Raw genomic sequence first — 144,179 nt, forward strand, 5'->3', positions numbered from 1 at the left:
AATATTCAATATCGTCTGTCATTTTATTAAGATTAATTTGTGCGATCTAGCAGTTTAAAATTAGTTAGCTAATTTTGTGGCCTATTTTTTCATTGTTCGACTTATTCTTAACCTTATATATGAAATAAGGAACAGAACATTGCACTTCCTGAATACACATGAAATCATAAAGAAGACTAGAAATTTGAAAACTCGAAGCTTAGCACTTTATTGTACTTCGAACCTTAATTTAAAAATTACTAAGAGCTTTAAATCAAAACTTGAAAATGTAGTTTTCAATGCGGACAGTTGCAAATTCAGTTTGCGGTGGTCTTGAATTGATGCGTCAAATGGCGCTTTCGGAGTTACGATAATAAACATCACGTTATGATGATCACCGAACGATGCTTCGTTCCATTTGTCCCGTGAACAAATGATAAGTAGCTCCCGAAGTGAGGCATTGTGCAGTTCAGGTGGTCTAATTCCGAGCAGGATGCAATGTTAATGCACTTTTTGTTGATTAAAATAATATTGTATACTATAATTTTTTGTGTAGAGCTTAAAATAAAAAAATAACTTTTCTGAAATTTAAATTTTTGTCAAACTCTTAAAAATTTTTGTGAAAGCCATAAAACTGTATTTTTGTGGAATCCTTAATATTGTAATTTTTGAGGAATACCTAAAACTATAATTCTCCCCACTAACCATTTGGTTGAAGGCAAATTTTCATCTTTTATTAATACAAGAGTTCCCAACTGAACGTCATCCTTTAAAAATTTCCACTTGTGACGTTCTTGTAAATTATTAAGATAATCACGTTTCCATAATTTCCAAATTTTTTGTGTATACTTAGTGATTCTTTGCCATTTAGAAAGTGTGGTCTCATTTATGTTGGATAAATCTGGCTCAGCTAGAGTTGTGATAGGTCTACCAACCAAAAAGTGACCTGGGGTCAAAGTTTCAAAATTATTGTAATCAGCTGAAATTGGAATCGGTGGCGATTTTCAGCGGGAGCTTGAATGTAGTGTGCGGTTCAGCCTCCTTCCAAAAGCGTAGCGGCAATGCCGGATGACGCAACAGCTAACGCAATTTTTCCGGTAGATCTCACTTTTTTTAGAAATGTTTTTCCTGTACCTCCTGGGGCATCAAGGAAAAACAATTTCCCTTCATTGTTATCAATTGTTGATAGTAATGCTAATGAAAATACTTTTTTCTGATCGATGTTTAATCGTGGCTCATCTTGAGCTATATTTTGTAAAAGTCTCGTTTGATCGTATGATGTTTCTCTTGTGTATTCGGCACTGTTAGTTAAATCTGAGTTAATAGTATTAGCTGGCATCGGCAGCCCAAAATCCACCCTAAAACTATAATTTTTGTGAAAGCTCTAAACTATACTGTTGTGAAAACCTTAAAACTAAATTTTTTTTAAAAAAACGTAAAATTATAATAGTTGACGAATTTATAAAACTATGACTTGGGTGGTAAAAACCTAAAATCTATTCGTATGGAAAACCTCAAGCTATACTTTTGAAACCTATAAATTAGTAATTTTTTTGGAATCACTAAAACTAATATTTTTGTGAAACCCCTAAAACTATACATTTTGTGGCCCCTGAAAAACTGCAATTTTGGAGAAATATAATTCGTGGAAATATAAAATTTTACAGAATCACAAAATCTTTTTTTCTTTTTCTGCAATATCTATTATCCTCAGAAAAATAAATATTAAAGAAATATCCATGTTAAGAAATGCTTATTTGAAAAACGAAAAACTAAATTATGACTCCATAATATATTATCCATATAAAGAAATTTACTTCACACTATGCTAGGTCATAGTAAAAAAAAGGAAAATAGCACTTAGAAGGTTACATTCTTCTAAATTTAAGTTCAGAATTGCGGAACCTAGAGAAACTGCATGGAAACCCGGGATTCTGCAAGCCATTGGTTGCAACTGCATTAATTAAGACGTATATATATCGCATTTAAATTACTCATTTCGTTTAATACCAGAAGAAAAGTAAAAATAAATAGATAAAAGAATTTACCTCACTCAAATTGGCAACACGATTTGGACCTCGAATTTCTGAATTATCTATTATTAAATAATGAAGAATGTGCACTTAAGGTCTCTATGTTTTTCCTCACAATGTAAAAAGATGGCGACGGCTAGAGCGATAAAATTTGCACACTCGTATTCCTTCCTCTACGCGAGCGCCACTAGTGCTGAGAAGTAAAGTTTACTGAATACTGGTAGTTCGACTCCGGCTCGAATATAGCGAAAGTGTGGTTTTCTATATTTGTAATGTGTTCCTGCATAATTCATCCCTTCTCTTAGATTCTCTCGTTATTTGATTATGGCGCAGCACTCGAGGGCATCGCCATCAAATAACGTAACCTCCATCCAAACATGTGCTCCTCGAATATTGATTTCTGAATTTTTTATTTTATGTATTTTATGTTTTGTGCAAGTTTAATAAAATTTTGATATAACAAAATCGTAGATTTAATAGCGATGTGTTGCCACTCGGCAGAACGGAATATGTTTAGGTTCCAAACTTAATCAGAAAACTCAACAGCTATTTAAAAGCAATGTGCTTCTACCGCTCGAAATAAAATATTTTTACCTCCTACGCTCCAGTGTGTTCCCGTTCGGCAAAATGTAAGCTACTTAATTTTACTTTTAAATTTATTCTGTTAGTAATTAACAAACTAAACGATTTAAAAGATCTCCATAGCTATTATTAATCACTAGCTGGACCTGTGAAATTATACTCTGTTATTTAAAATAGACACTTCAGGGTCGATTCTCATCGACTGGCTTGTGTCGTAACTATGGGAATGGCAGCGGGCAGATGGTTTGAGTCACCTTATTGTGTTTTCTCTCCATTCTTTTTCCATTTAGTGTATCTTCCTGCAGTTAACAAAAAGTTGTCAACACGATTATGTGCTTATACTTCAAGATTCCCAAATTGATTCTATTTGTAATCAACATCAAAAACAAAAAAATTAATTCTATTTGCAGAAGGATTAAGTATCTAAGGATTTTGCTAAGGATTAAGTGTGAAATATGGGTTGTCTCATTCCCCAGTCAGCTTTCAACTGCACACAAAAAAGATGTGCAAACTGAATTTTATTACTTGATTCTGTACACACTGTAAAAGATTCTGCGGGCAGAATCTTTCGAAACTGTGCAAAATTTTATTGCATCACTGCGCAAATCACTGTGGAATATATATATACATACATTTCAATAGAATATCTATACATAACTGTATGCAAGATTACCCCCTAGCTTTTTTAGCAGCAGATTATGAAAATTTTTTAAATATTGGCGTAATATTTCCTTCCTCAGTGCCTTCAGGGAACGAACTTCTTTGAATTTTGAAATGAGTCCGTTCATGTGGTGATTGTGTTCGTCTTAATAATAGATGAAAACCCTCACATACCACCCGCGAAGGTCATCTTCAACCTCTTTTCACGACTGAATTACGAACACGAACCGACATTTAGTCTCCATTTTGTTCAGCTGAACATTCGCCTTCTCTAATTATTTATGGACAATTAGTGGCATAAGGAGGAGCAGAGACAATAGAGAGAGAATGGGGGACGTGGACACTATCCATTTACCAAACAGTTAATCACGTCCACCACTATCTCTAACACCCCTTCAATGTTTATGGCAGCAGGAGAATTACGTTCTCTGACATAAGTCCATGCCCAGCGCAGACAGTTTGTCCATTAAATTGACAACCTCTGTAATCAGATATCTCTGCTTTATGATATATTTGCAGAAAGCCTGCCTGTTGGTACTTGGCAGCCGAATATGAAGATCAGTTGTCAATGGACAAGTGGTGTCTCTGGGGATACTGGGCCCCCAGGAGAGACAATAGAGACAACATTAAGAACGGGCGAAATTCCAATCACACAGAAGTAGCAACGAAGATATCTTATTAGATATTGTAATGTTAATATTACTATGCATTTTTATTGGAAGATAAGACATAATATTGTGATAATTACCTGTAATTTATCCATGACTACTTTTCATTTGCTATGCTCCGACTGTAACCACGTCCTTCGAAAACGAAATATTCGCATCATTTTCCCTTTCACTTTTCGGATGCTAAAACTAGAAAATAAAGGAGAGGAGTACGCCAGGAAATACGGTATACATATGTATCAAGAGTTCTCAACGAGGGGGAAATTTAATAGTTTCATGGGAGATTACGGTCCTTTTATTTACATAATTAGTTTTGGTTTATGAATATCAAAATTATTATTATTATTGCCGTATTTCTATTCAAATTTGGGTATTTATAAACATAATTTTTTTTCTGAATTATTTATAAAATATGTTCAAATAATCATCTAAATAAATATTTATATGTATTATTCTAGTTTTGGAAAGGATGAAAGGGAATGATCTTACAATAAAGGGGTGCATAAGGGAAACATGTTTGCGAATCCCTGATATATATTACATATAATTGTATTACAGGATTTTACTTGAGTTCAGACTAAAGCAAAGCATAATAACATTATCTGTCTAAGGGGAGGGATGCCTTTGCGAGGGACTTTCTGAGAAAAGTTTTCCTTTATTCACGTTATACAGAGAAAAACAGCGAAAACAGCCGTGCAGGTAGCCCGTTTGCCTGGATTTGAATTCGAATCTAATTACCAGTGTTCAGCGGTGTCATTCGCTCAGCCGTTAGTAGGTCTATTTGATTTGGGATTCTGATGATTTTTTTACAGAAATGCAGTTAGAAAATTTGCAATCTATATATTAGGTTTTCCTTTTCTTTGTTTATAATGGAAGTAACAACCGGTGGTGTTTTTCATCTTTATTTGCAAAGGGAATTTATATCTGTAATTAAAAATAATAATACACCTTCAAGGGCCAGATGGGAAAAAAAGGAAGATTTTTTAGATGATGCTTCATATTTTTTTTTCTGATTTATTATTGACGTCTGAACTGATGCTAATCAAAACCTGATGCTAGAATTTTTTACTTCTATATTATTATTGCCGTATGAGTTTATCTTTTATTAAAATTTGATCTCAAATAATTTTTAATTCAAGATTACCCCCTAGCATTTTTAGCAGCAGGTTATGAAATCTTTTTAATATTGGTAGTAATTGATTTAATATTGATGTGTGAATCGATGTTCCGTTTAATTTTGATAGCAGATTTTAAGTTTTTAATTTGTTATTTATGTGCGAACTGATGTTTGATTGAAATCTTATTTTGTTATTATTGGTTTTTTAAGTAAAGTTTCATTTCGTTTGTGTTTAACTAATTAATTTTTAACATTTGATTAAAACATTACTTTAAATTATTTTTCCTATTTATTATTCACCTACGAACTGATGTATCATTAATATACTATTGCTGGATTGATTCTCAAATTAATGTTTAATTTTTGGTCAAGTAATGTTTGATTTAATATTGTTCTAAGTCATTAATTTTTAATTAATGTTTGAATGAAGTTTTATATTATATTACTTATCCTAATTTATTATTGACGTGTAAACTGATGTTTGATTAAAATTTGATGTTGTATTATATTTTCTAATTTGTTAATGACATATGAACTGATTACTGGTGTTTGGATTGATGCTAGATTATTTTTCCTAATTAATTATTGACACGGGAAATAGCATTTCATTAAAACCTGACATTGAACTAGTTTTCCTCTTTTATTATTGATGTGTGGTTTTAATTAAGACCCGGTATCAGATTATCCTTCTTACTTCATTATTGACTTGTGAGTTGATATCGGAACAAAACCTGATGTCAGAATGATTTATTTTTTCTAATTTATCATTGACGTGTGAGCTGATTTTGGTTAAATTCTGCTGTTAGATTATTTTTCTTAATTTATTTTTGACGTTTGAACTAATGTTTGATTCGAAGCTGCTGTTATATTATACTTTCTAATTTATTATTTATATGTGAACTGATGTTCGATTAAAACCTGATGTGACATTATTTTCCTTAATTCATTATTGACGTGTGAACCATGGTTGATTAAAATCTGATGCCAGATTATTTTTTAAATCAGTATTAATGTAACTGATATTTGATTAAAACCTGAAGTCAGATTATGTTTCTTATTTCATTATTGGTCTGTGAGCTTATGTCATACTATTTTTCCTCTTTTATTACTGATGTGTGAACAACCTACAATTAAAACCTGATATTAGGTTATTTTTCCTAATTCTTTATTCACATGCGAACTGAGGTTTCATTGAAACCAAGATTATATTTCCTAACTTATCATTAATGCATTAACTGATGTTTAATTAAAACCTGATGTTGCACTTTTTTCCTTAATTTATTATTACTGCCTGAACTTATATTTGATTAAAATCTCGTGTTTGATTATTTTTCCTAATTCATTATTGTTGTGTGAAATGCTTAATTAAAATCTAATGCCACATAATGTTTCCTAATTTATTTTTGACATGTGAACTGATGTTTGATAGCAACCTAATGTTATTTTCACATCAAATTATTTGTGAAGTCCAGAATAAAATATTTATAATAAATATTGTTACCTTTCGTTAATTTATATAAACATATGCAAGATCACAAATGTAAGGTGGTAAAGTTCTCGAAACCTTTTTTCTTGCTTATATGTAGAAATAATGCATATACTATTATTAACTAATCGTTAGGTAGTTTATAAAGCAATTTAAGTAGTAATTAGTAATTATTAGCAATTAGGTACAATTAACAATTAGTTCAGCAGTGAGAAATATTAAGGAAGAAGGTTTTCATGCTGCGTGGGAGTTTAAAAAGTTTTTCACATGAAAGAAATTGAGGGGAGGACACTTTATATATGTAAAATGTTTCTCCTATCTGTAATTTTTTTAACTTAGGATGGAAGAAATACATAAAATTTGACATATTTTCATCTTTTCAGACTCAATTACACTTTATCAATCAAATTATTCAATTTAAAAGGGGTTTTTCGTCAGTGAAAAAGCTTTTAGTTTTCTTTTTATTTCTAACAATTCAGTTACATGACGTGATCGTAAGAAATGGAGCTGTTTTTGAAAGTTTGCAAAAATCAGAAACTATGTTGGATAATTCATATGCAAATTTTTCTCCAATCGTTTACAAACAGCTAAGTTTTAAGATTTTACATGTATTCCTGCGAAGGAAAATATGTGCGAAAAAGCGTTTAAACATTAAGTCTTTTAAAAAAAAGTCTAAATCGAATTTTGAAAAACAAATCGATTTCCTATAATGTGTTTTCATTTACAGTGAGTATGTGTGCCAAATTTGAGCTCGATAGCTCATCAGGAAGTGGTTTAGGAGTCGGTGACAAAATTTGACCATAGTGACAAACGCCATAACTGAACTAGAGAGAAACTTATAATAATCTCACATTTCTTTGCGGATTCCCCTTCTCTAACATTTTAGCAACAGATTATGAAAACTTTAGAAATACTCGTGTTATTTTCTTCTTCATCAGTGAGTTCAGAGAAATTTTGAAATAGATTCGTCCACACAGTGATAGTTTACGTCTTACTAACAAAGACAAACCCGCGCAAAATACCTGCAAAGGTCATTCCGAATCTTTCTCTTTCAAATGCGTTTCTATGTCAGCTTATTACGAGAACCGACCCATCAGGGGTAAGAAAACACCAGACGACAATCGATCTACTATTTCGCCGATTCATTTACCTTTTCTCCCTATTTATGGAAGATTGAGGCCCAGGGAGTAGCAGAAACAATAATAAAAATGGGCGAGATTCGAGTGACAGAGAAATAGAAATGGAAATATCTTATTAGATATTATAATGTTAACTTTGCTATGAATTCTTCTCGGAATGTAGGTTTGTTTTGGAGAAATAATATTGTAATGCTCCTTGCCTATAGTTTATTGAGGACTGCTTTTCATTTGTTATGTTCTTAATGTAACCTCATCCTTCGAAAATTAAATCACTCGAATGATTTCCACCTCTCGGTTTTCTGCATGATAAAATTAGTAAACAAGGGAAAATGAACCCGAGAAAACACGGTAGTATCTGCCGTTGCCAACTCATAAAATGAATTTTGAATAAAATGAACTCGAAAAGAATTTCAACTTAATAAACCTAAAGCAGAAACAGACAAGAAAATTGCCAAAGCTAGTTAGAGTAACACAACGTTGGAAGACATCCGATAAGAAAATGCCTTAGTCGTTTCCTATATAATGAAATTTAATAAAAATCTTTATTTATCAAATGTGTATCTTCCTGTGTGCGGTTTTCCTTGATCGGGTAAAAGTTAATTGTTCCAAAACCCCTAACAGACATGAAGCGAATAATCACTATGTCTGAAAATAACTAATCTCAAGGAAAGAGTCAGGGAAAATAAACTTTTTTATTTAAACAAACCTTAGGGCACAGAAGCACGTTCTTTTTCTAACAAATTCAACCACAGCTGTTGGTGATGTAACTAAACTGAAAATCAAATTCAAGTTAAAACGTAAAATAGTAGTGAAAAACTACACGGTTAAATTTTAATATCAGCTGAGTAATTCGATCCAACCGTAAAAATTTACATGTCGGCAGCGTTATAATTCAAAGCCGAATAATTACAACTATCAAAAATGGCATCGTAACGTGCACGCGCAGCCAGAAACAGACTGTTTTAAAATGTCGGTCAGCGATAACGCACAGCCGAATAATTACAACTTATCAAAGCTTATAGGGGCTAAACGTGGCGTGCCCGAGCAGGCCATAAACACGTTCTGTCTACAATTCTGGGTCATCGCTTGTGTAAGTGGTGTACGACCTAATAGTCTTTACAACTCTATTTCTGTCCTAAAAAGGGAAAACTTAAGTAATGAATAAAAAACTGGCATAAAAACCAATGCAGAATAGCGTCCATTCTTGGCCTGGACGGGGAGCCGGGCTAAGCTAGGCCGAATTCATGAAGACAAGACCTGTAAGACTTCACTTTACCCGCTCGGCTAAGGATCGTCGCTTAAGATAAGCAATTTTGGCGTCTTGAGCAAAATTCAGCATAAGTTCCACAGTTCTGAAGGCGATAAGAAGTTTATCTGTAGTATTGTTGGCAATTTTAATCTGATGAGCTGAAATGGAGATACTTGTATTATTAATTAGCTTGAAAACTTGAGGATCTTGAAAGATTTGCATGACTTGTGCGATTTCTGGAACCTGTTCTCCTTTGGATTTATTTACCTTTAGTGCTTCACTGTAAGAGATTTTTAAGCTTGTAAAATTTTCTGAAGGATCTGAAGTAGTAAAATTAGGAAAGTCTTCTTTTTTAGGTGGAGATGATTTTTCCTCTTATCTCTGCTGATAAACTTTACAGCCACGGTTCTGTCTGTTTATAAACCTCAACTCAAATACTAGCTAACCTCATTTATATTAAAGTGAGGAAATGGCAAGGAGAAGTTATAGTAAATATTGAAATTATAAATAAATGGTTAGTTTCAAATAATAGACATTAGTCAAGTAAAAAAATGAATAAATGCAAAGCAAAGTCAGTTCGAAATCTAATCCAATTGTGCTCTAATTGCAGCAAGAAGGGGTGGTAATAATGTAAAATAAATTAAAATAATACATTTAAAATCAATCCCACATTCAATTAGGAACAAACTGTATGAAAAAAAAAAAAAAAAAAACAGAGCTACACTGGCAAACGGGCAACAAAAGAAGTCAGTACATCAGCAATGGACAACAAATGTAGTAGAAACCAACGAAGTAAAAAATTAAAGTTTAGTATTTAAAATAATGTCAGAAAATTAATTAAAGCTATTTGCGTCTTCATCAGTCCACCCTCTACAGCTGGTAAAAAGTAGTGCAAAAAATTGCAAAATTATAGCATGAAAACCGTAAAGAAGTTTAAAAAAAAGCTTTATTTTTTTTAAATTCCTATTATTCTCCTATTCTCCCTGTACTTTGTTCAAATTTTCAATTATTGAAAAATACTTTTTATTCATCCACTCAAGTTCAAATATTTTTTTTTTAATTTGTAGTGGATGACAGTTGATGTTAATACAGTTTTTTCAGTTAATTTTTCCTTATTTATTCCTGTTTAAATATCTTGTAAGACTTACAAATAATGACCGTTTATTAGAAATTCTCACGTGCTGTAAAAATTAATTTTACAACAACTTATAAATAATAGTACATGACTGTGATAAATGAGATTGCAATATTTAATAAATGTAAGTGGCAACAGTAAGACAGAGTTCTAAAAAATTTTTAAAGTGTATGGAATTAAAGAATTGTTGTTTCATAGAGTTGGATGAAGCGGATGTCATATCCCATTAATGTAGCGAAAATTCTCTCTATATTTCTATGTTAACTAGATAATAATATATGGATTCGGCAATAATGGTGTTCACAGAATCGAGCCAATATCAGTGCAATTCAACGCCAAACACAGCTTCGGTACTGTTGAACAAAGCATGCTACCATTCATACTATCATGGGCAAGAACAGTACATAAGATGCAAGGTAGCAGTGTAGATTATGCAGTAATATGTATAGGACGAAAAGCTCTTCGCAGCAAGTCAAGCATATGTCGCCTCGAGTCCTGTGAAATCATTAGATGGGATATTAGTTGAAGAACTGGACTGCTCGAAACTCACTGGAAAGGTTCCTTGCAATAATGGAGCATTACAAGAGATAGATAGAATGAGAAATTGTAGACCACCATCAGCTTCAAAAATTAGAAACGAAAAAATTTTAATAATGTTAATAAAAAGGAACTGAAATAAAATTTTCCTTTGTTGACCTAAGTAGGAATTGACATTAATTTTTTTTTTACATTACTTGTTTTAAATTTATTTTGAGCACACCTAGTCCAAAAAAAGAAAACATGTAAATGCAAGCAATCCAACACATGAAAGACCAATAATATGTGAAAATTAGAAACCATGCAGGCCGAAGTAAAAATTGCAAAATTACAGCTTCAGAATCATAAAAACTTGATAAAAATTATTTTTTTATTTAAGCGAATCGAATCATAAAACAAAACATGCAAACAGAAACAATCCAACATATGAAAGAATAATAACAAATAAAAATTTGACAAAACATAAAATTGAATGAAAAGAAGAGTTAGCTCTTAAAGTCTGTAACATTAAAGCAGTGGTTCATGGAACTCTTAGAAATACAAGGTTCTTTCTGGGAACCTCATCCTACTCTTAGAAAAATATATCGTTAACTCTTTGCGGCTCAGTGTGTCCGCTCTGGACACACCTAAAAATTTCCTTCTGTACGCACAAAAAAATTGAAAGAAAAAGGATTCATATGTGACAATAGGTTACTCTGAACCTTCTTTATTTATAGTAGATGCCAGCTCAACAAAAACCAGTCCATATATTTTAGCCATGTTTAGTTTTTTTAAGACCTTCATTTTTCAACGAAAACTTCCAGATTTTTTTAGGGTATAAAAGGAATTGTTTGAAAAGAAATTTCTATGTTATTTTTTTGGCTGTATGCTAATCTCCTTATTCTATATTAGTTTAAAATTTTTATCTTGAAATCTTGCTTAAAATCAAACGACGATCCTTTGTGCCCAAACCATCTAATGTTCACTGATAATCTAGGACAACTGAGAGTCTGTATTCTTTGTTTCTTCGCATCTCATCGGTCAGTTCATTGACACCAATGCTCGTTTTAGCACTCCTTTCGAAGCTCTGTTCAATATCTGTGCCACTTTTGGCACACCCACTGAATTAAAAAGATAAGTGCTATCTTCACAAAATTTTACTTGTGTTTGGTATAAAATGCGATGAGTTACGCGAGATAATGGCGCTGGTTCCAAAATAAAACTAAGTTAGGCCACACAAATATTTAATTATTTGCATAATGTACAAAGTTATAAGTTAAGTGTTCCATTAGCTCAGACAAAGTGGAACAAGCGAACACACCATAGGTCCGCTGCGTACATTCATCAATAACCAACTCAACTAAATTTGGCTCCTCTCACAAGAGGGCGCTGATCCTAGAGGGCGCTATATTAAATCGAACATTCCGGCCCCCATTGAAACAAGTTTCAATAATGCCATAAAAGTTTTACAATCAAATTCAAATTTAGACATACATATGAAATACACAATGAAATGCAATTTAACACAAATTATTTTAATTACAATTAAATTCAGTATCATATAATAAGAAATAAAAATGTCACACTTAAAAATATTACACTTGCACTAAATGAATAATGTAATAATGTCCATTCATAATATGGAAATTTTATATCTGATAGTTGTCTGGTATGGGCAAAATACTTAATTTTATGACAGGCCTTTTAAAGAGACCCTTTGCCGTGCGTACACTAACTACTCTAACTCTTTTATCCAATCCGGGTATAACTTCTTCAATTCGACCTAAAACCCAATGACAAATAGGCAAATTGTCTTCCTTCACGAGCACCATAGTTCCTGATTTAACGTTATCTTTTTTAAATTGTCATTTCGTTCGCTCATGAAGTTGCGATAAATAATCCTGTTGCCACCTTTTCCAAATATTTTGAGTCATTTTGGTGACTCTTTCCCATCTAGACAATCTGTTGTCAGACTTATTTATAATTTCTGGTTCTACAGGGACTATTATAGAACGGCCAATTAAAAAATGTCCAAGCGTTAACGCATTAAAATCCATTGCATCTGAAGAGAGAGGAGAAATTGGTCTGGAGTTTAATATTCTCTCTATTTAGTGTTACTAAATTTAAAAATTCTTCCATAGTTAATTTTGAATCCCCAACCGTTTTTTTAAAATGCGTTTTGAACGATTTAACGCCCGCCTCCCAAAGCCCACCAAAATGCGGTGCTATAGGAGGTATAAATTTCCACTCAATCTCCTCTGACAACAAATAGTCGGATAATCTTTTTTCTGGTACTGTGGCTAATTTAAACAGCTTGCTTAATTCATTTCGAGCTCCACGAAAATTTGTAGCTACATTCGCTAAATATGGTTGAACTTTTCCCTCTCCTAGCGAAAAATCTCTTTAGGGTAGTCATTAATGCTTCCGAAGATAAGTCTGAGACAATTTCTAAGTGAATTGCTTTTGTAGCAAGGCACACAAATACTGCAACATACATTTTTTGAAAAACTCCCTTTCTTTGATTTTTTGCCTTTATAAGAAACGGACCACAAAAATCGAGTCCACATTTGTTAAAGATTGATTCAACCGACACTCGTTCAGCAGGCAGATCACCCATTATCTGATTTACTGGTACAGGTCTGTGTTTGAAACACTGTACGCATTCATGTACTATTTTTCTAGCAAGATTCCTGCCGCTGATGGGCCAAAACTTTTGTCTAACAGTACTCAATAGAGCTTCTGGTCCAAGATGCAAATATTTCAGATGATAATAGCACATGATCAAATACGTTAACCTATGTCTAGCTGGCAAAATGATTGGATATTCACAATCATAACTTACCTGAGATTGCGCAAGTCTGCTACCGACGCGTAAGATTCCATCATTATCGATGAATGGATTTAACGATAAGCTTGCTCCTACGAGGTACCTGGCTATCCCTCTTAAGTGACACAATATCAGAATAAAACTCACCTTCCTGCACTTCCTGAATCAATGTTAACTCGGCCCCTTTCCGTTCCTCTAAGGATATAGGCCCTGAAACCCTTTCTTATTCTTAATGATTCTGAAGAACCTAAAAATAAAACTACAAATTTTGATTAATTCCATATAATTATTTGTTCGATTTAAGAGAGAGGTTAAACTAGAATTATTTTCTAATATTGCAAAATTAGAGTCTGATAAATATTTTAATTCCTTGACATAGTCATTATCAGTGGTATGCTCAAGAGGTTGTTCTGGAAAATGCATGTCCTCGCGGAGAAGGTCTGGTCCATTCCACCAGATATCACACGTAAGAATGTCGTTCGCAATCAGTCCATGCAATTTGACATCAGCTGTGTTACACTCAGGTGGCACATATTTCCATTGGTATGACCCCGTAAGCTCTTGTATTAAAGCGACTCTGTTAGTCACGAAAATTTTTAGTAAGTGTGGTGATTTTCTAATCCAAGCAAGAGAAATCGTAGAATCAGACCAAAGAATTACTTTTTCTACTTTAACATTCAATGAAGATATCACTTTATCCATCAATCTGGATAATAGAAGGCAACATGACAGTTCCAATCTAGGAATTGATAAGGTTTTTATAGGTGCAACTCGTGACTTGCTACACAAAAGTCGAGTGGTTGGTAATCCTGAAACTGGTAAAGCTTGAACATAGATTGCAGCTCCGTATGCCGAAGATGACACATCTGCAAATCCATGGAGCACTACGTGATCTTCCTGGAATACAAATCTAGGAATCTTAAGATTACTTAGTTCAGAGAGCGTGGATACGAAATTAATCCACTCCTTGGCCATAGAATCTGGCAATGTATCATTCCAATCGCGTTTATCAAGCCAGAGCTTTTGCATGAATATTTTGGCCTTTGTCACCACTGGCCCAATTAAATCAAGTGGATAGAATATTTTCGAACTTAGTGACAGAACATCTGGTTTACTATAACTGTTAGAGTGAGGAATGGCCATTGTAAACAAAAAACAGTCAATCTGGGGATTCCGGATTCCATCGGACACCAAGTGTCTTTACGAACGAAGATTCTTGTTGCTCTTCAAAAGTGTATTCTGAATGAGCGGTAACCTTATTTTCAGACACAAGCAGATCTGGATGATTTGCACGTTATTTATGCAATTCCATTTTTCCTACTTTTAACAAATCTATTAATTGGGATTGTAGAATTCTAGCCTTTTCGAGTGATGATTCTCCGGAAAGTATGTCGTCGACGTAGAAGTCGGTAAGAGCGACGGACGATGCTAGAGGTAAGTTTTGGCTTTCATCTATAGCTAACTGTTTAAGAGCTCGAGTTGCTAGATAAAAAGCGTTTGACGTCCCATACGTTACTGTGTTGAGCTTGTAAGTTTGCACTGGTTGCACACTGTCTTTCCATAGAATTCTGAGCAAGTCTCTTTGCGCAGGATGAACTAGAATCTGTCCATACATTTTTTGTACATCTGCTGTGAAGACTTAGAGGTGTTTTCTAAATCTAACCATTATAGAAAATAATTCCTGCTGTGGAATTCTTTCCTTCAACAAAATATCGTTTAATGACTATCCCGATGTCGTGGCAGTGGAGGCATTAAAAGCCACTCTTAAACGTGTACTACTTTTGTCTGGTCTGTAAACCCCATGGTGAGGCAGGTAGTACGAATCAGTTATGGATTCAAAACCCTCAGCTAGTTCCATATGTTTTAAATCCTTGGATTCTTGCGTGAATTCTGAGTACAATCGTTGTAAATTCGAGTCCCGACCCAATCGCTGCCAAACCTGATTAAGTCTTTTCTCTGCTAAATATCTAGACTCGCTCAACAATTTAGAGTCCTTCATGGGCATGCATACGACGTACTGACTTTCCGAGGTTTGATAATGAGTTTCATTAAAATGTTTTTCGCAATATTTCTCTTCAGGACTAAGTGCTGAATACGAAAAATTAATATTTTCTATCTCCCAGAAATTTTGCAATGTTTCTTCAATTTTTTTCATTTTGCGTAAGTAGACGACAGTATTGTGATTCAAGTGGTGAATTATGCACAATACCACTAACTACGAATCCAGAAACTGTTTCCTGGAACAATAAGTCTTTTGCAGTGCTGCGAACTTGACCCGATTTTAATAAGTCAAAGAAACATTCTGCACCCAATTATAAATTAATTTCCTCAGGTGTGTTAAATCTGTAATCAGCTAAGGAAATATCCCTGGGGATGTCAATATTTACAATAGGTATGGGGGTAAGGGGAGTCATTTCTGTAATTTTGGGAACAATAAAAAAAAAATCAAGTTCTCTAGAGAATGTTTTTTCCTATTGGCAATTGAAGTCCTTAATTTATAATTTAAAGCAATATCAGTTCCATTTAATCCTGAAATCGGAGCGAAAACCTTTGTTTTTTTAATCCCCTTTGTTTTGCAAAATTTAATCCCCTTTGTTTTTTTTAATCCACTTTGTTTTTTTAACAACCTTTGTTTTGCAAAATGAGAAGACACGCAGTTAATCTGTGAGCAGCTGTCAAGAAGAGCCTTTCCTTTGATGAATGTCCCTTTCGAAGATTTCATCATAACAATCGCAGATGGCAAGATAACACATTTATTGGTAGCTAATAAACAATTACAAAAACAACTCGTCGCCTTCATATTAGGCGCCGGAGGAATATCCTTCCCACCAGCTGTCTTCTGCTCTATCGTCTGCGGATGTTTATTTGAAACAGAATCCGAATTCGATGACTCATCCTTATGAAGCAATGTATGATGTTTTGAATGGAAAATAATACAAAAATGATTCTATCGGCATTGCGACGCAATGTGCTTTTTCCCCAAACAGTTCAGACATAAGTTATTTCGTTTTACTAGCGTAAATCTTTCACCAAAATTCATATCAAGGAATTTACTACATTTAAAAAGAAAATGTGGTGAATTACATATAACGCAGTTTCTTTCCAAATTATTTGAAAAACAAGAAGGTTTTTTGGTTTTATTTCATTCGTTTGTTTTGATTTTATTGTGTTTTTTGTGATATTTTCCAAAGTTTGATTTCTTTTTTCTAAGAACGTCATCAAGTAATCGAAATTAGGAACATCTGAAGCATTTACAGATAATTCGAATTGCTTTCGAGTTTCCTTGTCTATTTTGCCTAAAATGACAGTAATAATTAAAATATCAGAGAATTTGTTTCGTTCGAAACCCAAATTATTTAAAGCTCTAATGTTTTTATTCACAGCATCTACTAGACGCCTTAATTCTTTCGATGATTCATGAATAATTTTTTCGAATTCTAAAACAGCTTTAATGTGAATATTAACAAGAATTCTCTTGTTTTCGAAGCGATTTTCTAAAGCCCTAAATAATGATTCAAAAGTATCTTCCTGAGTTTGCAACAATTTTGCTTCTCCCTTAAGAGCGGCATGCAGATAATGTAGCTTTTGTGCATCTGTTAATTGAGTATTCGAGGTAACAATATTATTAAATTCAATTTTAAACATGCTCCAATCTTCATACTTTCCGCTAAATTGCGGAAGTGGAATTTCAGGTAACTTTATTTTACACTATTCTTTGCGATATCAACTTTATTAATACTAGCAACATTATCAATTAATATTTGATTGAAACTTACCTCTAGATCGTCGATTCTTGCTTCTAGATCTAATAATTCCTCTTCTAATTCAGAAGTATCATCCTTTTCAGGCACAGCAATATAATATTCCGATCGAAGTGTATCCAATGCAACAGACATCTTTCCCAAGGCCTTGAGCTTGGCATCTATTTTGATTTTAGTCCATGTGCTGGAACTATCCGCTATGACAGTCTCTATTCTGGTTAACTGGGCTTTTAGTGAGCCCTTCTTTCGATTTAAAGCAACTATCGTGGCCGTTTTATACTGATACAAACTTAGTTAACAATACCTAAACAAACTCCTCGAGCGGACCATAAATTTTGCTTGGTATAAAATGCGATGAGTTACGAGAGATAATGGCGCTGGTTCCAAAATAAAACTAAGTAAGTTAGGCCACACAAATATTTAATTATTTACATAATGTACAAAGTTACAAGTTAAGTGCTCCATTAGCACAGACAAAGTGGAACGAGCGAACGCACCATAGGTCCGCTGCGTACATTCTTCAACAACCAACTCAACTAAATTTGGCCCCTCTCACAAGAGGGCGCTGGTGCTAGAGGGCGCTATATTAAACCGAACAACTTGTGTACTCCTCTAGGCCTAATTAGACTGCCTACCTTTTTTTTTTTATCAAAACTCCGACTTTAAAATGTAGCGTGCTGGAAAGGGTTAAATAATATTTAAATCAGATCAACATGTTATAAGTCCTTTAATGTAAAGATAAAAAATGTATTGTATTTTTTATTAAAAATCTTTAACATAAAATGAATGGTTTGGTTTAATTGATTATGGCAAAAGCCCACCCACTAGAGCTATCTACCTAGCGGGAGGAATGTCTTCCTTAAGGACGTTCTAAGGGAAACTGTATACATGTTACACACGTGGAAAAACCACGAAAACACCCACGAAGCCAGCCTGTTTGCCGGGCTGGCTTCGTGGGATTCGAACCCCAGCCCGAATTACTAATGTCCAGTGACTTAACCGCTCGGCTACTGGAGGTCTTAAATCACGGTATGAATCAGTGATATATCATGAGGAAGTACATACACATAGAGTACATAGAAGTGAACTAAAGTCAGCGGACGAGTAATGTGTTCCATTCATTGTCATTCACTCCCTCCATGCATACCTTAGTACACCTATGTGTGTGTTATACTTTTGAAAAGTACATACATACACCTAAATATAAGGCAAAAAAGACCTTACCTATATATGGTTGGTGGGAATTAAGAGGTAAAGATGTTTTCACTGTGGCGGACTTACAGCTATCGATGCTCGGGGTAGTAATCTCTCCAGGGCCCTTTTGTTTGAACGATTACTATAGGAAACATCAGTACAATATATAATAAACATATATATAATTAAACTTAAATAGTTAAAATGATTTGGAAAAACAAAAGAAATTTTTAAAAACCTAATTTTCGAAAAATTTTTATTTTATCACAAAACTTTTTCTCAAAACATCTTCGAGAACATTTTCGAGAAATTTCCATTCTTGAAAATTCTCGGAAATGCAAGAACACTCTAGAATGCGACGTGATATTTAAATCACTGTATTTAAGTGGACTGCATTTTTCAAGACTAATTCTACAACTTTCAATTACGTTCTGTTGTGTTCTATGAGATTCGATGACATGACATTTTGGAGTATTGAAGGAGTAACTTGATTATTTTACGTCCGAAAGCAGTGGTATCCAACCGGTGGCTCTCGGGCACCTGGTGGCCTGCAATCCTATCTATAGGCGCCCGCCAGGCGCAGTGACAATATCACCATAAGACAGAAATATTACCCTAATCCCAATGTAGTGTAAAAAGAAACCACAAAAAGGGTACAAATACATGTCATGTATATGGGTGTTGCATTTGGGTTCACCTACTCGCGCGTTTTGTAGATATAAAGTTCACTCAATGAAATTATCTCTACAAACAGCAAAGCAGTCTTTTTACCCTAAAAATGAAACAGAAGTATTACACAGAATACTTTATAATTTCAAATAAAAAACCATTTTCAAAGCGGCCATTGTGAAGGAAGCTATGGATGCAAAGTCTTTATTTCATGAATTTAAAAACAAAAATGAAATAATTTCAGCTATAAATGATGCTATCTACATACCAATGAGATTTGGTTTGGAAAAATACGCGTATTTTCACCTACAGTTTGATAAATCGATTGATGTTACTGACTCACCGCAACTTCTGTTGTTGACGAGAATGGCCGTTTCCTAACTTTTCCAAGAAAGAAGCATTGTAGAAAATGCTGACTTCGGCAAAACATATATGAAGGCAAGACATACACGATGCAGTTAAAAATTACATTACTGAAGAGAATGTATCAATAAAATAGATTGTCGCAATCACAGCCTACAATGCGCTGGCTATAATTGGAAACTCGTAACTTTTACATGTTTACTGAGCTCTGTAAGCAGGATGACATGTTTTCCAGATTTAATTCATACTATTATGTTATTCACCAAGAAAATTCGGCCGTTAAAAATTTCAGTCAACTTCAATCACGTTATAGCTATTATTGTAAATTTTATCAGAGGATGGCCTTTGAATCATCGATTGTTTTAAGCTTTGCTTGATGGGCTAAATAGCGAGCATGGTGATATAATTTACCAAGCAGAAGTAAGGTGCCTGAGCCGAGAAAAAGTCTTAACAAGATTTCTTGTAATGCTGTCAGAGATTAAAACTGTTCTCATATCCCAAGACAATTATGACCAAAATTTTGATGACATGGAATAACTGGCTGACTTGGCATTTTTTACCGATATCACAGTAAAACTCAAAGACCTAAATACCACGTTAGAAGGAAAAGAAAAACATGTATCGGAAATTATGAGTTCAATTTCTGCTTTTCTGGTTAAAATCGATTTGTGAAAGAACAACTTCTTGGAGAAAGACGGTCAAAATTTTCTGTTATTTATCATTTACCTTCAATCTAGACCCGGAATTTACTCTACAGTATGATCCATATAAGGATGCTACAAACCTTCTGTTTCTTTGCTTAGAATTTAAAAAAAGCTTCTACCATATGCAGCCCATTTTATTGTTCATAACAAATCTTTTTTGAGAATTAGACATAACAGAAGTGACTTTATCAAAGGAAAATTTTTATTTTATTAACAAATCTGAGGCTAAATTACAGATTATTTTTCCTCACATTGATGTAACACTCAAAAGCACAAAAAAAAAAAATGAAACTTTTAAACTTAACGGATCTTAATAAATACAAAAACATACTTAGGTGTGACCAAGAGTGAAAGCATTTTTTGGGTCAACATACCCCCCCCTGCTTGGGCAGGCTTCTTCACAACCTAATAATAATAAAAAGCAAGTACAGAAATGTATTAACTCCACAGACGAGAAAAACAACATGGTTGCTGGCAGGTTGTGTATCAGAATATCCCAATGAGTTATCAGAGAATATTGATAATTAAATATCTCATTAATAGCAAGTTAATTCAAATGTTATTATTTGAAGTTAGCCAGTTATTTAGGATTTCGGCCTTAACTGTAACTTTTCTGTTTTCACAACAGAATGCAAATTAGTTAGATAGTATAAAGCTGAGGTTATTGGATTGTAAAACAAAGTGTGTTTATGCCTTTCGCGAGCACGTTACGAAATGAATAACTATGTATCTCATCGGTTTGGTTCGGTTTATTTAGTTATGGCAAAGTACTCGAGGGCTATCTGCTTAAGGGAAGAGATGTCTTCGTGGAGGACTTTCTAAGGGAACTGTCTCGGGAAAAAAACCACGAAAACGCTCATGCAGGCAGCCCGTTCGCCGGGATTCGATTCCCGGACCGAACTACCAGAATTCAGCTACTTTACCGCTCGGCCGATGGAGGGCCCCTTATGTGTATATATGAAACAGCCGACGAACGGAACACACTGAAAACTTGCCAGGCTTTTTTTTTTTTTTTTTGTCTTTATATCAAAACATATGTAAACTGTAAGAAAAATAACAGAAAGTAAAAATTGAAATTTATATTTATGTTCTACTTGGGATATAAAGTTTAATATAAAGACAGTTTTGTTGGTTAATCTTTGTGATTGAAGCATATTGACAGCTAAACATTAAATGTTTCGACTGGAATTTCTTTCAAATAGTTTTAATATGTTTAATTAATCATGAAATAACTACTTTAAATTAAACTGAAAATAAGCAAATTATGAAAACTTTTTAAGTGGTATGAAATTTAAGAGTGAATCGTGACAATTTAGTCTTATTAAATTTGATTTTGTTTCAGTGCGAACTGTTTTCACGAAAGGATACTTTTAAACTTGCAAAGAAAATGCCCGCAGATGGACTCCCGAGCGCTTTTTCGCCAATGCTTTCAACCCCTCTTCCGTGGCGTAAAGGTCAGTCTCTGAACGTTGTTGGCAAAACAGTGCTTAAGCCCTTAATGAGCGACAGTTTCTTTTCTCAAATATAGAAACTTCAGGTTCTAACGTTCGTCTCGGTATCAATGACCTGTTCTAGATGCGGCCGAAATGTTTGAGATCGCAAATACTATTTTCTCTGCTCGAACGTTCTTCAAGAGAGAAAGGAAGAAAAGTTAAAAAAGTAAATTAAAATAAAGTTAACAACTTGAAAATCAATATGCTATCAAATATTTTTAATATAAACATTTTTGTTCCTAAAATTAATTATATAAAAAATTTCGTTAATAGAATCAAAGCACTGAAGAATAAAATTTTAAACTGAAGTAAAATTACCAAATAGAAGATAAATTCGCCAATTAAACTCCAAATTAAATTGCCAGGTGACAAAGATATGTTTCGCCTCCAAACAGCTTGGTTTCGATCTCAATCAACCATTTGAAAAATGGTAAAAAAGAGAGGGAAAAAATATTAGTTTAAAATAGATTTTGAATAAATCTGTCGATGTTTAAGGAATCCGATACAGGCACCTCTTTCTCAAATGCAAAAAAATGTCTACAGTTTTTTTTTTTTTTAATTCTTACTATTAGCTCACACTCCCCCTATATCTTGTTCAAATTTTCAATTGTTAATAAAATACTTTTTATTCACCCACTCAAGTTCAAATACATTTTTTTCACTTTAATTTTTTTCACATTTCACGGTTTGTTTCACTTTAATTCCTTGAGTCGGATATGTCGCCTTGAGTCGTATGAAATCATTAGATGGAATATTAATCGAAGAACTGCACTGCTCGAAACTCACTGGAAGTTTCCTTTCAATAACGAAGCATTACAAGAGATGGATAGAATGAGAAGTTATAGACCACCATCAGCTTCATAAATTAGAAACAAAAAATATTAATAATGTTAATAAAAAGTAATTAAAATTAAATTTTTCTTTGTTGACCTAGGAATTGACTTTAATATTTTTTATATATTACTTGTTACACATGGAGAACCATCCTTGAAAAACGCTACGCCCAACTAAGCTTGCTCTTTTTTTTTAGGGGGGTCTTAATTTTAAATTTCTCATCGGCATGTTCTCATTTCATGCAAGACACCCTCCGATTATTGGGATTAAGGGTACAGCATCGATCCAATAATTTCCTGACACGTTATGAGCCATTCACAACTGAATTTTTGCATTGAAGACATTATAAACAGTCCACAAACTTCCTTTTGCATTTTCCAAATTAAAATGCTCTGTGTTTTTGATTAGATTTTATTGTAACGAGAGTTTTCCGCCAAAAACTTTCTTAATAAAGTTAGAAAAAGCCATGAAGTCAGTAATTTTAGTGCTGGTAGCAAATACCACCAAATCTACGATTTTCTGCCTACGTTTTGGAAGTTTTTCAAAGATCTCGGCACAGAAACTTGGCGGTTGCGAGTCGAAAAACAGATTAACCTCATTTCGGACGTCCTGTGCAGAATGGAAGCTAGCGTCAGCAACATGTGGCTTCAAGTGTGAAAAAAAAGGTAGAAATCCGATGAAGCGATGTCCGAGGCTATATGGTGGGTGTGGCAGAAGATCCCATTCGAGTCCGCACAGAGCCCAACCAGTGAATGCAGACGTGTGAAGAATAAAGATAGCAAACTTTGTTTACCTTTTATTCATGTGTCCAGCAGTGCTGGTTTAATCTCCGAAACAAAACTTGTTATGAAGGATATATCCATTAATAATAGGATGCGTATTTAAACACAAATCACATTTATTCAGCTGTAAGTAAAATAATATAAAGCGACAGATACATTAATGTTGCATACAAGCACACATGAAAGCTTAATAAACATAAAAAAATGGATCATGGGTTATAATTATTCGGCTTGATTGGCGAGCACGCTCCTTGACATGTCTAGGGTTACCAGAAGGGAGTTTGAAAAAACACTTTTTTCCCCTTCTCAAATACCTGATTAATAGACCACAATGTGGTCTTGCATTATCTTGATGGAACATTAGCTTTTTGCACTGGAACTCAATTCAACGCTTTTCCTTCATAGCAGCAACAACACGCACTAGCATCTCGCTATACATCTTAATGTCGATGGTTTTTATCTTTTTCTAGATACTCTTTATGGATAATACCACGACAATCCCACCAAATACTAAGCATTATCTTTCTCTTAGTCAAATTGTACTTTGTGATGCTTCCGACGGGCTCACTTGGCGCAGATCAATCCCTCTTTCAGCCTGTGTTTTTAAAGTAAATGCACTTTTTATCGCATGCAAACGATCCGGTCCAGAATTTTGTCCATTCCAGCAGACTAGTGCAGGCCCGAACACGTCTGTCCTTCTCTGCTTGAGTCAGCTCACGCGGCACCCAGCGACTGAACTTGTACATGAAGTTTATGCGATGCATAGCGCAGCTAATGGACATGACACTAACTTCTAACTCTTTAGCAAGCTCTCGAGTGGTTGCATACTGATCTCCTTCCACCAGTTCTCGGAGGCGGGCCTCATCAACATCAGTAGGCTGGCCAGAGTGTTCTGCTTCTTCAATGTCATAGTCCTTGTTTTTGAACTCTCGGTATCAAACCTTCACAGTGTCATATGATGCAGCATTAGTAACTGACATTCTGTAGATGACTTTTTGCAACAGAACTGTAAGTAAATGGTGGTTCGAATCTGGTAGCACCATAGTTCCATTTCAGACGCCTTGTACTGAAGGATAACGATATTTTTCACAAATTTCACAACACAGTGTTCTAAAGCAAGTGTCTTTCTTTCAAATGCCAAATATTGTTTGACAAGATATTATTAAACACGACAACGCAAACTGTTTGCTTAGATACTTGCGGTGGTGGGAAACATTAATTGAAACCCGATATTTATAGTAAATTTGTTAAATTCCGTTTGCTATGTGAAAGCTATTTTTTCTCCTCATTCGATGTTATCATTCGGTTAATATATCGAAATAACCGTTGGCAAACGTAATCCCATTCAACACCGCTTAATGTTCAATATAGGTGTTTAAATCATTTTAACAAGTGTAGTTATTAGTATATATAAACTGTTAATGTAATAATAACTTAAGATTAAATAACTTAAGAATTTAACTAACACTAAAGTATTTAATCAATATTATAAATGTTGAACTTATTATTATTATTAGTGTAGTTATTTCCAGTGTATAAACTATTAATATAATGTATAATTAACTAATATGAATACGATGTATGATTAGTTTGTTTACCTAACTTTCAACAATATTAAAATTTAGGTACATTCTTCCTTCGAACGCATCTTCTGGTGTATAAACTATTAATATACATTATACGTCTACTACATACCTTTTAATAATATTAAAGTAATTAATGGATAAATAATATAAGAGTTTAACTATCACACATGATATAAGTATTTAACTAATATTATAAAAGTTTAAAAATTATTATCATTATTAGTGTAGTTATTTCCAGTGTGTAAACTATTAATATAATGCGTAATTAAGTAGTATGAATACAATTTATGATTAGTTAGTTTACCTTGTAGAGACATTAGGTTAGTTCGAAGCAGGAGATGTGAAAAATGATTAGGGACCTCGCCTGGACTCGAACCACGGACCTCTCAAATACGCAGCGAGCGTGCTGACAACAACACCACGAAGGCATGCTAAGAAGGCGGGGAAAAAACCTTATATACTTCCCCTTTTAAAGGGCAACTGGATATTAGGGGACCCAATCGCCAAATCCTGGTGGTGGAGAATCATCATCCACCATCCTTTTTAGTTCGGGAGCCAATGTAGAGACATTAGGTTATTTCGAAGTAGGAGATGAGAAAAATGAGCAGTGCTCTCGCCGGGACTCGAACCACGGACCTCTCGAATACGCGCCGAGCGTGCTGACCACAACACCACGAAGGCATGCTAAGAAGGCGGGAGAAATACCTTATAACCTAACTTTTAATAATATTAAAATTTAGGTACATTGTTCCTTCGAACTCATCTTCTGGGTGTATAAACTATAAATATGGATTATACGACTACTCCATATTCATCTTTTAATAATTTAAAGTAACTATTACTGACAGTCATAATTTACAATCATTACTAGCTAAATTAATAATTTAGAATAAAATTTAATCTGCAATCTATTATTATAAGTACCGTTCGTTATTACTGATGATAATTATTATACTATTGTTATTATTGATTATATTAATTATCATTACTATGTCGATATATTTCAAAAGTACCGTACAGTAAAACACATCTGACATCCTTTTAAAATTAACTGCAAATTATTAAGAAGTTTAAAAAAAAAAAGTCATGTTCTTCTAAAATGTTCATGAACTAATTTTTTTCACCTTGATCTTAATCCTGCCGAGACGCGATTGATTCAATGAGTTTTTGACCCCCTGCTGGCAACACGGTGTTGATTTTAGCAGCAAAGAGGTTAGATATCCAAGTACAGGGACTGAAAATCCGCGTTGGTTGGCAGCACTTACTTCACTCATTGATTGTTATTCCGTTGCTATTGAATTTAATAATACTTTCTTAAAGATGGTTTCTTAAAATGTAGGTTAAATTTATTTTCTTTAATACAGACGAAAAGAAAGGATCGTCTTATTTAATATGATCAAAGTATTATCAAATAATTTTTTAACTGAAGTAAAGTCACCAAACAAGCGACAATGTCGCCAAGTAGCGTGTTTTAGATTTGAGTAACCGTTTAAAATTCGCCAAAAAAAAAGTGTAAAAAAGTGTAATCTAAATTAAAGCAACTTTAATTTAGATTACACTTTGACCTCTATCATATTTGAAGCTGATGAGCAAGAGTCTCTGTTCTACAGGAGCAAAACAATTTCAGTTGAATTCCCCTCCCCACCTAATTCTTAAAAATGAAATTAAAAAAAAAAAAAATCTGAAAAACAAAATCTGAAATGTTTTAAATTTTAAATTACGTCCAAAGGGGCGTTTTTTAACATTTTATGTGTTACCTTTCTTTATTAAATATCATGTTCCTCGCACTTAAACCATAAGATCCAGTGCAACAGCAATATCGCAAAATAGTTTTAAAACGAGCATATCTTTAGAATTTCCGATACAGAGACTCACGCGCTGGAGATAAAAATGTTTTTTCTGCACAACGTTGCCATTGCTCGCTTTGAAATCCTTGAGTTTGTTAATCAAAAATTCGTCAAAGTTTTAAAAAATAGTAAATCGATCATGAAACAAATTTCAAACTTCAAATTTGGTCTTCCACATGCTCATATTCGTTGGAGGATTACGTTATTCAAAATTCGATGACTCTATGTACCGTTGTTTTATCACAATACGAGAAATATACATACATTTATGCAGATTTTTCATTATTTAATTTCTTCAAATATAATGCAGGACTCTAACATTTTGTGGCAACAGTTTGAAAAGTGAACCGACATTTATGAGTCCGACGCAAAATGCCAAAACGAAACTAATAGTCCTTCGGGATTCAAATCCCTTTGGACTAAAAAACTTCAGATTTTACATTACGCCCAATGGGACTTTTTTTAACCTTTTGCATGTTATTTTTATTCATTAAATGTTCTTTGAACTTAAACCATAAAATTAAATTCAACAGCAATATCGCAAAAAAAATTTTTAAATGAGCATATCTTTAGAATTTCTCATTTTCATTGCTCGCTTTGAAATTGTTGAGTTTCTTAATCAAAAATTCGTTGAAATGTTACAAAATATGAAATCGATAATAAAACAAATTCCAAATTAGGGCTTCCAGATGCCCATTTTTGGTGGAAGATTACGTTATTCAAAATTTGATGGCTGTAGGTACCGTTGTTATCACAATGCGAGAAACATACATCCATTTATGTAGATTCTTCATTATTTAATTTCTTTAAATATAACACAGGGCGATAATGTTTGGTGGCAACAATTTGAAAAGTGAACCGACATTTAAAGTTTTCAGCGCAAAATGCCGAAACGAAATGAATAATCCTTCTGGGCTAACAATAAAAATTCCTTTGAAAATACCTACGCCAAATTTAGATTACCTTTCCCCCTGTTGTTAACTTTTGCATTTGCTTTCTCTCTTCTAGTGAATGAGAGTATGAAGATTAGGGATCTAATAATTACCAGAAATGTTACGAAGCGTTTATAAATGAACTTTTGCGTTAAAATTATTATGAACACTCCATAAACAAACTTTTGCATTTTCCTAATAAAAATATCTGTGAAACTGCCTAGTTATATGTTTCTTGATGAATGTATACTACATTAGTCACATTCTTCATGAATGTGTATTACATTAGTTTTTTTCTCATTTTTTATATAAGCAAAAAAATTAAATCAGGACGCCAGATGATACGCCTCAACCTCTTGTCAACGACAGGCGCAATCTTGCACTCCTTGGCACGACGAATTTCGTTCTGATGTTACCGTTAGACAAGTGATATAAATCCCAACAACAACACATAAGATAATTTGCGATATATAAGTACTCATATGAATTCACATATTTACATATAAGCAAGTATTTATATGATTATATTATAATATGAGTACTATTTTAAGAACCCTCATGCTATGAAATAACAATAGTTGCAAAGTATTGTTGAGTCCAAATCAAATGACTGCGCAATAAAGACTACCCAAACACAATGACTGTTCAAATCAAATGGCAGGGCAAATAAAATAACCGCGCGTAAATAAATAAATTTTTAACTGATTCGTTTTATCACGCTAATACGCAGTGAACTGTTATAGGAGGCAAGTTAGGGAGATCGTCGACGGGTGCAAGAACTAGTTAATAAAGAACAAGATTTTATCTCTCATTAAAAACAACATATCTGGCAGTAGTAAGAGAATTTAAAGATTTAATTCCTGTGCAACTAAATGTTAGGATGAATTTATCATCATTAATCATGCCAAAATAAGATTTATTTTAATGAATGCGTTATTTTTTTTATTAAATCTCCCCTACTTTTCTGCTTTCCGTTATCTCTATCAGATGTGCAAACTGAATGATTTTAACGATTTAACTTTAGAGGAAGAGTGCTTAGCTTTAAAATTGTTCGGGCCACAATAATGTGTTATCGTTCACAATAATATCGTTCTTGAATTTTCTGCTATTATACAAAAAACATTAGTATGTAAGTAGTAGGATTCGTAGTCTCTAGTCAGGTGCTTCTTTTGTAAATAATTGTTGCATCATAATAGTCTGGAATAACCCGTTGCATCATAATAGTCTGGAAAAGGCGGGTAATAGTAAACATATTTCGTTAAGATTGAAAATATCGCGGGCGAAAAATAAAACAAAACGCAAGAGGAAAACATCGTCGTGGAGGGAAAAGCAAGGCCCATCAGCGGCCAAGCGGTAAAGACCCTGAACACTGGTAGTTCTGTCAGATGTTCGAATTCCGCGAATAGGCTGGCTACATGGACGTTTTTGTGGTTTTTCCCCATATCTAACGTGTTAATGTGTTAATTCGAGTCAGTTTTCTTAGGAAGTCATCCACGAAGGCATCCCTCCCTTCCGTGTAGTGCCTTAGGGCAAAGCACGTAAATAATAACAATAATAAGCTATTATGAAGTTAAATTCGTTAATTTAGAGAGAAAGAAAATACTAGGAAACAGCAAAGAGAAATCAAAGAATGTTGTAGTTTCGAATCATCGTGGTATAAAACAGAGATAACCAAATTCATATGAGTAAGAGCCGCGTGCTGGAATTCAGGAAAGTTCGACAGCCGCAATAACATTTTCTAAAAGCCAAAAGTTCATATTTACACCATTTTAAAAGTAGTGAAACAAGTTCCAAATGAAAAAAGAATTCCTAAATAATCATTCAATGACAGTTTGCCTTCAGCGTGCAATGATGCGTCGAAGACGAAGCGAAGTTTGTGGTACCTTTGTTTTCTCTAATTACAGCTTGATGCGATAAAAAGGATTCTTTTTCAATTTTTAAATACTCCAATAATTCATCTGCGATCCCTACGATAATGCTCACTTTTTTTAATAATGTAATACTCATTCATAATCATTTTTTTCACACGTCTTGGACAAAATATGCGTAATTGTCGCAAATAATTTCATTGTAACGCCTGATATAGCAAATAAAACAAGAGTTTTGCTGAAAACGTTAATTGCCTTTTCCTGCCCCTCAAAGAGTTAAATTGTTGCCCCAAATATTATGACCAAAAAAATTTAATAATGAAAAATCTGCATTAATGTATGTATGTTTCTAGCATTATGGACAAACGACGGTATCTAGAGCCATCAAATCTAAAATAATGTAATCACTTACCCTAGTATGGGCACCTGGAAGCCTTAATTTTGAATTTCGAATTTGTTTTATTATCTATTTCATATGTAAGGATTATGTTAATTTTATTAACAGTTAAATTTTTTGTTAAACTCCTTTCCTGTCAAATTCTTAATTCAACTTACTACTTCCGGCCAGAACGCAGTTTTAGAATTACTTCTGAATACATAACGAGGAAGAGCGGTATTTAACCGCGAAGTTCTACTTGCTGAGTTGGAGAGAATTCTGATTTGCGCACGTCCGCCCCCTTTTTGGCTACTCTCTCGCAAAGTTGTTATTACGCTCGGCTGTACTCAGGCCCTTGATAGCTTCGCAGTCAATTAGCGTTAAGGGGCCAACTCAGTTAGAATCTCGATAGCTTCCCCTATATCTCTTTAGTTTATATTAGTTTTAGTTTATTTCTTAGCCTCTTAAGTTCAAGCCCAAGTGTCGGCTTTTATTGTACACTCCAAGACGGAGTTCTCTTAAATCTTATTTGAATAATAAAGGGTTATTTACCCTTCCAGCTTGTTGTTTCTTGTCACACGAACTTAAGCGATCATTCGCTTAGCAATTCTTAAGATTCTTCACGTTCAACTGTAAATTAGCATTTACAAAGTAATGAACTCTACACATATTTTGCAAAACTTTAACGAATTTTTAATTAAAAAACTCCACGTTTGCAAAGCGAGCAGTGGCAACACTCTATGGAAAAAAAACATTTTTATCTACAGCAAGCGAGACTGTCTACACAAAATTCTAAAGATTACTGTTTTTAAATGGTTTGTGATATTCCTGTTGAACTTAATTTTATGTAATTAGTGCGAAGAACATGATTTTTAATAAATGAAGGTAACATAAATGTTAAAAAACATAACATAAACATTAAAAAAGGGCCCTTTTGGTTAAACAAAGGTAACATAAACGTTAAAAAACACATAGCATGAACGTAAAAAACACATAACGTAAACGTAAAACACATAACAAATAACATAAACGTGTTAAATACGCACACACATAACATAAACGTAAACATAAACATAATATAAACATACACACAAACATAACGTAAAACACATAACATGAACGTTAAAAAACACATAACATAAACGTAAAAGGTAACATAAACGTTAAAAAAAGGCCCTTCTGGGAATAATATAAAAACTAAAAGCTTTCAGATTTTTTTGTGTGTGGGAGGGGAGTAATATAACATCAAAATCTAAAGAAGCGAAGCTTTGCCGGAAAAGAAAGAATAGAGAGGTAAGTCTACTTAGGATAAAGTAAATGGCTATCTCGCTAAATTGGCGACATAGTCATTTACTCTGGATTCGATGTCAAATACTTGTCGCCAATTTTGATAGAAACGGCCAAAAATCAGCCAACTTGGCGACCATTCGGCTACATTTTGGTCCGGTTTTTGTATAACAGTAACGGGTATTGTAACTGAATGATTTTAATTGATCCTGTACGTAAATCTAACCGTATCTGGCCCTCATAAGCCTTCCGTTCATTTCGAGAAATGGAAGGTTTTGAGAAGATTTCTACGCGACTAGGAGAAAACTATATAAGATCGGGAGAGTATCAATTTCTTAGTAGTAGTACTTTTAATTCAGAGAAGAATTCGGAATATTAAGATTTCCGTGAGATCTTCGCCTTTTAGATGTGCTTTTCATTGCGCTGTGTTTAGCGTTCTTAGTAATTCGAAGTAGTAACTACTGATTGCGCTCTATGATATTGAGAAGAGCTGTGCAAGTATTTTTGCAAAACGTTTCAGAACTGTAAAGTGTTTCTCCGTAAAATATTGATAGCCCTCGAGGCTTTGCCATAAACACACACACACACACGCATTCTCCGTAAAATAAATTTTATCAAGCTGTCATCTATTCCGTGTATACTTAGTTTATTATGATCCCCTACGGATGCAACAATTTTTATGTAAGAAGTCAGACTAACTGCTGGTGACAAGAGCGATAGTTCAGCAGCCAAGACAGCTGATGATTGCATTTGATGCCTTCGAAAAAAAGATAGAAGAGGCATTCAGCTTCGTTAAAGCAGCGATGAAAGCGAACCAGGAAAAGACTGAAGAAAGTCAAGAGGAAAAGAAACAATTTATTTCTGCCATAATTGAAAACAAATTTCAGGCTTTTGAAGGTAGAACAGATACGGTTGAAGACAGAGCTGGAGAAATTCAAGAAAATGCTACGGCTGTCGAATAACAAATCGAAAAAAGAGTTTCTGCTCTCCAACAGCAAATTTGATGCCAGAGTTTCTTCTGCTGTCGTCAAGGAAGGTGATAGTTTAAAGGAATCCATAACGACAGCTGATCACAATTCTAACGTCTTTAAATTCGAACATATGTCGTCTCAATCCTCTCTAACGCTGTCCACATACGATGAAAAGACATTTTGGGCAGTGTGCAAGACGCAGTTCTTTATAGTGCCAAGCACAAACGTATGGGATTCCGAAGCTAAAACCTGTCCTATCACTGCTTCTCTGAGAGCAGATGAAATTATAAGGTATTCCTCCCACTTTCCTAGCGTGCCTTCGTGGTGTAGTGGTCAGCACACTGAGCCGGTATTTCAGAGGTCCGTGGTTCCCGGCGAAGGCAATTGCTCATTTTTCATCTCTCCAGCTTTTCCAATTAACCTAATGTCTCCACAGTGGCGCCCGAACTAAAAGGGTGTTGGATGAGGTTTCTCCACACCCAGGATTTGGCGATCGAATCCCCTGAAAACCCCGGTCGCCCTTTAAAAAGGGGAGTATATAAGGTATTTCTCTCACTTTCCTAGCATGCCTTCGTGGTGCAGTGGTTCTGCACACTGGCCCGCTATTCCACAGGTCCGTGGTTGAATTCCCGGCGAAGGCGGTTACTAATTTACTAATTTTTTCTCCGACTTCCAAAAAATCCTAATGTCTCTACAAAGTGGATATCCTTCAAGCTGTTCAAGCCAGAGGTTAGATTTCAAAGCTCTACCCTAAGCGTTGGAGCTGCGCTTTGGGGAGAAATGTTTAAAAGATTGTAGCAGGCTTCAGTTAAAATCTCGCCAACAGAAGCCCACGGAAACAATCACGAGCTCGGCGCGGATGTTCAAAGTCTATCTCATCTCGCTTTTTCGGACTGCGGACTGCCAGCAGAAACAAGCGGAATTCTTTCTCTGCAGTGCTTCACCAATGACATCCGAGATTCTGAGATACAGAAAGGCCTGTGAATGACGGTTGCCAATGATATTGAGATTGATCGTCATGAAATTTGAGGCAACTCAGCAGGTAACTCGTAGAGATCGCCATCCAATCAGAGCTGCTCATGTCCATCAGCCAGTGGATCAACCGGCTCTAGACGATTTAACTAAGCATGTTAATTCCTTGACCCGGAACAGGAGTGGCAACAAACTGACTCAAAATTGCTGGATTTGTGGCGGTGAAGGTTTGAACGAAAGAACTGCAGAAAACCCAAGGCACGCAAAATAAGACCGCTCTCCAATATGGACGCAGGAAATAAATTAGTTGCTATCTCGCGGAATGAAAGTTCCCAGACACTGAAAAACCCATTCTAAAGCACTTCATATTTCTGCTATGAGTGATGGCAGAGTGAACTTTTCATCATGCGACATATCAATGGAGTTCTCTGCCATTCGACTATCGATACCGTAGCCAATCTTACCCTAATCCGAAAATATTTGCCTCAACAACTGGTTCACACGGTTTACGTAGCAGATATTACCGACCTTTGCGTACTGAGACCTTCTAAAGGAAATTCAATTTTTTCTTAGGCATTAAAAGCAACGAACCGCATTCTGCCTCTGAGGATATAATCCTGTTCGGAATTAAAAATGAAGGATTTATATCCCTCCACCAAATAACAGCTCAAGACGATATCACAGTACCAGAAATAACAAAATTTTTACTACCTGGACCCATAACTGAAAACAGAAATTTCCTGTACGGCATAATAAATATCCTAAGAAATGTAACGCCCTGCGAAGAGTACTAGTAGCGTCGGCACTTCGGATTATCGAAGAAGTCATCTCAGTGAAAGTCGCCAAAGAAAGTGATAAGGGTTAGGAAAGGTGAAGTGGTTGCAACGGGTACTCTCGTTATGTGTATTAAATGACCCAATAGTCCGTCAAACTCTGTGTATTCGGATACTCAGACATCGGAGTTACTGCAGAATGCACAGCTAAAGGATGAAGAAAGGAGTGCTGCCGAACAAGTCATTTAAGAATTTCAAGATGTTTTCTCCCGCACATCTTCTGATATCGGTCAAATTAATTTGGCTCCCATAGAACTGATGCGGAAGATCACACACCAACCAAGCAACATCCAAAACATCTACCAATTGCTAAACAAGACGAGGTAAGAAAACTTCCAAAGGACATGCAGGAAAGCGATGTCAGTGAGCCTTCAGTAAGTCCTTGGGTCTTCTCCCAACGTTCTGGTCAGAAAGAAGAGTGGTTGAACTAAATTCTGCTTCGACAGCCGCCGTTTGAACGACATCCCGAAGAAAGACAGCTACTCACTTTCTATAAGTGACGACATTCTCGACACACTTTCTGGAAGCAAGTGGTTTTCGAAGCTTGATTTGAAGAATGGATGCTAGCAAGTAGAGATACACAATAATGACCGAGAAAAGACCGCATTTACTATCGGTCAAGACCTTTAGTAGTTCAACGTGATGCAGTTTGAATTGTGTAATGCACCGTCAATATTTGAACGCCCCATGGAGATCGTGTTGAGAGGTCTTTCCTACGAAACCTGTCTGATATACCTGGATGATATCATCATCGGTGAGAAAACATTTGAAGAACATTTGGAAAACATTAGGAAAGTGCTTTAGAAATTGAAGGAAGCCAATATTAACGTTTAGTTCTGCCAAATGTAAATTGCTAAGAGAGAAAGTGACTTACCTCGGACTTGTCATTTCGACAGAAGGTGTATGTATGTATCCCGAAAATGTGTTGGTAGTTAAAGACTGGAGATGCCCTGAAAATATTCATCAACTGAGAAGTTTCTTGAGGCTTTGAACTTACTATAAGAGATTTTTGAAGAACTTTTCTTTCGTCACACGTCCCCTTCACAAGCTTACAGAGAGCAAGAAACAATTCTTAAGGATAAAAGACTGTGAAGATGCATTTAATAAACTGAAGGTAGATTTAACATCTGCTAGAATTGGGACTTATTAATTTGTTAAGCATTTGTTAGCTCCAAACAAGTTAATCTTGACACAGATGCGAGCAATGACAGTGTCGGTGCTATTTTGTCCCAAGAAATAAACGACCAAGAATGTACCGTGACATCCTGCAGCAAGGATCTATAAACGGAGAGCAATTACTTTTTCACCAGCAAAGACTTGCTCGCCTTAGTCAAAGCCGTAGAACATTTCCATTATAATCTCTACGGCAGAAAGTTCCTACTCCGTATACGTCATGTATCGTTGACCTGGCTGGGCGAAGTAGCCAGATGGATACAGAAATTCTAGGAATATGATATCACTATCCGTCGTCTGAATTGACTATCACTTGGAAATGCAGTTACCCTATCTAAGTAACTCTGTCCAAAAAGCTACCGATATTGTTCCAGGCTCGAAGCGAAATATGAGCTGCTTAATCTGGTCGCACGTCAAATTCTGTAACACTGTTCAGCATCAACTTCTTCAACATCGTCCCACTCAGACCCATGTAGCGAAAAAGCCAGGAACGACCGGTTGGAAGACGAATAACTCACCATAATTCACCTAATGGTGTCTTCATATAGGAAAACTACGTCGCAGGAAATTTGGATGTATAGACTTAAGGCAAAACAATATTGGGCTCTCTGGAACTCACTCCATATTCGGTACGGCATCTTATACCAGTATTTCGAATCGGATGACAGGAAGGTATTCCGATAGCAGCTGATACTTCCAAGTTCCGAGACCCCGAACGTGCTTAGTGAACTACACAGCAGTCCAAGAAGTGACCACTTCGGAATAATAAAAACTTTCCAAAGAGTTCGAGAACGCTTTTACTATAGTAATGCAAGGGCTTGCCGAAGGAAGTTGCAACGTTACAATGTAGGAGAACCTTTTGAACATATCACCTTTGACGTCTTGGAAGCTCTGCCATCAACTGCTGATGAAAACAAATACATCGTTGTTGTCATTGATTACTTCGCCAAGTAGCCTCAAGAGTATCCTATTCCTGATCAAGTGGCTGCCACAGTAGAAGAGGTAATGATGCAGGCACTGAATTTACAGGTTCGGAATGCCTGTTCAGTTACATTCTGATCAAAGAAGAAATTTTGCATCAGCTATGATTAAAGAACTTTGCAAGCTACTCGGCATTGGCAAAACCCAAACAACACCTTTGCATCCCCAGTCAGACGGAATGATAGAGAGGTTTAATCGAACCTTCCTTTATAACCTCTCGCTGGTGATTTCCAGAAACCAACAGGACTGGGACAAAAAGTTAAATCTGTTTTACTGCCTTATCGTAATGCTGTCCGCGAGACTACTGGCTATCCCCGTCCAAGATACTCTTCGGTCGTGACCTTCATCTTCCATCAGATCTCTTGTTTAGTCGCCCTCCGGATGCGCCCGAGGAGTACACTTAAGATCTCCGGGTACGGTTTGAAGTGATGCATAGTTTTACACGAGAGCGAGTCAGCTAGACGACGGAAAAGATGAAGACCCGATGCGACTCAGAGCTACAGGATATCGATTCAACGAAGGTGACAAGGTGTAGTTGCAGAAACTGATTCGACGGAAATGACTTTCTCCTGAATTTCAGTGACTTTGGGACGGTCCTTACACAGCCCTGAACAGGTTGAACGACGTCGTAGTTCGGATCCGTAAGTCACCAAATTCTAACTCTAAATTCATTCATTATGATAGACTAGCCATAGTAGGTAGTTCTCATAGTGTATATAATATAAATAGGATACTTAGACCATGATACTATTTGTATTCAAATTTGAAAATTTATGCACTTTTTTATCGATTTATTATTTGATTTGTTTACGTTATTTATCGGAATTATTGTTTTAGTACTGCACTGGTTTTTCTTAGTTGTAAGTATAGCTTCCTATCCGAGAACTGTACTGGCCTGGACATGCAATCCTTGAGAAGGGGGCAATAATACGAATTTTGTGCATATTTAAATAATTTTCGTGAAATTATATATGAAATTGTAGGTTCTTTTTTTTGGGGGGGAGGAGGTATAATGTAGTATGAAAATATAAAGAAGCGAAGTCTTATTGAAAAGGAACTTAGGGGTAAGTCTATTTAACATTGAGTGAAAGATTATCTCGCTAAATTGGTGAGATATCGCTAAGGTGGCAATGGTTGTGACGACTAGTTTTTGACACCAAATTTTACGATAAATCTTCAGAAGTGACCAAACTACGCGATCATTTGGCGGCACTTTTATCCGGTCCTTCTAGAACTGTAATAAGTATTGTAATTGTAGAACAGTATTTGATGCTATATGTATCTGTAATGGTATCCGTCGCTCATATGCTTTCGAGTAACTTCGAGAATTGGAAGATTCTAGAGATTTCTCGGCGGCCGAGGGGAAAACTATATAAGATAGGGAAAAGTGCCAGTTTCGCAGATGTTTTGTTCAGCTTGACTTCGGAGTACTGAAATGTTTCCGTGTTAGCTTCGTTCTTTAGATGTACTTTGGATTACGTTGTGCTTAACTTTCTTAGTAATTTGATGTGTAACTAACTACTTATTGTACTCTATGATACTATTTAAGAGCTGTACGAGTACTTTCGTTGAAAGTCCTACAACTGTGAAGTTTTGCTTTTGGTAAAATGATCTTTATAAGCTATCACTAGTTCACTAGTTCTGTGTGCATTGAATCTATTACGAACCCGTGAGCATACAACAATACCCCTTTGTGTGAAATTGGATTGTTTTTAATCAGTTTTATAATTCAAACAAACAATATGTGTAAAAAGTCTTGATAATTACCAAAATCTGAGTAAAACTAATTTTTACGTAAGTAATTATTTTTATTATGTGTAATAAAAAATATAGCATATAAGCGAAAAATTTCGGGTATCATATTTTTGTGCGTGACGTCTGTACGTACAGAATTAAGGATTCTTTATATCAAAATGAATTTTAAAATGCATTCAGAACGGATTTTTTATGATATCTGTACGCATCTCGCATACTCAAAAATGATTAGTCTCATATAGTATCACATAGGATTACTTAAAGCACAAAAACACAATTGGAGTACATGAAGTCACATGAAGGATGGAGCACAAAATTAGTGTTGGGCAGTTCTGCAGTATATAAGTACTGCTACACCTTGAAGATGAGTGCAGTTAAATTGCGTAAGGCGTTGATTATTGTAGCGTCAGACACTGATATAACCCTTACTAAACACACTAATTAACATAGCACGAGGATGCTGTAGCACTAATTATTGGGCCCCAGTGCCCCAGCAATTAGTGCATCGTGAGGCAGTACACTGCACCGTAAAGCACACAAACCTTAACTAACACTACACTAAAAGATACCTGTTGACATGCTGTTGAAGGGATTACACACAAATCATTAAGAAAGCGTTACACATCTCATTAAGGAGATGTTATGCACTTGCTAATTATTGGTATTGCACACTTTAAATTGGTGGATATGGAAGCTTAAACACACAGAATTGATGTGATGAGCAGATATTGTAAAATCTATTGGACTAGTGGTAGAACTTATCATCAGTGCACCAGAGCGTTGAGGCCGAAGTCTGCTGACCGCGTCATTTTAGCACGGTTTGCGAAGGTCTGTGCCCAATGCCGCAATGGTATTAATGATGCTGGAGATTTAATTAAGCGCTCCTTGATGCGTTATAAGAAACTTGTGATAGGCGTCCATATTATTTGTAGGTAGCGGGAGATGGTGTGCAGCAGTCAAAGGACATTCAAGCACGTAATGATCTGGTGACCCATCGTGTATATATATATATATATATATATATGTATGTATATATATCTTTATACTTTTGAAAAAAAACATAGGGGAAAGAAAATATGAATTAATATTAAGTAAAAAAAAACTCTAATAATGATAATTAGCGCAAAGAGACTGTATCCCAGAAGGTCTATTAGTTTCGAAACGGCATTTTGCGTTATTTCACTATAAATGTCCATTTCACCTTTAAATTTTTGCCACCAAATATTATCACCTTTTATTATATTTAAACAAATTTAATAATGCAAAATCTGCATGAATGTATGTATATTTCTATTATTATGAACAAACGACGGTATCTAGAGCCATAAAATTTGGAAAAACGTAATCGTTCACCCGAACATAGGTACCTGGACGTCCAAATTTTGAATTGCGAGTTTGTTTTATTATCTGTTTCATATTTTGTAACCCTTTAACGAAATTTTGATGATTAACAAACTCAACGATTTTATAGCAAGCGATGACAACATTTCACGGAAAAAAACAGTTTTATCTTCAGCCAGCGAGAGTGTGTTTATGAAATTCTAAAGATATGCTGTTTTTAAATATTATGCGATATTGCTGTTGAATTGAATTTTATGTGATTTAAGTGCGAAGAACATGATAGTTAATAAATAAAGGTAGTACACAAAACGTTAGAAAAACGCCTCTTCGGGTGTAATATAAAATCTGAAAGCTTTCAGATTTTATTTATTTTTTATATATATAATTTTTTTCAGTAGCATATTGCTCAGAAATAATATTGGGATAATTTTGTTTTAAGAAAATTCTTGTGATACTGTGTATGTATTTACGTGTGTACGTGTATATATATAAATATAATTGTTGTATGATCTTAAATTCACTTGGTGCGAAATCGAGTTATTCTGTTTTTAGATAATTCTACTGAAATTAATCTTAGAAGATAATATAATCAATATTTCTTTAGTAATTAAAATATATATATGTATATATCGTATGTATACACAAACACAATATCACAAAAATTTATATCTTTATATGCTTCTCATAATTTTGGATAAATAACAAAATCTATTTTTCAAATCGGTCTTCCGATTCCTGTACTCATACTTGGGAAAGATTCATGCTTGTTACAAAAATTGAAAGTGAAACTTAATTTCAAATTTGCCATTTTTGATGTCATTTTCAACTTGTCTTGAGAGATCGGTTGATTATGTTGGAATAATTCAAGGAAATAAATTTAAATGAAGTGCAGGAAAAAGTATGTGCAATCTAATAAGCCTTACAATTAATTTATGTGGTGTCCACGTCTGATTTAACATATGCGTTCGTTAAAATTTAGATTATTTTTAATGTGTTTTATAAATTAAACAACAAAGTGATATAGAAAGTGTTGATAAATACCAAAACTTGAGTAATGTTTTTATATATATTCATACAGGAAAACTAAATACCTAACAGGTAAATAAAATGCTGGCCACTTCCTCTTCCTGAAAATATAAAATTACCTCCAGAGGATGAGTTTCCCTGTAGGGGAACGTAACGGACTAGACGTAATTAGAATGCAACCTTACACTTTTAGAGTTAAAAATCCTTGAAAACATTTAACTTTACATCCAAAACTCAATTATTGTCTGTTGGCATCTCTAATGCATTTTCCAATTACAAATCTCGACCTCAGCTTAACTGCAACTGCGTTTGGAGCCCACAAATGCTTGAACTCATCTAAAAAAACATCCCGTTTCGCTTCACTGAGCAATGCAGAGAAAGATGCTGAAAATAATGTGATGTTTGCGGCAACCCCGTGAGATTTTTACCATTTTTTAATCCCCAACACTTCATCAAAACGGCTCAAAGTGTATTTATAGAACGGAGGCGGGACTATTGTTATTATTATTGTTGTTTTTTCACATAGTATAGCTCGAAATGCAGATGCAAATCTATTCATTCCATCGATTCTTGAAGCTGGTATGGAACAGGCAGGTGAGTTTTCTCAATGCTTGTGTTATCTATCGTTGTTATTGTTTTCAATTTATCGTAGATCGTAGATTATTAATCGTTTAGTACCAATCCTTCATACAAGTCTTTCGTTTATCTTCACCATTATCTGATGGTAGATAATTATTGTTATATTTTAAGTAAGGTATAGTTATAATATATTATTATGTATAATTAAGTAAGGTCTTTCCAAGGCGACACATTGTTGGGGTGCTATGTTTCCTATATTTAAGTGAGGTATAGTTATAATTTAAGTAAGGTATAATTATTACGTGCAATTAAGTAAGGTCTGCACCCAGGCGACACATTGTTGGGGTGCTATTTTTCATATATTTAAGTAAAATATAGTTATAATTTAAGTAAGTTATAGTTATAATTTAAGTAAGATATAGTTATTATGTGTAACTAAGTTAGCTGTATCCCAGGCGACAGATTTTTGGGGTGCTAATCTTCATAAGAAATATTATTTTGTAAGGGTCAGTCATGTGGATTATCCAAGCAGATAGCGAGATTCTCAATTGCCATACAAAATTAAACTCGCTGTACATTATTTAAAGCAGTGGTCTCGAGCTGGTGACCCCCGAAGCAATTTTATGCGACCCGCGAACACATTTCAGTTGTGTATTTTTTGCAAATACGGTGTTACAAAGATTTTAATTATTTGAAATTCGAGTTTACATTATTTTCCTTTCCGTTAAAAAGGAACGTGAATAATGCACAACAAAATCTATAAATGGAGCTCATTGATTTAGAGCAAGGGTTCCCAACTTTTTTGTCCTTAAGAGTACAGTTTAGAATATCTGTTGGACGGCGTGCACCATTTACTTTTTCAAGATGAATTTATAGTTACGTAATTAGTTAAGTTAGAGTTAATAATACAGGCGCATGAAAAAAAAAAAAAAAAGATCGGTCTCGTTTTGCTTTGTGCTGGTATCTGTGTTGGACACAATTTCTATTTCATTAGAAATTGAAACTTTCACACAGAATTTTATTGAAAACTAAAACATTCTTATTGTGATCGCTCCCTTGATCTAGAGCGTGATATATAAATCTTTCTCAAAGATTTAAAGGACAGGTTTGATTAAATTTTACTCGCCCTTCTCTCAAATAATAAATATACTCGGTTGCGAATTCTTATAATAATCGCTTTGTTTGGGTGTACATTTATATGTGAACCGCTTCTTTTCAAGGTTGAAAATTAATAAGAACAAAACCCGGATTAGTGAGTATCCATTATCCGGTATGAAGATAATTTCTAACGATTTCTCTCCAATGCTACAAACTTTATTGGTGTGGAAACGCCGTCGACTGTCAAGCTGTCTTAATAAAGAAGTTTATACTTATTTACATACAAGCATATTTTTTTATTTAAGCTTTGAAGGAAAATTTTGATAAACAAAAGAAAGAGACTAGCTTCTTAGCCCAAAGGGACAATTTGCACAGAAGGGTTATTAATTTCGTTTTGGCACTTTGCGTTGTCCACTATAAAACGGAATTTCACTTTTTAAGTTTTTGCCACCAAATATTAAAGTCCTGGATTATATTTAAAAAAATTAATAATGAAAAATCTGCATGAGTGTACGTATGTTTCTCGCATTGTGAAAAAACAACGGTACCTAGAGACACCAAATTTTCAATAACGTAGACCTGCAGTCCAATATGGGCATTTGGAAGGCCAAATTCTAAAGAGATACTGTTTTTAAATGTTTTGTGATAATGCTGTTTAATTGAATTTTACGGTTTAAGTGCGGAGAACATGATATTTAATAAATAAAGGTAATACACAAATCGTTAAAAAAACGCCCCTTTGGTAGTAATGTAAAATCTGAAAGCTTTCAGATTTTTTTGTCATTTTTCTTTTTTATTATTTATTTTCAAGTTTTGCTCCGTTTGAAAAATTTTCTCCGAAATTTTAGAAATATTTCGTAATTTGTTCATTTTTAGTTATTTAATGATTCATTCATTATACATGCTACAATTATTCAAAAAAATGTTTTTGGATTACAAAATGTTTACCAATAAAAATGTCGTGCAGCTTTAGGTTCAGCTTAGGTTAGGCTTTAGGTTTCAGATTAAAAAAAAAAAAAAAAAAAGCATAAATTGTTTTTCTTTTTCTTTGTATTATTATTATTGTTTATCTATGTTTTGATTCATATTTTCTCAGTAAAATTCATAATTTATTGACTTTTTTTTACTTATAAAATATTTACTTTACAAAAGATTTCATTTTGGAAAAAAAAAAAATCGGTTTATCTCATCCCGGAAATTTGTCTCTATACGCAACATAAAAATAAAACAAATAATTCCACATAAATAACTTAGAGATAACAATTAGACGAAGAACAGGAACAAAAATTATGAAAAAGAATGGTGTATTACATTATTTGTTGTATTATCATTGTTTGTAATTTTACAAATCTAAACATGTTTTCAGAAACAAAATCCCAGATAATTAAGACACAATAACACGCCGAACAAATACTAAGTCAAACAATAAAAATCAGCCTTATATTTTCAAATTTTCATTGGACTAGTTTCGATGGTTTTACCGAACCACCATCCTCATCTGCAAAAAGCGCAAATGAACGAGATAAGATATTATGATCAGATAAGATAAGAAAGCCTGGACAGAAAATAAGAGGACAGATGGCGCAACTAGCTTATTTTCTGTCCAAACTTTCTTATCTTATCTGATCATTATACTCTATCTCGTTCATTTGCGCTTTTTGCAGCTGAGGATAGTGATTCGGTAAAACCATCGAAATTAGTCCTGTGAAAATTTGAAAATATAACGCTGATTTCTTTGTTTGACTTCTGAATTAAAATCCCAGATTTCAATTGCACGAAAGTCCGATTTTAATAAGTAACATGATACCTGCTCTCAACGTATTAATGCAATTTCATTTTTAATATTTGACATAAAATTCCTGAAGTTATTTCTTAAATCACCTCGTTCAACAATACTCAGCCGTTTCTTGTTTTCCGTTGTGAATTACTGACCCGAGTAAAGTCTGCTTGAACCAGCTATATGAAGAAGTAAAAGTCAGCAATGTTGTTCCGTAACAACTTTTATTTTGCTATATTTTTATGGATGAGTTTCAAATTCCAAAACATAGCTTACACATGTGTTTTAAAAACACATCTGCTCGAACATCCTTTTTCAATGCAATTAACTCTTCTTGCACGATACAAAGGTCAAATACTTACGCTCTGAGTATTTTAAATTCCTTTTACGAAGTAAAGGAAGTATTGTAATCGCGAAAAATTTTGTTTATGAGATTTCAGTGGATATGTCTATTTGAAACGTTTTCAAAATTATTTTGACCATTTTTTTTGCCTGACTTCTGTACATATGGAGAGAATAAAGGAGTCTTTATTCCAAAAAGAATTGTAAAATGGATTCAAACTGGACTTTTTCGTGATGTCTGTACGTGCGTAAGTATGCATCTGGCATATCTAAAAAAAATTAGCTTTAAAACATCGAAATTTTCTATTTGGGACTACTACATCATGTAGCTTTGCACCTCCCATTTTTATTGCAGTTTGCAAGACCAAAAGAATATATATATAACAAACTTTTCCGCCAAAAAACGTTCTCAATAAAGTTAGAAAAAACATGGAAGCAGTACCTTATGATTTTTCTGCCAATATTTTGGTAGTTTCTTAAAGCCTTCGAAACAGAAACTTGTTATCCGCGAATCCAAAATCAATCAACCTCATTTCGGACGTCCTGTGCAGAATGGAAGTTAGCACCAGCAAGATGTAGTTGCAGGCGTGAAAAACCCTTAATCGTTGGGGTTGTATGGTGGGTGTCGCAAGGATCTCATTCGCGTCTGTACAGAGCCAAGTGTTGAACGCAGACACATATGGTCTTGCATTATCTTGATGGAACATTACCTTTTTGCTTAGGATCTCAGTTCGACGCTTTTCCTTGATAGCAGAATCAACACGGTTTGGCATTTTATTTAGAATATCTGTTCCTAAATTACGTATTTATTACTTGACTGAGCTTCGCCATGGATGGAGGGGAGATTTATCGCCTTATTCTATTAGTAACCAACGCCTAAGGGCACGTTATTCATTTCACACAGTTAAAGCAGCTTCCTGCTAAATGCTGTGAACGTCAAGAAACGATCTGATCTATCATGTGCAGAGAAAAAGCTTGACGTGGTAGAAGAAAACTAATTACAATTCTGAAATCAGCATGCCTATTTCACAATAAAACAGCTCAAAAGTCGAACTCAACAGATATTCTGTTACAAATTGTTTCCCAGTGTAATACACATAATTTAATTAATGTGAAACATTTCATAAGTAAAGTGGGTAAATGTCAATTTATAGTCTTTTGTTCCGGTGTTATTTGTAATACTTTAGTTAGTGCTATATGTAATAATAAAATCTGTATTATGAATGCAGAATAGAAATAATTCTATACTTTTGTTAGTGCTACATGTAAGTAAGTAGACAAAAACTTATATAGTTCCATTAATGTTTCACGTATAATAATAAAAAATGAATAAATGACAGTTTACGTACTTTTTGGGATGTTACATGTAATAAATAATAAGGAGTGGGTAAATGACAGTTCATGTATCTTTATTTACGTGTTATAAATAATAAAATGTAAGCGAGTGGCAATTTATATACTTTTTGTGTGTTGCGTGTAATAATAAGGTTATGTTACATCTAACAAAGAGTGGGTAAGTGACAATTGCCTACTATTGTTTGGGTGTTACGTGTAATAAATAAGAAATGGGTAAAGGACAATTGACATGTAAGTGTTAAATATAGTAAAACGTAGATAAGTGACAATTTGCATACGTTTGCAGGTGTCAAATGCAATAATAAAAAACGATTAAATGGCAATTACATACTTTTGTTTGTGTGTTACGTGTAATAATAAGGAGTGTTACATATAGTAAATAGTGGGTAAATGACATTTTATATAATTTTGCTAGTCTCACATATAATTATAAAGATTGGGCTAAATGACAGTCCTTATATTTTTGTTTCGGTAAGTGACAACTTACAATGTTGTCAGAGTGTAACAACAGAACTACCCTTAAAATAAATAATAATTTGTATAATTTTATTAGCGGGTTGCATATAATAATAAAAAGTTGGTAATTGGAAATATACATATTTTTGTTATATCCGGTAGGGAAAACAAAAAGTGTTAAATGAATAATTTATGTACTTTTCTCAGGTATATTATTCTATTCACATATATATATATTTTTTTTCTTTTGGCAGAGACGTTATAGATAACGATGCTGTCTTTGATTTTCATAAGAAGTCTTCTTATTCTCACATGTAAGTAACAACATTTTAAGGAGATACTTGCTTTATAAGCAATTTATTTATTTCGCTCATGTACTAGTTTCACCATGGGTTGAATTTGGTCATTAATTTTTAGCCTATTTCCTGATAAGCTATCGAGTTCAAATTTTGTACACACACACTGTTGGTCCATGACAGTGCAATATGGTGAAGAGATTTTTTTCAAAGTTCGATTTAGATTTTTTAATTTAATATTTAATCTATTTTTCGCTTTAGATTTTTTAATTTAATATTTAATCTATTTTTTTAATTTAATATTTAATCTACTCATATCTTCGATGACAAAAAATAAACTAAGCATAACAGAATTTTACTGTTTGCACTGTCTAATAGAACAAAGAAAAAAAATCTTTCAATGAAACTTGTACAAAAATTACAAGTTCATGTCTGATGTTTTTTAAATAGCTCGGTTTTTTAGATTATTTGACGTTTACAATTTTAGGATTTTTAACGTCTAAAAACGTATCGGATATAAAATTATATAATTTTTACAGATTTTACCGTCTTTTTAAACAAGAATGATAAAAATCTATAGACCGAATGATTTTCTACATTAAAAAAAAAAAGAGTACACTGGTGTGCAAAACTTAAGCAACAGGTGTTCTTTTTGACATAAATCCTCGAGATATCATCTGAGAGACATGAAATTCAGAAATAAGAGACAGCATTTTGTATTTAAACGATGACGAAAGCATAATTGCGCAAAAATGAATACAATGCGTGTGGAATTAAACAAAAACAGGCTATATTGAACTCATAGTATCGTTACACATAATTGTCTGTATATGAGGAAGAACAACAAGCAGATGTTCCTTAGTATGGGATATGCCCTCCCCTTACTGCAATGGTTGCTTCTCACCGTCTCCCCATACTCAGCACCAGATTGTCCAACAGATCTTGAGGTGAGAGTGTCCATTCCTCAATCAGCTTCTGTTTCAGTTGTTGGGTGTTCGCCGGAGGATGTAATCGTGCCTTAAGGCGTCTCCCCAAAGCATCTATGGGATTTAAATCAGGGGAGTACGCTGGCCAATCCATTCGAGTGATATCTTGACTTTTCAGTAGCTTCTGAACAGCAGGAGTCCAGAGTGGCCGTGCATTGTCATTTTGGCACCTCGGAACAGATGCACATGGAGGAAGGATCACCTCCTGAGAATAGTGATCTCCGGTTACAGAACTTCTGTCAAAAACGTGGAGCTGTGTCCGCCTGTTCAGCATAATGCCTCTCCAGACGAGATCTCCAGGACACCGTAATGGTCTCTTTCCGTGATGTTACTGAGATTAAACCGTGTCCTTACCTCTCTCCAAATAAGTTGGCGTTGAGAATCGCTTGGGGCATTAAAACGACTCTCATCCGTAAGAAGGAGACGACTCCATTGATGAGATGCCTAGTTTTTGCGCTCCTTTCACCACTCTAAACGGTGGCGCCGATCGCCAACTTTCAAAGGGATGCATCGTTCAGGACGGCGAGCGAATAGGCCATCTTTGTGAAGGTGTCTGGACACAGTAAACCACGAACAATTGTCTCTGGTTGCTGTACACACTTGCTGAGTTGTGGAGCTTACTGACTGGTTTGGGGCTCTTTTCGCCTGTAGGACGATATATCGGTTATCTGCTGCAATTGTTGTTCTGGAGCGGCCACCACCAACCTTTCTAATAGCTGTACTTATGGTTTGGAAGATTTTTCAAGCCCGCGAAACGACACTTTTGTTGACTTCAAAATCTTCACCCATTTTGGTCACACTACGCCCTTCTTCCAGCTTTCCGATCATTCTTCCGCTCGTGAAGTCATCCAAATGATTTCTTCTAGCCATATTTCACAAAAGATTTCACTTGTACTTACAGCGAATGTATTTAATTGCGTCTCCGTCCTTCCTTTTATGGTAGTCTCGAGTGGAGCGCATGCGTTTTGCGTAGGATCACGTAGCCTGTGACGTTTTTTTCCTGACATTTGCATATGCATGACCTTTCTACTGAATTGCATGTTCATTGTACTGATAGCAAGAACGCCTTTTCTGCAACTGCATGGTTATCTGATTAAAATTTGCATTGTTGCTTAAGTTTTGCACACCAGTGTATTTTGTACTCTGAAGCAAATGGGGGGGGGGAGTTTCTCGCAAAAAAAATGCTTTCAAGTCTGTGATCTTGGCGCACTTGGCGGCAAACTTGTGTTATTCATTTTCTCATTTCATTTTCAAGTAATAATACTCGTTAAGTAACATTATTATTAACCGAATTTTCTAAATTGAATATTCAAAGCATTTTCTGAATGACGTTCAGCTATTTTTAGTTAGTTCATAATTTTCTTATCATTTATTGTTTGCGTTTTAATAATGGCTAAAAGTTTCATTATTGATAATGTGTAATTGATACTAAAAACAAAAAATAATATACCATTAAAAAAAGAGATTTTTTATAAAGTAAGCTTTCTTTAAAATAATTAATGCACGAAAAGGACAGCAATAATTTATCATATAGTTTAATGGCTTGGTATGTTAATATAATGTATCGGCTGCTGGTTAGCCCGCGCGCTCGTTGGGATACGAGCCTTACTCGAATTACCAATGTTCAGCGACTTTACAGCTCAGCCGCTGGTGAGCATCTAGTTCGATGGGAATAATAGATTAAATAATTCTATTTACAGAATTCATCTGCATTTTTATATCATGAGTACTAACTAGGTCGTGGCAGATCTGAGTAACGAAATCTGTTAATTTCATTGCATTGTCAAATGTATAAACCATTATCTTTTGAAATTTGTCAAATTTATAAGCCGTTATGTTTTTGAATTCATCACGGGCACCCCGCGCTTTCACTGTTCGCGATATAAAATTGTATATTAATTATGTAAATACAATTATTTAATCTATTATTTCCATTAAACATTGTGATAAATTGTTATTCACCTTTTCATGTTTGCATTAAACAGTTTCCCCCCCCCTTACATTGTATTTAATTTAATGTAACTCTTCTGTTTTAAACTTTAAAACAGATTTAAAAAGGAAAAGAACAACTAATTGAAAGGGTAAGCTCAGAAAATAGAACATGCCATTTAATTTATTTAAATTTCTCTACAATACTTATGACTTCAGAATCCATTGTTATTAGCAGCCAGTCGGACCTATTTTGGAAAAATAGCCTGATTTTACGTAAAGATTCATGCTCTATTATTTTTAAATTCAAAAAAATTAATTCTGTATAAAATACAAAATTTGACTTCATTCATATTTAGAAAAATTTTGAACTATTAAAAAAAAAAAGCACAAAATGTCCTGACTCCCGTGCAGAAATTTGACCGACATAATTAATTTAAAATTTTCTGATTTTTAATGTCATTTTTCAGTTTGGATCAAAGTTGGATAAACTGTGATAATAACTGATACTAAAAAAAAAAAAATAATAATTGAGGTTGACTTTTCCCATTTAAATGCCATTCGATGGTAGTCCTTTGTAATTTGCTAGTGACTTTATTTATAATTTTGATACATTTGGTGTGGAGAAAGAATTTTCACACCAGCAATATGTAAGTTTTCAGAATTTAAAAATACAATATAAATAATCTCATGAAGTTTCTGTGAAAAAAAAAAATTATATTGATCAACATTTTATTGGTAAAAAATTATATTGATCAATTTTGTGCAAAATTCTTGGAAAAAAAACTATATTGATCAATTTTTTTCAATAATTTTGCACAGAAATGTTCTCACGTAATCTCTTTAAAGTGATACAAAACTTACGCACATGGCAGTTTTGCACAAGTGGCATTTGTGCACATCATTCCTGCCAACATGAAATTTTCTCACAGGTGTAACCAGTTATGGACAACAAGTGACACTTACGCATAGCCTTATTGATAAAGTTTATTTTTACCAAAAGAAACACTTCACAGTTCTAGAACTTTCCACAAATATACTGGTAGAGTTCTTTTCAGTATCACAGAACACAAACAGTAATTACGGTTCAAACTACTAAGAACGTTAAACGCAATGCAGTACAAAGTTCATCTAAAGAATGATGCTCAGACGAAGATAATCTCAACACTCCGAAGTCGGTCTGAACTAAAAACTGTGAAACTGATGCTCTTTCTGGTCTTGTGTAGTTTTCCAACATCCGCAGAAAAATCTCTAGTACCGTCCACTTTTAGAAATTACTGGAAGGCATGAGGGCCGGATACGGTCGCAGTTACATATAGGGATTAATTACATTTATTCAGTCACAGTACCAATTACAGTTATAGATGGACAGACGACCAAAATGTCGATTTTGTGATTTTTCTCCAAGTTGGTGAGAAAAATTAGTTGCCAAAAGCGTCGCCATCTTGACGTTATGTTGTCAGTTTAGCGAGATAGCCATTTACTAAATTTTAAATAGCCTTGCCCCTGTAATTTATTTTTTCCGGCCATCATCTTTTTCAGACATCTAGTGTTACATTATACAAAAAAATGCTGTCATTTTCAGTAAAATTCCACTAAAACTATTTACATATATACAGGAACTATCAACACTATTATTTTAATGCAGTTATTTTAATTGCATATTATTTTGAAAAAACAAATCAGCTAAAAATATTGATTTATTTACATAACGCTGCGCGCAGTGCATGTTACAGTATTACGTGTATGATAAAAAAAAGATGTTTTATTTTAAAATATCTTAGAATTTGAAATATAAAATAAAAGTAACTCCATCATTAAGAATATCGAAATAGGTATACATAATTTCACTCTCATAAACCGTTATAGATATTGAGCTTCAAAATGCGCTGTATTTGGGGGACATTTTAAAGATAACTTTTTATTTAAAGTATTTATCATTTTTTTTTCACATTAACACTTTAACAGCAGTCCGGTAACTTAAAATTTTGCAAAGCAAATTAGTAATCCAAGTTGCTGTTCCAAGTTATCAAAAGATAATCAAGATGTGGTCTCGTGCGGAATTGCCGCTAAACTAAGCAAACTACTATTCCATGGTTGCATCATTTAGAACATTTTTGCAACTGGAAGTATTTGTGTGTGACCAACGATAGCGAAAATAAAGGCTGGAAAATGACTTTTGAGGACGCGATATAATATAAGGGGTGGTTATTATTAAAATTCCCCTTTGAAATGGTCATAAAAGGAAAACTGCTGGACTAAATGTTATCAAGCTTGGTAATCGTGTTGAGGAGGTCATGGGAATTTATTTCCCGCAAAACAAAAGTTCAAAAGTTCACCACCGGGGGGTAAATGGCACTGTATGCAATATTGTTAAACGAAATAAGGGTTGGAATCTAGCTTAACTATCCGTTACAAGGGTTTAACATGTTCTACACCATTAAGAAACATTAAACAAAATTATCATTTAAAGGCGATAAAAGTCGAGTGCGCCATCTGCGAAACGGAGAAATCCGTCTGTGAAAACTTCAAATTAGCGATTTGAGACACCCAGAACTGCAGAATTTAGGCCAAACAAATCCCTCATGTTAACTACCCAGTTCCATTGCAATCTCCTAAAGTCACCGTTTGGTGTAGTATGATAACTAGTATATTTTTATACTAGTTATCATACCTAAATGAAAATTGCCAATCGTACGTTTCAGATGGTACTTCACCGATTTTATACCAGCTTCCCAAAGTCCTCCGAAGTGAGGCGATTTGGGTGGAATAAAATTCCAATCTATATTTTCTTGCGAAAAATGATTAGCTAATTCTTTGTCTGGGAAATTAATGAGCTTATAAATTTTTTTCAATTTTGAATTCGCTCCAACAAAGTTAGTAGCATTGTCGGTATAAATTTTGAAACATTTGCCACGTCTGCTTGTAAAACGTTTAAGTGTTGCAATTAAAGCATCGGAAGTCAAATCTGTTAATGTCTCAAGATCGGAAGTCAAATCTGTTAATGTCTCAAGATCGGAAGTCAAATCTGTTAATGTCTCAAGATGGATGGCTTTTGTTGCGAAACATATAAAAATACAAATATACAATTTATTCAGAATACCTTTACGTTGATTTTTAAATTTCACTAAATAAGGGCCACATAAATCAATACCTGTAATAGAAAATGGAGCTGAAACATTAACTCTTTCACTAGGCAAATTACCCATAATTTGTGAAGAAAGAGTGGGCTTACATTTAAAGCACGTTACACATTGATGTACTGTTTTGCGTGCGAGACTACGGCCACCTAAAGGCCAAAATTTCAAGCGCACTGCATTTAGCAGACCTTGTGGTCCAACATGAAATAATTTCCTGTGTAAACTTTCAAAATAAATTTTACTTAATCTTGAACCCTTAGGTAAAATAGGAGGATGTCTTTGAGAATATGGCACTGAAGCATTCTTCAGCCTTCCTCCTACACGTACTATTTATTCCTTTGTCATCAAAAAACGGAAATAAATTCGAAATATTACTTGGCAGTTTCTTTCCTTCAAGGAGAACTCGTTGTTCATGCTTAATCAACACTTCTTCGGCTTCTCTTATCTCCTCCACTGACAGTGGTCCTGTGTTTTTTACCTTATTCCTGCAATTGAAAATAAACCTGAAAATATAAGACAAAACATGGTTAATTTTATAATAATTGTTTTAAAGTTCTAAGAGGTCGTCCGCAATAAAATGTTGAGAGCTGTCATTTAGCAGGGCTGTCTCTTTACAAGTCTCCTTCAAAAGGAATTTTCCCTTCTCGCCGCAAAGTTTCTTTTTCGACTTGTTCGATGGTTTCAATCTCAGGAATAAATGGTTGCAAGTTCTTGAAACTGTCAGGCTGCATCAAGAATTCTGTACCTGTCCACCATCTAGAATATGTCACCAAGGAATCAGCATTCATTCCACGTGAGAGAAGATCGGCAGGATTTTCTTTACCTGCACAGTGATGCCAAGAGTTGGGATCTGTCAAGCTGGTGATTTCGTTCACTCGGTTTGCCACAAATTGCTTCCATCGGGTTTTTGCACTCTTTATCCAAAAAAGTGCAATCTTGGAATCTGTCCAATGGTATTCAACAGAAGATCTTTGCAGATTCACGATTCTCTTTACCTTAGAACTAAGACGAGCTGCAACTAGAACACCCAATAGTTCTAATCTTGGTAAGGTTACACCGTAAAATGGAGCCACACGACTTTTTGAAGTTAGGAGTTTCACCGATATTCCACTGAGTGTCTTCACCTTCAAATATATGGCAGCGCCATATGCCTTTTTACTTGCGTCGCAAAAACTGTGTATTTCAACAGTATCTTCCTTTGATGCAGAATCATTAACCAACCTAGGTATTTTCAAATTTTCTAAGTGATGAAGTTCAGCACACCACTTCTTCCATTCCTTTTCAATTTCCTTTGGTAAAGGTTCATCCCACTGAATTTTTTCATTCCAGAGATCTTGGATGAGGCATTTAACTCGAATGGTGAAAGGCGAAATTAATCCTAAAGGATCAAATATCTTCCCTATTGCTTGAAGTAAGAAGCGTTTCGTATTTTGGTATGATAACTAGATATGATTAAGGTATGATAACTAGACTATTTTTCTTCGAAGAGGCAGGTGACAGCTGGACCACTGTGACTGCAGCTCGTTTAAGGCCAATGTTAAGACGTTTCATGATACCGGAACTGCGGCAACTTGGCATTTTAGACTCCACACTTCTATACAAGACGGGGTCCACCGCGCACTGTTACAGGTGTCACACAATTATTTAGGCAATACTTCAAAAATGAACGGATTATAGGCCGACACTTTTCCACTTCTTGGCCACCCCAGTCACCACACCTCAACCCCTGTGACTTTTGGCTACGGAGTTATCTCAAAAGCACTGTTTATGGTAAAATAATCTGAACAATTTGGCGGAACTGAAAGATGTGATACACCAACATGCCCATAACATTACTGAGAGCTGCTGTTGAGAATGCAGTAGTACGATTTAACTTGCTTTCAAAACATGTGGACGTCACATTGAATATGCTTTGTAACACGTTTAAGAAACGATGAAACACATTTTAAACTGATGTCTCCATGTCCTATTATGTTCAACATTACTGCATACAGCGCCATTTCTCCCCTGGTGGTGAGTTTTAGAACTTTCTTTTTCTTTCGCGAAAAATAAATTTCCATGACCTCCCTTACATGATTGCGAAGTTTGATAGCATTTGGTCTAGTAGTTTTCCTTTTATGATCATTTCAAAGTGGAAATTTAATTATAACCACCCTGTATTTGCATAAACTTGCATCTACTAGCATTTTATGAGTGCCACCCAGCCGGTATAGTGGTTAGTGACCCTAACTGCTGTGGTGATGGGCCCGTGTTCGAATCCCGGAGGCATATAAGCATTCTGTACCGCGCCACGCACATAGGGGACAATTCCTCCTCGTGATTGGCCCACCAGCGGCAGAGCGATAACGTCGCTGAACACTAGTAGTTCGGTCCGATGTTCGAATTCCGTGAACGGGCTGGCTGCATGGGTGTTTTCGTGGTTTTCCCCTTGTGTAACGTGTATACGAGCCAGTTTCCCTTAAAAAGTCCTCCACGAAAGCATCCCTCCCTTAAGGCAGATAGCCCTCGAGTGCTTTCCCGTAATCTAATAAACCTCCTCGTGATTGAATATGGCTTCTGAATAAACTTATTTTTCTTAAAGGTTATTTTTTATCGACGGACCAGCTTCACTGCTTCGTTTTTTATTCTTTTATTTAGAAAAACATCATATACAAATATTTACAGTGAAGCAAAATACAATTTGATTGTGAGCTTCGGTTACAAGTAATTGCTCACGTCAGACCGGTTAGATTTCTTCTTCAAGTCTGTTGCCTCAATCGTAGGAGGCGATAATTTGGCGAGATTCGTTGGCGTAAAATGCGCCAACATCCCGCCCGGCCTTGCTATGTTCACATGCAAGAACTTAACATAAATTTAATTATGAAATACCAGTATTAAAGTTTCAGTTATTCATGTAAACAATAAAATATGTATAGAAAAATATAAAATAAGTAAACAAAACATGAATACAAAATTATTGAGAAAAATAATTTTCAATATAATTACTAACAACTGAGTAACATAATTCACAACTTGCTAAACTTCAATAGGCAATACAGCTATTTTATTAATTGTCCTTTTAAAGTCCCCTGTTTTGGTACGAACTTTTACAACACGGACTTTTCCATCAGAACCGTGGTACAATGATGTTATTCACCCTAAAAGCCAATTGTTAATTGGCAGAAAATCTTCTTTAATCAAAACCATTTGGCCGATCATCAGATCATTTTTTTCAACCATCCATTTTGATCTAGATTGTAAGGTATTCAAGTAATCAGACTTCCATCTTTTCCAAATAAGTTGTATAGTTTTTGTAGTTTTTTGCCAATGACTTAAGCGGTTTTCCTTTAAATCCGTTAAAAACGGCTCAGAAATTGCTGTTATAGGTCGCCCTATCAAGAAATGACCTTGGCGTCAGAACTTCGAAACTTTCTGAATCACTAGAAAGAGGAGTAAGCGGTCGCGAATTTAATATTCCTTCTATCTGAATGACAATCGTTTCGAATTCTTCGTAAGTGAAATGAAAATTGCCAATCGTACGTTTCAGATGGTACTTCACCGATTTTATACCAGCTTCCCAAAGTCCTCCGAAGTGAGGCGATTTGGGTGGAATAAAATTCCAATCTATATTTTCTTGCGAAAAATGATTAGCTAATTCTTTGTCTGGGAAATTAGTGAGCTTATAAAATTTTTTCAATTTTGAATTCGCTCCAACAAAGTTAGTAGCATTGTCGGTATAAATTTTGAAACATTTGCCACGTCTACTTGTAAAACGTTTAAGTGTTGCAATTAAAGCATCGGAAGTCAAATCTGTTAATGTCTCAAGATCGGAAGTCAAATCTGTTAATGTCTCAAGATGGATGGCTTTTGTTGCGAAACATATAAAAATACAAATATACAATTTATTCAGAATACCTTTACGTTGATTTTTAAATTTCACTAAATAAGGGCCACATAAATCAATACCTGTAATAGAAAATGGAGCTGAAACATTAACTCTTTCACTAGGCAAATTACCCATAATTTGTGAAGAAAGAGTGGGCTTACATTTAAAGCACGTTACACATTGATGTACTGTTTTGCGTGCGAGACTACGGCCACCTAAAGGCCAAAATTTCAAGCGCACTGCATTTAGCAGACCTTGTGGTCCAACATGAAATAATTTCCTGTGTAAACTTTCAAAATAAATTTTACTTAATCTTGAACCCTTAGGTAAAATAGGAGGATGTCTTTGAGAATATGGCACTGAAGCATTCTTCAGCCTTCCTCCTACACGTACTATTTATTCCTTTGTCATCAAAAAACGGAAATAAATTCGAAATATTACTTGGCAGTTTCTTTCCTTCAAGGAGAACTCGTTGTTCATGCTTAATCAACACTTCTTCGGCTTCTCTTATCTCCTCCACTGACAGTGGTCCTGTGTTTTTTACCTTATTCCTGCAATTGAAAATAAACCTGAAAATATAAGACAAAACATGGTTAATTTTATAATAATTGTTTTAAAGTTCTAAGAGGTCGTCCGCAATAAAATGTTGAGAGCTGTCATTTAGCAGGGCTGTCTCTTTACAAGTCTCCTTCAAAAGGAATTTTCCCTTCTCGCCGCAAAGTTTCTTTTTCGACTTGTTCGATGGTTTCAATCTCAGGAATAAATGGTTGCAAGTTCTTGAAACTGTCAGGCTGCATCAAGAATTCTGTACCTGTCCACCATCTAGAATATGTCACCAAGGAATCAGCATTCATTCCACGTGAGAGAAGATCGGCAGGATTTTCTTTACCTGCACAGTGATGCCAAGAGTTGGGATCTGTCAAGCTGGTGATTTCGTTCACTCGGTTTGCCACAAATTGCTTCCATCGGGTTTTTGCACTCTTTATCCAAAAAAGTGCAATCTTGGAATCTGTCCAATGGTATTCAACAGAAGATCTTTGCAGATTCACGATTCTCTTTACCTTAGAACTAAGACGAGCTGCAACTAGAACACCCAATAGTTCTAATCTTGGTAAGGTTACACCGTTAAATGGAGCCACACGACTTTTTGAAGTTAGGAGTTTCACCGATATTCCACTGAGTGTCTTCACCTTCAAATATATGGCAGCGCCATATGCCTTTTTACTTGCGTCGCAAAAACTGTGTATTTCAACAGTATCTTCCTTTGATGCAGAATCATTAACCAACCTAGGTATTTTCAAATTTTCTAAGTGATGAAGTTCAGCACACCACTTCTTCCATTCCTTTTCAATTTCCTTTGGTAAAGGTTCATCCCACTGAATTTTTTCATTCCAGAGATCTTGGATGAGGCATTTAACTCGAATGGTGAAAGGCGAAATTAATCCTAAAGGATCAAATATCTTCCCTATTGCTTGAAGTAAGAAGCGTTTCGTATTTTTGTCCATAGAAAGAAATTCCAAAAGATTTTTAGTATCCATAGTTAAATAATCTTCGTGCGTCTTCCAAGAAAGTCCCAAGATTTTAGTTTGGTGTGCGCCCAAGCTGAGAGTAGCGTCTGCAGGATAGGTATCGAATTCTTCATTCTTCCATTGCTCCATTAATTCAGCATTATTGCTAATCCACTTCCTGAGGACCATTCCAGCCTCTTCCATAATTTTCTTGGCATTTTTAGATACTTCAAGTGCTTCTTCAAAATCCTCACTTCCAGAAATGAGATCATCTACATAAAAACACTGGTCTAAAATTTCAACTGTTTCGGGAAAATCTTCCTTGTATTTTTTAATATGATGTCTAATAGTAGCTGCTAACAGGAATGGGCTCGAACTGACCCCGAAATTTACTCGATTGAAACGGTAAATCTGTAAATTGGGCCTTTTATCAACACTTGGATCATCACTACTCCAAAGAAAACGAACTGCATCCTTATGTTCATCAGAGAGGCATATCTGCAGAAAAGCTTGTTTAACATCTGAACAAAATGTAATTTTGTTCAATCTGAAATTAATTAGTAAATCCAAAAGATTTGGATTTAAGTTAACCCCTGGCCACAAGCAGTCATTTAAAGAAAGTTCATTATTTTGATGACTACCCGCATCAAAGACGATCCTAGTTTTCGACGTTAAACTACTTTCTTTCCGCACAGCCTGATGAGGCAAATAATATATAGGCTTGTTTAAAGCATTTTCTTTTGTATCAGGATTTAGGATGCTGATTATGCCTTCTTTTAAATAATCACAAATAATTTCACGGTATTGTTGATGTAACTCAGGATCATGACTAAATCTTCTCCACAAATTCTGAAAACGCTGCCGCGCCAAGGAATAATTATCAGATAATTCTTCATAATGTTTCCTAAAAGGTAGTTGTACTACATAACGTCCATTTTTAAATTCAACAGTGTCATTAAAAATTTCCATTGCCTGATCCTTTTCATGCAAAACTGGATCATTACGAATACCAAGTCCCTCTAAATCAAAGAAAAGTTTTAAAGTATTATGAAGAGAGTCATTTTGCACAAGAAAACAATGTCCCTGATAAGAAGGTTGTATTTCGTTAAGCTTCCCGCATGCGATCCATTCGAATTCAGACTCTTTAAACAATAAATCATCATTTATTTTATACGTATTATTTTTCAAAACCTTAAAAAATAAATCAGCACTTATAAGGGCATGTACCTCTGAAGCTTCATAAAATGATTTGTCAGCTAAATTTAAAAATTGTGGAATTTCTACTTTCGAAATATCTAACGTAGTACACGGAATTAGTCCTGTTATCTTATTTACAATCAAGAATTCAACTGGTTCATTAAAGGTACATTCTTCATTTGAAATAAATGTATTCACTTTCCATTTAATATTTTGAATTGATCCATTAAGACCTGTAACAGGCATTTTAATTTTCTGCCTTTTTATTCCTAAGCATTCACTTATTTCTGTCTAAAATCGCACGGATTTTTATTCTTCGATTATTGGCGTCACGGACATAAATCTCTGCAGTAGAAAAAAGTACACTTTTTCTTTTTTGTTTATTCTTGTTACTTAAAATACTCAACGCTTTCAATTCTGAGTCACTTTTTCCAGCGGCGGCATCGAGCTCACTTTTGTTTTGTCTAAGTGGCGTCACCGAGCGACAAGGAGTCTTCGAATGACCCTCATTATCCATGCATATTAATTTATTGTGTTTTTCCCCGCAAGCGCATTTAAATTTCGAGAGACACTGACTTTTCTTATGATTTTGCTTTAGACATAATTCGCAGAGTTTATGTGAACGAATTAATTTTAATCTTTCATGAACACTTAACTTTAAGAATGTATCGCAAAGGAAAATAGGATGAAAGCTCCTACACACAACACAGTTTTTATTTTTATTTTCATTTGTCAAAAGAACCTTCGATTTATGGGAAGGAGTGGAATTCTTGTTTATATTAACCTTACTTCCGGGTGTAATATTTCCATTTATAGATAACAAAACTGATTCACGCTGTTCCAAAAATCTAATAAACTCGTCAAATGTTGGAACTACTTTCGATTTGTGAGATAATTCAAAATTTTTTCTAGGTTCTTTATCTAGTTTTTGAAGAAGAATATTTATTAGAAAAATATCACATAACTTGTTCTGTTCATATTTTAATACTTTCAAAGCGCGTAAATTCTTTTGTATACAATCAATCATACTTCTGATATCTTTCGCATTTTCGGATTGAATCTTTTCAAAATTTAAAATATTCTACACATGAATGTCAACAATCAGACGTTCATTATCATAGCGAGATTCTAAAGCACTGTACAAAGATTCAAAATTATCAAAGTTACTACTTAAATGCTTAGCATCATTAGTAAGACAAGATCTTAGATAATACAATTTCTGTGAATGACTCAGCTGAACATTATTTGTAATTAAATCATCAAATTGAGTTTTAAATGAACTAAATTCTTCATATTTTCCTGAAAATTCAGGCAAAACTAACGCTGGGATTTTAGTTTTGATTTGAAAATTTTCATCTACATTACTTTCAGTAACATTTACTGCTTTTGCAGAATTTAACTTATTGTAAGAATTAATGAGAATTTCAATTCTTACCTCCAATTTTTCCAGACGATCATCACATTGGTTTAAGTCGTCATCAATTTTGGTCAGATCATCATCTTTCATTTCACTTTGTGCGTAGCACGCACTTCGTAGTTCATCAACTTTCTTTTGAAAAACTTGAATGTTTTTTAGTTTAACTTTAAGTTCAACTAAGTCCACATCATTATTTGCAGTTTGCACAAAAGTTTCGAATCTAGTTATTTTCCCCTTTAGGGATGCTTTGCTTTTCATTAATATATCCATACCGCTGAAGTAGGCTCCAGGGTCGACGGAGCCAGATGAATAAACTTATTTTTCTTAAAGGTTATTTTTTATCGACGGACCAGCTTCACTGCTTCGTTTTTTATTCTTTTATTTAGAAAAACATCATATACAAATATTTACAGTGAAGCAAAATACAATTTAATTGTGAGCTTCGGTTACAAGTAATTGCTCACGTCATCGTTTGTTTACATTTTGATAGCAGTGCCAAAAAGATTATTATATGAGTTGTATTTTTGTTGCTATGAGATTACAACACTGTAATGTGGTAAATTTAATATAAAAAAATGTAGTGATTTGTTTTCCCTAGAGAGAAAAAGTATTATTCCTTCTTGTGTTAACTCCGTAAATGTGTATAAATATTAAGTGCAGAGATTTTTAATAAATGTATTCTTAATTTAAAAACCCTTTATAGAAAAGCTGTTGTAATTATTAATTCGTTATTTCATGTTCGTTATATATCCCTTTTCTGCAGCTAACACAGTAAATTTACAGTCTTTATAAATCAGTCTGAAAAAGTCAAATTTATTTTTGAAGTTGGATTAATATAGATTTGGAACAGAGAAATAAAGATACGTATTTTAAATTGAATAATATTACTTTAATGAATATTGCTCCTTCATTGATGTGTAACATCTTTTGTACCTTTGCATAAACATAGTGTTTGCCAGGGAAGGAAATTTATTATCTGATATACGTGTATCAAATTCAGCGACAGTACTGAATGCAGTTTTTCTTTCATTTAAGGCAACAGAATCTTAGAAATGTAAAGACATGGACATTAACATGGAAATAACATAACATTCGCAAAGGAAATATTTTCCACAATGCGAAAGGAACAGAATGCAACAAAATTAATTATAATATACTTACTAGTACATAATGCCTTTACAGTTGAATTGAGAACGTAGTGTTTTGTTTTTTGCACTAAATTCAGGAACTCAGATATTTATATAATTCAAGTTCTTAAGATTGCTTTTGATATTAATAGCATCTTTGAAAGATTTTATAATTTTATTATTCCATGAAAAAGGAAGCCATCTGCAGAACACTGCAGCTAATTTTTTTTCGTTTCAAAGAAAACAAACTATAATTTTCACACTTCCGTGTCACTCATGCGTGTCATTCAACGAAAACAAAACCGTAAGAATCCTGCCTAACGTTTATTATGCTGAGAGAAGATGTCATTCGAAAGTATGCCCAATTACAAGTAGAGAGTTTTCCCTATGCGCGGTAGAGAATGCTTATATGCATCCCGGAGAAGGTATAGTTGTAACTGTCCGTGCCTTCATTAGGAGGCAACGATGGCCACCTATTATGTGCTTCCATAATAAAATGGCCAACACTTGGAGGCAAGGCTAGTGGCTATTAAATAAACCGCCAGGCCATTAAAAAAAAAAAGCATTTTATGCCTCGTTTACGTATTTCAAGCGAGGAATTTGCTGAAATGTAAATAAACCATACTGTATTCAATCAGCTGTCAATTCTGATGATAAACGCTGTCAGAATCCACTGAAAACTGCAGGTTCTGTTATAATTTTGTTTATAATAATAATAATAATAATAATAAAACTTCCTTACATTTCCTTGCTTGCAAGGATTTATGGTGATGTCTAACCTTTAAAAAAAACTGTATCTAGACGGAACACAGTTTATTTTTGCTTACACTTTACACTTTTAACTTATATATCACATTAAAAAAAAAAATTGAAAGGAAAAAAAAATATATTTAGATGCTATTTTGTGAGTACTGCAGTACACTGTCTACTTATTTGTGGCTGTAAAAATAAACTGATGGGTCAGAAGGCCTAATGCTTTTCTAGATGCTTGTACCAGGGAAAAGTAGAAATGTAACTAAATAACTGTAGCAAGTACGCCAAAAACAAAGTAGAAACGTTATTAACCCCTTCGAGCCGGGTAGCGAAAACGCGCGCCTATCGCGGAGGCCGGCAGTGTCTTCCGCGAACGTCTCTCCAGGGCCGGGGGCTTTTTTGCTACTAAGCCTAAATCCATGAAATTTCCGAAGTATCAACGCATTGTTTAATAATGCTCTATAGAGTATTTAAACGGCTTATGCTTTATAGATATTTATATATATATACAGGGGTTGGGCAAAAATATGGAAACACCTTTAAAAAACATGTTTCTTTACTTAATATGGTGTAGGAAACCCGTTGCCATCCAAAAGAGCTTGCAGTCTTCTCGGAATGGATAAATACAGTTCCTGTATGTTTGCCAAGGGAATATTATACCATTCTTCCTGCAAAACGGTGGCAAGTTCAAATAACAATGTTGGCGGTAGATAACGAGAACGCATTTTCCATTCCAATGTAGACCACAAAGGTTCGATAATATTCAGGTCTGGTGACTGTGGTGGCCAGGGGAGATGGGACAACTCATCCTCGTGCTCAGAAACCCAGTCCTGGACAATGTGAGCTGTGTGAACAGGGACTTTGTCGTCTTGGAAGACACCATCACCATCGGAGAACAAAGTTTGTACCATGGGATGAACTTGATCGGCCAAAATGTTCACATAAGTCTTGGCAGTCATGTGCCCTGACACAGTTATCATGGGGCTAGCAGAGAACCACGATATAGCTGCCCAAACCATAACAGAACCCCCGCCATGTTTCACTCTTGGCAACAAGCAGTCTGTATTATAAGCTTGAGATGGCGTTCTCCAGACGTAAACTCGGCCAGAAGTGGGAAACAATGTGAAAGAAGACTCGTCAGACCATATTACTCGCTTCCACTGCTCTATAGTCCAGGCTTTATGACTTAAACACCACCTTTTCCTGTTACGGGCATTAGCATCACTGATGAGTGGCTTCCCAATTGCAGCACGGCCAGCAATTCCCTGTTTATGAAGCTCCCTTCTAATTGTTTCGGTATTCACAGGGTTCGGTAACACAACATTCATTTCAGCAGTAACTTTTGCAGCTGTGGTCTTCTTATTTTTCGTCACAATTGCCCTTAATGATCGTCTGTCACGATCACTCAGGACACACTTTCGTCCGCGCTGTGATTTAGCAGATGATGTTTTTCCGCTTTTCAAATATGCGGAATAAATCTTCGATACAGTACCTCTTGAAACACTAAACACCTCGGCTACCTTGCTTACGGAAGCACCTACCATACGTGCTCCAACAATTTGCCCACGTTCGAAGTCTGTTAACTCTGACATAATGCAATGACAACCTCACATAACAGTACTCCGACAACAACTGAACTGTTTAGCACATTTAAGAAGTTGTATAGGTGGCGTCAGTAGTCAAAAACGCCAGCACCACCTACATATTTCATTAAAATCAATCTTTCTTTTCAAACATGCATTTCACAAGGTGTTTCCATATTTTTGTCCATCCACTGTATATATTGTATTTGTATATATACTTTAATTACCTTATTTCTTGTTTAAATGCATATTTTACACATTTTATTTTAATTACTCACCATTTTATGACTTTTAACATTATACATCTGAAAACTAAATATATTACCTAAAATTCTCTTTTCGTATGAAAAATTTGAAAACAGGGATCTACACACAGTCCTACGCTACATTCCTTGAACTCGTAATAACTCATTTGCCGTTTTCGAAGATTTTTCCAGGAATGTGAACAAACGAAGCATCGTCGTCTCATTTTTTTATCAGTCTCTTCTGAACAAAGTTTTGGAAAATGTCTTTCAGTTAATCTTTCAGAATCAATATCAGAATTTCAGAATCAATATCTGAAATATTTTGCATCATTTCTGCTATTTCATGCTCTGTTAAACATTTTCGACGCTTCGACCTTGCAACGGTAAAAACAGAAAGAATTCACGTCTAACAAGATATAATTATTTTCTAAAAACTGAACTGTAAACCGAAATACTCAACGCTTTAGAGCATATAAAACTTCTACTTACAATAAACAACTACCACGTGCGAATAAAGTGCGATTTAAAGAGACGTCATAAATCACGCCATTCGGAAACATTTAGTTCTCCGTTTGTTTATATAATCAAAAACACGTGTATGTGAGTCATGCTTCTCTCATTTCGAGTAGAAGTTCTAATGTACATGTATCTGAAACCATATGGGCATACAGTGCCATCTTGTGGCAGAAATTATAGTTTGAAAAACGTTCCAAGGTATTGGCACAAATACGTGACATTCGGTAGAAAACGCAACAATGCTCTGGCTCGCCTGCGTGTCGGCCGGTAGATAAGTGCGTTCGTTGCTGGCACGTAGACGTGACAGTCGGCGCGAAGGGAAATAACTGTAGCAAGTACGACAAAAACACAAGTTAAATTGCTCTCACTAGTGGTACTTCTGGCGCCATCTAGGGAGGAAAAGAAATACTTTAAACTAAATTCCAAACACATTTTGGCCCTTCTAATAGCAGCAACCTCGAAACCTTATTACTGTAACCTTGGTTCTAGCGTATATTTATATATGGAGTTTGTTTTAAAATGCTTGTAAGCAATCGAATTGTAAAATACAGGCATTAAAAAATCGATTTTTAAAATTATTTAAAGGTATCGGACCCCTTAAGTAGAGAAAATATTTGTAACACTTTTTATATTAATTACTTTTTAAAACATTCTAATAGTAGATTATTTTCTTTAAATGTTAAATTGCGATCTGAAGTTAACGGTGGACAAATTCTTTTTATTACTTTACTTGGTGTCTTGCTCAGCGTAATTTGTAATCAAAACCCATACTATTTGCTTTGCATAACTTGAATATCGCATGAATGGATTTTTTTTACCATTTTCTGAATTTTCTTTCTTTTAGCAGGTGGTGCCATTCTTGCTGTGACTGAAATTTTCACACCAGTGAGTATAAACTATTATTGAGTTCTTAGAATATGGAAATAATTTTAGTAACTGAACAAGAACTTTAGCGACTGATCTCTAAAGCAAACGTCCACGGTTCCAAATGATTTTAGACTTCCGTGGCGAGAACTTTCTTGGACAGTTGATGTTTAATCATCTGAATATCATCAAATTTTCCTGAAAGTACCGCACTTTTTTAATTGAAGAAAATGCAGACAACTAAATACAAGTCGGACCTTTTCCCCAAAATAAAAACTTTCACGCCACACCTTTCGAATTTGAAGAAAGTACCAGCTACTTTAAATAAGTAGGCCGCTGTTTTCTAAAATACAAAGGCCCACCAGCGGCTGAGCGGTAGCGTCGCTGAACACTGGTAGTTCGGTCCGAGGTTCGAATCCCGCGAACGGGCTGGCTGCATGGGCGTTTTCGTGGTTTTCCCCATGTGTAACGTGTATACGAGCCAGTTTCCCTTATAACGTCCTCCACGAAGACATCCCTTCCTTAAGACAGATAGCCCTCGAGTGCTTTGCCGTAAACTAATAAAACCAAGTCTATAAAATACAAACTTTCACAAAGATGAGCTTTAAGAAATTGCCGCCACTTTGTACAAGTCTGCTGTTGCTCTCTAAATATAAAAACTTTCACAAAAGCATTGGAACGTGCTGAATTTGCATCGGTAATTTCATATATATCGGCCACTGTTCTCTAAAATAAAAAAATTCTTTAAAAGTACTCGAACATTTTGGATTTCAAAAAGCAGTCTCTATAGGGGTGTTGGCATCATTACACCGGCTCCCTTAGAAGATCTCGGGGAAAAATGATCAACTTCTATAGAGGTACTGGAGCATTTTATGTAGTGTTCTGATTCTTTCAAGTATATACACTGCTCGACATTAAAAATCTAACATTAAGAAGGAATAGTCAGAAATTTATGCAAATTTTAGAGTAGGCGCACATCACTGAGTTATGCGAATGATGTGAAATGCGCAGCTCTCCGACGCACGTGAAGTAAGATATAAAGGAAGGAACGTGCAGAATGGGCAATATTCGTGTCGTTATTTCTGCCAGACGAATTATAGAAGAAAGTTGGTTTTTGTACCTGAGGATACGTGTAATAGGAGAGAATGACAGGCCGCCGTCAGCGACGGCACTTTCAGCAGATAGACGATTTTACGAGGGGTATGGTGATCGGACTGAGAAGGGCGGGTTTGTCCTTACGTGAAATCGCAGCTGATACCCACATGCATGCGAGCACGATGCATCGGCTATGGCGAACATGGTTGGAACAAGGAAATGTGGGAAGAAGGAGGTGTGCAGGTGCAGCCAGAGTCACGTCAGCATGCGTGGATCGACGTATCCGCCGACAAGCTGTGACGGTCCCGCAAATCACTTGTACCACGATTCTGCAACATGTGCAAGATACCCTGGATGTTTCCGTGTCGACCAGAAGCATTTCCCGTCGATTGGTTGAACGTGGCCTGCACTCAAGGAGTCCGTTAAAAAGACTGCCATTGACCCCACAGCATAGACACCAACGTTTAGAATGGTGCCGAACTGGAGCGATGTGGATGACAGAATGGCGAAACGTCGTGTTCTAAGATGAGTCACGCTTCTGTTTATCCAGTGACAGTCGCCGCATACGTGTGTGGTGTCGACCTGGAGACAGATCTAATCCGGCAGTAACTGTGGAACGCCCCACCGCGCGACAACGTGGCATAATGGTTTGGGGCGCTATTGCCTACGATTCCAGGTCAACTCTAGTTCGTATTCAGGGCACTATGACGGCCCAATGATACTTGGATAATGTACTGCGGCCCGGTGGCAATCCCCTATCTTCCGGGGGCTGCCTAATGCAATTTTTCAGCAGTATAACGCCCGACCACACAGTGCTCGCATTTGCCAACATGCTCTGCAAGATATACAGATGCTTCTCTGGCCACCGTAATCTCCTGACCTGTCACCAATCGAACATGTGTGGGATGTGATTGGACGCCGTTTGCAGACTCTGCCCCTGCCTCCTTCAGAAGACGAACTGTGGCAAATGGATGAATGGGAATGGAAAGCCATCCCTCAGGACACCATCCGCACTCTTATTGACTCCATGCCTAGACGTGTTTCTTCGTGCATCGCTGTCCGCGATGGTCCTACATCCTACTGAGCCAACGCCGTTCTCGCTCTGTATTCTGACTAATCATTTTGAAATAAAGATCACTTATTGCTGCTTGCTGTCTCTGTCTTTTTATCAAATTTCATCACTTTCTGACCACTCCTTCTTGGTGTTGCATTTTCAATGTCGAGCAGTGTATTTTGATTCTAAAATGAAATTTGTGGCAATCAAAATGACAGGGTAAGAAGTGCTAAGATGTTAATGATGTTGCATTCTTATGCAGCTAGAACATCATTCTTCTAAATTATTACTTTAAAATTCCATTTTGTATTTTAATACTTTCTCTACGCGCTGAAATCTTGCGTTACTATCTATTATTATAGCAAAAGATTTTTTAAAAAAAATTAGATAGCTTTTCATTTATTGATACTACAATAATTCAAGAAAATTTATTTGCTTTATTTTAATCTGTTACTTTTCATGTTTGATCAAACTTTAAATGTACTACCGTAATTCCTTTACCCAGCTTTTTAGAGTTAGTTTCTGAAAATTCTTAAAACATTTGCATCATTTCCCCCTTCCTCTGTGGTATACAGAAGGCTTGTTTATCGGCAAAATGTGTCCCCTGGATTACTTTTATTTTCCTTCAGTGCATTCAGCTTTTATTTGCAATTTTATATTAGCATTCCATCCATTTTATTTTCCCTCGCTTTTATTATGTGAAAAGTATTTTGTGCCGATTCTTCGTTCAGCTACCTGACCGTGTGCAGCTGTTTTCACACTTATAAAGCTTTCCAAATATGTGATTTACATTGCTTCTATCATTTAGGTTCCTGCTGATTTTAACCTTATTTACTGCCGATGATTTCTATTTTTAGAAATCCAGGTCTATTGTTTGCCCCTCTCCTTCCTTCCTCACATATGCCTGTCCGGAAGTGCAGTCAAGCCTCATTCATTTATGGTGCCCCAGGGTTTTAAAAGGTATTGTCAGATTTCGGCTCGATGTCCGTCATATGTTGTAATGTTAATATTACAGCGCATTCTCATTGGAGCGTGGGTTTCTTTTAAAGAAATAATTCTGCAGTGATGCCTATAGTTTGCCCGCCACTTCTTTTCATTTGCTATCTTTTTAGTTCCTTGTACGAAGTAAAAAGGAAGTATTGTAATCTCGAAAAGTTTCAGGCAGCATATTTCAACGAAAATATCTCTTTTGACCGCTATCGAATGCAAATTAACGATGTTTTTGCATGACATCTCTACGTAAGGACAGAATAAAAGTGTTCCTCCAAAAAAATTATAAAACTGCTTTAAAATGAATTCTGAAGAGAATTTTTCGTGGTGTCTGTACGTACGTATGTATCTCGCATAACTCAAAAATGATTAGACTCAGAACTTTGAAATTTTGTATATAGGACTACTATAACATGTAGATGTGCACCTTGTATTTTCGGCCGCACCAAACGTATATAAATATATATTCATATATATATATCCACTCCGTTACCCGGCTCAGTGATCTCAGTTTCTATACCTCTTATATATTTGTAAATTGTGCATTTTTTGCTTTAAAAATGATATTTCTTAAATTATCAACAATTTAAAAGCTGCTTAAGTGCGGTTAAGCCTAATTTTTAAATAGCATGGCGCACATGTTTGTTGACATTTGAAACAGCAGAATAGTAGATTTGTTGCCAATCTACAGAGACTAAACTTTGCAACAACAAAGATAACGCCTTCGTTTATTATTGCGAATTAAATCATGCTTAATCCTTTCTGGAATTTTTCGCGGAAATAAATGCTCAAGATTTACTTAATTCTTAATATAGATATTTTGAGTTTTTATGTATTTTTGACTTGTTGCGAAGGGAGAACTGAATTAATTGAATGAGAAATACTGAATAATCTGTGCAAAACTGCTTCTTTTTTGTTTTGTTTCCTTAATTTCTTTTCTACATCGTTTTAGATTTATTATAATATTTGAATAGAACATGTGGCAACGATTAGGTAATTCTTCAAATGATACAAATCATGTGCATTCTGAGTTATAATATGAACGAAATATAACGCTGTTAACTAATCCTAGCGGCAGAATGTCGCTATGGTAAACAAAATATAATGAATTTTAAAGAGTGCATTTATTCTATTGTGGTTTATGCGCTATCGACGAAATAGATTTAATTCGATCCAATAAGTTTAAATGAAATGCAAGAAAAAATGTGTATAACTTAATATTCTGTACAAGGAAGTCATGTGGTGTACACATCAGTTTTTTTTCTTTCTTTCTTTTTTCTTTTTTTTTTTTTTTTCTTTTTTTTTTTTTTTTTTTTGTAAGCGCGTTCTTAGAAAATTAAGTGACTCTCATATATTCCCAATCTCAGTTTTCGAACGATAAAATTAGTTTATAAGAAAAAAGCAAAATGTTCGAGGAAATACAGTTTTTAAGATAAAAACAGGAACAATAAAATGCTCAAACATATAAGCTAAAAAAAGGTAAGATAAAATATTTAAACACACAAGATAAAAAGGTAGCGTAAGATAAGAAAAGTAAAATAACGTATTAACTTCAATTTGCAACAGTCTATAAAGAAAAGTAAGATAAATACAGGTAAAAATATTTTTCATAAAGATGAGTGTCCCTTTGTGTCAATACACCGTTTTTTATAATGGCGCAGACAGTTTTATAATAATACAGTGTTTTTCATAAAGGTATAGTTTGATAATTTACAAAATCATTAATTAAGAAGTATTTATTATAGTTTATTATCTTATTCAATTATTTAAAATTAGTAAATATATTAATTGCAATTTTCCCTGGCAGAATCTTTTACAAAGAGGTGCAACTTCTAAGAACTGGATCTGGAAGAGCAGCATGCTTTCCAGAACTCCAGAAATTCAACGACGCAGACGATTCCTGGCCGAAGAACCCTCCGAGGCATGGTGGAAGGATATGATTGCTCCCGAACATCCTTCATTTCATGATTCTCTGAATCCCTCAGAAAAATCGCACTTCACTAATGCTGATTATCCTCCACCTTTCGAAAATGCCCATATCATCCACGACTCCAGTCCAAAGACTAAAAGCGAGGCGATCACTCCAGTGAGCAAACAGGGACACCCCGATGACATTGACCAATCCCTCTTGCACAAGGCGATCATCGACGAATTCCACAGACCTTCCAAGATCGAATTCGAATCGGCTTCCCAGAGATTAAGAGAGGCCTCAGAGATAACAAGGAATTCGCCAACTAATTCGACGGGCTTGGGGAGAATATTGAAAAAGCACCACCAAAAGGATTCACTGTCTAAAGTGGAATATGTCATTCCTGGAGTGGAACACGTGGTCTCCCACGTGCAATATGCAAACAAAGACGAAGATGAGCCTCCTCCAGAAATCGAAACGGTCGTCCCACAAGTCCGCTACGTAGTTCCCAAAGTAGCCTACGTTGAACCAGAAACCGAGTACCAGGAAGAAAATCAGCAAACGTTGGACTCTTCTGAAAGAAGGCCAAGGTCCTTTTCAGATGCAGATCTTACAGATTCCTACGCGAACGAAAAGTTTCCGGAGGAATCAATCTCGATTGGGAGACAGAAGTTACCTGAGGTCGATTCTGCAACAAGTAGCAGAAGACGACCAATTCAAAGTCAAGACGAGGAGTCACTTCGATCGCCAAGCCACAGGAAACTACATGGTGCTGTCCGGAATCATGAAGATCAACTTCCTGCTGTAGAAAGTCTACCTGTCGAACAATTCCATTGTAGTGATGTTTCTTCGGCTGGCTATTATGCAGATATTTCATCTAGATGTCAGGTAAGTATATTTATATGTATATAACTAAGAATGTCCGTTTGCTTGTGTGTGATTCATACAAATTTGCCTTATTATTTCGATCTTGATAACTTCAAAACAAAACGAAGGTCACTGTGTAGATAAGATTACTAAAAAACACCAAGATCATTCTAAAGGTTGTCCCAACAAATGCGCCAGATTTATTATGTCCAATAAAATACTTTATTTTCAGAAAATGAAAAATATTTTAACATACTCATAGCAAGTAAAAATGCTCTGATTTATGAATGAAAAGTTACACATGGCCATATGTCCTCTACGGCTTGCTTTGCCGTACCGCGCTTATTCGCAATTGCTTTTTCATGTATCTGCCTATCGAGGCAGCTAATAACGCATTTAATTTTCTCTTTAAGTTCGGATTTTTTTAGACTTGCAATAATGGTGTCATGGACAATAGTGTACTCTTGATTATCCGTAATAGCGATGCACACTCACGTACACTCAAAGTTATGCTCTAGAATGTAAAAAGCAAACATGCATTAGTCTGAGTTCTAAAACCCTGAACTGTGGGTTTAGATTTAGTTTGAACGATTACACCCACTGTACAATTTCACGCTCTGGGAAAAGTAAAGAATTTCACAAAATTACAGGAAAAGCTACATGCATTCGATGCCATACACGGAGTAGCAAAAGCTTGGTAGAAAGTAAAAACAAGAACACTGGTTCGGTCATCGAGAGCGATTCTTTCTAATACGGATATTGGAGACTTATCTAATTGTGAAGAGGTTATATTGTGAAGAGGCAATATCTGAAATTATATGCCAAAAATGGAAAATGTAAAATTTTTCGAAAATGTCGATTGGGAAAACCTCGAGGAATGCTTCGTTTGAGCCAGGCTTTCAATGCTTGCGTGATGCGGATATCGTTTTAAATATCACGACAACAGAAGAGGCAGACAGTGATGCCAAAAGTGCGGCCGAAGAAGGTACTGACAATTAATTCCCGGGACAATAATGACTTCTTTTGCAGCTTTATGGACTTAATCGACAAAAGGGGACTCAAATACAATGATGAAATAGCACTTCGAAAAGTAAGCAGTGAAATTCACTAAATATTTAGAGGTTCTCAGAAACAAAGTCAATTTACCGGGTTTTGTTTTTAGAAATAAACACATACAATATACACGAAATACATACAATATCCAATCATAAGCCGGATAATCGGGAGTACATTGCATTTTCCACAGACTGACTAGATCGAGAAAGTGGCCATTTAATGTCTGCTGTTGAACCTGAGTCCTCAAGTTTCTTTATTAGTCTACGAACTGCTGTTTCATTAGGTCCACTTTCATTCCCAAATATTGCACTAAACTTTCTAACAGTCTGTGTACAATATTCGCCATACTTTAAATGACTTTTCGCGTTCAAACTGTGAAATGACCTGATAGTGATGAAATGCTAGAGTTGCCAGGTCAAATCATACTCGACATTCTTAAATCGGAACATTTACTTGTTGTAAGTAGTAATAAGATATTCATGTTTCAAATTTAATTAGAACACTTGGCAATAGGAAAAAAGTGTGTTGCCACTCGCCAAAACCCTGTATATTTATCTTTTGAATTTAATAGACAAACTCAATAATTTAAAAGCATATTGCTGCCACTTTCAGAATTAATATATTTTTATCTTTCACGCGGCAGGGTGTCATCGTTCGGCACAGCGTGAGTTTCAGATTTACCTGTTATTATCAAAATTATGTGATTTAAAATCAATTGATGCAGATTCATTAAAATTATTATACATTACTAACTGGATACGTGAACTACAGGGTTTATTAAAATCATATATATATCATTATAAGGGCACAGCCCTGATCCTCCCAGCCGACCGCATGATCAAAAAATGAAACTGGCCAGAAACATATACAGTCGGAAAAACATATACAGTCAAAAATCGGAGTTTCAGTGCCGAATTCCAATTCTATCTTTGTTCGTATTTATAATCTTCATTATTGTCTTTGAAAAATCTTTCAAATTTCAATAGCTCTTTTTTTAAATAAGATTCACACAGCTCTACAGTTTTATTAGTATCTTGAACGAAATTCCAAGAACTTGATCTTCAGAACAAGAGGAAAGTTACTGTCTATATAAAATTTCGGAAAACCGCCCAACGGGTTTCGCAAGCCGTTTATGTGAGAACGTTGCCGTCACGACGACTAATTTGCGTACATGTCAACCATCTTAGATTTACGTTGTCGTTGCTCCTTTCTGTTAGTGGAAGTCATACGTGCTAAGTACGGAATTTATATTTTTTACAAAGAAATAAATATTAATATTTGTACACTGTTTCAGTTTTTAAATTACGTCATCCATCTGAAAGCTCACGTCACCTTCCCACTACCAGTTCAGAGTAAAATCATCAGATGGCATAATATTTGTTAATTTTTTTAAATAGTGTAGAACTTTTCTGAATAGTGTAGCAAATTTAAACCAGAATTTAAGCGAGCTGTCTATTAGTTTTTCGAAAACAGTTAAGAAATCAACCACCGTGGATGGGTGTCTTCCTTTTTCCGCGATTCCTGTTTCCGCAGCTGTCAAAATCCATAGACCTTATAAGAAACAGACTAACCCAAATGGGTTTTTCTCCCTCGTCTGAGGCGTTCCCGGCTATCACCTTGATCACATCCGGAGGAGTAGGGACGACTTGCAGAAATTTAACAGTGTTTGCCTATTGCAGCGTCTATAATTGTCAAGAAAAAGGTGGTTGTAGCGCCTCATTTCACAAATTAGAATTTCTACATATTTTTATTTTTGAAATTGAGATTGATTTTTAAAAAATTTAGCATATTTATCAAGCATAATTAACGTTCCAAATAATTATAAAGCTACTGCATGCTTTCAGGGCTGGATATTTTTTTAGCTTTTCCTATGCTGTAAGGAAATTTGTAACTACTTCTTTTAGAAAATAATATTTTAAATCTGAACTAATAGAAAATTTCAAACAAGCAATTTTTTCTTGCAATTTTTATGCTTTTTAATGGTGTAAATAAGTAAAAAATACTAAAATATTTAAAAACGAATTTTTGAAAGTTTTTTTATAATTCTAAATACATCACAGTGATAAACACTTTTGACTCCTTAATAATTTTTATACATTTAATTCTAATATTAAAATTGTATTAAACCGTAATAATTAATTTTGCTTGTATTTTATAGTGATTATTTTTTTAATATATTTTTAGTTCTGCATAAGATTTTTTTATTTACTGTTAATTTAATTTATTAGCCCAAAGGGGCAGTAGCCTAGAAAGGCTGTTAGTTTCTAAGCGGCATTTTGCGCTGTTTTACTATAAATGTCCGTGTGTCCTTGAAAATTGTTGTTGCCAAATATTATCCCCCTGTATTATATCTAAAGAAATTAAATAATGAAGAATCTGCATGAATACATGTATGTTTCTAGCACTGTGACAAAAACGACAGTATCTAGAGCCATCAAATTTTGAATAATGTAATCCTCCACCTGAACATGGGCTTCTGGACGGCCGAATTTCGAATTTGTTTTAATCTATTTCGTATTTTGTAAAACTTTAACGAATTTTTGATTAACAAACTCAACGAGTTCAGAGCGAGCACTGTATGGAAAATAACAGTTTTATCTCCAGTGCGGAAATTCTAAAGATATGCTGTTTTCAAATGTATGGGGGTTTACGGGCGAAGAACGTGATATTCAGTAAATATAGGTAACACACAAAACGTTAAAAAAAAGGTTCCTTTTGGGCGTAATATAAAATCTGAGTGCTTCTAGACTTTATTTTACCTTATTTTTTTCCTTCATTACACTCAGAAAATTTTATGCTCCGAATTTTATAAGTTACTAAAATAAATATTCCACTTTAGTAAGTTAATGATGATATAATCAAATAAATGATTGTTTTGTAATGTTATTATAGTTTTGAAAATCCCTTCCTGAAAATAGTCATTAAATTTAAAAAAAAATATCAGATCTTGTTTAATTTTATCTTATTTATTTCAAAGCATCACGTACTATAAATCTTATTTAATTTTACGTTATTTGTAAGCAAAATTAAGTTCGTAAATTTTGTGCTTAGAGTTTTTACCGTTTTACCAAGGTAAAGATGTTTGTACAAAAATTACGCGTGAAAAAATGCGTGAAATGCAGTAAAAAGTGCTTTAATGAGATATATTAAATCTTATTTGGAAAACACTGTGGCTATCATAATGTCATTACTATACAACGTATCACATTTAGTAATTAAAAAGAGTTTTGTGATACAAACGCCATAGGTTTCAGTGTTAAATTAAATCAGATCGTCCCTACTCTTTCCTGCCGACATGTCGGTGACGCGCGCCCCGCCATTGGGTTAGTCTTTTATAAGGTCCATGTCAAAATCATTCCTGTTTTCGCGAAATCATCAGTCTTCATTACCCCCCCATCCCAAAGAGGAACATAGAGGGGACCGAGTGGACCTTGTCCTCTCCCGAAAGGTAAAAAAGCAATTTTTTTTTAAATTTATTAAAAAAAAAAAAAAAAAAAAAAAAAAAAAAAGAATTTTTAAAAAGAAAGAATCAAAAAATATTTACGATCTCAGATCTTTGCATAAATGAAGATAATACTGTATTTAAAAGGAGAGAGATGTTCAAAATCTGCGATGATTTTGGCAATGAATTAAAAGATTGTTTCCTAAAGTAAAAAATCTGATGTGTACACCATATGACTTCCGTGTACGGAATATTAAATTAGACGCATTTTTTCTTGCATTTCATTTAAACTTATTGGATTGAATTAAATCTACTTCGTCGATAGCACATAAACCACAATAGAATAAATGCACTCTTTAAAATTCACTACATTTGTTTACCAAGCGTCACTCAGGCGCTAGGTTCTCTTAACAGAGTTATATTTCGTTCATATTATAACCTTACCTTTACCTTCACTCGCATTTGGTACCAACTACTGTGAGTTATCACCAATAGATCAAGTATGCCTTAGGCCTTTCACGTTTGTATCGGAAAGAAGATGTACTATTGGTACATCTAATCACCCAGAGGCGTAGAATGCATTCAAAAACTCTAAGGTTTGAAGTAATCTGTATGTCGGGAAGCAAAAGTTTCCATAGATTTTAAGTTGTAATTTAACAACTTTAATTTAATTTTTTTAAGTTGTTGTATTTTTTACAAATGGTCGTATTCAGTCTCTCCTAGATATTAATTCGGAGTTATTTAAGAAGAAGCATTCTGAATTGAGAGCACTTTGTCACAAGATAGGAAAACAGTTTAAGTCTGCGTTCAATTAATCAGTAATGTCCTTAGCATGCACCGAAACGTCAAAATTCAATCAGACTTTGGTCAACAAAATTCATAAAAGTTAGTAGAATTTGCATTCAGACACAATTGTCTTTGGTCGAAAACACAAAGTTCATAAAATTTTGTAGAATTTGCAATCACTCAAAAGTCACATCACATGAAGACATATTAAAAATTTATTCGCCCATGTGGGCGTGTCAACGAAAAACGTAGCGCAATTTCCACTTCAAAACTTGGAATTAAACATGAAGTTTACAGTCATAAATACAAAATGTTTGATTAAATAGGAAGAAAGACGAACTATTTACATATTTACAGTTACCAAGATGCGTTATGGTGTATTTAAAGTTACCAAGATGCGTTATGGGGTCTTTTTACCACGCTTTCAATTGTAGGATCGCAGTCACACAAACTTCGGAGGGAGGCGTATCCTGAGTTACTTAAACTTTAGAAGAAATTATGAGACGAAATTAATATCTGTTCGTGCATGGCTTTTACGTTAAGGTCGTGCTGAATATCCACATTTCTCACATATCAGGGAGCTTTCTATGGAACGTAGAATTTTATTCTGGAGAATATCAAATTTAGCACGCTCTGTTTTATCGGCGGTTGCCCAAGCCGGCACGGCATAAAGCATGATAGGCCTTATTAAGGTGATATAGAGAGTTCTTTTGATTTTGAGTAATAATTTAGAGTTCTTGCCTGTTAGGCAGTAAAGTGCACGGCATAAAGCATGATAGGCCTTATCAAGGTGATATAGAGAGTTCTTTTGATTTTGAGTGATAATTCAGAGTTCTTCCCTATTAGGCTGTAAAGTGCACAAAAAGCCGGCTTTCACATGATAGGCGAAGGTGAGCAAGTTATCAATAATTACTACTAAATATTTGTAAGAGCTTTCACGCGGAACAACTTCATTCTTAATTTTGATCTCATTATTGATAATTACACTTTTTCGGTATCGTCTAAAAAGAACAACACAACATTTGCTTGAGTTTGAATTTATCTTCCAATTCTCACACCATTTATTAACGATGTTAACTTTGAACTGCAATTTGTCCATGGCGAGTAATGGGCTAAGTGAATCCGTGAGGACGAGCGTGTCGTCTGCATATTTCAAAATTTTACAGTCAAGAGGGCTTGGCAAGTCGTTAATATAGATGTTGAAAAGACAGGGGGCGAGAACCGCTCCCTGTGGGACTCCACTATATATTATTTTCTTGATAAAAGTAGCATCTCCACACTTGACTTGAAAAGTCCTGCGTTTAAGATATGAGATAAGGAGCTGAATGAAACTCACTGGTAGCAGATAGTTGCTAAGTTTGTGGATTAGTCCTGTGTGCCACAATCGATTATTATAACTCAGAATGCACAAAATTTATATCATTTGAAGAATTATCTAATCGTTGTCAAATGTTCTATTCAAATACTATAATAAATCTAAAATGATGTATAAAAGAAATTAAGCAAACAAAACAGAAAAGAAACAGTTTTTCACAGACGATTTAGTATTTCTCATTCAATTAATTCAGTTTTCACTTCGCGACAAGGCAAAAATACATAGAAACTGAAAACATCTATATTAAAAATTACGATGCAAATCTTAAACACTTATTTCCTCGAAAAAATTCCAGAAAGGATTAAGCAAGATTTAATTTGCAATAATAAATGAGGGCGTTATCTTTGTTGTCGCGAAAAAGTGAAAAATAAATCTAAGTGTTGGAATAAACCTGTGCACTTGAAGTGCTGAATGACATCCAATGTGGTAGCATGTAACACTGGCATAACTTGCGCAAATTAGCGATTTAACTTATCTGAAGCATAACTTGCTTATCGTAAAAGCAATTTAGCACACTTAGCTTCTGTTAGTATATCACAAATTTCAGTAATTTCCATGTCAATTGGTAGACCTCTGATGACTGCTTTTATAGGGCGTTGGTTTTTGGGGTTTTTCAATGTAATGTTCTACGTGTTTGTCCTTTAGAAACTGTGTAAGTGTTCTGTGGTCATCTGGGATATCTGGTAAAATTTTGAGGAATTCTCCACTGATTTTTCCGAAACATTTTGCTTTTGTTTGGTCTGCCAAGAATTTTAAATACGGGTTAAAATTATAGTTTTCTGGAGGCTTAACCATGATTGGTGGAACTGATTTGGATTGAGAATTGTCTGTGAAGGATCTATCTGAATTTTGAGCTGAGGTGGATGGTTGATTTGCGTTGTTATCCGCAGTCTGGGTGTCATGAATATTATTAGTGGAGTCCAGAGGACTGAATTTGTTTCTGGTGGCTATGTCTGAGGGGTATTGGTATTTTTGACCTGCTTTGCGTATTTTACGGGCTTAACAAAGCCATCCTCAGTTTTCGAATTCTCATCTGAACAATCTGAAATATCTTGTTTCTTACGTTTAGAGTTTAGGTTTAAGTTTGCATTTAAGTTTTTAACAAGGCTATCTAAGGGATTTCTAGCACACTGTTTTGAATAAAAGGTCAACTTACCCTTCAGGTGCTCCAACGTTTTCTTCATCTCACGGATATTCTTTGCGAAGATAGACGTATGCTGGTCCGGATCCGATACACAGCGTATAGCTTCCATTTGTATTTTCATCTGTCTATTTTGCTCAATACTTGCTTCTAGTATTTTGATTTCCATCACCGTATCCGCGATAGCTTTTGCGAAGTCAAAGTCTGATGTATCCATGTCTCCATTCTCAGTAGTAGAAGTATCCATAATTGTTTCGGCAGTATTTAGGAGGCAGGTTACGTTCAGCAATCGACGGTTTATCCGGAGGAATAGCAGTGCCCGACGGCAAAGGACCATGGTTGTTCTCCATCTAACACAGAGAGCAAAAAAAAAAAAAAAAAAAAAAAAAAAAAAAAAAAAAAAAAAAACCTTCACCCACGAAGGCTGAAGGCAGACCCAGGGAAACTCGTAGTAGTTGAGGCATATAACAGAAGTGGGCGGGCCATAGTTGCACTGACCAATCGTTGAAATTTTTTAACACATAATACAAATCAAAGTGCTGCCCCCGGGGGAGCAAACTCTATATCGCTTTGCCAGTAGTAATTAAGTAAAGATAAATAAGAGTAAACAATGAAAAGTAGAAAAAAAAATGTATATACACTATGTACATCGATCACCACAACTCGTTATGGTGTATAGTTCTTGGTCTTTTGTAACGTTGAATGATTGTAAAGTCATAATCTCCTATGCTACGCACAGCTTCATTTTCGTAATTATCGGATTTGGTGTAGAAATTATGTGAAGCAATTAAGATCTCGCTATCTAATGGTTTGATTTTCATCTCACGATGTATTGCAATGTTTCTTACAAACCACGGTGAGTCTGTAATAGTTCTAAGAAATTTATTTTGCAATCTTTTGCAAAATCTGGCGATTTGACCTGGCTGTAGCGGCCCATGCTGGTGCTGCGTACAGTAAAATCGGTCTTATAGCTTGAAGAAAGAGAATTCTCTTAGTACTTAGTTGTAATTTTGAATGTCTCCCTATTAAGGCATAAATAAACTTAAAAGCTTTATGAGCTTTTTCACGAATATACATAATATGCGGCCTGAATGCTTTGGATCTTGGATCATATCTTTACTGCTGGCTTTAGCTACTAGGAGCTCTTACCAGTATATTATCATTTTACCATATCATAAAGTTAAAAATTTAAGAGGTGTATTTAAAATACACCGCGCCCGAAGGCGAGATCAATAAATGAGAGAACTCATAAAATAAGTTTTGCTAAATTGCATATCATGGCATGGGATATACGTAAATGGTGGCGAGAAGCGAAATGAAAGTCTAAGCTTCTGCGTGAGTCAAGAAGAGCAGGAACACGTGATCAGCGTCCGGCATTTAGATTGGTCGAGGAGTCAGAGTTCGAAAAATGAAGTTTTTGTAGTTTTTGGCAATAAATAAAGTTCGAACATAGTAAAAGCAACATCTATTTGTGAATTTAAGAGTCTTATGTCTTTTGAAACACTTGAAAATCTTCTAAACTTGCGATATAATCATTAAATGAATAGGAAACTGTAAAAGGTGAAAATGAGGTCATGTAGCTCACTAGTGCTAATGAGTGAGAGTAAGCACTTGGTGTTACCACGAACTTTGATTTTAAAACACACGATACGAAATAGTAAAAATAAAAAGTAAAAATCTTGGTTAAATAAGTAGTAAAACGAAGAATTCATCGATGAAAAATAAAGTCCTAATTTTGCAAAGTTCATCTTTCTTGAATAGTAACTGCAAAGGAATAGTAATTTTTTTTTTTTTTAAATTTTTTAAATTTTTATTTATTTATTTATTTTTTTTTTTTATACAATATATACACTACCACCACTTAGAATTGTGGTGAATCGTTCGAGGTCTTTTCACTACGTTCTCAATAGTAGGGTCATAATCTGTAAGCGATTTAATAGCTTCATAGGGAGAATTTCTCATATCTTCAAAGAAGTTGTGTGCAGAAATTAGGATTTGGTCGTGAAGTGGATTGATATCCAGGTCTTTGTGAATTTGAGAATTTCGCACGAACCAGGGTGCGTTCACTATGCTACGTAAGATTATGTTTTGAAGTACATTTAATTTTTGTCTGTCTATTTTTCGGGCAGTAGCCTAGGCTGGAACTGCATAGAGGATTATTGGTCGAATAAGTGAGATGTAGATATTTTTCTTGGTACGGAGGTTTAACTTAGAGTTTCTTCCAATTAATGAGTAGAGAGCAATGAAAGCAGCGTTAGCCTTATTTGTAACATATTGAATATGATCTTTGAAATTTAGGGTTTTGTCAATATAGACACCTAAATATTTATAGGAGTTGGCAACAGGAATATCTTGGTTATTGAGTCGGATATTTATATTCACTGGGATATTTTTTCTGTATCTGCGAAAGAGAACTACGCAGCATTTATCAGTATTTAGTTTGATTTTCCGGTCTTGACAAAATTTGTTAATAATGTTGACTTGGAGCTGAAGTTTCTCTAAAGCATTATTTGGACTTCGTGAACTGGTGAGGATGACTGTGTCGTCGGCATATTTGAGTATATTAGAATGAAAAGGTAGAGGCATATCATTTATGAATATTGTAAAAAGCTTCGGTCCTAAAACACTGCCTTGAGCTACTCCACTGTAAATCACGTTTTTTGAAGAGATTGCTTCACCACAGCGCACTTGAAAAGTACGATGTTTAAAATAAGAATGCATAAGCTTAATAAAGCTGTTTGGTAAAAGGAAGTTAGATAGCTTATGAAGTAAGCCAGCATGCCACACTCGATCGAAAGCTTTTTCGAAATCGAGGAAGCATACCGCTACTCCGTTCTTTTTTGTAAATTCTTGGGCAATAAATTCAATTAAATTTAATATTTGATGTGTGGTATTGTGGCCTTTGCGGAATCCAAATTGATGCTTGTCTATTAGATTAAGGCGTTCTAGATGATTGGTGAGCCGAGCACTAAGTACTCGTTCGAAAACTTTTCCAAGCGCTGGCAGAAGACTGATGGGTCTGTAATTTTTTGCTAGCTTTGGATCTTTTCCTGGTTTCGGGATCGTAACAATGATCGAATGTTTCCACTGCGATGGAAAGTAGCTGAGTCTAATACAAGCATTAAAAATATTTGTAATTAAGACTATGCATCTTCTAGGTAAAGCTTGCAACGCTTCATTAGAAATCATGTCATATCCTTTAGCTTTGCGCTTCTTTAATTTTTTAATAATTTGCTGAACTTCGTTTGGAGATGCAGGCATAAAAAAATTAATGCTGGGACTGTTGAGGATGCTATTGACAGAGTAATTAATATCTTTTTCGTGATCAGAATTTTTATTTTCATGTTGTTTAAAAATGTTTTCTAATTCTTTTGCATGAATTTCAGCTATGGAGTCTTCGGAGTGGTGAATTTTGCCCATGTGATACAGGGGGTGAATTTGATTGGGTGAAAGATTTCTGAGTGATTTAGCTACTTTCCAAACAGAGTTTGGGTAAAGATCCATGTTTTCTAGGAAATTATCCCACGAATTTGATCGATGGGTGGCGATGTCTTCTTTTATTTTTCTGTTTAAATAATTAATATGACGCTTTTCAGTAGGATTGTGAGTAATATGCCATCTTTTTCTAAGTCTATTTCTTTCTTGTATAAGGGATTTAATTTCTTCTGGGATGTCATAGGGATTTTTATTCTTGACTGTATAGGTAGCATTATTGATAGCGTTTTCAATTTTGGAGTTTAATCTGGTGATTTCCAGCGCAATATCGCAGTCATAACGAAGTGTGGCTCTGCTGTTAACAGAATTTAGCTCTTCGGTAACCATATACCAATTAACTTTTGTATGAGCTTTAGGAAGAGGGGGATAAAATCCATAGAAGTTGAAGACTATAGGAAGATGGTCAGACGAAAGTTCTGGGAGAACATCAAGATTAGGAATATTAGGAAAGTTTTTCATCAAAACTATATCTAAAATATCCCCTAGTCCGTTGTGCGTATAGTGCGTTGGGTGATTGGGAGCAATGAGATTGATGTTACTATTGTGGATGAAGTTGCTTAAATTTTCTCTATTTCTATTTGTGACTCTACAGTTCCAAGAGGAATGTTTAGCATTTAAATCACCTGCTATTAAGGTGGGGTAGTTATTTTTAGTAAGTAGTTTCAGATTATTGAGATCAAGAGTGCTGGAGGGGGGATTGTAGACGGAGATAAAAAGAAAAGGTTCTCTAAAACCACTATAGATAAGTACTGCAGCATTTTCTATAGTACAAGCGGGATTTAAATCATATTTGGCTGTTTTGATATGGTTTTTAATGAGAATTGCGTTTCTTCCCCCTCTATTATGTCTTCTGTCTTTTCTGTAGATGCGGTAGCCTTGTATTTTAAATTTGTTGCAAGAGTGGAGATGGGTTTCATTTACTAGCATAACATCAATGTTATGTCTAGTAAGAAAATTTGAAATTTCCACTTGTTGGTATCTGATGCCGTTTGCATTATAGTAACAAATCTTTAAGAAGCTATTTGTAGCTGAGATAAAATTTATTTGACTATGAGTTTGATTAAAATTCATAGTTTAGATTTGAGAAATATTCGAAGGCCGCCATACCGACTTCTAGTTTGTCTAATATTGTTTTTGCTGTTTTAAATTTCTGGAAGAATTCCTTAACTTGAGTGAATTGGATTTTTATCCAGTCAAAAAAGCCAAGTGGGTTTGAGTTTGTGTCTTCTGTTTTACTAGTGTTTTCATTTTCCTTGGAAGTATTCCATGCATTTTTGGTTTGTTCTCAGGGAGTGAAGGAAAATCCTTTTTGTTAAATTTAAATTGTTCTTTTTTCTTTTCTTCTCTGAAAGCTTTAGATTCTTCGATTTGCTTCTGAACATTATAAGGATGTTTACTGCAACCTTTGAAGGAAGAAACGTGATTTTGCCCACAGAGGGCACAGACAGGGAGTTTGTTGTCATTTTTTGTTTGTTTACAAGTGAATGTTTCATGAGGCTCTGCACATTTTAAACAGCGAGGTTTATAGTGACATTTGTCCCGTGTGTGCCCGTACCTTTGGCACTTATGGCACTGCACGGGTCCAGGGCGAGCTTTAAAAGGCTCGATGAAGACATCCAGACCTCTGAGTTTCTTTAGATCATATATTCTTTTACCTACTTTATTTCTAGTACATTCTGCTATAAAAACAGGAAGATGAACTTTCTTTCCTTCAATAGTGTGAATTACTTGTCGAATTTTTTTAATTGGGATACCTTCTTGGGCAATTTCGTTTTTGATTAGTTCCATATTAGCTGTTTTTGGAAGTTTTTTAATTATTGCCTTGATAGGCTTTTCACTGTTGAGTTTATAAGTATGAAAAGGAATAAGTAGTTTAGTTAGGTATTCAGTAATTGTGCGGTAGTGGTCTGAGTCATAAACTCTTATGGTTAGTGTACCTCCACTTAGGTTTCCACGATATTTTTTTATATTTAATTGCTCTTCAAAATCTTCTTTCATCTTATCCCAATCCCCCGTTAAGTCTGCTAAGACTATAGGGGGAATGTGTCCTGCTTTTTTGTTGGGTGTAATAAATTCACCTTCCTCTGCTTCCATATTGTCTTCAGGGTTTAGTTCCTCGAATTTATTTTTTTGAGCTGGTTCTTCAATTTCGGAATTTGATAGAGTTATTTTATGAGTTTTTCTAGGGGTTATGTATCCTTCTTTATCTATTGTGGTTTTCTTTTTGATTCTAGATTTTTGACTAGCAGTAATATCAGATTGATTTGTTTCCTCTGTTGGATTATTTAGGGTTTCTTTTTGTTTCATTTCATTAATGTATAATTCTAAGATTTGTATATCCTTTTCCATAGCATTGACGTGGGCTAAGTGAACTTCAGTCGCATTTTTTGGATTAAATGAATTTTGATAAGCATGAAACTCAGAAAGCATAAGTTGCTTAAGTTTTTCTAAGTTATCGCAGGTAACTTCCAGATTTCTGTGATCACACACAGATTTGATACGGTTTTCAATCGCCTCCTTGTTCATGATATGCATGAATCCTAACTTTTAACCTAATGGCGAAAAGAATAAAGAAAACATACTTATCGTGAACATCAAGAAGAGACGACAGCAACTCAGGATCAGCTTCAGTAGTGAGAGCAATGTCGTTTTCCCTTACTTCACAAAATCGCAAGAAAAGCAACGCCGTAGACAGAAAGAACAATTTCTTTAATCAACAGCAACACCTCATGCCAGCACTACCAAATCGAAAGTACAGAAGGGGTGCTGGCCTGAATGCAAGTTTGTCGTCAAAGAATCACACCCAAATACTTAATATTTTAACTGTGGGTACTGTGGCGCCATCTAGTATTATGTTGTTCACTTCTTTGAGGTTGTATCTAAAAAATATCCTTGGGACTTAGTTGCATTGGTTTTGATCTTCCATGTGAAAAACCACTTGGTGAGGATATTAACGGCTTTTTGAAGCTTATCTCTTGCTCTGATGGCCTGATAGAACTGTACATGATCGCGGGGTCATCCGCATAGCAGGCAAAAGTAGTATCTGGGATATTTGGGATATCGTTGATGTAAAAACAAAATAATATTGGCGAAAGTAAACTTCCTTGCGGAAGACCGGCCTGAATAATTTTCTTGCTGGATAAAGTATCTTTAATTTTGACCTGAAAGGTTCTACTGTTCAGGTAGCTGAATATTGTGGTAATGAGGTCCGGTGGAAATTGATATTTATCATTTTGACAAGGAGGCCAGCATGCCAAACCTGGTCAAAAGCCTTCTCGATAACCAAAAATAGGGCAGCAACAGTCTATTTCTTATTTAGATGTTGTCCAATAATTTCTGTAATTTTTGTGATTTGGTGAACTGTAGAATGACCCGGTCTGAAACTAAACTGGTAATTCTTTAGCAAGTTGTGACTTGCAATGAAGTTTTTAACTCGATTTACAATAATACGTTCAAATAATTTAGCAAGAGCAGGGAGCAAGCTAATTGGTCTATAACCGCTCGTAGTTGACCCGTCTTTTCCTGATTTTCTTATGACTACAATTGTAGCGTGTTTCCAGATACGAGGGAAGTAGTTTAAATTTAAGCAAGCGTTAAAAATTTTTGTAATGAGGACTACCCCTTTCCTGTTCAGGTTCTTGAAGCCTTTGTTACAAATCTCGTCATAACCGGCCGCTTTCTTTGGGTTCAAAACATCAAGACAATCATTTACTTGTCTGGGGGTGAAGAGATTTCCTACACTGCGACTATTAGTAGCAATGTAATCTTTTACATGTTTTTCGATCATTTGGATTGGGGAACTGATTTAAAATGAATTGATCTTCGTAATCACTGGCGAAGATGTTTGCAATATCCTCAGCTTTATGAAAAGCCTGGTTGTTATGTTTAATTGGACTAGTGTTATTCTCTTCCTTTCTGAGCACTTTACTAATTCTCCAGACAATAGAATCTGTGTGGAACAGGCTGTCTACGACATTATCCCATTCCTCTGAACGATAATTAATCATCATGAGCCTAAGTTCTTTATTGCATTTATTAAAATTTCTTCTAGCCTGCGGATTTTGAGTTCTCTGAACAATCTTCCGAAGGCTGTTTTTCTCTTTAATTTTTAATCTGATTTTGTAGGGGAGGTTCATGTCTTCATTTTTAAAAAACTGTGCGTTTTTTAAGGCATTCTGGATTTTAATATTTAAGCTTTGGATAGCAGTGTCTATCTCTTCTTTTGAATTAAGATTTGCGTTAAGAGTGATGTTATTATCAATTTCATTCTGGTACTGAATCCAATTAGTCCTACTCTTCATGGGAGGTAATCCATGTTGTAGCCCGTAGAGGGTAAAAAGAACAGGTAAATGATCAGAGGATAAATCATTGTCCACACTGAGATAAAGCTGTTGTGAAACATTAAAAGTAAGCATAATATTTAAGATATCAGAGTTGCTGCTAATCATAGGGCAATACGTATGCTCCGTAGGAGCAAAAATTTGTACATTATTGTTTATTATGTAGTTAATTAAAACAATTCCATCTTGGTTGTTTGTCCTGCAGTTCCAATTAGTATTTTTACAATTCATATCACCTGTGATGGTTGTAGGATAACCCAACCTTGCAATATAATCTAAGTCCTGCGTATTGAACAAGTTTCCGGGTGGCTTATAAATCGAAACTATGAGATATTCTACTCCTATGCTATTCAGAACACATGCACATGCTTCTATGCTGTTAAAAATGGGTAATGCAAATTTGCAACATTTCAGGTATCTTTTGGTAGCTGTGGCGGTGCCTTCACCACGGTTATGAATTCGGTCGCTTCTAAACACATCGAAGTTTGCGATCTTTAGGGAGTCAGTCGTCCTGAGATGCGATTCGTTAAAAACAACGATATCTAAGCTATCCCTATTAATGTAGCCTTTAATTTCAGTTAATTGCACATTTTATGCCATTACAGTTAAGGAACATAAATTTTGCATAGTTAATATGCCTACTGTTACATGCTAAGTTGTTTTGGATGTCATTATACATGATTGTTCATATCAAACATCTTAATGGCTTCAAGAGCCACGCTTAACTTATTCATCTGATCATCTGCTTCTTTAAATTGCAGGTACAGAGAGTATAAATTTTTAATAAATCTATTAAAACCTTCAATATCGTTTTCGTCATTATTTTGAGGGGTTTTTCCTCCTGGCAATCAATCAATCAAACAAATTATTGCTGGGATAGCGCGCTAAGGGCGCTGTTTCCAGCTCATGAGGAATTGCCAGAAGGCACATTCTGAGGTGGAAAGTTGAGGCATTGAGGTGATGAAGAAAAGAGGCAACAAGAGGCCACAAGCCCAAGAAGGCAACTATAGAGCGCGCGACAAGACGAAGAAGTGCTAGGCAGTTGAATCATGAATTTGTACTGTTGTATAGTGAAATAATACTTGACAAAACGAAATTGCCGGAAACTTGCAAGATCTCAGCAGACACATTTTATTTATACATAATACAGTATTATACTTGAATACAAAAAATATGAGATAAATATTAACTAATGATATAAGAAGGATAAATACGAAGTCTATGTACACTCTTTACAAATTCTTTTGCAGTATTTCCTACATTAGGTAGGGAAGTTTGCGTTTCGTGCAATATGTGCCGAAAGCGGCCGTAGTTCTTTATCTTCTGGTAATATGATGTAATCAAATACTCTAAGTTTCTTTAAGTTGGGGCACTTGAGTGCTTTTTGGAAGAAATTTGCGTTTAGTCTGTGAATATGTTCTAAGGCCTTTTCAATCCTTAAATCCTTATGTAAAGTTTTGTTGGAAACAAAGTAATGAGCATTTGTGAAAGTGCGTAGCAGTTTATTTTGCGTAACCTGAAGCTTATAAATATCATTATCTTTGATCGTCGCCCAAGCTGGCGACGCATATGTAAAGATGGGTCGAATAACTGAGACATATAGATGTCTTTTACGGAGCAGATCTAATTTACAAAATTCATTCAGGATAGGGTTTAGACTTCGAATAACACCAAGTGTTTTACCTCTCACATGAATTAAGTGGTCTTTCCAAGAGAATTTATCCCTGATTATAACTCCAAGATAGTTCGCTTTTCGGACTCTGGGGATTTCCACGTTGAAGAGAGTGAGTTTTTCTGTGACCTGGGCAGCTGTGCGTTTTTTCCTGATTATAAGTAGCTTTGATTTATCAGCATTAATTGAGATCAGCACTTAGTGCACCAGAATTCGATCTGTGGCATAAGTTGCTGCAGCTTCTTGATAGCAAGATCTGGGCACATGGATTTGACAGCTAAGGCCGTGTCATCAGCGTAGCAGCCCAAAAACTAACTGTAGTTTGAACCCATCTTGGGGAAGTCAGTGACAAAAAATAGATAGAGTACAGGTCCTAAAATTGACCCTTGCGGGACGCCAGCATCAATGTTCTTTACATCTGAATTTTCGTTTCCTATAGCGACATGAAAGCTTCTGCCTTTGAGAAAAGAATGTATGAGACAAATTAATTCTTTTGAGAAGCTGAGTGATCTAAGCTTGAAAATAAGACCCTCATGCCAGACGCGGTGAAAAGCTTTGGCCACTTCTAGCATGAGTAAGGCCCCGCTCAGTTTATTGTGAAGGGCTCCGCCAACATATTCCGCCAATCTGACCAATCGCTTTGTGGTGGATAAGTTTCTGCGGAAGCCGAACTGTTCCTCTGGTAGTTTTTCTAAGTACGGTTGCATTCTGTGATAAATAATCCTTTCGTAAATTTTCCCTAAGACTAGAAGCAGACTAATAGGCCTGAACCCTTCGGGTCGTGAGGTATCCAATCCAGCTTTTGGTAAGACGATCATATTTGGCCTTTTCCAGGCCATCGGAAGATATTTGTTGCATAAACAAGCATTAAGAATGCTGGTATATCTGATTATGTAATTCATCGGAAGATTTTAAATTGCTATATTTGTTATGGCGTCATAACCAGGAGCTTTTACGTTTTTAAGTGTATGATATCTTGTATTTCTCTCGAGGAAGTGAGCTCTAAATTTTCTCCAAAGTCTTCCGGTGAGGTTAACCAGTCGTTAATACAGTATCTGACATCAAAAGCAAAATCCAGATCACATGGGCTAGCATTAGGTTTAAATTGATTTTCGAAGTGCTCTGCTAGTACATTTGCTTTTTCTTTGTTCGTGAGAGCTATAGAATTAGGAGCATGAAGGAGCTTGTTTGCAATTGGTTTTCCTTTTAAGTTACTCACAAATGCCCAGTATGCATTACCTGGTTCATTGAAATTCATAATTTTTCTATCCCACAGATCATTTCTGAGTTGTTAGATTTGTTGCTTGATTTCCCTATTTAATCTGTTTATCTCAGTTTTTGATACTAGGATTCCAGGTTCTGTTCCAAGTCTTGCGTAATCTATTTCTTTCTCTGATTTTCTCTTTAATTTGTGGGGGAAGGCTCCCCGAAATTTGATTTATAGGGACTTTCTTGGTAGCTGAATTGATTGCGTTCGTAATACTATAAGTGAACTGATGAACGGCAAGTTCTTTGTCTTGAGTGGTTCTGAGTGCCGAGCGGTGAAAAGTGCTATTTCTTAAAATACTGTTAAACAATTTCCAATCAGTGATCTCTTTTTCTCCTGTTTTGCTTGATCCTTAAGTATGCCTAAAGTGGCTAATACAGGTAAGTGATCTGAACTTAAATCATTGATGACATCCATGGAAACAGGAAGAGCGGCTGAAGTGATCATCAAATCTAGTATGTCTCTCTAACAGGATTGAGAGGCAGATAAGTGAATTCTTCTGGGGCGAAGAAGTACATAGGATAGTTATTTAGAAATTCCAAGAGGTGTTTACCGTTTAAGTTCGTTTTGCGGCAGTACCACTCTTCGTGCTTAGTATTTAAGTCTTCTGCTAATATTACAGGAACGGGTAAATTAGACTTTCAGCAAATCAGCATCTAGAGGAAAATCTGGCGGATCGTAAAAAGAAGTGAAATATGTATTTCCATAACAGGACAGAAGGATTGAAACAGTAACATATTCTTGACCATTGTTTCTGAATTGTTTGATCATACATGATTGAAGAGAATTCTTCACATAAATCGCTACTTCTCCTCCTCTATAATTGAGTCTATCAGTGCGATAGCATCTAAAGTTCATGACATTGATGTTAATGTTAGGACTTGCACGAGTCTCAGTTATCATAGCCATGTCTACGTCATTGTTATTGAGAAAAATCGGTGAATTCCATTAATTTGCAGTGAATGCCACAAGCATTCCAAATCATTATGTTAATAGGAGCCTTTAAATTTCTATTGTTCCCCATTATTTGGATTTTTAGAGGTGTTATTCTCATGACTTATGATAGTTAATTGCTTTACTTGTTGCTTAATTTGAAAGCCTGCACTTTTAATCACGGTCACCAATTCCGCGAGGTCTGCAAAGACTTTCTTAGCTTCTGAGAGCTCCTCTTGATATACTCCTGCAGAGAGGGCTTTCGCGTATGACTTGTTTTCAACCACTCGACTGCTGAAGGCATTTTCTTTGGCTACTTTCAGTTTAGGAAACATTTCACAGCAACGAAAACTTAAAGTGTGTTCCTTTCCGCAGTTCACACAACGTAAGGGTACATCTGGCTTGCCTTTATCAGGACAATCTCGAGAGAAATTATCTTTCGCACATCTGACACATTTAGGGGAATACCTGCAGCCTTCCTGAGTATGATTAAAGCCTTGACATCGGAAGCACTGCAGGGGCCCCTGACGTCCTCTGTACTCATTTATTTTAATTTTCATGTCACAAAAGAATTGCTCATGATAAATCCTTTTTGAGTCTTCCGACTTAGGCAAGGTGACAATAAAAAGAGGCAGTTTCGTGACAACTCCCTCCCTACGGCGAGTCATCTGTTTTACATCTTCCACTTTATAATTTAATTCTGTAAGATTCCTTTTTAATGTCTTCCATAGGCGTTCTATGTGTGAGACCTCTCACTACCACTTTTAAATTGCGTTCTTCTGGTAGCTTGAACGAATGATGTTCTACTCCTAGATCGTTTAAAACTTTTACCATACCCTTGTAATCATTGTTTTTGCAATGACTAATTGCATCAGGGATTTGCTGTCCATAAAATTTTAATTTATTTCTATGAAATACTTTGCTAATTTCCCCCCAGTTTAAATCTGTCTCCCTGAGAGTAATAGGCGGGATTTTAGCATTAGATGTTTTTACAACATTATTTGAGGCTGGGGCATTATTTCTAGTGTCATTTTGATTGATGTCTGCATCATTTGTTTCCATTTCATGACTCTCAATATGAGTATTGTTAATTTGCTCTGTAATTTTTTTAACTGAGCCATCCGTGTTTGATTGTGAATTGTTATCGGAGGCAGTGGTGACACCGGACGTGATAGCTTGGCTATCACTTAACTTTTGCTTTTTTATACTGTACTCTGTGATTTTTTTCCTAACAGTCTAATCACCTCTGCGGCTATTTTCCGTTTCGTCTTCGGAACTAGTTTCTTGATTGACAGTTTTCTCGTTATCTGAGTTCAAGTGTGAAAATTCATTACGTTTAATTGGGCTTCTACCCCTATCATTATATTCTAAGTTTTGACTCATGTTTCTGACATCTATTACGGTATTCGTGTTTTCATTAGTATTAGTTTTCTCATGATTAATTTGTGTGTTAAACACTTGTAACATATCGACAAGACTATGTAAAAATGTGTAAAGCTTGCCTTCTGTGACAGGGAATTCTCCATTTTGCTCTTTGACATGATCGAGCTCATTAATCTACGCTTTCACTGCACCTAGCACTGCATCCATCTTCGCATTGAAAATCAAAATCCTGCGGAAATAGGAGTCCAACACCCCGGAATTAGGCTCACTCGACGGTGTCCTAACAGGCGGATTTGTTGGCGAAAATTCCCGCGAGGCCCCTGACAATCACCTGAAGCGAAAGCTTCGAGGTAACTATGCGGGAATATACAATCCAAAATCTAAACAAGTCGCTATGACTTTAAATTAAAATCCTGAAAAAGAAAAATTAATTGCGTAAATTACTTATCTAAATTAAATAATTAATTTAATAAGCAATCATATCGTGAAATTCAATCACCAAAAACCAGCAATTAATGCCGTAAGATAAGCATAATTATAGGCAATCGCAGCGTAATCCAAAATAGGCTTAACAAGAAACACGAGGAAAAACGAGCTGTCTGAAGAGCGAAATAAGACCCGATCTTCACTCACCACGGTCCCCCTGGCTTGGGTTTATTTCTAGTTATCTTCGGGGCGGCGGCGGACGCGTACGTTTTGTAGTCGGTGCCTTTTTTGATTGGCTCTCCTGTAGAGCAAGTATAAGGTTTCGCTTTTTCAGTCATGGCGCTGGGTATGATTTTCTTGTTTTCAAAGTGTTTGGAAGAATGTTCCATATTTTCAGGCCTCTTGGGGCAATCAAGACTATACACGCTGCGTGCAAACCGTTGCAAAGGACACACTGGGCTGCATGTTTTTTTATATTTTTATATGGGCATTCGAAAGATTTATGCGATTCAGTACAGCATTGCGTTGGTGCGGGCCTACCTTTATAAGATTTTATAGTAACCTTCATATCACATAAGTATTTAACTTGCCATATTTTCTTACCCTCCTCATTACTGGGGGTTTCAACATAAAAAATCGGCAGTTGTGTAGCAATACCGTCTCTTATTCTAGTGATGGATTTGACTTTAATTATTGGTATTTTTTGAGCTTCTAACTTTTCTTTAATTTCGTCAGCCTTGTAATCCGTGGTGAGTCCTTTTATGACCAATCTGTATCTTTGAGTTTAACAAAAAGGTGTGATACGGGGTTTCCTCCTTTTCTAATTTATCCTGCACCTTCTTATAATCGTCGGCGGAGCTTAGTTTAAGAACCATATTTTCACCTTCTTTTTTGAAAAATTTCTCAATTTTTAAGTTATCTTTTAATTCTTTCCTAAAATCCTTCCAGTTTATGGTCTTAGTGATAACTAGCGGGGGAATTTTCCCGGCATACCTTCTGGGTTGAATGAAAGGATTTGGGTTAGGGGTAACCTTATCTTCTTTCAGGATATTATCCTCTTCCATTCTGTTGCCATCTAAGTTTTCCTCTCGTAAGGTTTTGGTTTGGTTTGTGTGTGTATTTAATTATGGCAAAGCACACTAGGGCTATGAGCCTAAGGGGAGGGATGCCTTCGTGGAGGACTTTCAAAGGGAAACTGGCTCGTATATACGTTGCACATGGGGAAAACCACGAAAACACCCATGCAGCCAGCCCGCTCGCGAGATTCGAACCTCGGACCAAACTACCAGTGTTCAGCGATTTTACCGCTCGGCCGCTGGTGGGCCCCTCTCGTAAGGAATTGAATTGATTTGCAGATTTTAGAGGAGGGTACGTTTCCTCGTTCGAATTACTACGTTTCCTACCGCGTTTTGAAACGGGTGCATACTGCCAACCGTTGTCTGTCTTTTGTGAACTTTCCCGATTGTTAGTATTAGAAAATGCCTCATTTAGAACTTCTACACCATCTTTGAGATATATCATATAATGTTTCGCTTCCAATTCGGCTCGCATAGAGCTAAGACATTTTTCCTGTTCCTCGGTGATACCTGTCGATTCCTTTAGTTCTTGAAGTTTATCAACATCTTCTTTTAGCGTATAAAAATGCGCGAATAATGCGTGAAGCGATCCGGGTTCTCCGTCCTTCATGCCGAATAGCTAGTCACCGAACCCTCTAAATAATACAGTAAAGCATTCGGAGAGAAAAGCAAAAAAAAAAAAAATTCTCTTATCGATAGTCAAGACGATCACAAATACACGAGCAGTCTCCAAGGATCACACGTCCACGTACGTCGTCTCCACGTTCTGAAAAGAGAGCGACTTAGTTGTAATTAACTAGAGTACGGAGGCAGTTTTCACAATAAACATATTCTACTGGTTAATCTTATAAATTTTCGAAGCAGAAAGATTAATTGAGATTTTTTGAATTGCAGTAAAGCTCACTACGGTTATCTGTCTGAAAGGTGAGATATCTTTCTACGGGACTAAAATTAAGGAATACATACTTGAATATAACGTTATGAGGTAAACTGCATAAGACAGCTAGTCTGTTGACCGGGATTTGAAACAGGATCTGGATCTGGATCGTAAATTTAAAGTCTGGCCTCTACTACAAAGAGTAATCACCAGTAGACATCTTGGTCCTTGGCTCTTACTTTATTTTTTTTAATTCAATCAAAGGCACACTGTCTTGTGTGCCGCGTCCTGAGGACGAAAAAACTAAGAAACACTGGTGGCAAGTCAGGAAAATCATTCTTTCGTGAAAGTTCAAGCATTTAAACAAATATGCTGAAATTAGTCCATTTAAGCAATAATGCCTTCGTAAATACATCATGAGTAGGTGCAGCTGAAGTCTTACACACAGTTAGCAGCTACGTGAGCGTGCATAGAGCAGAAGAAACAACTACATCGTAAAGTCACATGACTTAAAGTCAAATTCAGATTGATCCTTGCTTTAAGCATAGCGGTTATGATGATGAGACGCAAAAAGCTGATATCTAAAATACTTGTAATTTTTAACAATTTAGTAAACACTGAGACGTGATAATTTTCTTTTGAAGGTAAACACTTATGCGGTCACGTATGGCTCGTAATACAATGGAATTTAGCTGGTATTATTCTTACTGAACTTCAAAGAGTAAGTAATTTCCACGTTCGTAAATATTTAAATTACACAGTTCAATGGCTTTGCAAAATCAAAGTCCGTTCAAGAAACACGAAAAACACATTTTAAAATAACACCAAACTTGGCTATATACAAAAACGGTGCACAGTTTGCTTTGTCAAGATGATTTATAAAAATCACAAAGTCCTTGGTACAAAACACTAAACACAAACTAGACAAAAAAAGTGAGTAAATAAGATACTAAGAAATACGAAATATTTACATTATACATTATGTACATCACCACCACCGTGGGTTGTGGTGGATTGAAAGTGGGCGTTTTACAACCCTCTCCTGAGGGGTATCGTAGGTAGTAAGATTTCTTATTGCAGAGTAAGGAGAATTTTGCATACTTGTGAAAAAATTGTGTGCTGTGGTCAGAATCTGTTCCTGAATTGGTAGAATTTTAACTCATCATAGAGCTGCGAGTTTCTTATGAACCAGGGAGCGTTTGTAATAGATCGAAGTATCTTGTTTTGTAACACATTCATCTTCTGTCTGTCTGTTTTCGTTGCTGTAGCCCAGGCCGGTACGGCATACAATAAAACTGGGCGAATTAAGGTAATATAAAGTGTTCTTTTAATCTTTCCAATTTAGAATTTCGTCATAATAACGGGTAGATGGCCATGAATGCTGCGTTAGCTTTATTGGTCGCGTAAGTCAGGTGATCATAAAAAGAGAGAGTTCTATCAATATGCACCCCAAGATATTTCTAAGAATTTAGAACAGGAATTGGGATATTGTCAAATTTTACGTCAATATTTAGCGGGAACCATTTTTTATACCGTCTGTAAATCACTATGTTGCATTTAGAAGGGTTCACTTTAATCTTCCATAGCTTGCACCATGCATCTATTTCATTAATTTGGCACTTCAGCTTGTCTACAGCATTTTGAGGGTTCAGGGAGTTAGTTAAAACCACGGTGTCATCAGCATACTTTAAAAACAGGTCGAATTAGCAGTGATTAGCTATTTTATCCACTCAGTCGTTAGTAAGGTGACGAATAATGAGATACCGAATTGTGATACGAAACTGGATTAAGGAGATAATTTTTTATATTTGGTATTTAAAGTATTCGAAGAAATTACAAAGATACTTCAATAGTTTAACGTTTTTACTGTCTTCCTTACTTACTCCGTCAAATTTTGAATGGATGTACGAATGCCTGTTACTCTGAAACAGAAATACTTCAGAGTTTCATTTTTATTACTTTATTTCTGAAGACGAAAACTGAAAGTAGCTATGAACTTTTACAGTTTATTCTAAAATACAGTTTCCAAAACGAAATTCCAAACACTGAAGTTGAATTTTCTCACAATTGCTGCAAGCATTAGTTGTGCTTTCTGGATGTTTTTCTATATATAAATCCGTCAAAAAGCAACTAAGACTCAAAACTGAATATTTTGCATTTAATACATACTGAGCTATCCAGAGAAGAAAAATTGAAATAATTTAAGAAACTTCTAAAATACCTTCGATGGTTTTGCTAACAGGAAAGCAAACAAAGTAGCACTTTAAAAATATTGGAATGAAAATTTTATTTAAAAAGAAAGCCGAGCTTTTATTTATTTCCTGTATGTCTCTCTGACATCTTAAAGATCTGATTTTTTTTTTTTTTTTTTTTTTTTTTTTTTGTGTGTGTGTGTGTGTGTGTGTGCATTGAGAGAGGCAGCAAAAGAACTTTCCTGGGGGGGGAGGTGTCTAGCTAACTGCATAACAGATAACAAAGCAAATACCAGTTCGTATTAAAGCCGCTATATGGCACCGTGTTAGTTCTACATGGTTCTATAGTTTTATCTGAGCTTGGTAAAATTTTGCATAATTCATCTTGAACAAAAACGAAAGGAAAATCACTGCCTACCTGAGGTTTCGAAAAAGTACTCCTTCCCCCTAAATTAAGTCTCTGTGTAACGCTCGGTCAACGCTAGATACCACGATAAAATTTTTAAAAATTAACTTTTAAAATGAAATACGGAGTATCCATTTAAAACAAAATGGGCACTAGTTTAATATGAAATCAAAGCAATGAAATCTTACCTAATTTTAATTTGTGTGAATAAATTCCATTATTTGGTTCAAAATCTTAATTTACGCTATACATTCTCATTAACTTTATATATTCAATAATTGTTTTCACAGGTTTTCCATATTTGCCACGAGAATGGACAAAGAAGCACTTTCCTGTGCCCAATTGGTACATTGTTTAACCAGGAATACCTAGTGTGTGACTGGTGGTACAATGTGGACTGTGGAGGGAGTTTACAAAATAATTATGCAGCTGAAACTTTACAAGCTTTCAGTTCAAACACCCAACAACTTAGTGTATTAACTCAGAGCAACCGGATTGCAACGGAAGTAGACAATCTGCAAGAAATTCCTTACAACCCCAAGCACATAGAAGATCCAAAAAGATCTCTTCGGAAACAAAAGTTCCATGTTTCAACTCCGAGCAACGGATTTGAGACGAAGAAAACCAGTTTGCAGCAAATTCATAATAGAAATAAGCACATAGGAGAGGATCCAACAAAGTTTTTTCGAAACCAACAATCACGTGTTTCCACTCCGGGCTACGGATTTACAGAGAAAAAAATTAACTTGCAGCCAATCCGTTATGGTGAAGAACATATCAAACAGGGCCCATCTGCAGAAAAATCTTCACTGCAAAAGGCGGTTAACTACCTCGATCGTTATGTTGTTTTATTATGGGAACACATGAAAAATTCTCCAATCAAAATACATGTACTTCCTAAAAATACAATTTCTTCTCATTATACAGGAAAGGATTCAAGTTCAGATTCTCCCAAACATGCAGCTGATACTAATAAAAATAATAGAAAGTCACCAAGTAAAACAAAAGAAACAAATCAACAAAACAAGCCAGCAAAATGCACACCTATTAAGAAGCAACGACAAAACAAGCGATACTTTGGTGGATTGAAGCCATTTGTTCACACAACGACAAAAACTGCAAAAGTCCTTTCCTATAACTATCACAACGACAAGACCTTAATTGAAATACTTCCACCTAATTTATCTGATAAAAACTTTACAACATTAAAACCCTCCATTGAGATAAAATCTTCACACGTTAAGGAGATTATTCAAAAGAATTTATTACTCCATAAACATAATTTTACAAAAAAATTGAGTCCTGTTATGAAAAAAGATTTCAAATCACAGAATGGTGCTGGGAAGGATATCCCTGTTGCTTATAAAAATTCACAAGACAACACAACAAAAAATAAATACATCGCAAATGCAAAATTTGGCGAAATTGTTTATGATTTTCCTAAGTTTTCTTATGTAAAAATGGGAAATATTAATAATAATAATAATAATAGCTATTTCAATTATCATTCAGTAGAAAGTACGGTGAAATTTGAAAAAATAAAATCAAACGAGTCTAAAAAAGAAAAATATAATGCATCAAAAATTCAACATAACGATCCTAATGAAAATAAAGTTGATAATAAAAGTACAACATCAAATAAAAAGACTACCAAATTGCTAAACAGTACAACAAAAACTCCCAAAATTACAAATAAAATCATTAGAAATTATAATCGAACTGCGGTTAGAAATGGTGAAAAGACTGATAAGGAATTACGGTTTTCTACAGTGAATAGTAAAGGAATACGTTTTCCAGAATTTAGTCAAATTTTGAAATTAAATGGCAGTAGAAGATATGGAGATAGATTGTCATTTAATGCAAACTCTTTTTCTATCTTCAATATAGAAAAAGCACAAAAGAATATGCTAAAAACAAATATTGCTGCTCGAAAGAAAGGTAAAAAGCACGATAAAGCTGCAAAACAAGAAAAGAACACGAGTGAAAATTTACAAAACAACCGCACAAATCAAATCAGTTCCAGAGCAAACAAAACAAAAATATCTAATCATAAAACAAGCAATAATAAAACAAATATGCAAAGGAGAGAAAACAATATAATTCCAAACTCTAAAAGCGAAAGAATGTTTCACAATCGAGTACAAAATAGCCATCCTTTCGTATCTCGCATCGAAGAATCCAAAAAAGAAGCTGAAAAACACATAAATAAAAATTTTACTATAAGTTTTCGAGTTCAAGCTAAAGAATTGTTACAAATAAACAATACAAAACATCTTTCGAATCCAAATATTGTGCGTAACGTTGTTCAGAATAATTCAATCAAAACGCATCATCTTAAAGCTCCTTACGTGATTGAAAATAGCCACAATGTTAATCATATGACCAACAAACGTTTGAATGAGTCCGAAATGTTAAGATATAGAAAACAGAACATCACAAAAATCAAGCACAAACATGGAGGATTTGTTGTTATTAAGAAAGTAAAAGTTGAAAAAAAGGACCACAAAATGCCATTGAATTTGACAGAAAGTGCAGATGTTATAAAACCAAATACCACTAGCAGTCTGGAATTAAATTCTGGCCCTAACGATCACATTTAGGTAAACTGACTTAGCAACTAAATTTTGTATAATGGTGCAGTGCTCTTTTTCATTGACAAAAATGATTTTGTTTGTAAAAATCGTGTATAACCATTTGCTCAAATGTTCATGTATTAGTAATTCGTTTGAATCCTTGCAATAAAGATTGTCTTTATTATAAGCTTTTATTTAATTCATTCCTAGTGTTTCACTGTGGTGGGAATTCTGTCATTGATTTTTAACCTACTTCCTGATAAGCTGTGAGACCTAGTATGTTTTGTGGGTATGAAATGGTAACTAGATCTACTTGGATGTTACATTGCGACTTCTCGTACAGGGGTGAAGATGAACACAACGGGGAAAGGGTGTGAAAGGCCTTTTATTTTATCACAAAGAAGTAACAGATAGCACGGTCAAATGTGCATACGACTAAAACACCATCACTTGCGGTGAGAACTTGAATGGTAACAATAAATTTAAAAGGTAAAGATGTAGTGTTAGACAACAACACAATTTAATTTAATCTAATAGGCTGACTCAGAAACCTACAAGGGCGATGTATTAACTATATGGCCAGAATAGGTAGCCGCTACTAAGATTAACAGCTGTAAGACAAAATAGCAAACGAGTGATTTCACTAGCGAAATTACGCTCTGTCTAAACCGTTCGGTTCAACAGTTTAAATACTCTCGTTCGCCTACTTCATTTACTTCCTGGCGAGGATGTGTGAGGGGAAATAAGAGAATTCAAGAAAGGCTCAATAACTGTTAGTAAAATTAAACAAGAGCTATTGAGCTAAAACTAAAACTAAAGCTATTGAGTTCCAACTTGTATACACACTGTCGATGACAATGTAGAACAAGTATGGAGAAGTTATTTTTCCAAAATTCGATTTCGATATTTTTTAATTTAATGTTCAAATGATTCTTCGTTTATTTATAGTCTGTTCGTTCGTACAACTGAGTAAAGTGGAAAAGCATCTTTTAAACGAAACTTGTGTGAAAATGGTAACATAATTTCCGGAAATTTTCGAAAATCGCTTGATTTTTTTAACTATTAGATGTCCACGTTTTTAAAATTTCAACACTAAAAACGTATCGGATATAAAGTTTTGAAACTTTCACAGGTTATAAAGCAAACAGTTTGCCTTTTTAAAACAAGAATTATAAAAAAATTTTAATTGGCCAATTTTTTACATTTCTCAAAAAAGATGTTTCAAATGAATAATTTAATTGGCAATGTGTCATTGATACTCAAAAGGTAATAATAAAATAATTTTTAAAATGTTTTCGTGAAACTAGCTTTTAATTAAAACTTATGAAATCATTAATGAACTAAAATGGAAAAAATATTATATAATTTAATAGGAACAAGAGATTAAATAATTCTCTTTACAAAATTCATCTACAGTTTTATACTATGAATAATAAAAACGTATAGTACAAATAATGAAATCAAGAATGGAGCTGTCAAAAACATAAGCATCATACATTTATAAACTTATCAGATCGCTCCATTCTTTTACTATTCGTGATATAAATTTGTAGATGAATTTTATAAACAGAATTCTTTAATATTTCTTACCTGTGTAACTATATTATAAATTATTTTTCTCTTTTAGTTTGTAATTATGTTTCGTTTTAAGCAAAAGCTTACTTTATAAAATCTTTTTTAATTTAAGGCTCTCATGTTTATCTTCTATTTTATAAATCTGTGAGTTTGTTATAGATTTATAGAACAGTATGATAGTATTAAGAGAAAGACAAAGGAAGGCAGAAGGTAGCTACAGTAAACATAGAACATTAAATTTTCTCCAGAAAATTATTATCCAGTATTGGAAAGATTCTTATGATGAATATATGGCAAAAAATCAAATTTTCAGATCTCAGCTATTTGTTTAATTTTGTAGGGTTTGAATTTCCATCTGTAAATAAACCTTAAGATCATAACTGAATGAAAGAAGTCAACTTTAAGTTCTTAAAGTCTAAAAAATTTTAAGTCTTTTTCAAGTAATACTGTTTTTATTATTATTATTATTATTATTTATGTACCCTGTATATGAACAGAACTACGTATCGCTTTCAGTATTTATACTATCTATCAAAACTATGTCATAATTGTTAAATAAGCTTTTAATATTCTATCAGAAGAATTATTGTTTATGCTATAATGTTCCTCACGACTTTAGCTGTAATAAAATGTCTAGGAACTTAGTGAACTAAGTAGGGACTTATTACTAGCAATTTGGTTTCCGAGCTAAACACTGCACAACGCACCAAGATTCTGAGGACAGTGGATTTCATTCACGAAGGCTTTTGTAGCAAAATGCTTATTGGAGCCCTTTTTCTTGACATAGCCAAAGCATTTGATAGGACTTGGCATACGGGTATTATTATCAAGCTCATGCAACTTGGTATTTCGGCTCAACTTATTCACATAATTAACTCGTATCTCACTAATCATTCTTTCTCAGTACGAGTTAATTCTATCATTTCGGCTCCCCGTCCAATTCTAAGTGGCGTAGCTCAAGGTAGTGTACTTGGGCCGACTATATTCAACATCTTTATCAACGACATTCCAAAATCACCCAGTGTTACTCTAGCACTCTATGCAGATGACACGGCCATCCTAACAAAACACAAGCATTTGAATGTTCTGGTTCACAATATTCAGAGTTATCTCCATAGCCTTGAGCACTGGCTAATTACTTGGAAAATCAAAATTAACGTCGCTAAATGTGCTGCCATGATATTCACACGCTCCCGAATCCCGTACCCTACCATTAATATAAAGTTCTTCGATGACTATGTCCCCTGGTTAAATTCACATAAGTATCTAGGAGTGATACTTGATTCCAAATTAATCTGGCGTCTTCATATTGATTATACACTCGATAAAGCGAAGATCGTCAGAACCCAACTTTACTCCCTTCTAGGGCGACAGAGCCCTCTGTCAATCAAAAACAAAGCTCTTCTCTATACTTCCATCATTCGACCAATATTTTTGTATGCTTGCACCATCTGGGGTAGAGCTGCAAAAATACACATAAAAAACTTCAAGGCTTCCAAAGTAAGACCCTGCGTTTAGTCCTTAATGCAGCCTATTATGTCCGTACTGATGTGATTCATTCAGATCTTAATATTAAATCCATTGATGTGGTTATTAAAAAACTTAGTCGAAATTTATTCCTCAAAATTGAACAGACTGATTAACCGTGCACTTTAAGTTACCGGCCTACGAATCCTGCTGTTTGCAGCAGGAAGAAAAGACCTCGCTCCATCATGGGACGCGATTACGGCATCTATCCTCCAGCTAAATTAAATTACTATATAATGTTTAGTTTTTCAAAACGCTTTATCAAGCAACGTCTTTATTCAGTTAGTTCTTACTATTTGTCACAGCTCGAAGGGCTCCCAGATGCTTTCTCATTTCACATACTTAATATATCTGTTCCAGCTTCACCTAATAGGCGCGGCGTTTACGCTCATTTCATTTATTTATTATACCAACGCCTAAGAGCAATTTTTCAAAAGCGGTGGTTAAAGCAGCGTAGGCTGCTACATGCCACCTAGCCATTCAAAAGAAAGAAAGACCTCCGTTCTCAGTTCCAGCGCCCGGCTTGCACAGGGATAAAAGAATACCAGCACAGAAGAAGGGTAAAATAGCCCTTTATTATTCTTCAAACTCTTAACATAAAATGCACGTACTTTGTGCTTACAATAACACCAACGACTTATGGTGGAACTTAAGAATTGTTGCACAATAATTCCAAAGATAAAGAGTAGTGCTGGACTAACAATTTAATTTATGGCTGACTAGGCTGACACAACAACGTAACCGGCGATGTGCTTATTAAATGGTCAAAATGGCGTATCAAAAACTCCGCGTAACAGGAAGGACAAACTAGTAACGTGCGTTGGCTAGCCAAGTTCCAAGTTCCGCTGAATGCGCCGCTGATTAACAGGATTTGCAAGTTTTGTTCCGCCTGTCTGAGTTAGTTGCTATAGAGCGCTGAAAGTAGGAGAATGCATGAGTGAGACCCAAGTCAGGATTGCAGATGTTGAGAGGGCGTGACTACCTTGTCACGTGAGGTGTGAAGAAGTCGTTAATACGTTGCGAGATTTCAGGTTAGAAATGCTGAAGAAAACATTAAATGTACAAATTTGCAGAAATAATTACATAAAAGGGAAATTTTTCTAGTAATCATCAGAGTAACAACATATGGAATAAACCAAATTTCATCACGTAATAAAGTCTAGCAGTCCTGTAAGTTGAAATTCTGAGTCCATGATAACGTGATGGGGGTGGTGTAAACAGAATCATGGTTTCATTATAACAGTCAAACATGTTTCAGGAAAGCAATAATTTTAATAAGAGTTACAAAATAACAGAATAAATGCAGAACAAATGTTAACTCAAAATACATATATACAAATTCAAGATGTCTATCCCAGAGCATACTTAGAATAAGTCACATATCCCGTGAGCGGAATCCGGTATTCTAATTCGCTTAGCGTAAACTTGTCCAAAACTGATGAAAAGAGTAAAATAATTAAATAATGGGTTGCAAAAGTGAAAAATCCCTATTTTTCTCATGTTCTTCAATATGATAAATATAAGGAATACCAGAAATTTCAGTCCTAAAAAATGTAGAAAGTCCTACAACAAAGCTGAACATAGAACTCAAGTTCCTAGGTCACGTGGGAGGTCACTCTCCCAGGTGCTGACTTTTAGAAGTGCTTCTTGAATATTCAAGAAAAGCAGTATTCAGGAGTAAAATAAAAGAAAATAAGAGTAAAATCACTATATACAGATCAAAATTTCCACTAACTTGGTATTAGGGGGGGGGGGAATTTTCGTTTCCACTGAGTATGTAGGCTGCGAAAGGTCGAAGAAATCGACATCGGAGAGAACTTCATAATGAAACATGTTGAAATGATTCATGAAGTTACATTCCTGCGCATTTTTGAAGAATTTATCGGTAAGATTTCGCAGATGTACCGCGATGGTATCGATTTTGAGGTCTTCATGGAGGGTCTTGTTGTGGACATAATAGTGTGCGTTCGTGATAATACGCAGGAGTTTATTTTCAACGATTTGGAGTTACATCTGAGCCTTTGGCTGCCGCCCAGGCAGGAGATGCATAAGTCAAAATAGGTCTAATTGTGGAGAGATAAACAAGTCTTTTCTTCCCCAAATCCATTCTAGAGTATTTACCGAGTATAGGAAGCAAACACTTGATAATTGTTAGTGCAGTGGTTCGAACATTGTTAATATGGTCAGTCCAGGTAAGACGATCATTAAGAGTGACTCCGAGATATTTGGCACTTTTCACTGTAGGAACTCTTTCATTAAAGAGGAGAAGGTGATTCTTCAGTTCCTTATTTCTTTTCCTTCTGCGAATGATTAATAATTGAGATTTTTTAGCATTAATCTTCACTTTCCAATTCGCGCACCATGACTCGATACTTGGAATGAAGGCTTGTAGTTTCTTAATAGCGAAGTTAATGTTCGCAGACTTAACTGCCAGGGCACTGTTGGGTTTAGGAAGTCTGCAGCATATAATAAATAGAGTACAGGGTCTAAACAAGACCCTTGAGGTAGTCTACTTTGCATATTACGTTCTGAGGAGTAAGCTCCTTTCACGTACACTTTAAAAGTCCTGTCCGAGACAAATGAGAGGATGATCAGAAGAATTTCTCTTTCAAAATTAAGGTTGATTAGTTTTGCAATAAGTCCCTTATGCCAAACGCGGTCCAAAGCTTTTGCTACGTCCAGCATGAGGATAACAACATTCAATTTATTATGCAAAGCAGCTCCAGAATACTCCGTAATACGAAGAAGTTGTTTTGCAGTCGAGAGCTTCTCTCTAAAGCCAAACTGCTCCGGCAGAAGAAGTTGAAGATAATTTTTCATTCGGCTGAGAATAATTCTTCCAAATATTTTACTTAATACAGGCAGTAAAGTAATGAGCCTGTATCCGTCAGCTTGTGAGTGGTTTTTTCCAGGTTTTGGTATTAAGATGACCTTAGCAGTTTTCCATAATTTGGGGAAGTATGAGGATGTAAGGCAAGCATTAAAAATACTTGCTATTATTCCGATAGTGTTTCTGGGAAGGCATTTCATAGCTTTATTTGTGATGCCATCTATTGCCGGTGCTTTCTTGGGATGGAGTTTCTTGATAATTTCTTTAATATCAACTGGGTTGGTGAATTTAAGTTTCTAGCAGTGGGGGAATATAACCAGTCTTTGAAGGGTGTTAATGTGCTATGTTCAAAGTCCTTATTATTTGGCCATTCATTGGGTGTAAATTGTTCCTCTAGGTAGGTCGCAAACACATTTGCTTTATCCTGATGAGTGACTGGGAGAGCTCCATTGTGGGTAAGAGGGTGATTTGTAGTATAGTGAGATTTAAGATTCTTAATTAATGTCCATAATGACCCATCTCTAGTGTCAATAGTAATTAATTTCTCACACCATAATTCTTCTCTATAATTTTTTTATGTCTTTCGGAATTTCTTTATTAAGTTTATTGATTTCGCGTTTCATTCGTGGGTCCCAGGTCACGTGATAGGATTTTCTCATTCTGTTGCGTTGTCTAATCTTGATCTGGAATAGCACTTTTAATATTTTCAGTAAGTGCAGAAACCGCATTTTCAATTCCTTGCACTGAATTAAGGTTATAGAGAGGAATAATACGATCACTCATATAATTTTCAAAAAGAGACCGGTGAGTAATTGTGTTAAGAGTACGAGCTTCAGTTTCAGTAATTCCCAGATAAGAGATAACGGGAAGGTGGCCAGATGAAAGTTCTTGAAGTACATCACTAGTAATAGGAATAGTAGTGGTAGACAAAGCGATGTCTAATATATCAGAGTACTCGAGTCTATCTGGACGATAAGTATAATCATTCGATGCATGAATTACAATAGGATTATTAAGTATGTAATTATATAAAATTTTGCCATTTGCATTGGATCGTCGACAGTTCCAGGCAGTATTCTTTGCATTTAAGTCCCCTACAAGGACAGGCGGGATAACACTTGGCGAAAAAGCATAAGTTATCACTAAGCCTGCTATTAGGCGGGTTGTATAGAGCACTGAAATAAATAGTTTTAAAAACTGGTAGCGTCACACAAACTGTAACTAGCTCTCAGTTAAAATATCTGCTTTCCTTAATTAAACATGATTGTAACGGGCGTTTAACGTATATACAAACACCTCCACCACGGTGACTAATTCTAACACACCTGTAAAGTAAATAATTTGCAATCCTGAGGCGGTGACACTGCTGCGCATGAGTTTCGATAATCACAGCAATATCAGTATCATGATACTGTAGAAAATTATGGAGTTCATATAAACGGTTCTGGAGGCCATTGGCATTCCAGATGACGAAACGGATGGGATTCACAGTTCTGTTAGTTTTATCCATGTTGCTGGGTTTTGTCAGAAAGTGAAGCTTTATCAGTAGTTAATGCTTGAAGATTTGAGTTATTCCAGATTCCTGAATGATGGAAACGATGGCCGTAAGTCACAAAGCACTTTTTTAGCTTTCATGAGAGATTCAGGGGCTAATCCAGAGCTTAAAGCTTCAGCGTATGATTTGTTTGTGATAGCTCGATCTGTGAATGGTTTCGGTTGAGAGAAAGTTTTCGTCTTAAATCTTTCACATCCTCTGTAGTTTGCTGTGTGTCCTTCCATAAGGCAATTCGCACACTTTGGAAGAGTAGTTTTATCTTTTTTACATGTGAAAGATTCATGCTCCTCACGGCAGCGAACACAGCGCTGGGCGTGATGACAATTACTTTGAGAGTGATGGATCCCTTAACAGCGAAAACACTGTAAGGGCCCAGCTCTTCCTTTATAACCTTCGACTTTGATTTTCATTCCAAGCACAAAATGTTCATGGAAGATGGCATTGCTCTTTTCCTCTCTTTTTAAAGTCACAAGGAACAGTGGTAAATTTATTATTTCTCCGTCACGGCGACGCTTCATTTGGTTGATTCTGATAACACTATATCCTTTTTCTCTGAGTTCTTCCTCTGTATAATGATGTGGCGGTAGATGGTAGGATTGTGAGCATGTATTTTAATTCCTCCGCTAATATGTTGGCCGTAGTAATCTCTGTTAGTAGAGAGGTTATATCCGATTAATAAGGCTTTGAGTTGCATAAAATTTTTCCTTTGGTTTTAATTATTATCGGCGGTGTTCTTTTAAAAGATGCTGCATCCAGATTGGCTGCGTCTTGAGCTGGAGTTTCCTTAGGGACCGTTTCCATATTTTCGGAAGTTTCATTTTCAGTCATCTCCGAAGGCGGTATTCTCGACGAATCAGAATTATCCGAGGAGTTGGTTTTCCGGACGGGCTTTCTTAGATGTATGGTGGTGTCTCCTCTGGATCCTGTATCAGAATCGCTACTATCCTCGTCTAGGGCTTTATATTTTTGGAGCCTTTCTCATCAGAACGAGCTGGGCTGTTGGCTCTTCGAGCGTTAGGTTTGATCTGACCAAGAGTCGGAAATTCATCATCAAATGTTTTAGCAGCAGGGATATTACGCTTCGGTGCAGCGGCAGTTCTTTTCTGGGTGATCTCATTTTCTATGAAAAGTTTTAGTCTTTGAAAAATAGGAGATCCCTGGCATCTTGTTTACTAAGAGGACCATCTGGCGCTGGCTAGCGAAATCGCGCTGTAAATAAACTTTGGAACTTTTGGGTTTATACTGGTATTCAGCAGGTGATCTATTGGCCTACTCTTGCCAGTTCCTTGATGTATCCCAAGTTGGGCCTGACGGTTGTAAATCCGTAAGGCGATTTTCTCCTGTAGAAGTACATCTGAAAGAGAAAGAAAGTGAAGCGCCTTGCTTTTGGATGTTAGCTGCTAGGCTTGGTGTGTTAAAAGAGGTAGGTACTTCTGGTTGGTCCGTGATCTTATTTTCGAAGATGAGCGGCAAAAGGGCGGTATCTCTCATCTTCTGCTAGGATCCCGTTCTAAATAAATTACAAGATTCATCCATTTAAAATACTCACTTAACCTTAAATTTGCATCCTGGTGAGGAAATGCGAGGAGAAAATGAGAGGTTCAGGAACGATACCAAACTTAAAATAATTTGTTATGCAAACTAAGGGAAACACTACATCCTATATTTCAGAATTAGTACGTCATATTACTTTTTGTGATAGTGCGAGGAAATTTGTGCACATTGAATTAAATCATTTCAAGAAAATGCCGAAAGTGTTTAATAATGAAAATACCTGCACATTCAAAATTTCTGAATTAAACGCAGTTTTGTAGACAGTTTAATTAAAATGAATAGTTATTCATGATTAATTAATTGCGCTTTTGCATAATTTAATATCATTTGGGAAATGAAATACATCAAATTTAGTTGTGATTGTTTTCAAAATTTTCTCTCCTCCCGAAACCTAACTTTATTCTAATCTTTTGTGAGCTTTGAGTGCAGTGCAGTGTCAAAATCTGATTAAAATGCTATAATCAATTTGCTTTTTTCCGTAATGAATATGAAGTTGTGAAACATAAATCAATGGTCTTCAATTGCGTTCCGCGGAACGAGTCAAACTCCAAAGTCAAAATAAAAATTCGGAAAGAAAAATTCAGAGCACTCACACTAGTGTTATTATCTAGAAACGTATATAGATACATTTAGTTACAAATAAAGTTTTAAAACTTAACATGAGGTCATCACGTATATAACAGCATGACGTGCAATGCTATATCAAAACTAAAACGTTTTCTAATGGAAGATGAATTGAATTTATACAACAGTGTCGAAAATTATATATTGGAGCATCTTTTTCAATTGGCGAAAACCATAAAAGAGTATTTCTCAAAAGAAAAACTGAGTATGACTGGATAAAAAGTCTGTTCGGGAACTACTATAAATCAGAAGGCTTGGCAATGAACGAAAAGGAAAAATTTATCGACATATCAACAGATTCGACGTTAAAATTTAAATTTAAGCAAGAGCAATCCCTAAATGTTTAGTTGTAGATTCATGCAAAATGCCGACAAGTTTTTCGCATAGCTATACATATTTTAAATCAATAACATATTTAAGTGAAAAATCTTTCTCAATGAATGTGCCAACAAAGACGAAATATAAAAACAAATTAAATGCAGAATACGAATGCGATTGCGGGTAACATCAAAAGAACTAGACTTTTCAATTGGATAGTTTCTGAGAAAAAATGCAAGCACACCCCTGTCACTAAATATAATGCAAGGCTAGGTGCCACCTGGAGCATGTGTTAATGCTATTAATGTACGTATTATATTGATTTTATGACAAAACGTTTTAGTTCGAGTTGGTTCAACAAGCTACTCGAAAATATCACTATTCATTTAGATCGGCTCAAATAAAACACCCAAAGTTTAACGTCGAAAAACTGAGAGAAGAAATAAGAGATATTCGGTAGGCATTAAGAATATAAGCAAAATTGAAAAGAAAACATTCAAGTGCTGGAATAGCGGTCTAGAAGGAGATCTCCTCAGGAAATGTGAAACCAAACCTGGAAAACTAAAATGCGGAAATCTCACGGGGCAGAGGATACCAGGCAGCGTGAATGAGTGAGTGCCACCAAGGAAGACCACTGACCTGGCCTTAGCCTCATCACAGTGTTTTATCTTCCTGGCAGAAACCATCTACTCTCTGCTCCACCCTGCTCCGGGAACGCAGCCGAATAGACGGCTAAAAGCCTCATAAAGTCTACATGTAAGCTTGGATGTTGTCGTTCGGGGAAAGAGTATCCTGTTAGGAACTACTTAAAATTAAGCAAAGAAGCAATCAAAAGACTGTTAAGAATCGCTCTTAGAATAGACAGAAACTTGTGTTAGATAAAGTAAAGAAAGGACTCTGCCTGAAAAAATTAACTGCCGTGGATTTTCTGGACTTGCTAAATGTCTACATGTGGATGTTAATCCTGACACAACTGTTGTATATTTATTGGGCTTTTGTAAAGTCGTTGGTCCTGCATGGAGGAAAGACGTAACCTATTAAATTACTGCATATAGTAAACTTTAAAAAAAAAATTAACAAAAACAAAAAATCTTGGTGCCCAAACGTAATTTAACGCAGATTACTTTCCATGTACCTTATTCTTATGTACAACATTTAAATGATTGTATGCCTGTTATCACTAAGATAACAAATTTCTGCATAATTTAGTTCTTTGCGCAAACTTAAACTGGAGTTGTTAGCGATGCAGTTCCTTTGAAAGTTTCCCAGATTTCAATGAACGTCAGAGATAACGGACTTTTCGTCAATGGATACGTGATAAACGCCCTTGTAAGATGATCATCGATACGGGAGCAAATGTAAGCATCGTCAGAACAGATGTAGCTCGAGAATTAAACGAAACATTGCACCGGACTCCGCCCTGTAATGACTTTACGGACAGCGACAGGTGATAAAATCCCTACAGAAGGTAAAATTAGCATGAGGGTGGCGAACGTTAGCCACAGACCGTGAATCATCCTAAAGGGTGAAGTGTACTCTAGTTACTTGCGTCTACAAAGCCCCACCTGAAATTCAGACTGAGGCAACTGGAAAATTAATGGAAGAACTTCTGCAGAGTACAGACTTATCCAAAAAATAAAGCCTTGCGGCAGAGAAAACTATTAAAGAATTTGAATATCTATTTTCTAAGAACAGATATGTTGGCCGCACAAAACTGACGCAGTATCGAAGTGATACGGGGGGATCACTCTCCAACCAAGAAACATTTTAGTCGTCTGCCATTCGCAAAACAGGAAGAGGTTGGAAATCCCCTGAAGGGGATGCATGTAAGTGACATCATCGAGCCATCCACAAGTCCATGGGCATCTCTTACATTTCTTGTTCGGAGAAAAGGTGATTCGACAAGATTTCGTTTCGACTATCGGAGACTATATAATATCACTAAGAAAAACAGTTACTCTCTTCTTAGGACTGACGATACACCCTATCAAGGCACAAGTGGTTTTCCACATAGGACCTCAAAAGCGGATACTGGCAAGTAGAAATTCACCCCGACCTCTAGAGAGAAAACTGCGTTAGCTACCGGTCAAGGACTCTAGCACTTTAAAGTTGTGTCATTTGGACTCTATGATGCCCCTGAACATTGGAACGCCTGATGGAGACGGTGCTTCATGGTCTATCTTACGAATCATGTCTGGTCTTTCTAGATGACATCATAATAGTGAGCTTAACTTACAGGAACATCTAGAAAATATCGAGAAGGTATTGCAGAAATTGAAACATGCCAACCTTAAGCTGAGTACTTCGAAATGCAAGTCGTTGAGCAGTGAAGTCATTTATCTGGGGCCCACCAGCGGCCGAGCGGTAAAGTCGCTGAACACTGGTAGTTCGGTCCGAGGTTCGAATCCCGCGAACGGGCTGGCTGCATGGGCGTTTTCGTGGTTTTTCCCCATGTGTAATGTGTATACGAGCCAGTTCCCCTTAGAAAGCCCTCCACGAAGGCATCCCTCCCCTTAGGCAGATAGCCCTAGTGTGCTTTGCCATAATTAAATACACACACACACATTTATCTGGGGCACATCATCTTCGCCGAAGGTGTCCGCACAAATCCAGAGAAGGTGTCGGTAGTTAAGGACTGGGAATGTTTTGTGGATATTCATCAACTACGGAACTTCTTCAGACTCTGTACCTATTACAGAAGATTCGTGAATGGTTTCTACAACATTGCAACGCCCTTACATAAATTAACAGAGAGTAAACAAAAATTCGTGTGAACTGAGGAGTACGAAGAATCATTTAATCAGTTGAATGCGGAATTAAGTTCTACGCCCGTTTTCGCATATCCTCAGACCTACAAACAATTTATATTAGACACAGATGCGAGCAAAGAAAGTGTAGGGGCTGTTCTTTTCGAAATGATTGATGGTCAAGAGTAAGTAATAACCTATTGGAGTAAGTACTTGTCCAAACTGGAAAGTAATTAATGCGCCATCCGTAAAGAATTGCTCGCTATCATAAAAGCCATAGAACATTTCCGTCATTATCTCTCTGGCAGAAAATTCTTGTAGCGGACCCTAACCTGGCTATTGAATTCCAAAACCCCTGATGGACAAATAGGATGGATTCCTGGATTCAAAGATGGACAATTCCTGATGGACAATTCCTGGATTCAAAGACTCCAGGAATATGACTTTGAGATAAAACAACGTGAAGTCTCCTCCCACGGAAATGCGGATGCTTTATCCAGAAAGCCTTGTCCTGCACACTGCAGGCATTGTTCAAGAGCCGAAGCTAAGTACAGGTTGGCGAATCTTAGCATCCGGCAAATGACATCTTAAACGTTAGCCGATCCAGATTCATGGAGTGATGAAAAAGGTTAGATAAGACCAATTGGCGAATCCTGATATTAATGCAATAATAGAGCTGAAGGAATCACCCAGTACAAAACCCAAGTGGCAAGATATTTCCATCTTCAGTTCTACAATTAAAAGATACTGGGCTTTCTGGGACTCACATCACTTCCAAAATAGAGTCTTATATCGACTGTGGGAAAGCAATGATATAAATAATAACAAATGGTAGCTGCTGCTTCTTCGAAATCGAATACCTGATGTTCCAAAGGAAATAAACAGGAGGTCATTTCAGTTATAGGAAGTCCCTAAGCAAGGTTCGGGAATGCTTCTTCTGGATTTCGGCAAGAATCGATGTTGAGAAGTGGTGTTTATCTTGCGATGCTTGAGCAGCCTTGAAAGGACCGAAAGGACGTAGCCGGGGAAGGCTACAGCGATGCAACGTTAGGAAAGCCTTTCGAGCGAATTTCCCTCAACATAATTGTAGCTTTTAAATGAACCACAGATGGCGACTAATACAACTTCATTGTGATGGATTACTTTACAAAGTGACCCGAACCGTACCTAATTCCAGACCAGGAGGCTGTCACGACAGCTGAAGTTCTGTTATAGAACTGGGTGTCCAGATTTGGGACTCCTCTCCGGATTCATTCTGATCAAGGCAGGAATTTCACTTTGGCTGTGTTCAAGCAAACTTGCGACTTCTTGGAAATCAAGAAGACGCAGACGACCCCTTTACATTCGGCAATCTGATGGCATGGTGGAGAGATTTAATCCTACAGTCCCAAACCCCCTCTCGCTCTTGGTTTCCAAACACCCAGAAGTCTGGAATCGCGTGCTGCCCCTGTTCATGCTTGCTTACCGTAGTGCTGTCCGCTAGAGCACAGGCTATTCTCCATTCCAGATGCTCCATTTGCCAAGTGGCCTGCTCTTCAGCCGCCCTCCAGATGTGTATTCCCAGCCTGAGGAGTCCGTGATATACCTCCAAGCCCGGTTGGAAACGGTACATAAGTTTGCTTGGGAGCGGATCAACATCTCGGCGAACAGTGTGAAGAAGAGATATGTTACAAGAGCCGCCGAACATCGGTTGCTAGAAAACGAAAATGTGTGAAAAAGGAGTCGTCTTAAAAGTATTTCTCCCAAACGGCAGGGCATTGGGAGAGTCCCTATACAGTTCTCAACAGACTGAAGGACGCCGTAGTATGGATCTGTAAATCCCCGAATTTCAAACCTAAGGTCGTCAATTATGGCAGATTATCCCCATGTACGTGCCTGCTCCTCTGCGGTGTAGCCACGTGACTGGTGATATGAGAAGTGTGGCCTTTAGCAGCGAACGAGAACGTCTGTATGCGGCGCGTTGAAAGCCGTGAGTTATTAATTTGATAATTGTGAGCTTGAGATATTGTGTCATTAATAAAAACAAAGTTACAGTCCGCTTAGGTGTTATTATTACTTGAGAGTAAACACTATGGCCTTAGTATATAGTAATTCTCATTCTTATGGTACCCATAATTCTTATAGATTAATTTTCCTATGTAATTTGTGTATATAACTTGTACGTAGTTACTATTAAATAGTCCAAATATTTGTTTCTTTTATCTTTATTTGCCTTATTTATTTGTTTCGTTACCTTTTTGATTAGTTTGTCTGTTTATACGAAATTTGGCTCCTGACCATGGATTGTACTGCCCGGGACGTGGCGTACTTGGAAGGGGGCAGTGTTGCGAAACGCCCAACTGCGGCGAGATAGTTTCCCCACAAAGTGCGGTTAGGGTTGCCAGATTTGGCGCGAAATCGTCCATTTGGTGATATTTGGCTGCAAAATTAGCGATATGTCATACACGGAGCGAGAACATTCTAGAACGCATTCTTAGCGGTTTTCTCGGGAATATTCTCGAACGTAGGGTAAAGCAATATATACCCTGCCTGCACGGGGAAAGGTCTTGAGTTTAGACCTTTCCCCGTGCAGTCTTGAGTTTAGAGATTAGCTTAAGAGCGATTGAGCGAGTCACGAGCTGTACTCTAGTGCTTTGCTGTCAAGCTGTTTTCAGCATGTTAGGCTAAAGGCTGATTGCCGATTATTTCAGCTTGTTGGTTGTAGTTCTTCGACCAGTGTAAATCTGTCTTTGATACTGTACTTGTAATAGTGTTTACTGGCGAATAAATTGTGTTTTGATTCATCATCATGTGTTAGCATCAATTACCCCAAATCCACGAACACGTAGAATGCAGCAATATCAAGTAAATAGTATATTAAGACCATGGGCCTATTTGTATATAATTTTTCTAATTTATGCATTTATTTCTTCATTTAATTTTTGTTTTATTTTGTGTTATTTATCTGCTTTAGTATTGCACTGATTTTTCCTTAGTTTTAAATATGGCCTCCTGTCCAGTGATTGCACTGCCAGGGACGTACTGTCCTAGGAAAAGGGGCAATTTTACGAATTTTGTGTATACATAAATAATGTCATTGAAGTTGTATGTGAAATTATCTCTATAATGTGACATGAAATGCTTGAAAGAGTCGAAGCTTTGCCAGGAAAGTAAATTATAGTCTGCAAGTCTTCTTAATACTGAGTAAAATGACTATCTCCGTAAACTGAAGAGATATCTCGAAACTGGCCACGGTTTTTGGCGACTAATATTTGACACCAAGCTTGGCTACTTTTTACCATTTGGCTACTTTTTTCCGGTTCTTGTGTCATTGTAATGGGTACAGTAATTTAAAATTGTGATTGATCCAATATGTAACTGTAATCGTAACCGACCCTCATATGCATTCCAGTAATTTCAAGAGGTAGGTACTAGAGATTTCTCGGCGGCTGGGTGAAAACTATTTAAGAATGAGGTGAGCATCAGTTTCTCAGTTGTTAGTTTAGAACCAATTTCGGAGTATTGATATTTTATCCTTGTAACTTTGGCCTTTTTAGATGAGCTTTGCATCGCTCTGTGTTTTACGTTCTGAGTAGTTTGAAGTGTAACTACTTATTGCGTTGAGTGATACTGAGAAAATCTGTGCGAGTATTTTTATGGAAAGTTCCAGAACTGTAAAGTGTTTCTTTTAGTAAAAATAAATTTTATCAACCTATCATTGGCACTGGGTGCTTTTAATCTATTACGAACCCGTAAAAATACGTTTTAATTCTTAAAAGCTTCCATAAAATCTTTCATAGAGAATTAAAACAAAGAACCCCCTTCTACATTGGACATTATTACTTTACAAAATATATTAACATTTTCTTTTGAAAGACACCACAAATTAAGCACAAAATTTAACTATTCGAGGTTTTAAAGGTGATAAAAGTATTCAAAATATTCAAAAAAATCTTTGACACTAAGTCTTCAGCTATAGAAATAGCATGGAACTATTTAAAATTTACTGTGGTCAGGACAAATCCTATGAAAAATTAAACAAAATCCAAAAATTGCTATACAATTTGTAACAGACTTAGAAGAGTGTCTTGCAGTGAAAGTTAAGCCTGTAACTGTTAAAAAAGTCATTAGGGCACATAGATATAATAAGAATCAACAACGAAAAAAATTCTTCGTCTGCAAGAAAACAATGAAAATATACCTAGGTGTGAAAAATCCGCTGTAAGCAACGATTTATGATATTTAAATAATGTTATAATTAAGGGTGAGTTAAAACTTAATTCTGTGAGGCGAAAGCCAAATAAAAAATTGAATCTGAAAAATCGTTTTGCTACTTTTAAGCATCAAAGGGGAAACATATTGGTTTAGGTATGTTCTGCTGCTTTTTGAATGGGAAATTTACTTTTTATAGAAAATAGTAAGAATCAGTATAAATATATAAATAGTCCTAAAGGAAATCTTGCAAGAAAGTTTGGAATGCAAATTACATGCTATACATTTGTGCTGAAATTATCAAACTAATCCATATTCTTCGAATTTAAATCCTATGGAGCATGTGTAGACTGAGTTTTAGAAAAGAATATGGAAGCATGACATTTCTTCAAAAGCTTTGTCGAAATTACTTCTTATGAAGGAACGGGGGGGATGGAGCATTCTTACTCGAAAACATTAGTTAAATTGATGCCGAAGCGCATGAAGAGCTAAAAGATATCTAACAAAGTATTAGATGTGTTATCTTCTTCATATATTCAAATAAAATTGCAAAACATACTTATCCGAAAACAAATGAGAGCTATTGTAAGTTTTTAGCCTGCTGACTTTTAAAATAACAAATGATGGTAGGTATCTATTAATACGTGTCAGTCTTTTTTTTTTTTTTTTTTTTTTGGTTTGTTTTAAATGCCAATACAGAAATAAAATAATTTAGAATAGTAATTTACCTTTTGCAGATGTTTACGACATTATGTTGAACTATTAAATTCCGCTCTTACTCAGCTGGATTCTATCATAACCATCAGTACGAAGTCAAGGTTTTTAAAATATTGTAAGAATTTTATTGACCTTGTTACTATAACTTACTAAAAGGGTACTTACGTGTTATAAGTTATACTGGGGTTAAAGCAAGATTCTTTTCAGTTCCATACAATTTATGAACTTTAGGGCCGTATTCACGACACGCGGGTATTTCACGAGTAGTCGCTAAATTTCGCGATTCCAGTGACCGTAAGGACTGACGGTTGACCTAGCATTAGTCACAACGACCGCCAGAGTGATCCTTACGGTAAGCAACCTTCGTAGGCAAAAATACGAATTTAGTATATTATTTATTTATACTAGGGGCCCTAGTCTGGACAATGTCGAGATGGAAGAATGGGCCGTTTTTTTTTGCGATCTACTCGACAAAGAGCCTGTCTCGTGTCATCGTCTCGATCATTACAGAGATCGACTAGTCTGAAATTTTTCCTTCAGCTGTGTAGCTGCCGTTTAACTTTCTGACTGACGTTTTAGAGCCAAACTGAAGACGGTGGAGGTCCCGGATAGGTCTTGGAATTGTACGTAATGGATATTTTAATTTCTTAAGGGATTTGCGAAAAACTCGAGTGTTTCGAGATAGATAGAATGCATTTGATGCTGGCGATTCTACTTTTACTGGATTATTTCGACTTACCAAACCTACAAAAACATGGTCCCTTATCAATATACCGGAGCATCTACACCAAAGACAGCAATAAGTCCTGAATTAAAGGTAAGAAATAATTCACTTGTTTCCATATCTGTAATGATAGAGGCTCCTGGCTATTGATATATTAGATAAAAGCAATTCAATTTATTTTAGTGAAAATAATATATTTAGTATTTTCCTGTTCCACATATAAAGAAGAAATGCATACTTTTAAATTAAAATTGTAATTTTTAAACTAATGTCTATATTAATGTACTCCATTCAGAAGTAAATTTTGGAACCTGGAAAATGCTAGCTAGAATTCAGCTAACTAGTACTTCAACACATATTCCAGTATATACATATCATTCCAGTACATATACTGAAATTCAGCTGATATTCTATAAAGTTTTCTGAAGTTCTTGCCTACCTATTATTGATTTAAATGTTATACTTTAATTAATATCTCACTATACTTCATTACTGATTTAAATGCTTTAGAATTAATGACTAACTGCTTATTATTTGTTGATTTATGCATCAGTGTAATTAATTTCTGATTTTATAGAATTCAAAATAAGTTTATAATAACAATATCAGATATAGAAGTTTAATCAGTATCAAACAAGCAACAAGGCCTAATTTTTTATGGAGAAATAAATATTTTTTAAATGCACGAATTATCTTTTTTAATTAAAGAATCATAAGTTTAAAAAATTGGTTGTACATACCTTAGAATGTTTTGATTGGGTTAAATTCTCCTTGAATAGCACATGGACAATTTTTGCATAACGAATCCATTTTGGGAAAAGAAAATAATTGGACTTTTTCAGCATGTGGATAATATCCTCTGCAGTCAGAAACACAGCAAGTACAAACCATTTTTCAGCAGATTACTACAAATGAAATATTATTAAATTTTTTATGCAATATACAAATCTCCAGCTAAAATTATAAGCATGCTTGCTCGTTAACACCGAAACACCCGTGACAGTTTGCTATGCCTACTAGTTTCCGTTCTAGTGACGTCACTCGCAGTAGAAAAAAGGCCTCGTTGTTCCGGCGGTGACGGTCAGACTCGCTCTCGTATCTGCTGTGGAATGGAAAGGAAATCCGACTGGTTTTCGGATCAAGCGTCAGTACGTCAGTACATTGCATTCAGGTGCCCGCGCATGGTGAGCTACCCTAGATTATCATTCTAGACGATTTTCGAGCACATAAAGTTCCTAAGTTGGAGCAGGTACGAATAAATGCATGAAGTGGATGTGATGTTCATGGTGATAATCCAATGTGATCCTAAGAGACTGAGCCACCGCAGTGGCTAACACGCCCCATCGGGCGAGGGCAAGTGCGGAGTAGAAAAAGAAATGCCAGTTGCAACCGAGTCCAAAAAAGTCCAGTGTAACACTCATAGATACTGATATACATACGGAGACAACACACAAATATACAAGCAATAATAGGAATTTGAGTAAATTAACGTAGAAATGAAAAATTAATATAATATATTATACATGGGTGACAATTTGTGAGGTGACATTACATTTAATGAGAAAACATATCAACAAGTTAATTGAGATGTCTGAGCACGGCCCGAGGCCTTTTTTTTTTTTTTTTTTGAAGGCCTGGCTATTGTAATCGTAATCCAGTACAGGAATAGTAGGGTTACAGACTTTAGGAATTTTTTTGTAGAATCTGAGGGCCATATATTCTTTCAGATATGGTATATTAAATTCGCGGTGGATTGCCGCGTTTCTAATAAACCACGGACAACCCGCCGCTTGCCTAAGCACAATATTTTGCAGAATTTGTAGTTTTTGTACATGGGTATCATAAGTATACCCCCAGACAGGGCAGGCATAGGTGATGATGGAACGTAACAAGGCTTTATAAATGAGTAATTTGTTATCAGTAGAGAGAACGCTGTTCCGGGGAATTAAGGGGGCAAGTGTAGCTTTAAGAACCCGGAACTTTTCAATAAGTTTTGTAATGTGTGGGGTCCATGTGAGAGTTTGATCCAATGTAACACCTAAGTATTGGGCCTGCTTGGTCCAGGGGATGGGCGTGCCATACATTTTAATGTGGATATCGTAGTCAATGTTCTTTTTTCTCGTGAAGAGGATGGCATCTAATTTTTCCACATTAATGCTAATTTTCCAAGCCGTTAGCCAGGACTCCAGTGTGTGGATGTGGTTTTGTAACTGTTGTATGACTGAGCCGTGAGATGCATTTTGAGATAGAATTGCCGTATCATCAGCATACCTTGCTAGGGTGGTGTGTTGTGTGTGTGGGATATCGTTCGTGTAAATATTGAAGTAAAGCGGGCCCAAAATGGACCCTTGTGGGACCCCAGCCCTGATAGGCCTGGGGGTAGAGATGGTGGTTTTCAGACATCGATTTTGACCGGTGTCCAAAAGAGGCCCCTGGTTCTTCAGTTTGCTGAAGAAAACCCAAACATCCAAGGAGTATAAAATGACCCCAATTTTTACGTTGCAGGATAAAAATAAAAATAACCAATGGTTCCGAGTGGTGGATTTAGTAAATTCTGACGGTCTGGGTGCTGTGAATACACCAAATGAGTGGCGCGAAGTAAGTACAATATTATTTGTCAAATAGTTAAATTTTTATGCGAAACTGTTATCTAGCAATGCTTAAAGTTTATTAATATTAAAATGGAATACAAAAATTTGATTATGAATAATAAGCTCATGTGTATGAAGTAGTCAACTCGGATAGTAAAAGAACATAATGATACATATAAAGTTTTCATTAAATATTCATCTGTAATCAAAATCAATGGCATAGCGATGGGGGGAGCAAGGGGATGCATGATGGCCCGGGCGCAGCGGAAAATTTCAGTTTCTATTTTGATCGATTTCTGGAAAATATATTTAAAATTAATAATTATTGTAATATAATTAATTATTTATTTTCTTGATTTGTCTGTAGAATGTGTAATAAAATGTTTTCAGTAAATCAACCAAATACCTCCGCATAGAAAATGTTCTTTCTGACCACTTTATTTCTATAAAATAGAGATATATTTTTAGTTTTTTTTAAACGAGATGCGCATATACCTCCCGCTTTCTATTTAAAAACAATAACATGCCCTTGTTCCGAATTTCTCAAACATATCCATCCCTAAAGAACAGTACGGATTTAGAAAAGGACTTTCTACGACCCACCAGCTCATCAGAATTTCAGAGTTTATTGGTGCTGCTATTCCGTAATAAGTTAGGTATTGCCATCCTTATGCTAGACATGGCCAAAGCATTTGACCGCGTCTGGCATACAGGACTTCTTTACAAATTGATTCAACTTAGCCTGCCCAGAGATTTAATTCTGATCCTAAAGTCCTTTCTTAAAAAACGAACTTTCTCAGTGAAGCAGGGCGACTACTGCTTCTCCCCGTGTTCTATCCAAGGTGGTGTAACTCAGGGCTCTATCTGACACCCAATTTTGTACTTGATATAGGTTAATGATTTTCCAAATTTCTCACAGGATTATAACTCTATGCTTGCATTTTACGCTGATGATACGGCGCTCATTGAAAGATCCCGGAGACCTAACCACACCCTCCAGAAACTGCAAAATAAAATCCCAGACATCGAAAAGTGGTGTGCTACATGGCAAACCAGCATTAATACTACTAAATCGCAGATTCTGCTCATTAGAAAATACAAGCTTAAAGACACCCATCACCACCTCAGTAACCCTTTTCGGAGAGCAAGTACCGATCGTCAACTCAGCAAAGTATCTCGGCGTAACATTCAATAGGTCATTTACCTGGAGCCCCCATATCAGAATCACCAGAGGTAAAGCATATGGACTTATACGAAACCTTTACTTTCTTCTCTCGGACTACTCAGGTCTAAATCTGGCAAGAAAGAAAAGAATCTATACAGCGATTATTAGGCCTATACTTACCTATGCTTCATCCGTGTGGGCAAACGCTACCAAGAACGATGTCAAGAAACTCCAAGTCTTATAAAATAAATTTCTAAGGATAATAACCGGAGCACCTTACTTTCTCAGAAATAAGAAACTCTACAACGACCTGAAAATAGAATACATTCAAGATCATCTCAATAAGTTAAATGAAACCGATCGAAATATCGGGCAAATCAATCATTCCTTGGATCTAAAAAAATTTGATTAATTTCGTCTAAATAACCTTCAGCTAAAGCTTAACCCCTTCGAGCCGGGTAGCGAAAATGCGCGCTTATCGCGGAGGCCGGCAGTGTCTTCCGCGAGCGTCTCTCCAGGGCCGGGGGCTTTTTTGCTACTAAGCCTAAATCCATGAAATTTCCGAAGTATCAACGCATTGTTTAATAATGCTCTATAGAGTATTTAAACGGCTTATGCTTTATAGATATTTTTATATATATACTTTAATTACCTTATTTCTTGTCTAAATGCATATTTTACACATTTTATTTTAATTACTCACCATTTTATGACTTTTAACATTATAACATCTGAAAACTAAATATATTACTTAAAATTCTCTTTTCGTATGAAAAATTTTAAAACAGGGATCTACACACAGTCCTACATTACATTCCTTGAACTCGTAATAACTCATTTGCCGTTTTGGAGGATTTTTCCGGGAATGTGAATAAACGAAGCATTGTCGTCTCGTTTTCTTATCAGTCTCTTCTGAACAAAGTTTTGGAAAATGTCTTTCAGTTAATCTTTCAGAATCAATATCAGAATATCAGAATTTCAGAATCAATATCTGAAATATTTTGCATCATTTCTGCTATTTCATGCTCTGTTAAACATTTTCGACGCTTCGACATTGAAACGGTAAAAACAGAAAGAATTCACGTCTAACAAAATCTAATTATTTTCTAAAAACTGAACTGTAAACCGAAATACTCAACGCTTTAGCGCATATAAAACTTCTACTTACAATAAACAACTACCACGTGCGAATAAAGTGCGATTTAAAGAGACGTCATAAATCACGCCATTCGGAAACATTTAGTTCTCCGTTTGTTTATATAATCAAAAACACGTGTATGTGAGTCATGCTTCTCTCATTTCGAGTAGAAGTTCTAATGTACATGTATCTGAAACCATATGGGCATACAGTGCCATCTTGTGGCAGAAATTATAGTTTGAAAAACGTTCCAAGGTACTGGCACAAATACGAGACATTCGGTAGAAAACGCAACAATGCTCTGGCACAACTGCGTGTCGGCGAGTAGATAAGTACGTTTGTTGCTGGCACGTATACGTGCCAGTCGGCGCGAAGGGGTTAAGCAAATCCATAAAGGTGGAAACCTATTTTCACAGAGTGGAACAGAATGCTCTTTGAATTGATTCTGATTTTAATTTTAACTACGCCCCCTCTATTAATGGCATATTGAATGGCACTGACGTAACAAGTCGTTAAATATCAAATGTTGGTATTCCCATGAAAATAGTCTTCAAATTCAGTCTTTAAACAGGATGGGCAACTGTAAAATTAACTACACGAGTGAGCTTAGCGTTAAATAGGCGTAACATCCCGGCATCTTCTTATTGCCGGTATGTTACGGCCTGCCTATTTAACGCCGAGCTCACTCGTGTAGTTAATTTTACAGTTGCCCACCCTGTTTAAAGACTGAATTTGAAGACTATTTTCGTGGGAATACCAACATTTGATATTTAACGACTTGTCATGTCAGTGCCGTTAAAAATGTCATGAAGAGGTGCGCCCATAGTTAAAATTAAAACCAGAACCAGTTCAAAGAACGCTCTATTCAGCACTGAGAAAATACGTTGCCAGCTTTCTTTTTTTACGTCAGGTGCAAAATACAGCGAAAGAAAAATTTTCACTGGAGTGCCTCAAGGATCTGTACTTTCTCTTTATTTATGTAACATTTACATTTGCGATATTCCTAAGGACCCAGAAATTACCATTGCTCTTTTCGCTTATGATAGTGCAATATGACCCAAGCTTCTACTGTTACTCATGTCCAGCTCCTTCTTCAACATTACCTCAATCATCTAAAAAATTGGCTCACTCTTTGGAGGATTGCAGTTAATACCGCAAAATCAAAGCAATAATTTTTCGCAAAGGTCGAACAAATTTCACTCCACCTAGATCTTTTCTGTTTGATGAAGAAATTGACTGGGTGGACGAAGTTAAATATCTAGGAGTCATTCTTCATAAAAAATTGACTTTTCAGAAACTTCTCAGGGAAATTGTGGGAAAAAAATCGATATCACGCTGAAGGATAAGCTTCGGAGAACAGCCTGAACGCCAAAACGGGGAGAAACAGCTTATTATGGTACACCAAGTTATGGTTGTCATCTGATGAAGTACTTCTTCTAGGAATACAGCGTGATACTTTTTCCCTGCTAAGGGATTATCCGTAGCAGCAGATCGGGATACGTATTGGAAAATATTATTATGTTTGCTGTTTGCTTATCAAGCAAAGAGTATTAAATTAGAAATAGCACATAATTGAATAAAATATTGATAATATATGTAAAAATAAGTGTCTTGCACCTGTAAATATTTATTTAATGCTTTATTTTCTGTTTTCATTTGCTTTGTTATGCTTCCCTGTACTCATCGTTGTTCAAACATGGTTTATTCTATAGCTTTTTAGTATTTATTTTATGCGCATTGATTGCAAGTAATCTATAAACATTTTCTTGTACTTTCTTTCTTGCAATGTGTGCTTTCATATCGTAGTGCAATAAAATAAGTCAATGTGTGTTCTCATATCATATTCATAGTTATGTACAGTAATCTGAATTCAGAGGAACTTAAAACTTCCCTATAGAGTGGCAGTTTTACTTCACAGTTGCTAGAAATATCTGGCTTAAACAGACCTAAGTTCTCAGACTAAACATATTTGCAGTATATTTGTTCTGGGACATTTGTAGCTTCAGTCTGATATTTAGTTTATAGCACATTTAATATTTTTAGTATTTATTGTACGAATTAGAAATAATAATAACTTTTTAGAAATATGTATGCGATAAATTTGTGTGCTGTTAGACATGCTAATGCTCTTAAGTCTTAATTGTTCAAAATCCGGCAAAATGCAATGGTATTTCATTTTTTAACTGCAGTATATATATAAAAATTTCATTTACAGAAAAATACATATTTGAAGGATACATATTTTGTAGTATTTAAACACATATTTAGTTACATGCATTATGTAATGGAAAGAGTAATTTGCATTAAACATTTCCTCATCTTTATGTTTATAGTATTTTATATATATAATGCATTATGAACTGAGAAGTCTCAATAAATTTTAATAAATTAATATTTCCTGATGTCATAAAATAATGCTCTATGCATTTAATAAAAGTGGATTCAAATGCTATAAGAATAAACTAAAAATAGTTTGTTTCATTTTTGATTTTAATTGTCATAAATATAAATCATCTCCAACTTACAGAATGTGATAGTGAAAATTTTGCAGTATTTCCTTCATGATTTATTTAATTTAATTAAGTAAACTGAAGTCCTTGGTAATTGTTTATGATTACAGCAAGATATTTGAAAATTAATATAAATGAATTGTACAAATAGATAATGCAAACTTCATGCATTGCAATGACAGTGGATCTTGTTTACGAAACAGAGATTGATTATACTGCAGACTTTGTCAGCCAATTAGCATCACTGCAGCAGAGACTTGCTGAATAGCTTTCAAAGCATATGCCAATCACTTCTTTGTCATTCTGATGCATGTATTGCAGTTAGTAACAGTTCATCTGAACAATTCTGATAAATATCAAGCATTATTTCTTGTAAATATCTATGATTAAAATGGCATTTTATTCTCTATGTTCTTTGCACTTAATATGTTTCTGTATTCATATTTCACATTCCACAATACATTGTATTGTGAAAATTATTACTCAAGCCATGTTATATTATACCTTAGAGGGTTGACTACAGAGGCAAATAAAAATTAAAATTTATATATATTAGGAATAGTATTTATATGATAGTTGAATATAGAGTTCATATCATAAGTCATATACATAACTACCTATCAAAATGCTTTGCAATGAAATTTATTATCCCCCTTTTTACCAAATAAAAACAAAATGAGGCATGTAACACCTGTAAGCTATGTAAATAATGAGGCATAGAAAATTTTTAAGGCATGTAAATAATGAAACATGTAAAATCTGTTACACATGTAAGAGCAATACAGTTATTCAACTAATATGTTTAACAATACACTGGTGTGCAAAAATTAAGGACGAGACGGTTTTTTCAATATAACTTTGTACAAAAGCTTTCCAAATCAACACATTTAATACCGTAAGATCCCCAATACGTAAAGACATGAGAAATGTAAGCAACACTTACTAAAAGAGAAATCAGAGGGATAAAAAGAAGCTTTATTGAAAAAGTAGCATGGAGCGAAATGCGACTGAAAGCCGAAACATCCCTGTGATGGGTATCCAGCAAGAAACATCCGGTCTTTAATAGGGGATATGATCTCCCCTGACTGCTAGGCAGGTTTCACAGCGTCTGCCCATGCTGAGAATGAGGGTGTCAATGAGTTGTTGAGGCATTGCTGCCCGTTCGTCTTGCAGCGCCAATCGAAGCACCGGAATCGTTACTGGTGGTAAGGTACGAGCTGCCAAGCGTCTGCCTAGAAATTCCCATACATGCTCGATGGGATTGAGATCCGGAGATCGTGCTGGCCAATCCATACGTTCAATATCCTCACTCTCTAAGATCTGTTCGGCAGCTACTGTGCGATGACATGGTGCATTGTCGTCCATGAAAAGGAACTGCGGACCCATAGCGCCTCTAAAAAGACGCACATATGGAAGAAGAATCTCGTTACAATAACGGGCCCCGTTGACTGAACCTGCGTCGAAGATGTGAAGGTCTGTACGACTACCAAGCATGATGCCTCTCCAATCGAGAGCACCGCCACCTCCATACCTGTCCCTTTCAATGATGTTCGAGGGATGATTGCGGCTTCCCCGCTCTCTCCAGATGAGTATGCGATGAGAATCGCTACTCAGACTGAATCTGCTCTCATGTGTAAAGAGTACTCGTCCCCATTCATTGTCTCTCCAATTCCGGTATTTCCGGCACCACAGAGAAAGCCTTCTCCGATGGGCAGGCGTTAGAGGTACACACCGTACAGGGCGTCGTGCAAGCAGACCACCACCGTGCAGTCTTCTGGCCACGGTAAAACGCGATATCGGTCGTCCAGTCGCCTGTGTCTTTTGTCTAGCGATTTCTCCCGCTGTCTGCGGCCTGTTTCTTCTGGCCTGTAAGGCAATATACCGGTCATCTGCGGGTGTGGTTCCTCATGGACGACCACTACTAAACCCGCGGATAGCTGTTCCTGTAGTTTGAAATTGTCTCCAAAGTCGTGAAATGATGCTGTCAGCAATTCCGAACTCTGCAGCCACACTTGTCACACTGCGGCCTTCCTCCAACTTCCCAATGATTCGATCTCGGGTAAAAGCATCCAAATGTCGTCTAACAGATTGATATTTCTCGCTGAGGCAGCAACTCGGTGTGATTTTAACTGCTATACGGCGTGCAATATCTTTGCCAGAAATACTGATCTTACACCGACAACATGCTTTATACTACTCAGACACTCCCCCATTACGTCTACCTGCATATCTGCGCATGTGCTACCGTACATCACCTTACTTAATCTCCTGACTGGTCTTTCTGTCCGCTCTGCCTCTTCGTTCAGCTGATATGCTAATTTTTCGACTTCGTCCTTAATTTTTGCACTCCAGTGTAATATTGATTCTAGATTAGCTAATTGCCCACCTTCTTGAAAAAAATATATAATGCATAGGACATTTTACAGAATTACAGCTAAACTCAAATTACATACTTTTTAATTTACTTATTTAGTAATAGTTTGACTTATTTTATTGTGATTTTCATTTTTATGTTAATTTGATTTGGCTAGGTCTGCATGATTTGTTTATGTCAAAGTATGTGAGAGCTATTTGCATAAGCAGAAGCATGCTTTCATAGAGGACTTTCTAAAAGACACTCACTCGTATCCTCATTACACATGCAGCCAATCTGTTTACCTAGAATTGCAATCAGGTCAAACTACCAGCTTTGAGCAACTTTAGCGCTCAAGCACTAGTGGGCACATTTTTGTTATGATGGAATAAATTTTTGCATTGTATTTTTACATTTTTCTTTGAAATAGTTATGGACTTATTTTCTGTTTTTAAGCTGTGATATTGACACTATTGTGGTGTCATTTTGCAAATGACTTGTATTCATACATGTGCCCCCAATAATACTTGTGTAATTAAAAACTTGCTCAATGCTTATTATGCAAAGCATTCAGTTTAAAAGTGTACCCTTCATAAAAATCATAATTGTACACATTCATAAGACATACCTTATATATATCATACATTCAGGTTTCAGCCTTAGAAGGCCAGCGAGTGATGTTGTTCCATTTGGAAAGATTGATTGAAATGAGCCTGTGCGTGAATACTTCATAACAAGATAGATACTTCATTTACTGAAGAATACTACTGAATGATATAGATATTGAAATTATCAAAGTGGTAGTACAAGAATTGGATCAGAGTATGGAATGATTAATCAAGGGATACTATGTATGGCACGACAAATCTACTCCATAGATTGATCTTTTCATAAATTCACCTTTGAAAACTGCCAAAAATATTTAACAAAAAAAGGGGGGAGAACTCTTAATGTTATGCAATGAAAGGAATGGGTTTTTATTTCTATAGCAGGCTACACTTCTGAAATCTTAAAATGAAACCAGATACTTTTTCTGGTAGTAATGAAGAAAATCTGAAGGTATTCCTAAAGGTTTTCTAAAATTGCCAGAAGAAAACTTCCGAAAAATGCTACTAAATATGTAACTAGTAAAAAAAGGTTGTCATCTTGATTCATCTAAACCCCAAGATAGCAGTCAGCCTTTTACAAGTAACCCAGATAATCCTAATAGTCTAACAGAATTTGTCACCTCAACCTAGTTCAGTTTCATGTATCAAATCTCAGAAAAGGTGTGAATGTCATATTCTTTCTGGTATGTAGGCATTTGAATTCTGCTGAAGCAAAAGTTTCCTAGAGCAGCCGATGATAGAAAAAGATAAATACAATACCATTAGCTAATGAGTTCACTTTATTTTGCATACACAATCTTATGCTTTCAAATATATTTTCATTTCAGAGCACGTTTGCCAAAATGGGACCTTCATTTATTACTTACTTAATTATTACTTAATTATCATTTATTATTTTAAAAAATTGTATTTATTACAGAATTTCAAAATTTTAGTGATCAGTTTATTAATTAAACTTACTTAATTTTTACAAAAGTAATTATTGAGATATCTCAGACTATTATAAATCTCAGTATATCATAAATTTTAAGGTATGTATATATCTGAAACTGTTAATAAGAAATTAGGCACATTCACATTATGTAACTAAATTCATTTCATTAACTTGGTATATTTTTAATATATTAGAGGTATTTTGAACTGTGACTCATAATTGGTTTGGTTTAGTCAATTATTGCAAAGCAAACTAGGGTTCCCTTTCTAAGGTGAGGATGCCTTCGTGGAGGACTTTCTCGGGAAAACTAGCTCATATACATGGTACAGGTAGGGAAAACCATGAAAACACCCATGCAGCCAACCCAATTCTTCTGAAATCGAATAGGAACTGCCCGTATTCAGTGATTTTTTACCACTCAGCCACTGGTTACCTGTGAGTTATAAGACACGTGCTGTCATTTACACTGAGTAAAATAAATTCTGCTTTATCATAATTGATGACACTTTTGTATGTCTTGCATTCAACTCGCATTTAAATTTTTTTTACCGTGAATAGAAAATTCAAGGAGGGGAAAAAATTATCTCTTTCAAAAACATTGAGATTAATAGTTTTAGAAATTTTTATAATACCAAGAGTAATTTCTTGTAAATAGTTATTCAGAATACCAAGAGTAGTAAATTACAATGTTAAATAGAGAAGGGAATGAAATTCTAAAATAAAATGCGTTATAGATAGAACCATTGTACAGTATAGATTATTTTGTATAAATAAAGCAACAACAAGAAGAAGAAAGTTCACAAGGCTTTCAACTTTACATGTCAGTATTGAAAAACTTTCTACAAAAGGATGAGAAGTTTTACACTGAATTTTGACCATGTGGTTTAATGTTTTATTAATCATAAGCATATGCATTTCAAGTGCTATCTGCCTAGAACAAGATGCTTCTTAGCACCAAAACCATGGCAGCAGTTCAATTGAAAGCATCCTTAAATCTTCCATAGATTTATAGATGAAATTATATAACTTTTTCTAAAATTACTTACATGCACAGTATGTAAAATTTAAAACAATTTAATGCCTTACTTTCAGATTTATAGGCATCTTTATCAAGAACTGCAAAAGAGGTTAATTGGATTGTCCTATCAATGCAAAACTGAAGTGTTATAGCAAATAAGAAAAATTTTGTAAATAATCATTATTTCAAAAAGAAGATAGAATTTATATAGCTAAAGTATTTTTCATAAACAGCTGAGGGACACTGAAAAAAAGATCTGTCTTAATATGGGAGAAATTGCACTTGTGTCCCTGGTATTTAATGAATAATAAGAGGAAAGTTAAGCATTTAGGTAGTGAAGGAATTATTTAATGTAGGAAAAACCATTTCATTAAACATAATTCTAACATTATTTTGATAACATTTATGAAATCAGCCTGTTAAAATGCTCTATTCTAGCTATAAGATATATAGCCGTCTATGTAAGATTTTATTAGAAAGACACACAAATAAAGGCCATTATTGGTTTTCGTGGTGTCCCCATGCGTAACGTAAATATGAGCCAGTTTATTTTAATAAGTCCTCCATGAAAGCATCGTTCCTCTTAAGCAGATACCCCTTGCAAACATCGCCATATTCAATTAATTTAACCTACAATTTCAGTTGCATTTCTGTAACATATAAAACGACACACCAAAAAGGAGTTATCTGAATGAGACGAAAATCTGTAGATGGATTGAAAATGAAACTAGTATGATAGGAATTTAATTTTTTATTTAGGAAATACAGCTACAAAAGCAAAATAAATAATGCAATGGCCCACCTTTAGCCCTAATGCAAGCTCTAATCCGGTTAGGCATGGACTCGTAGAGTTGGCGGATGTGCTCTTGGAGGATTCCTTGGCATATACAGGGTGTTCAGGATAAATTTGACAGTTTCGTAAGGAAAAAGAAAATCCGCTTTGTATCTATTAAATTTAATGAATTGACAAAAAAAAAAAAAAAAAAAAAAAAAAACTTCATAGTAGAGGCTGCAAATTCATTTCACGTGACAAAGCCCGAATTCCAATGCCAGGGTTCTTCAACACCTGTTCCTGCAGATTTGCGACGAATTCTGCTGTACGAACGCAATCAGATCGTCTGCTACGGATCTTTCTTCTTGCTACATCCTTGTAGTCACCATTGCAAGTCTCTAGTTCATGCCTGATTGTTTTTACTGTGTTCAGGGAGCATTGGGCAGCAGTCATAATATCCTTATTTTGATGGCCGGCACGAATCATCATGATGCAAGTTATTCTCTTCCATGATTCAGGTGGTTTCCAGTCATCTATCCTTTCTGACATCTTGTATATGAATGAAGAAGGGTCCAAACTTTTAAATGACGAGTAGTGTGTGTCAATACCTCCAACCTACGGAAAAATATAATCAATTATAAATATGTCAAATTTATCCCGAACACAATGTACTTTCAAACCGGCAAGTTAGATCGGCGCCATCCAGGGAGAGTCGGACATGGCTCCTCAGAGCCCAAACGTGCTCAGTTGGGGAGAGATCTGGCGATCGCGCCGGCTAGGGAAGTGTTAGAGACGCATGAAAACAATTAGTAGAAAGGCATGCCGTATGCGTCCTAGCATTACCCTGCTGAAACGTAAGCCCAGAGATCCGTGAAAGGAAGGCCAAAAATAAAGGGCTAGAATCTCATCGTAGTGCTGCCGTGCTATAAGGGTGCCACACCAAACGAGGCCGGCTGTCAAATGAAATAGCATCCCATACCATAGCTCCTGGTTGTCTCGTTGACAGTATCCAGATGAGTATGCATTGCTGTACTGAACGTCTCCAGACATGTCTTCGCTAGTCGTCGGAACTCACTTCGAAGCAGGACTCATCGCTGAAAGCAATTATATTCCAGTCTGTTAGATCTCAGGTCGAATACTTCCGGCACCGCTGCAAACATGCTTAACGGTGTGCAATGATGATGGGTAGCCGGCGCAATGCCTTCTGTGACTTCAGCCCCCGTTCCAAGAGTCTCATTATCACTTGTCATTGCACTGATGTTCCGGCTACACGTCGGATTAAAGCATCAAAGGCTGAGGTTGTGAGCGTGTTCGGACGATCACTTTGTCCTTGCGTTCTGCCGTCGCTTTTGCTCGACCGTTACATTCTTGAGGCTCTCTACAACCATGGTTCACCCATTCATGTTAAAATCATAGAATGGTCGCATCGCTCGGATCCAAATATCTAGCTATCCTGCGGCCACCCTCATTCCTTTATTCTTAAATAGTGATATCTGCTCATACTTTTGACGAACTCGTCTACGAGACGTTAGTACAGTCCACCTAGATCGACGGACCCATACTCGCATGGAAGTTATGCATTATCAGTGGAATATCTTCCGTTTTATGTACCATCCATCCGTCCGTAGCTTAGTTGGCAGAGGAGTGGAGTGTAGAGGTGTTGACACAGCTATCCATTTCATCTGGATGCTCCGCTTTAGCTCCATAGCTTGTCAATCATTCAACACTAAATGTTAATCACTTCCATATTTCGTCGTAAGTTATAGCCATACGCAATTTCTACCTATGTGGATAACTTCTCAATGAGTCGATTTCTATAATATAGGCTGTACGTATACCCGTATGTACGTACGATAGATTTCAGTTTATTTGCAACAGTACTTATTTGTCAGCTGATGACATTACGCTACTGCCTGTTAAAATTGCAACATCATGAAGGCGACATGCAATAAATGTCAAATTTGCATGACCCTTAAGTACTGCATCCTGGATATAAGAACAATTAGCATTCCAGAGCATGCGCGCAAAGCATGTATGAGTAATACCATCTGCATTGCATATAAATGGGGGAAAATTGAACAACGGGTTTTTCATTCAGAAATCGTATTTAAGCGTTAGTTGCTCCGATTAAGATTATATTATGCCTCCTATAAAAAGAAGAAACTCTTACTAGTATGCGTTGGAATTCGACCACGGCAAGATCGTAGACTCTTTGGACTACGATTCCTTCTTCCGCGACATTGCTGCCCGTGTTGGTCGGGATTCCACGACTGTAAGGCGAATATGAGATCAATGGGTGCATATTGAACGCCGTGCAAAATCTCAGCGGCCTTGGGGCATTAAAACCCGAGAGAACGTTACGAGCAGTGAGATGACGTCTGCAGCACCACAGACAGTCAGCACGGTGACCACTGTTGCTGCTTCCCATGACGCTACAACAGAAATAGGTGCACCTACAGTGGAAGTCATCGACGACACTGGACACAGGAGCGCACCATGTCGTGATTCAGACGAAACCCATTCTGTGTACAGCATGATACGAACGCATTCGGTTTGCGGAGGCACAGAGAAGAATGACGTTGCCAACTTCTATTCGTGAAAATCACATGAGCCCAGCACCTGTCGTGCTGGTATGAGGTGCCATTCCGCCTTCATCCTGGTTACGTCTTGTTGCCATAACCAGTAATGTGGGCAAACGTCTTTACATTTGATGTGTTAATGCCCATGGCTGTGCCCTGTCTTCAAGGCTTGCGTGACGCCATTTTTCAACAAGATGATACACGACCTTATGTTGTCTGTGCTGTTCTGAAGTTTCTTGAGATAGAATGTGTTCGAGTGTTGGCCTGATCAGCACATTTTCTAAATCTCTCACTCATCTTATCATAGGTTACCGGGAGATTGCCATGCCATCACTGGCCAGAAAATATAATTGAAGCTGCATGGAATGAAGTACCTGTGTTTGCCATTCGAGCTTAGTTCGATTAGATCTGCATCTGTATCTGTATCAATCTTGCTTTTTAAGCAAGAAGAAAGAAGATGAGGACTTTGGCGAACGCCGTTTCCTCCAATCCGTGAGGGTTAATATTGAAATTAACAACAAACGTTTTTATAACTTTTCATTAAACATTTACAAACATCCATGCCTTCTCCGGGATTCGAAACCGGACCCTTCGGCACGGCAGTCAGCAACGCTAACCACGATACCGGTTGGGAGGCAGTTCGATTAGATGCTCAGCCGGATTATAAATGTTGCTGCTGCCAGAGGTGTTAGCTTTATGTACTGAATTGCGCATGTTATTAAACCCATAACACTTGTTAATTTAATTACATCTTCCTCTCTTACTAGTTATATTAATAAATACGACTTCCTCTCTTACTTACTTACATTAATAAATACGACGTCTGCAGCACCACGGACAGTGACCACTGTTGCTGCTTCCCATGACGCTACAACAGAGACAAGTGCACCTAGAATGGACGTCATCGACGACACTGGGCACAGGAGTGCACCATATCGTGATTCAAACGAAACCTATTCTGCGTACAGCATGAGAACGAACGCATCCGTGTGTGGAGGCATGGAGGAGAATGAACGTTGCCAACTTGCATTCGTGAAATTTATACGGGCTCAGCACCTGGCGTGTTGGCATGAGGTGCCATTCCACCTTCATCCTGGTCACCTCATGTTCCCATAACCGGTCATGTGGGCAAATGTCGTTACATTTGTGATGTCTTAATGCCCGTGCCCTGTCTTCAAGGCCTACTTGACGCCATCTTTCAACAAGATGATGCACGAACTTATGCTGCCTGTGCTGCCCTGAAGTTCTTTGAGACAGAATGTTTCCGAGTGTTGCCCTGATCAGCACATTCTCCAGGCCTCTCACTCATTGAAAGCATCTTATCATGGGTTGCCGGAAGATTGCCATGCCAACACTCGCCAGAAAATAGAACTAAAGCTGCATGGAATGAAGTACATGTATCAGCTTAGTTCAATTACATGTTCAACCGGATTACCGATATTACTGGCTGCCAGATGTGTCAGCTTTGTGTACTGAATTCCGCATGTTATGAACGCCAAACCACTTGTTAATTTAATCATATCTTACTCTCATTATATTAATAAATGCAATACATACGATAAATATGATTCTGTTATTTTCTTTGCTTCCTGGTATAGAAATTTTAATGAACAGCACCGTATTTGTTATCTTCTTATGAATCTGTACTACAATCTAATTTTTTGAACCGTCGATATTTGCATCTTTATATCAGAATCTATCTCATATTCAGGTCAAGTTCTGTTAAGTGCGCAGTGCGTGCATGCAAAAAGGACACCAGATACCTAGTTTGACTTATAGTGTATTTTAAGGAATAAAATCCAAACACTTGGTTATGTATGAATTTGGTGTTTCTATGCTGTTGGTATATAGGGCTGCCCAGGCGGTATAATGGTTAATGACGCTGAATGCTGTAGTGAAGGGTCTGGGTTCGAATCCCGAAGAAGGCGTAGCTATTGGTAAACTTATAATATCTTCACATTATAAGCCATCATGTGCATGGATGTTTGTCAGCTTATAATGTGAAGCTATTATAAATTTACAATCATCCATGCTTTTGCGTGAAGCAAGCGAGCACTCAAAATACAAGGCCAGCCGAAATTCTCTCGAGAAGCTGATAGTAGAGGAATAAAAGTTGGGAGACCCTCGGAACACCCGCAGGGCCATCTTCCATTAAAAACTGAGATGCAGCTTACTAGTTAACAAGACTCAGCAATACACAATATACTTTCGGGAACGCACGGGTGCTTACCAATTAACTTAACCTACAACTGCCTTTTCCAGTTTGGATGTTATGAATGAAACTTCTATATGATAGAATATGTGAAAAGATTTATTTCCATAAAATTAAAGAGTGTTTTTAAACTTAATAGTCCTCAAATAATAATAAAAATGATTATTAACGGAAACACAGTGAGATATACCTAAATTTATTTACAACCTCTCCTGTATTCCCGAAAATTCTTATAAATGCTGTTCGTACAGGAAGTTTTCAAAGCTAAAATTAAGAGCAACATAAATAAATTTACAGTGGGGGGGGAGAATGCAAAATGATTTATATAGTTTAATTCAGAGTGAATTAGTTTCGACGTTGTTTGACTGATTGATAAATAGCGCTCTAAAATAATATTGGCTGGTTAAGTTTCGAATTACAAAACATCACCAGCATTATATAGGCAGACTAGACAGGCATTACTAAAAATGTGTATGTAGGAAATCACTTGACATGGATTAATAGAGGAATGACGCAGTCCAGAGAGGTTTATTATAAGCAGTTACTATTTTTAGTACAGAAACTGAAAATACTTAAATTAAAATTATGAGTTAAGGGCAAAACAAATTTAAATTAGAATCTTGATTTACATAGTTTTATCTATCAATCTCTAGATATACACTTAACAATATACAAGAAACATCAAAAAATTAATATTCTAATTTCTGAGCTATTTTTTAAATATATATGCGGAAAAAGACTTTAATATTTATAGTTCAGATTTCAAACACAAACTGTCTGCCTACAGAGATTTGAATTTATTAAGTTATGGAAAAGGATGCTAGTGTATATTCCTTGATAGAATAATGCTGTTAAGGAGGGCTTTCTGACGGAAACTGTCATGTACTCATGTTATGCAAGGGAGAATCTTTGAAAACATGCATGCAGCCAATCTGTTTCCTGGGAATTGAACTTGGACTGAACTATCAGTGCTCATCTGTCTTACCTGCTGGGCTGTGAAGGAAAAAAGATGCCTTCATGGATAACTTTCTATGAAGAACTGCCTCTGTTCATGTTATATATGGGGAAAACCACGGAAGCATCCACGGAGCGAATTTGTTCACCATAATTTGGAGTTTGTCTAACTATCAATGTTCAGCAGTCTTACCCACCAGATTCCATGGTAGACTGTATATATTACATTTACAGTTGTTAATCACATTTATGGATTTTATGCCATCTCAGTGTATGCCCTATGTTCCATTCCTTTCCAGTGTGTATGATTTCAAACATGAAGCAAGATTTCAATATGCAAGCAATAAAAATTGTTTAATATATAGCACTAATGCTGTTATATGAGAAAATAAAGATTATACAAAATTCCGAAAAAAAATTCATATGGCAGTAAACTACGTAACACTACATTTCACAAGTGACAATGTATTGTTTTCAGAGATTGTTTAAGGAATCTACCTGGTAATAACAAAAATTTTTCAATTTGTGTGAAAACTGTCACTAAATTTAGTTTGGGAATGACACAAGATTTTCAATGTATTTTGATAATATTAAAGAACTTTGTTGTTCTGCATGTGATAGGATACAAAATCAAAATGTTCATGTTATGTCTGAAGGCATGACACACACACACATACAGACAATAGTTAAAAGAGGCAGAATAGTTTTAATTCTAAAAAAAATAAAAATAAATAAAAATAAAAAAGTGATAATTCCTTATTAATACCATAGACTTGAGCCACAGTTATATGGCAAAACTGTTGTTAATAGATATTGTTTTACTAAATTAGGTTAGATTATTTATATTGCACAGCACATGAGAGTTATCTGCAGAATGCGGGGTACTTTTGTGGAGAACTTTCTTAAGGTGAGCTGGCTTGTATTACGTTAAACATGTCCAAAACCACAAAAACTCTTATGCAGCCAGCCCATTTACAAGGATTTGAAGCATCCATATTTAGGGATTTCGCCACTGGTGGATGTTTGTTTATAGTATGGAAGATCAGAGTTAGGTCAGATTAATTTATTAAAGCAAATCACATGAGAATATCTGCTCAAGGAGACATATATCTTCGCGGAGGACTTTCTAGAGGAAACTGGTTTGTATTTATGTTTCATATGGAAAGCCATCCAAACCACTCATGCAGTCAACCTGCTCATTGGGATTTGAACACAAGTCAAAGTAACAATATTCAGCTTTCTTATTCACTTGGTCCCTGGTGGGCTACTTAGAAAAACTACAAGAAGTAGGTATGAAAAGTCAAAATTTGTATTTCAGCTTTTTATCAGAATTTGTATTTTTATCTCATACTCTTACAGGCCAGTGATAATTTTGAATAAAGACTAATCATAACTGTATTAATGTCCCTTTTTCAACTGACCATTTTTGTTTAATATTCTACTTACTTGAGCATTTTTTAAAATTTTAATTGATGACTATTTAATTATAGAGATATAAAATATAAAAAGAACTGCCGTCTCATTCATTTAAACATTTATATAATAAATTATGAAAAGCAAAAAACATGATTTCTTAAACAATTCAAAATTAATTTTTAAGACGGTTTTAATATATAAATACCAAAGAAAGATTCATTAGACAAAATTGTTTCTTTCACAGTTGCAAAAAAAAGTTTTTTAATTTTATATTTTATTCATAGACTTAATTGTTGAATTGATAAACAATTTAATTGTATTAAACTGTCACATATCTGTAACTTGATAAAAGTTTAAGCACAAATTCAGTATGTATTTTAAAGTACTTCACATTTTCTGTTTCTTTCAGATTTAAAAAACAAAAAAACAAACAAAAAAAAAAAAACTGTGTTAAAAATGTGTAAGTGTATATTTAATTCAGCAGATAATAAACTGAAACCATAAAAGCAAAACATTAAAAAAGGTGACATATTTTTTTCTTTAAATAACAACAAGTTAAAATTGGTAAATAATATAAGGCTATTTCGCAAAATACTTTATATGCAAATGTACTCTACATTATTTACATGAATAATATCATTAAAATGCATTAGTGACATCTGCCACATTCAAAACATCAGATGGCCTCCAATATTTTAAATCGAGTCCTTTATAACGGTACCAACATCATTATAGTACTTAGAAAATAGAGCTGGTTAATTTTAACACCATTAAATGCTACAATGTATTACATGTCACAAATATAGATTACTGATTTCAAGAGAAGTTAAAATTTACTGTATTACCAAGATTGTTATTAGTGATACTTTGATCCAGTATTTATGGTATGGTGTCACATACACTGAATGTGTACTCATAATTAAACAAGTTAATAATCATTATTGAATATCCAGTAATATAATTTCGTCACTGTATATAACAGGTAACAACTGCTAATGCCTAATTGAAACTTTCTAAATATTTTATGAAATTGATCTCCATTAGCTAAAATATTTTTCAAAATATGCTTCACTTAATAAAACATTCACTTCTCAGCGGCAAAAAAAAATTAACATACATACATATTAATAATCCTTAGAAAAAACCCTTTAGCCAGGTATATATTTCATAGCAGCCATTCCTTAAATGCTTTTGTGAGGTAAACATTCAACTTGATTTGAAAAATATGTTACTTTGAGTTGGAGAGGGGGGGAAGGATTTTCTAGCAATGGCGAAAGAGATGCATGGGGCAGAATAGGTTGTTTTATTATTTTTAATACATCTATGTTATAGTATTTATTATAATTAAAGCCATGCCTTTCAGATACTTTTACAGTTGATGAATCAAAGTAATATCCTTTTAATCTTCATTCAAAAACACATTACCATCATAAATATTCATCTAAAATGTGTACGTAGGAAGTATTTTTGTGTTTTTTGTGAAAGGGAGGGCCATAAAGTACTGTACTTCCTTTGTATTCTCAGATTATTCATGCTACTGTAACATTTATGTTCTCAAAACCTGTGCACTGTATTATCATTTTCCACGTTACAACTTTAGTTTGACTAAAAAGAAAAATAAATTCACAAATGTTTTATTGCACAGAACTTATAAGTTCACAAAATGTTGAGTAGATACTAAAAATTAAGAAGAGTTGAAAACAGTAAAAATTATATTATGCAACCAACTCCAGAAACCACCTGTTGGTGTTTAATGATCTTTTGCACATGTTGGTTCATAAAGACTGGACAAGTTTCACAAAGATTTAAGAATATTTGCATAGGCAGTTATATTCTTGTAGTATTAGCTAATTCTGTTTCAAAGTCATCAGACATCATGTCAGTAAGAACTGCATGTTACAATTCAGAAATATTCAAGAAACACAATTAGGTGTTTATCATGTTTTAAAATTAGCAAAGCTTTTCAATAAAAAAGAAATATTTCAAGTAAATTGCCAAGGGTTTCTTATTTCAACAATAATGCTTACTTACACGAATAAAGAAATGGTGGTACTGTTCTGTTATCGGAATCGAGTTCAGAAATGTATGTATGCGTTTATGTATGCATGTTTGTGTTCATTGTATGCATAAGTACAAATATATGTGTGCATACAAATACACATATAAGCCCATACATACCAACACACGTTCATACATTTCTGAATCCAGTCCCTTGATAATAGAACAGTGCCAAAATAACTGTTACTGCTTTTGCTCAGTATCCGAGGAAACATATTCCTCGGATGTACGAATTGCAAACTTTTCTATACTTTACTTTTTATAACTAATAAATAAAGCTTTTCCTTCAGATTTTCAATTTTTCTTTTTCGGTTATAATTAAAAACAGATTTTAATAGCAGTAAGCTGAAAATAAAAGAAGCGGCGTACTGCTGTTTACAATAATGTAAAAATAAAGCAGTAATTTGAAAATACAGAACTATGGATTTTTACTTGACTCTTAATCTATACAATCTCTTCATGGTAATGGTAAAAAGCATGGAAAAAAAAGAGGGGAATGAGACTGTAAGCTGTCAAACTATTGGGGTTATAGAAAAGCATAGTTAGTTTTTTTGGTATTGGGTGGGCCTTCAGCCCACTTCACAATCACAAACCTCACTACTGCATCACATAACAACTAATTCGTTGGAAATTTGGATCATTAGATATGTTTTGTATTGCCTAATGCAAATCTCAGTACAGATATTTATAGGGCATTCAGTACGATTTGAGGTAGATTATGAATGCAGGTGCTACCAGGATAAAAAAACATTTATCTTTTCTGCTACGCTGCTGACCACTACACAGACAGACAGACAGACAAAGTAGACAGATGTCTTTTGTTGCACCCGCTAAGTCTTTCTGCACCGATGGGCGAAAAATCAAGCATAGGTGCGAAGGAAAGGTATATAGAAAGGGGTGCAATTTCGTATTTCAGAGGAGAGTAAAAAAGAACTTCGTATATTTTATACAAGTTCGAAAGGCCAGGAAGAAAAGATGGGACAAAATAAAGTAAAAAATAAATGGCCCAAAAGTAATGGAGAGGAAAAAAAATGTTTTATTTATAATTAAAAAAAAGGGGCCTATAGAAATAAAAGGAAAGGAAGTAAGAGAATTTTGTTAAAAGAAAAAAAAAACACGATTGTGTTCATGTGTGTAGTCAAAGTTGTTATCATTTACATTAAATAGAGTCTTCCAGGTGTGTGTAATGAGTGTGTTTTGTAAAGCTGAATAGATGTAAAGATGGGGGAAAATTAATAATAAAATAATAAATATTGGGGGTCCAGTCACATAACAGTATAAGTCAAGTTTAGAAGCTAACTATTGCTGTAACAGGGAAACTAAAATTTAAAAATTTTTTAATTTAAACTTTTATTTTTTAACATGGAAACCAATATTAGCCTCTACCTTGAGACACAGTAACTGAAGACACATAAGATCAAGATACATATAATATCATGCAAAGTTATACATTAAAACTAAGTAACATCATCTATTGCGGTTTCCAACATATTTATATACTCAGAAAACACCATCAGATAAAATCATAAATCCAAAACAAGGCGAGAACATATCAGCAAAAATAAATAAGTAAATAAATTACGGAGTTTTTTTTTTATTTTAATATTAATTAATTTTTTTTAAAAAAATAGGCATTTTATTTATTTATTAAGTTAATGGTCATCATTTATTGTATGTGTACTATTTTATCAATTTAAAACACATTTCAAGAGTAATATCAACATGGTAGTTACAGATATGGCACTGTTTTACTTTTGTTTTTACTTATCAGAGATTAGCAAATATGGCATAGTTTGAAATTATTATACACACAATGTGATTTCAAAAAATTAAATTAGTAATTATTAAAAAGACACACAAATTCTGTTTCAAAAGCAAAACAACGTGAGTTGCTTATTACGTGAGTAAATTATGAATACAACATGAGTAAATTATGAATTCCAAGTCTCAGTTTGGCCATTCTCTACATTGATATGTAAAGTATGTGGTATATAATTATAAAAAAATAACTTCTAAGAAGCATTAATTTGTTTTAAGAATATGTTCTGAAAATTATTCAGATTTTTGAAGTTTTCAAAAAACAGCACTTTTTTTCCACTTTCATACAATATATAAATTGCTATTTCACTGTCGATGAAATATCAGACTTTCAATACTCAGCTATATAAATTTCTATCCATAAAAATTGTTTTCTTACTTTTTCATCAGCAACTAACAACCGATTTTATTTTAGATATAAAAAATGCACTCAGATATATATGTTCTGCTTTACCACTCAGAAATAATACTTAAGCGAATTTTGTGGCATGGGCTATACTTTCACATCATTTTGAGTTTATTAACTTTCTTTAGAAATGGTCACTTTTATCTGGTTGCATGTGTAGTCTCCCTTTTATTTTTTTTTTATTATCTCTGTCTTTAAAATATATTGAACTCGCATTCTCTACATTGATTATATATTCTTTATGAAAATGAATATTTAGACAAAATAATGCATAAGTTCAATAATATTGAACTCGCATTCTCTACATTGATTATATATTCTTTATGAAAATGAATATTTAGACAAAATAATGCATAAGTTCAATAATATTGAACTCGCATTCTCTACATTGATTATATATTCTTTATGAAAATGAATATTTAGACAAAATAATGCATAAGACAATTAACATTATATAACATTACAGAACTAATTCTAGAATGGCTATTATGTGGAAGGCTATCAAATACTGCATTTTTAAAGTAAATAATAGAAGCATATTTCTATCGTAGTTATATGAGAACTGAATAATATGAGATTATAGTATAGTTAGTTATACGAGAATATCTAAAATAATATTTTCACAAGCATACACATAATGTTTCAATACTTGGGTTTTCAAAGCAGAAAAAGTTAAAAAAATAATACACATCCAGAAATAAGTGTCAAAAGTAGCTAGTTATCTGATACATATGTAGATCATATGAGCAGGAATGTGATATATTAATACATGTATAAAATCGGATCGGAAAGTAATTGCCCTGCGTTTTCACAATAGACGCGCATTACTCGACTTTTAATGCTAATTTAGCAACATAACAGAACAAAATTAGGAATCAGATGCCAAACAAATATAAACACATCTTCATCCCGCTTTTCCCCATGCATTTTCCTTTTCTCCCTATCACCTATTCCCCACATGATATTTACTTCCGTTGGCATATGCCTAAACAGTACCATCTTTCCTCTTCCCCTTATGAGCTTTGAAGCAAGTGCATGTATTTTGAACAGTGACAATAAAGAATATCTCATCATTGCTGTTTATAAGCCACCCAACAATAGCCTCAACACTCAAAATCTTGACTATATTCTCAACTTAGGTTATCCAACTATTATTGCTGGGGACCTAAATTGTAAACACGCTAACTGGAACTCCAGGCGGAATTATTCTTAATAATTACATCATCAACAACCCTGATATCAACATTTATGGTCCAGATGAACCTACACATCTTCATCAAATCTCAAATACTTCTGATGTATTAGACATCTTAATTACCTTCAATGTTCCTCAAATACCTTTTCTCCAAGTGGATAATGAACTTCAGATCACCTACCAGTACGCTTCACTTTATATGGCTTAAAGCATGGTCTTCCGCCTATAAAGTGTCGCATTAATTGGGAAAACTATGCTTATCACCTTGAAGAAAACATATCTGCTACCACTAAAATAACTAATAACAGCGAAATTAATGATGCCACAGTCTATCTTAGCAGTAAAATCAACGAAGCCATCAACCACGCCAAATTTATTCCAAAACAGACTAATTATACACTCCCACACAATATTAGACAGAAAATTACAGAGAAAAATAGACTAAGAAAAATTTATCAACGTTCACACTCCACCCAAGACAAAAGAAGATTTAATGCTGCCAATCGAAACCTCAGAAAACTTATCCAAGAGTACAGAAACAATTGCTGGGATAACTTCATTG

The 144,179-nt window shown here is 35.3% G+C and overlaps 1 protein-coding gene across 2 annotated transcripts; it reads left to right on the plus strand.

Moving 5' to 3' along the window:
* The first annotated feature begins 40,506 nt into the window (after positions 1-40,506).
* LOC118186801 (uncharacterized) lies at positions 40,507-99,709 on the plus strand. Of its 2 annotated transcripts, none has more exons than XM_035356952.2 (5): positions 40,507-40,733; positions 46,002-46,061; positions 65,157-65,194; positions 70,120-71,109; positions 97,246-99,709. In XM_035356952.2, the coding sequence occupies exons 2-5, from the start codon at positions 46,019-46,021 to the stop codon at positions 99,553-99,555; spliced, it is 3,381 nt and encodes a 1,126-aa protein (XP_035212843.2). In that variant the 5' UTR covers positions 40,507-40,733; positions 46,002-46,018; the 3' UTR covers positions 99,556-99,709. The 2 variants fall into 2 exon arrangements, with proteins under 2 accessions (XP_035212843.2, XP_035212842.2); XM_035356951.2 differs by having other exon boundaries at positions 40,508-40,733; positions 65,154-65,194.
* Positions 99,710-144,179: the final 44,470 nt, after the last annotated feature.

The sequence above is a fragment of the Stegodyphus dumicola genome, chromosome 1 (assembly GCF_044657685.1).
Source record: "Stegodyphus dumicola isolate Sdum_Otavi_A_Nest chromosome 1, ASM4465768v1".
Taxonomy (NCBI): domain Eukaryota; kingdom Metazoa; phylum Arthropoda; class Arachnida; order Araneae; family Eresidae; genus Stegodyphus; species Stegodyphus dumicola.

Bases quoted from the DNA above. Each gene is read 5' to 3' on its own strand.
- LOC118186801 (XM_035356951.2), top strand. From the start codon at position 46,019: ATGCTGTCTTTGATTTTCATAAGAAGTCTTCTTATTCTCACAT. The intron at 46,062-65,153 runs GTAAGTAACAAC...TCTTTCTTTTAG, and splicing joins AAGTCTTCTTATTCTCACAT to CAGGTGGTGCCATTCTTGCT. The intron at 65,195-70,119 runs GTGAGTATAAAC...TTTCCCTGGCAG, and splicing joins TGACTGAAATTTTCACACCA to AATCTTTTACAAAGAGGTGC.